At 34.9% G+C, this 137,887-nt stretch overlaps 6 protein-coding genes across 14 annotated transcripts in view; 3 read left to right on the plus strand and 3 right to left on the minus strand.

The window, feature by feature from the left end:
* The window catches only part of LOC132695610 (pro-interleukin-16-like), a 12,312-nt gene extending 11,009 nt beyond the window's left edge, over positions 1–1,303 (minus strand). Inside the window, exon 1 of the mRNA XM_060659964.1 lies at positions 1,101–1,303. The gene's annotated coding sequence lies outside the window, so the exon portion shown is untranslated. The remainder of the gene's footprint in view (positions 1–1,100) is intronic.
* Positions 1,304–3,081: 1,778 nt separating this feature from the next.
* On the plus strand, positions 3,082–8,840 carry LOC132695608 (uncharacterized). Of its 5 annotated transcripts, none has more exons than XM_060659962.1 (17): positions 3,082–3,682; positions 3,738–4,006; positions 4,464–4,579; positions 4,637–4,824; positions 4,879–4,976; positions 5,033–5,146; positions 5,208–5,831; positions 6,147–6,194; positions 6,243–6,320; positions 6,377–6,435; positions 6,497–6,585; positions 6,643–6,777; positions 6,830–7,018; positions 7,078–7,456; positions 7,510–7,716; positions 7,846–8,457; positions 8,541–8,840. In XM_060659962.1, exons 1-17 carry the CDS (start codon positions 3,479–3,481, stop codon positions 8,705–8,707), a joined length of 3,576 nt encoding a protein of 1,191 aa, XP_060515945.1. In that variant the 5' UTR covers positions 3,082–3,478; the 3' UTR covers positions 8,708–8,840. The 5 variants fall into 5 exon arrangements, with proteins under 5 accessions (XP_060515945.1, XP_060515942.1, XP_060515943.1 ...); XM_060659959.1 differs by having other exon boundaries at positions 3,082–3,397; positions 3,457–3,682; positions 7,510–8,457; XM_060659960.1 differs by having other exon boundaries at positions 3,082–3,397; positions 3,460–3,682; positions 7,510–8,457.
* A 2,318-nt stretch (positions 8,841–11,158) lies between these two features.
* On the plus strand, positions 11,159–14,850 carry LOC132708703 (protein lap1-like). 4 transcript variants are annotated; one of them, XM_060681222.1, is made up of 6 exons: positions 11,162–11,496; positions 11,555–11,690; positions 11,750–12,033; positions 12,087–12,507; positions 12,564–13,537; positions 13,627–14,850. In XM_060681222.1, the coding sequence occupies exons 1-6, from the start codon at positions 11,350–11,352 to the stop codon at positions 13,810–13,812; spliced, it is 2,148 nt and encodes a 715-aa protein (XP_060537205.1). In that variant the 5' UTR covers positions 11,162–11,349; the 3' UTR covers positions 13,813–14,850. The 4 variants fall into 4 exon arrangements, with proteins under 4 accessions (XP_060537207.1, XP_060537205.1, XP_060537204.1 ...); XM_060681221.1 differs by having other exon boundaries at positions 11,163–11,496; positions 11,744–12,033; XM_060681224.1 differs by lacking the exons at positions 12,087–12,507; positions 12,564–13,537; positions 13,627–14,850 and having other exon boundaries at positions 11,159–11,496; positions 11,750–11,803; positions 11,860–11,896.
* Positions 14,851–15,287: 437 nt separating this feature from the next.
* On the plus strand, positions 15,288–18,598 carry LOC132695692 (solute carrier family 12 member 8). Of its 2 annotated transcripts, XM_060660109.1 has the most exons (10): positions 15,288–15,745; positions 15,796–15,976; positions 16,034–16,179; positions 16,237–16,471; positions 16,523–16,594; positions 16,649–16,959; positions 17,014–17,307; positions 17,359–17,496; positions 17,550–17,728; positions 17,778–18,598. In XM_060660109.1, the coding sequence occupies exons 1-10, from the start codon at positions 15,557–15,559 to the stop codon at positions 17,938–17,940; spliced, it is 1,908 nt and encodes a 635-aa protein (XP_060516092.1). In that variant the 5' UTR covers positions 15,288–15,556; the 3' UTR covers positions 17,941–18,598. The 2 variants fall into 2 exon arrangements, with proteins under 2 accessions (XP_060516092.1, XP_060516091.1); XM_060660108.1 differs by having other exon boundaries at positions 16,523–16,959.
* A 334-nt stretch (positions 18,599–18,932) lies between these two features.
* Positions 18,933–21,237, minus strand: LOC132708671 (E3 ubiquitin-protein ligase KCMF1-like). The gene is made up of 7 exons (XM_060681150.1): positions 20,950–21,237; positions 20,727–20,894; positions 20,536–20,678; positions 20,246–20,481; positions 19,979–20,058; positions 19,640–19,921; positions 18,933–19,585 (listed from the first exon to the last, which is right to left on the minus strand). The coding sequence occupies exons 1-7, from the start codon at positions 20,963–20,965 to the stop codon at positions 19,263–19,265; spliced, it is 1,248 nt and encodes a 415-aa protein (XP_060537133.1). The 5' UTR covers positions 20,966–21,237; the 3' UTR covers positions 18,933–19,262.
* Positions 21,238–27,873: 6,636 nt separating this feature from the next.
* Positions 27,874–74,061, minus strand: LOC132695736 (steroid receptor seven-up, isoforms B/C). Its single transcript, XM_060660188.1, has 6 exons — positions 73,125–74,061; positions 65,105–65,254; positions 51,147–51,445; positions 50,923–51,087; positions 50,728–50,809; positions 27,874–29,592 (listed from the first exon to the last, which is right to left on the minus strand). Exons 1-6 carry the CDS (start codon positions 73,450–73,452, stop codon positions 29,327–29,329), a joined length of 1,290 nt encoding a protein of 429 aa, XP_060516171.1. The 5' UTR covers positions 73,453–74,061; the 3' UTR covers positions 27,874–29,326.
* Positions 74,062–137,887: the final 63,826 nt, after the last annotated feature.

The following is a 137,887-nucleotide window of genomic DNA, read 5'->3' on the forward strand; positions in this document are numbered from 1 at the left end:
AGTAACCAAGATCTAAAGGCAAGAATGAGCAAATTGAGAAAACTATTTTACACAATTTTCAATGTTTTAATATTCCATTTACCATTATTAAATTTGAAATGTTATGGAATTGGAGTGTCGAAATGGTCATTAGTTCAATTGAATTTTGAGAAGTTATTTTGTTCTTATAGCTCGTTAATTTATATAATTGCCAAGTTGCCATTTTCGTTTGATATTCATGAGTTTAAAATGGTTTTGCGTTTGACCGGTCGTTAAGAAAATGTGCCACAGTAGATTTTGCAATAAAAAGTTTCTATATAGTAAAACAGGCTGTTCCGAATATCGTACAAGTAAGACACGCGTACTTGAAATGCAAAACCTGATTAAGATGCACGTATTATCGCAATTTTTAGAACCGTTTGTGTCCTCGCTGAACTTGTTTCTCTTATTTGTTTCACAAATCTCCAGGGTTGAATTCGAGTGGATTGTCTCGCCGGCCATCAAATTTGTTCATTTAGGGTTCCTAATTATAGTAGTGATTGAGTTAAAAATCTTACGCATTTGAAAACGAAATATCACTTTGCTTAACGCAACCTTGGCTATGGAATTCCGTCAATCCCCTCGAGCAATTCGTATTAATTTCGACGTTTATAATGTTATAGTAAATTTTATTATATTTATTCCGATCCTAATTTCGCGTAGCAGTCAGTGGCGGGACGCCGATTCTCGATTTTTGCCAAATCCAACGGGCCCCGGCGAGTTAAACCAAAAATTTCGCTTTCATGTCTCCGGGCATTTTGTTGCTGGAATGTTGTGTTACTGGAGGTCCTTTGAAATACTCCGGTACGCTGCTTATTATGTAACTTTCGATTACGAACGGTGGACTTTGTTTATAAAAGCTCGTCCTTTTTTTTAACCGTTTTATTGGGGAAAATATTTCCATATATAGCTATGTAAACAATTCGTCAGGTCGTACCTATTTCCTGTTACAAGGTAAATATGATTTATCTCTCGTTTTAAAACCGCTTTACCGCTTTTTAAATGGAAGCATATTTTCTTAAAACAATATACAAAAATCGCGCGATCAGCAATAAGCCGATTAAAAAAACAACAAAACTTACTTCGGTCGAGCATATATAAACAATAGCGCACGGAAAAATATTGTATTAAACGTAAATCCAAATCCGAGTGTGTTTAAGTAACGCACATGGTTGTTCGCGGTCTCCTAGAGACATTTAACTAGCGATGTCACTGCCCTATGCACGTAGCAAGGGATAGTACGAAAGCAGTACCGGCGCACGAACGAACCTATCACCAGCGCACCGCATATAAAACTGTTTACTACCGTTCGCCAACTTGGCTTTTACTCATATCGCAGTTCTAAATACCCTTACCATCACGTTTTTAATCATAATTGTTAACGATTGCTCATGTGGAACTCTTTAGCTATGGTCACCTACGGCAATATGATAACAGGTGCGTGCTTCTCTTAATCGTTGGCTAGATTTATTCTTATTTTCCGTAGTTCCTAGTCCGAGAAATCACCGCAGGAAAACGTCGAGATTAAATTATTTTTGGGGGTGATATGAACTAACTGAAGCTAATTTACTCGTCTTACGTCAAACTTTTTTCTCATATGTCGTTTTTCCACTTGAATTCAATTTTTGACATTAAAATGCGTCTTCGTAATTGGTTAAAATTGACAGGGACGAAACAATCAACTGCATTTGTATAACAAGTTAGAACAAATGCAGAATACAGAATGTAGAAATTTATTTACCTACGCTTTATAAAATAATTTCTTACCATTGTAGCGAGTCGACTAACAAATTCTGTCAAGAAAGGAAATAATAAAAATAATAAACAAAACACATAATAGTTTTTTTTTCAAGTACAAGAAATGACAATCGTAAATGGCACGCTTATGTATGCAAAATGTGCGACTTCCTTCCTTTAATAATAATAATAATTATATTTAATATAATATATAATATAATATAATATAATATAATTATTTTTGTATATTTCCGTTTGCTGTTGTAGACTGTATAAAGATGTGATGGTATTTGTGTTGCATTTCCTTTTCGAAAGATTACCACTACCCTGAAAAAAAAGATCCTCTACCCCAAATAAGTATGAATTTCAAAAAAATGCTTCGCGCTTTTGAATAGGTTCAAATGCGAAAGTTTTTGTAAAAAGAAAAATGCGCCATTCACTCAATGTTTTTCGCTTTTGACTCAAATATGTAGACAATTACGAGATTTAGTTAGCCTTTGGCACAAAAGACAACAGTCTGTAATAATTAATACTCTGAGTCAAAAGCGGAGATAATTGGAGGAAGAGACGACACGCTTTGATACAACAGTACTACCAAAAGCATTTGTTTGAAGTAATAGAAGACTTAACGCAAAAGATTTCTTGGAAGAAGGTAACTAGTTAGATTTATCTTGGTACAAAAGCTTAAATGAATTGATTTAATGCTTTCTTTTTTTAAATCAAAAACTGAAATATCTATTTATTAATTTTTTGATTGCACAAGAAATTAAGGGGTTCTTATGAAGAAAGTAGTTTGTAGCCAGAATTTTATGAATTAAATATGTGCGAAAATTGCTTGTTGTTCACTTCTCATTTTTTATAATACATTGATTTAATTACTTGGTGTTTTATATTTTATATTCATATTGATTCAATTTAAGGAGCAAGTTGGAAAAATAGTCGATTAAGGTCTTCTCAACATATACTTAGAACTTTAAAAATTATAAGAATTTTTTCTACTTTTGCTCAACTCGGTGGAACTTTTTCATTGAGGCTACTAATTTCTTCCTTAATGTTATTCAGACTCGAACTGTTTTGTTTCTACTTAATCTGCGTCCGGTATTTTTGTCTTTTCCATAGTAGGCTGTTTTGGGTGTACCTATCTGAAGGTCTCTTATCAATACCCATCCATTAATAACCCTTTCGTTTTACGATTATTTTTGGTGTCTCTATCTTCTGATGAATTTAAAGTTGCCTAAAATTGAGCCCCTGCTGTTTCTTTTCTCTGAGGACAGAGATAAAGTGACTGGGTAGTCTAAAATCTAGCCGTAATCCCCGGAGCAATCACGATTTTAGCCGATCGAGTTGGGACAATGCTTAAACTAAGCAAAACTAAGAAAAATTAAGCAAAGATAACCAAAACCAGTTAGGAAACAAATTAAACGGGCCAATAAACTCCCAATGTTTAGAATTCGGCTGCCCAGTATCAGTACACTGTAGTTCAGTTCGGACAATATCGTTTGTGCTGCGGGTGTGATGGCTAATTTTCAGTATCAGAGAGAAGGACTCTAATTGTTAACCGTTTTGTAGCTTGACGTTTATAATTATTAGTTATATGTATATATCATAATAAAACTAACAAGTTAAAAAGCGGCACTATTTAGTTCAGTGAATATGGGAACATGGTGTGTGTAAACGCGTTAATTCTGTTATTTTTATTAGTAGGTACCTATAGTTCTCGAAGATGAATAGTGACAAGATTAGTGAAAAAATGAACGATTTGCTCACGTTCGTTGATCTTCTCGTGAAACAAACGTGTCGTAGGGCCGCGTACGATTATCAGATGCGGTCAAAACCGATAAAGGAAGACAAAGCTAGTATCTATTCCCTGGATTATTTGAAGAAAGTACACGATAAACCCCGTGAAAACATCTACAAGTTGGTTAAGGTACCCGCGTCATATGCATGTTGTGAAGTGTAAGCTAAACTGGCACACATTGCAGAACCCTCAAAAAACTCTTAAGGGGTTGAAGGTTGATAATGGTTTCAATGGACAAAAAAAGGACAACAAGTTCACGAAAATTGAACAGCGAATGTTGCTTGATTTCGTCGAGAAAGTTAAAGATCAAGCTCCTCCAAGACAGCTGTTGTGGATTGACCTGCAGCATTACCTCTATTATGTTTATAGGAATTTCGCTTGTCCTAATCCTGATCCTTCAGCCGAAGTCTTGTCTACATTTTTTATTTGTGAAATGAAGGAACTGGTGGATAAGTAAGATTTGCGCTTTACCTATAAGTAAACCTTGTAAAATGTTTCTGCTGCGATGTTTATTATATCCATATCAGCCATAACCCCACTTTCTAGGGCACATCAATAAAGCTGTAAATTTAAATTGAATTACGGAATTAAACCCATTGTTTAAGCAAAATGCTATTTTTGTTGAAAAGTTAGATGGCAATAAAATTTTTGTCTCAATGATTACCTTAACATTTATGCGGACAAGGGGATTCGAAGTTTATTTTTTAGCATATTTTACAGATCAAAAAACTAAACTTAATATTCGAAGAGTCATATTTCTTGTCCGTTTTATTTTTTTTTCGGTCCTCTATCACTTCAGCATTATATTATCTATTTCGCGCGAAATTTCAAGTCTTGCAAATTTGGGTATTTTTGGTAGCTATTTCTAACCTTTAGGGCAGTTATTTCAACAATATTTTAAACATTGTAGTTTAAAAAAGGAAGATGAGAGTCAAGTGTGGTTGAGGGTTTTCACATTGCTGAGAGAATATTGTATCTTTGCTCAGTGGCATTACACCAAAAATTGTGAGGAGCACGCTCTTTTAAGTATGGTGTAATTATTTAGAATGAATTTTTGGGTTTAATTTTTTCGATTTTTTGTAGAATTTTTCTGCTATTACGAAGCAATGTTGACCGCGGCCAAAAATCTGGTGCCAGTATTCTCAGACTTCGAGCGTGATGTCATTTACAAGAGATACAAAGTGTGCTGGGTTGACTTTAACACTTTTATTTTCATCCGATTTTTCTATGAAAGCGGGAGAGTGAAAACGAGACTTGCGGAGTGTGTTAAAGTGAGTACGTCCATGTAAATTGAGTCAGAGGTGTGCATTATATAGTTATTCCAGACAAAAAATGTCGCAGGGGAGGCTCCTCAGATGTTTACTCTGTTTAGTGAATTAAAAAAGTTGTGGACAGAGGAACAAAATCGGATAGGCTTAATTAAGTAGGGTTGAATTATTTTTTTAAAATCGTTTCATTAAAGTGTTTTTACTCTTTTAGTCAAGAGGGCAAATTAGCGGAAAATTCCCCTGAATTTGGTAAAGAAAAAAAAGTAATCGCGGCTCATAAAAAAGTTTTGGCGGGAAATTTTTGGGTGGAACGAACAAAAGAAGAGTGAGATATTCCCTCCTTGTTTTTGAATTTTCAATTAAGCGGTTTGTTTTATTTGTTTAAGGAAAAAGAAAATTGACTTAAGTCGATTGGATCACAATATTTTCGATTTGCTAAGAGATCGGGAGTTCTTTCCTGAGGGACCTGGCCTGAACAAGAACGGCCAGTGCATTTGTGAAGAGTGTTTAATATGTAAATATAAGTTGTTTTTAGACTGCCAGCCCGCGAATGATTTTATCGCTATTAGAAGTTCTGAAAGAACTACGGTTTGTCGTAAATGCAAAACTATGCTTAAATTGGAAGTGTTTCAACGCCATATAAACAGTCACGTAATGGATAGTGAATCACAAAGGCAGCCAATTAATAACAGACCAACAAATTTGACGCGTATAATTGCAGAGAAAATGGATTTTGTCAAAATGGGTGATCGGTCAGTAAGCCTAAGTGAGATGCTTAGCGAAAAATTGCGAATAAGCAAATCTCAGAATACAGAAGAGTGTTCCGATAAAATGGAAATGGACACTACAAAACTAGCTTTTGAAAAATTCCTTAGACAAACCCGAGATAGTCCTACCAATACCGAACATTTATTCAATAAAAATGGCAGGAATGTCATAAAAATTAAAAAGGATCTGTTGAACGGCATTTCTAAGAAGGAACCGGATAGCATGAGAAAGGATAAATCAAAGTGAGTACCAATAATATTATTATTAACATTTTGCAAAAAAACACTATCTGTAGTTTTGTATAAATGTAAGTATACTAATTCAACATTGTATTGGAACTGGCAAGGCAAATATTCTAAAATTCTTATAAAAATTTTATAAATTCTGTACACCAACTGGTTCGTAATATATTTAAAAGGGATATCCTGTTTGCATCCTTTTATTAGTCCTTCCACGTTAAGTCTTGGGATAGAATGAACCTTTTTTGTAACTTTTAGAAGAATTCTTTTTAAAAAATATGTATGTTTGGAGTTACTGAAACCGGTTTTTTTTTTCAGTTCCATAACTTCAAAATTGGAAAAATTAACAGCGAACGGATCCCAAGAGTAAATAAAAACAAAATTTTAAACCATCCTCTAAAAAATTTTTTTTAGAATTCCCGTGTCGATAAATACGGAAAAATTGGGCGAAACTGAACTTAGAATAAGGGATATTCGAAGGAATTGGCATAAGTAAGATTTAATGTAAACAATAAACCTGAAATTTACATGAATCGGTTTTTCATTAGGCCTTATCCAATGAGCAGAATAAGCAAATGTACCGGCACTGACGATGATTCCCCGTCGGGTAAGTTTTATAATTTCCAATGTTTTTATATCTCCAAGTGTTCTCTGTGACGCCATTCCAGGAGTTTGTCCCGGTCACGTGGAACCGGACAATGTGGAACAAAAGAAATGCGATTGTACATATTGCGAGGTATTTGGGGCAGTAAGTTTGGTAGTCAGAACTGAAATTCGTGTTATTTAGATCTGGCGTGTCTTGTTTGTTTTTAAGGTTCACAAATATGCGGAACTCAGAGATAGATTGCGGCTAAGACTGAACCAGAGAAGGGAGAAAAAATCAGTAGAGAGTCAGCAAAATTTGGTCTCGAACGGCGGTAACGCGAAAGTTAATAAAACTGAATCCAGGGTGAGATCAGTTTTTTTTTTTTTTTTAATCTGTCGCAATAATTATTTTAAAGGTTTCAGCAACAGCTTCACCGACGAATATGCCGTCGTCGATTTCGGTTTCGTCAGAACCGTCGGTTGGCGTCAAAGAAATTTCCGATATTCATGGTTTGGTGAATTATATAGAGGGCAATTCCGCTATCAATAAAATCGAACTAGCTAAAAAGAAAGCGGCTAAAAAAGCTCGGCAACGCGAAAGAAGGGTATTTATGTTTTTTTTTTGACTTAGTTAACTTAGTTAATGTTATGTGCAATTGCTTAGGAGCAAGAGAGAATCCAGGCCGAGCTGGACGCGAAAAGAAAAGCAGAAGAGAAAGAACACAGGAAAAAGGAGCAAGAAAGGAAACAAGAAGAATTAAAACTGTTGGAAGCGCAAACCAAAAAGAAACTCAAGAAACAAAGGCAACAGTTGAAGAAGTTGGAAAATGAGAGACTTAAAAATATTGTTGAGGAGACCATACCGGCCATGGTTACAATTAAAAGGGTGTCCAACACGGAAAATGGCACACCTGCAGTTACAATAACGCTGAAAGGGTACACGCCGGATCAAGATAAACTGTTGTATACCCTTGTGGAGGATCCAAAAGATGAGGGAAAGGATACTAAAATTGAACCGGTTGTAAGCAAAGAGTTGAATAAAGGTAAAGTACTGAGTAGGTTTTGTTGGCATTCATGTAGTGGCCATATTTTGCAGCAAAGAAAAAAATTAAAAATAAACCTCTTCAAGTTCAAGAGAAGGAGCCCAAAGTTGTAGCAAAAGAAGTGAAAGTAATGTTGGCTGTGGATAAAAATTCTTCGAAAGCATTTCCAGATACTGCGTCTGATAATACATGCAAAAAACCCATCGCAAAGGTTGTTAATAGAGAAGTGTTGCCGACTGAAGATGAAATGAGAGCGCTAGGTAATCTTAGATTACCTCCTGGAATTACCATAACTAAAGTGGAAGGTCCTTTGTCTAATCGAAATCGTGTTGGATCTGATGCAAGCAAAGCGAGCTCTATTGTAGGTAAATCTGGGGTAATTGTTGTAGATACTGAGAAGCTTATTCATAATAACGACGGTGGAGCTGAGTCCGTTAAAGTCTCCAAATCAAGTAAAAAGAAGAGGAAAAATAAAAAGAATATGGAGATGACTATTATAAACAAACCAATCGCTAACCAACCTAAAATGGTTACTTTGAAGAATCCCCTTTTCCAACAGTATCAAAATGCTAAACCTTTGGATAATATAGACAACTCAGCGCCTGCGTCTATATTTACTAGCGAAAATGGTATGGTCACAATTCGCAGTTCAAGACTACAGCAATCGTTAAATAATGACGCTAAACAGTCGAATGCCATGAAACTCCCTATGCCAATTCTTTCTAATATGATGCCCGAAATTCCAAACTTGATTAATCCTAATAAATTCACTCCAGGTAATTGTATAAACGTAACTGACGACGGCAGGCAAACTCCACTAAATGCTCAAGAAATTCTCTCTGGTTTGCCTGGTATTGAAATAACTAAGGTTGACAAAAAATTAGAACCAGTAGTGTTAGAGGATAAAGGATCTTATCCTGACGCTCAGGTCTCTATCATTCCTTCGCCTGGTAATGGCAAAGATTCAGAATTTGGTAAAGATGATGATGATTGGTTATATGGTAAGTCATCCTTTTTTAATTGTTTTGCTTCTATTCATTGGTTTTCACAATATTAAGTTTTGTTTTTTTTTTAATTATTTTAGATAATGTTTTTAAACCACGGGACGTATTAGAAGACGATATGGACGACGAAGAGTTGGAATTAGAAGCATTCAAACGTTTTTGTCAACAATCTGTCCCCCCGAAATGTAAAGAAAAAGTTGCTCATTTAAATGTTGCTGACATTGTTTTAAAGAAAAAAACTTGTTAATGGTTTACCAAGACCATTATGCCAATTGTTTCACTTAGTGTTATTTAAGATGTGATAATTTATTTTAAAAAATAATAATTTGTAATATGTTTCGTGAAATAGAATTTGCAACATTGGTTGTTAAGTTTTTATGGAACTTCCAAGTTATGAAGAATATACATTATACAGAGTCCTGCATCAGTGCGTCAGCATTCATAGCACCCATATTTATAAAAGTAGAAAAAAAGTTTAATACAAAAGTTGTAGGATGTGGGTTGTTGCATATTTATTTTTATGGTGGTTTTTCTTATTTTATACAGGGAGTTCAATATTTGGTTACAAAATAGCAACTCTCAAATCAGCTTTTCCTATTATTTTAAAATGCCACACTCTGTATTTTATTTTATTATTCAATGCAGAATGTAATTACAAGCATGTCTTGTTATTATGAATGTATTAAAATTCTCGATAGTTGGGTGTTCCTTATAAACTAGAGCTTTTACATACCCCCACACACACAAAAAAAATCTAATTTGGTTAAGTTGGGCGACCTCGAAGGCTATCCTATCCTGATCCTCCTCATTCAATCCAGCGATTTCCGGATTATCTAGCTCTGTTCTGACCTATTGCGCATAATGGGCTGGAGGTTCAACTTGTTGGAGCATAGTTGGTGGTAAATTAGTAAGTAAGGTAAATAGTTTCTCAAGAATTCAAGATAAATTTGACCGGTAAGGTGGTCGAAAAAATGCTAACCGATCATATTACTACCAATCAGTACATCCCCAAAGATTTATGGATTAACGATGTTGATAGTCCATTTCAGTCACGAAAGATGCGTGGGTTATCGGCGGCATAATAATAAAAATTGTTTGTTTACTCATTCGTTGTGAAATGTGGCCTCATCAGTAAATAACACCGACATAAAACGACGTCGATTTTCTTGAAGAGGTACTCTAGCCCACCGACAAAATTGTACCCGGAAAGTAATTTTCACTCATAGCCTGGTGTAGATCAATATGATAAGCATGATAACAATGCATTTTTAAAATTCGCTGAACTGACCTTTCACTAATTTCAGCCTCTTCTCCCACTCATGCCTGACTTATGTTTGAATTTTCAGTAACTGTTAACCAAAGTGCTACTTGATTTTCCTCATTGGTAGCCGATTTCTTAATTTTTACACTCTCTGTCTCGATAAAGCTCTCAAACAATCTAGTAAAGCTCCTTTCCGGAACTGAGTCGCGTTATTTTTGAAAAGTACCAATGCTTTTTTGGAATAATATTTCAATTCTGGGGCATTTATGGCTGGTACACTGCACTAGTTTAATGAGGATATTTATGGTTTTTGGTAAATATTTCTAAAATCATTAATACATTGGTGATAAAAAAATATGCTTCTAATTAAATTGTGCATTTAATAATAAAATAAAATACAGGGTGTACCATTTGAAAATGGTAAGAAGAACTGCTTGAACAGTTGCCATTTTTGTAACCAAATTTTGAGTACACTATATAAAATAAGAAAAACTTGTTTATTATTAGATTTCTAACATTTCTGTTACTATTTATTATTTATTATATTATATATTCTATTTATCTGGAACAAAACATTTTTTTTTCTAATTTTCTCAAGCGTGCAAAACGATCTCTTCATTTTTTTTATTTATTGCTCCTGAAATATCGAAGCAAATAAAAAATATTTTGGCACATAAGAGAACCTAAATGTGCCGAAAAATACAGGGTGTGTCATTAAAAATGATATATTTTATTGCCTTGCCCTTTTTTGGACTGTATATTTAAAAATATGTTTGAAATCCATCAACCTACATCCTACAACTTTTGAATACTTTTTTTCCACTGTTGTAAATAAGGAAGCTATGAATGCCCGACCATGTATATACATATATATTTTTTCCTTCTTTTTATCAGAGGTTTCTTCCTGCAATTTAGCGTAGATACTTTACAAAATGCGTGAAAACTTAATATCGTCTGTTCGAAAATGATTTATTAAACGCTAATGAATTCTAATTGGGAGTTGTGACCGCACATGGCAAATTTTTATTTTACGTCAAATACATCTCGATAGACGTCGCCCTTGTACAACAAAAATAGGCCAAGCGCCAATTACAAAATTTTCCAGGAGAGCAGAAAAACTTTTTTAAGTTATAATTTATTTCCACCTTTTAGTCATTATTCTTTTTTATGATTTTTTTTTTGTTTTCTGTACGGGTGAGATTTTCCGGCACAATGTGTATAAGCAATTCAAATAAGCGTTAAAAATGAGCTAATCTCGGATGCTCTGTAGATGGTACTGTGGATGCAGAATTGAGGTGTTGCCAGGTTGTCATTTTTTCTTGTTATTTGGTTGAAGAGGGGGTTGGGGGGGGGTACAAAGGTTGATCTCATTATGATATAATTTCAGTTAGTAAAGTTATTGATTGGTGGTCTTTCGACGCAACCTGGGTTCTTACTAAATAATAATCAATTATCTAAAAATATTGTTTAAATACTTAGAAGTAACTATATTTTGAAGAATTTTGATTGAGTTGTATCGGCAACGCCGATTCAATTATAAAAATTAATCCTCAATCCCAGAAAGATGCTACTGTTAAAGTTTATTTATGTAAATAAATAGAAAATAGGGAGGATGACCAATCGTTAATATGGGTTGGCTTAGTTGTTGTGAGTGTAAGTCCAAGGAAGAAAAAATAACAGAATTAGATTTCTCTCGCTGTGGAATTTCGGAAGTGCCAAATGATGTTTACACAAATTCGCCCACATTAGAAGTTTTACACTTAGAAGGAAACAAAGTTAGTTGTTTGGAGTCTGTTCGTCTGGATATATTACCTATATTACCATCTGTTTTAGTTGAAAGATCTGCCGCCCCAGTTATTTCAGTGTATAGACCTTAGGTATTTAAATATAAGTGATAACGAAATCCGAGCCATACCTCCACTTATTTCAAAGTTATCGAATTTGCAAGTATTGATATTTAGTAAAAACGGTAAGATCTCGTCCACCTCTTATTAATTTTTATATTACTATAAACTGATTTAGTTTTAGATGGGGTGCATCCAAATCTACACAAACTTAATAAACTGACCATGCTAGATCTCAGTATGAATGACCTAGGTAAAGTCCCAGATGCTGTGATGAGCCTAATAAATTTACAGCAGCTCTGCCTCAATGATACAGGAATTGATTTCGTTCCGGCCAACATTGGTAGACTCTCTAACTTAAAGATATTAGAATTAAGGGATAATAATTTATGTGAATTGCCTAAATCCATAAGACGTTTGACAAATTTACAAAGACTTGATGTGAGCGATAACAATTTATCCAATTTAGTATGTATCTTTTTTACAACTTATTGAAAAAAATCTTATAAATCTTTTTTTAGACAGAAGTCTGTGAATCGCATGGGAATTTGACTGAGCTTTGGATAAATGGCAATAATATATCTGAATTGTCAGTTTCTATAACCTATTTAAAAAAAATTAATGATTTTGATGCATCTTACAACAACTTAGAATCTGTACCAAAGGAGATAGGTCATTGGACCAAAATTACTAATCTGATTTTAAGTTTCAACAACATTTCATATCTACCAAAGGCCATTGGAAATTTGAGAAATCTTCAAGTACTAAAGCTGGAATCAAATTTTTTGAAGGAGTTGCCAAACACCATCTGCAAGTTGATTAACTTGGAGGAACTGAATCTACAGAACAATTGTCTCAACAAGGTACCAAGTGGTATTGGCCACCTTAGAAAACTAGCCACTCTAATATTATCTGACAACAAACTCCACTGCTTACCACCAGGTGTTTAATAATACAAATTAATTTTATTTCAAGCTATATTCGTTTCATTGTTTTAGAAATTGGAAGCTGCAGTGAATTATCAATTCTAAACATACATAACAACTTTCTAGCAAGATTGCCAGACGAAGTAGGCCATTTGCAACACCTAACAACCTTGGGTCTCATTGGAAATAGACTTTCGTTTCTACCAATTACAATCTCAAAGCTAACCAATTTAAAAGCATTATGGCTGACCCCAAATCAAACACAGCCACTTATTCATCTACAAAATGAACAACTTTCTGATGGACAAGTGGTTCTGACATCTGTTGTATTCCCTCAAACACCTCTAAGGGAACGTGCCACACCTCTACCCCCAGTAGGAACTCAGACAAGTCATATTAGTTTTAAGACTGAAAGAACTGAACCTGATGTTGCCACTACAAACTTATCATTAAGTAGAACTCCAACTCCCCATCATAAGGAGTTAAAGCGTCTGAGAGAAATACTTAGAAACAATCATATTTCAGTCAATCAAGTGTTAAATGTATCTGAAATTAAGGAGGCTAAAGTGACTCACATAACTGGTGACATCAGTACTTCCCAGACAAGTTTAAATGGTCATGAAGGAGAATCCTCTGATTTGTTAGATAGTGTTTTGGAACAAAAAGAGGAGAAACTCCAACCTAAACAACCACCACCTTATCATATTGCTGCGGCCTACTCTAAGAATGCTCATTTGTTTGCATATAGCCCTCCTAGTCCACATGACCAGCCAAAACAGTTTAGCCAACAGCAACCTTCCAACATTCATATGCCCACTCCAAAATTGGCTAACCGACATCAGTTAAATGAAAATATTCAACCCCCATTACAGTTATCTGATAAAAAGAATATGAAATCAGTTTCCACTAACACAAAGGAGGATGCAAGTTTCTTGTCTAAAAAAACTAGTTGGCCATTTGGGCCTCAGAGTTTCTGTCAAGTTTTTGAAGTCGAGCTTCCAGACTGCCATGAACCTGGAGATTTTCAAATTGTAGCTAAAAATGACGTAAGTTTTTTTGTTACCATAAGTTATCATAGGTGCTAAGTTCAGTAAAGTTATGAGCATTCTTTGCTAAATAGATTATAAAATTGCAGGGAATTTTCGTTGAAGAAGTTAATACTCAAGGGGTCATATTCCAAAGACTGCATGTTGGTGATAAAATATTGGCCTTTGATGAAACAGATTATACAGCTATAGATTCATTAGCTGCTTATCAAGATGCTACGAGAAGAATCGGTAATGTAAAGATTGTAACAGTTTCTAGAAGACAGGCATCTTGAATGTTATATAAAATTTACAAATATTTTTGTGTGTTCAATTTAACAGTGTATATTTTTTATGACGTTTGGTTATATAAGTTATATATTGTATAACTAAGCAAATTTAAAATGTGTTCTAATACCTCACATAATTCATTGAGTAACAGGCTGTGATTTTTTTGTAATTGTTTTTGTAACCTAGAATATATGTTTATTTATTGAGTATATAGCCCTGCTAGTTTTGTAAACTATTATTTATACATTCTGCCTCTTTTATATGTCTTGGGCTTTCGCCACCATCATTCATTGAAAGAGTGACACAGTGACCTGTGGGAGATTGTGAACGTTATTATGACATGCGGGAATAAGGTAAGGGGTTCTACATGTCGCGAAAAAATCAATGAAATGTTGTTATTTGAATTATATTATTTGGTGTTACTGTTTATCCAGATTTTATAACATGGTGTCCAGTGACTTGCAAAGTTTCAATTTGGTCAGACATCTTGCAAATATCCCAGAATTTTGTGCAATTTTTTTTTCTTTTTAAAGAGGTCAGAAAAATAGGGGATTACATCTGGACACTATATAATATGGTGACTTATCAGAACCAACAAATATTGTGGTGCTAAAAACTTGTTATTTGTTGAGTTTCAATTTAAACTTGAAGGTTTACAAAAAAAAAGAAAACATAGATTTAGGCAGATAATTTTTTCAATTCAAAAAGTAGGTTTGTTTATTAAAATGTTATTATGTAAATATACAGTATTTTGTATATGTATATGCTCTCTCTTGTAGTTCTGAAAAAATTGTATCATTTCTCGCAATATATCCTTCATTATATTTAGATAATTGTAGCTAAATATTTCGTAGGTGTTGTGTGTTACTTGAAATCTTTTATGCAGGGATTACAATAAAATATGCATTGTATAAACTTTTAAGCTTATAGCTCCAGGTATGCATCTATCGGCGTGTTCTTTTTTTTGAAGCTCTTAATATGTATAAATAATTACAAAACTGGTGGTATAATTAATTATAGTTTTTAATTATGTTGAATTTCAATTGACTGACTTCCATATTTATACTTTTTTAATAAAATGTTTCTTATTGGACTTTGTTTTGTATTTTATCTTGTAGTTTCATTTATCTACAGTTCTCACATTATTTTGGCATAATTGGGTGTCTGCGGAACAGTATATTTGTATATGGATGAATGATGTTAAAGTACTGTAGCCTAGCTAAGTTGGGACAGTAGTTATTCTCACCCTGTGTGCCCTATTTGCGGTCAAATGTATGACAGATTTCTTCTTCTTCATTGGCGCCCCCTTTTGTTAGGTTCACAAACCAGTGGATTGTTCTGTCGTATAAGGCTATTCATTCCTTCCACGCGGAATAGTATATATTTGTGAATATATGATGGCAGTAGTGTATCTCTCTCTCTCTCTCTCTCTCTCTCTCTCTCTCTCTCTCTAGTTGCTGTCAAATATCCGGCGATTTTTTAAAGAAATGACGTTGCCTAGGTGACGCATCTGGTGTACCTATCGACTTAAAACAATAACAAATCCCACTGATACATAGTTTCCCTTACATTCGTTACGACGAGATAATGAATTTGAGATAATAATCATTAAAATGGCACAGCTAACATATGTAAACAATTAATTTATTCATTTATTTCTTAAAAATAGGTGTTGTATATTTTAACTCCTCATAATTTAGTTTGAACTAGCCTTATGCTAGCTTTTAGCAATTAGGAAGTAATATAAGCATGGAAGGAAATAGTAGGGAGTCAAACAGAAACAGGGAAATAGATTGGTCGAAATTTGGTCTTGGTTCAGAAGCGGCACAAAGGGTCCGAGCTAATACAAGTGGGTTTGTTGATTTATCCAGTGAGGGGCATTATGCAGCAGGGGGTCACCAAGCATCTGGTGCGAATGAGCTATTCGCCGAGGAACAAGTATTGCCCATTCCTTCCAGCAATAACCAGATTTCAATTGTTTCTTTTAGGGCGATGTTCCTTGGTGGAAATCGAATTTTTTTATATCTCAGCCTGTCTTATTTGGCACATGGGATGGAGTGTTCACTTCTTGTTTAATAAATATTTTCGGAGTTATAGTCTTTTTAAGATCAGGCTGGATTGTTAGCCAAGCTGGGGTCATTAGTGCCGTGTTAATTGTCCTTTCAACAGGTTCTTAGAGCTTTTACAAAAGGCCTAACATCTACTCCTTCACTGAAATTTTTTTAGTGATGACAGCTTTAATATCAGTATTATCAGCAGTAGGAATTTGTGAAAGATGTAGGATTGAGAGCGGAGGAGTCTATTTTGTTCTGGGACATGTACTTGGATCTAGATTTGGGGGCTCTTTGGGATTGTTATATTGTTTTGGTCAGGTAAGCATTTTTCTTAAAGAAAAATTATATTTTCACTCATTTTATTCATTGTTTCAGGCTGTAGGTTGTGCATTAAATGTTTTGGGTTTTGGTGAATCCATGGCTGAGCTCATTGGTTTAGGAGATTCAACATGGGCAGTGAGAATCATTGCAATATTTGCAGTATTACTACTTAGCATCATAAATGTTGCTGGAGTTAAGTGGGTGATTAAATTACAATTTATTTTGTTACTTATATTGTTGTTGGCCGGTCTAGACTTTATGGTAGGTAGCTTTGTTCATACTGATGAGGGTAAGTGGTTATAATTTTATCGTTGAACTATTTATGGGAGATACATTTTAGAACATGGATTTGATGGTTGGATAAGTGACAATATAGAAAAAAATTTATGGTCTGACTACAAAGATAAATACGGTTGGTTTACTGTCTTTGGAGTGTTTTTCCCAACTATAACTGGTATATTATCAGGAATAAACATGAGTGGAGACTTAAAGGCTCCTTCCACAAATATTCCAAATGGAACTTTGTCTGCCATAAGTTTTGCTACATTTCTTTATTTAGTTTTTATTGTATTTTTGGGAGCTACTTGCCAAAGAAAGTTCCTCCAGGAAGATTTTATGATAGCCTCTAAAGTATCTTTCTTTGGTGTCCTATTTTTGGCTGGGCTATATGTTTCTTCCATGTCAAGTTGCCTGGGCGCCATGTATGGAACACCCAGAGTGTTGCAATCTATTGCTTTGGAAAATGTGATTCCCGGCATTGGAATTTTAGGAATGGGAGTAAGCAGTTCAATAACTTAGTGCTTTGGTTTGTAATTTTCATTTCCATTGTAGAGAGGACCAAATAAAGTACCTTTATATTCCATGGCTGTTGTAGCCACTGTGACTTTCGCATTTATTTTAATTGGAGAAATCAACACATTAGCTCCTATAGTAACAATGCCTTATTTATTAACATACGCTTGTATTGATTACTCCTACTTTGCACTTGCACAAACTTTTGATATACAACATCAGAGGGAACAGAGGTTTCATAGGCCAAGAATTCAGACTACTATAAGTGTGGATTCTGATCAAAATGATTTGGATAGACTTTTTCCCGAAAGGACTAGACATAAAATGTTAAGGGTGAATAAAATTTTTTATGTTTGGGATTGGTATAGTAAAATTCATTTTTAGGGCGAATCTAGTTCCAATTCCCCAAGCAGTCCCAGTGATAACACAGAAACTACACCTATAACACCCAGACCCCATATTCACTCAAAACAAAAGAACTGGTATTCGAACTTGTGTAATAGGTGGCTCTCTTTGATAGGGGTGCATTTTCAATGCAGTAATTTTGATTCACTAAATAAATAAATTCGTTTTAGGCGGCAATCAAAATCCTAATTATGTTTTTTGTTAGCTGGGTTTATGCGATCGTGTGTATTAGCGTTGTTTTCTTGGTGTGGTTGTATATTGGTACAGCAAATCCTGCGGTAAAACCCGGATTAGCGTCAGAGTTCCATTTTTTTAGATGGATGAAAAGTGTGATTTTACGTTGCTGCGGGTGAGTGTGTAGTTAGTTATATTTGAATTGCGACTATTTTTTTTTTAAGAAAAAGGGTGACGGACTACGAGCAAATTATCGTAACACCTGTTCATCCAGGCTTAGATGTCGTCTCAGCTCAATTAAACGAGGACAATGAAGACTTTTCTAGTCGAAGGAGGTACCACCAATCGGAAACTGTCACTGGCCATATGGTCGATATCGATGACTAAATATCATTACTATAAATGTTTTGACACCCTATTACTTGTATTTATTTTTGCTTTGTTAATACTCGCAATTGTTGATCAGCTATTAGATTATTTACTAAATTATTTTGAGTATAGGGTGTTATATTACAAAACGCTAACGAATTCTAAATTATTCCGATTAACAAGGACTTCCAACTGCCAAACTGTTTTTACATATAAAGGGCCACTTGATTCCGTTCCTGGGAGACACGCAACGAATTAGCCTCGCTTCGACCCTGCACAAATACAAATATTCGCCGATTTTTTTCATGAAACAGCCTCAGTAATACTTCTAAAATACTTATATCGTTGGATTATTGTGGCGATTTTTTAATATTTATTTTGGTTTGATTAAATTTAGATTGGGCGTCTGAACTTCCCAGGAACGGATCCAGGACCGCTTCTATAAAGGTATTTCGTTAAATTTGGATGTGTTGGTACAATCTTGCAAATCCTCGTCAAGTGTGACGCGATTAATTTACAAGCCTATGTTTACCGGGGCTTTCGTCAATTTTGTACCCATCCATTTAAATCTGGCGAACATTATATGGTGACAGACACTTTGTAGTGTCGACCGATATATGAAGCAATGTATTTTGTGACTACTATTTCTATATTAATAAAGAGTACAAATAATTAATATGCATTTTTCTCACACTGAAGAGTTTATTTTATTACAAAGTGCTTCTTATTCTTAGCAATGCTATTAACTTCACGGGGTGTGAAGTTTGAATCATTGAAACCTCTCTTCGATTTTTTTCTGGGTTTAATTTGAAAATGAATAAAATAAATCCTGAAGGTTTGAGGCTTGTTGGGATATATTAAAGTAATAAAGTATATATTTTACCTGATCTCCTGACACTTAAGGAATAGGTAGGTTGTTGGGATTTTTTTTATTGTCCTCTGAACTTGTCGATAGTTAAGGTATAGCGTCTCTGAAAAATTTATATTAGTGAAAATGAAACAAATCGAGACAACATATTTATTTATAATACTAACAAGTCTTATTTTCCAGATAAATGGTGTTATAAATATACCTACGAATTCAAACTACATCTGAGAGGTAAAAATCATAGGCATATAAACCATACGCGTTTGCAAAATTGCGGCTTCTGGAACGTGGAAGCGTAAAAACTAAAGCCCAACATTTATGAAAACAAATTAAAAAAAAGAAAAACAATTCAAATTTGATGAAAGCTCTGAAAATAATTTATTTGAAACTAAAAACAACAAACCAAACATGAATTTTCTTTGACAAATGGAAAACCAAACAACATCACAATAACTTAGAAATTTCACAAAAGCTATGTGGTATTATTTCCGTCCAAAGAAGTTTTTCCTTCTTCCATACGGTTAGCCTCTGCTCTTCGTCTAGCATTTTGATTATCTGATCGAGCCCTGCCGCGCAACACAGTACCCCCTCGACGGTGGGCGGTTCTACCGGCACCTTCACCACTAGCTGACTCGGATATGCGGCTAGACCGGGTCAGCTGGAGGAAATTGTTATCAGAGCTGCCTTCACCAGATATGGACGACAAGGTTGATAGTACCAACTCCTGGACAAAAGCGCAACGTTCCTGCTTCTCTTCATTAGAACTTGTATTTAAGGATAATTCATCCAGTAAACCTATCAAATTGGAAAGAATAACCCTTTAGAAAGTTATTTAGTATAGCAACTCACCAGATAAAAGAAATTGTGAATTTTGTCCTTGTGATGGTGCTGATGGTGCATTGGCGGATGGTTGAATGAACACAGGTGATGCGTTGAGCAGAATGGTTGATGTACCAAAATTCGAAGTATGAGCTTCTCTTAGTGTCTGACTTTGAGTTTGACGCCGAGGAAAACGTTCTAGTTGTTGTCTTGCAGCATTAACTTGTTGTCGTTCCAGTTGTAGCTGCATCTGGAGTTGCTGCAGCTGCGTTGGTGTACTGCTGCTCGTACTACTAGCAGATCTGCGGACGCCTAAAAATCAATGAGAACTTTATACTAGAACATTACCACACTGAGATACCTTTTTACCAGATAACTGAGACAGCAATTCAGCAATTGGATCTACGGACTCTCGAGAAGACGGTGATAGAGATGATAATCCCCCAGAACTAAAAATATTAAGCCACAATCTTTTCCAGACAGTAAGATGTCCAGTTGCTCCTCATTTGCAGGTCTGCTTTTACGGCAGTTTAGGCGCATGTCCAGCAAATAAAGAACAAATAGCTTTTTTACTACTGAACACCTTGTTCAGTGCTATTCAATAAAAGCGTTAATTTTTTCAACAGATACAAGTACCTAAAATGCATATTAGATCGACGTGGTCTTAAGGACGACGCTCCTCGTCCAGTTCCAGAGTGAGAAGCTGTAGTGTGAGGAATGCGTCTCACATTATGACGAGTCGCTCCTGAGTCGTCAAGAAAAGAGATGAGATCCCGAGGACCTGAACGATGTTCTAGGGTTAGGTGACCAGCAAAATCATCAGTCATTAAATTTGGATCACCCCCGGGCATTGCAGCACATAAAGGACACACCTGTAAGAGAGCTGTTTGTTACCCAAAAATGGAAGGCTACAAAAATCGTCTTACCACTTCAAAAGTAGTTTCTTGGTGATCCGCAGTTACATGCTCTTGCAGAGTTACATCAGTGAAGCCCATTCGTGAACAGTAGGGACAAGTATAGGACTGGGGCATTTCGAGAGTAGTTATGGCTTCTCCTCCATAATAAACGTCTTTAAAAAATTAGTTTAGAACTTTAATGTTTTTACCTACTTTCTTACCAAAGTCTGATCTTGTGAGGATGCATTGCATAGGGTGATCCGTAGTATGCCTTGTGTTGGTAGCCCCAGATTCATAACAAACAGCACACAAATCATAATCATAGCAAACTAAGCATTTGTATCTGCGGCCTCTAAAGTTCCCTTTTAAACAGGAGTCACAACTAACCCCTTAAAATATTTGACATATATTATAAATTATTCTTAAAAAAATCTCATTCCTTACCTTCGTGACGACTCATTGCGGTTATTTTCGTCGATATTTAAAAGATTTAAACTAATATCTTATTAAAGTGCAAATTTTTCTGACAATAAGTTGACTTTGACAATCAACAATGTGGTTGCTAAGTTAACTCACAGTTAAGCTCAGATTGGTAAATGGCACTGCCGTGTTCCTAAATCCTATAATAAACTGTTGTCACCTATGTCATTGAACATAGTCACACAATCTTGCACTTATATCAATTAATTTTTTCGCCGTAATTTTGAATTTTTTAATTTTTAAGAACGGCGCAACTACGTGCTTAGCAATAGTAGGGGAATAGGACAACTTGGGGGCTGTGCTCAGAGTCGCTTGTCTTGTTTATTTTCTGTGGCACAGAAAAATATTTTCACATGTAAATAGATAAAACTTTAACACTTCTGAATATTTTCAAAAATTCACCCAAAACAAAAATTGGGTGTTATCGTCGATGGGGAAATACTGCGGAAGTTGGTGTCAACTCTAATATTAATATATTAATGGAGGGACAAAATGTGGTGTTCTGCGATAATAGAAAGTTAGGGAAAAACAAAAAATAAATAAAATCTATTGTGCAAAAAGGTCTCCAAAGTGGCACAGACCACCGAAATTTATTATTGTCAAGATTTATTATAGTCACTAGGGGGTTCCCGTCTTGTTAACAGACCTCTACTCTACAAAGCTGTCCTGGTTTAACTTCGCCGTCCAATGAATAAGATTCCCTTCGGCAGATGGCGTGCTCGAATTGTAAAGATATATTTTATTTAATTTTATAGGTAAGTACAGAGTGAAATTAAAAAAATATGGACGAATGCAGTACAGGGAGAGGAAGAACTGTTGATTTTAATAAGTACTCTTCGTAGGCAAAGGGAATTGAGTAATGACTTAGGGAATCGATGAGGCGAGAGATGTAATAATCAAATTAGCGGATATGATATGATTTTTCGGTAATTTTCAAATATAATGCAGAAAAACTGTTGAGCTTTCACCGAGACAGCTTTTAAAAAGTATCCATTATTTATTAGGTGGCGAGTGAAGGCTAACGCAATTATTTATTCAGTAGTCATTAAAGACTTTTGTTGTTGGGGCAAACTTGCAACGGAATAACTTAGTAGCTCTATATTTAAGCGCCGTTGAAAATCCGTTTATTGTTAACCCTCCTATTTCTTGATGCGCCACGTTTGGAGCTTTGTAGTTTCTAAAATGATACAGTCGACGGATAACACACCATGAAGCAAAAAAATTAATATGTATAAGTCGGGTTGGTGGCCAAGAACCGGAGAAAAATTCCCCGGGGAGCACTGAAAAAAACACATTTCTTCAATTCGGGTGAATTTGCGGGGAAGTTTATCCGAGAAAAGAATCCCTAACGGTGTGACATGTGACAATTTGTCGCTCTTGGTGCCTTAAGAGCCTGTCACTTTTAATTTAGATTAGTTTCGATAACAGAAAAAAGAAACGTCCTGAACATTGCGGAAGGCGTAAGAAATAATGGGGGTTTTATTTTTGATTTGCGTGCTAAATGCGTAAAGTCCCAAATAAAGGGTATTTACTTCAGAATGGAAGCGTCTTGCCATTTTGCAATTGCAAAAACAAATTTTATATTTTTTGCGCTAATATTAATGGAGTAATGCTGCGATGGAGTGATCGATTTTGAACGATTTCGACTATATATTAGTTGAACCAAAGCCTTCAACTTGAATGCAATTTGGTAACTGTTGTTGTCACGGTTACTCCAGTCTTTGTCGCATCTTTTCCTCTTTCGAGATTCTTGGCGATCTACATCAGTAATCACAGACCTTTGAACCTACACTCGCATAGCATCTACGATTCTCCTCGTTCATGAAGATTGGCTATAACTACAGCAAAATTCTCTTCTGACCAGTGTTTGAAAGTCCATTCCAGTTCATTCGCCGATATTTATCATCAAAGACCTGGATTCCCTTCAATTTGACCTTTGATGATCAATTGTAGTAGGTGATATTTGATATTCCTGAAAACATGTCCAAAGTATGCGGATTTCTTTTCCTTAGTTATGCTTAGTAGCTCTCTTTCTTGGTTCATGCGCCGTAATAAGAATTCATTAGAATCGAAATATCCACATTTCAAACGCTTCAATGTTCCTCATTGTGGTCACTTTCAGCGTCCAGGATTCTATTTTATGTCAGAATTCAGAATGAATGTAGCACTTAATCATACGATATCGGGTATTTACAAATTAATGACTTCATTTTAAGAAAAGCGGAGCCTGTTCGATTCAGGGTTTGATGATTCTAGTTACCTAGTACCAAAATCTATTTATGTGGATTTTCGTTTTATTTCTACCTCATTTAGGCATAGTTATTTGTGACATATAAATAAGGCGCATTTTATTCAAAAAAAACGGTTGGTGCGGATGAGTGACAACCGTTCAGACAGTTACTGCGTTTATTGCAATGGACATTATAACTATAAAACTGTATACTTGCTTCTTATTTGACCAATTTAATTGATGTCAATTAAGGGTCAATTCATCTTATTATAGATTGGGAATACGACAACATGTACCATGTCGATTACGTCAGCGCGTTCCAGATATTTTCAGATTTATTTAATTGGTGGATTGATTAACACAAGATGACAGTCTGAACGGACGATAAATACAATTTCCGATAAACAATTGTTTAGATAAGAACAAATATTAATTCGTCGTTTCTACAGTGATGCCGTGAGAATTTTACGGTTTGCTTTTTGTATTGTGTGAACTTTCGGCACCTTTCGGAAAATTGTTGCTCTCTTTCCAATTACCTGGGAGTTAATGATCATTTCCTTCGACAAATTTGATCTAAAAGCGCGCTAAACTGTTTGCACTGCTTTTGTGAATTTTCTGGTACGTGAACGACTGGATGTCTGGCTAATGGTTTTTCTTTTGTATAGATACCTGGTAAATTTGTCGGTTTAGCCGTTTATGTATGTACGTTGTCAGTAAAGTTATTAATGATATATATCGGAAGGAGAATTTGCTAACGGTCAACTTGCCCGGACTGATAATTTTAATATTACGTCAGTGCAAAAACCATCTCGTTACAATGGAACTGATTACCCTAAAAAAGGTGTCGATTTTAAAGGATATATATTTCTACGGATATACCAGGCAAGATTTACGCCAGATGCCATTCGTCTTCCACATAGGGTTTTTCTTCTAACGAAAAAGACTCCAAACAGAAATTCATCCTTAGATAAAAGATAAAGAAAGGACGCGACAGTAAAAGGAGCTTTATCACAAAGATGGTAACCAAGGTAACGATTGACCTGCCCGGATTGGCTACTAGAAAAGTGTCAATAGATACGCCCACAACTCCGAAGCAGATAGAGATTATACTCGGCAAAAAGGAGTTTCGACTCCTTGCTGCGTACTTCCTTTGAAAAAGGATGATATTACATCGTCTCGTAAAAGATTTCCGACACGGATAAACTTGCTCTCCGTGTCGTTAAAACGCTGTTAATAAGGCACGACGGATTATTTCTAATTTGCTTTGTTCGATAATTGGATACCGAGGCAGATTGAAAAGTATTTGTTGGTATTTAGCATTCTCAGTAATTTAATGCCATTGGAAAAATAAAAAATAAAAAATAAATACTGAAAGCAACAATTTTCAAACTTCCAATCTTTCGTTTTCCATAAGTTAATTTAGAGAAAAAACTGTACTTGGGAAAATGTATTAAACAATAAGCATTTTCTGCTTTGGCTGTTCATATCACCTGTTTGCTTTAAATTTGGTTTCCTACATTGCTTCTTACAATTTTTAAAAATTGAAGGATAATATATCGCAACCTCAGTACAACATAACCATAACTCAAAACATTTCATTAGTTTATTCGACATAATTATCAAATTATAAAAACACAAAAAAATTCGTTATTGCCCTACAAAAGTAGCAACGTATCCAATGTGATGTAATGTAAAATAAATAAAATAATCTTATACTTTTCAAAGTGACATTCAATTGGTCATACTTTGAAAACTCAAACAACTATCAATTGTGAGTTGTGTTTGAAGGTGCAATATTAGTAATTTTTGTACAAACACAAATTAATACATATTACTAGAAAATGCAGCATCAAATTTTTGTTGGGCGACATTTGGTGACCAAATGAGAGGTCAAAGGTGCTGGTGTTATCATGTTACGAATTATTTGCTTATCACTTTTGTATATTTTCAAGTGGAGTGGCGAAAACGACGCTATTAATTTTTTAAGTTGGGATTTTCCAGCTAATTAAAGAACTAACCAAAACACATAAAAAGTTAAACACCTGAAAGTTAAAACTTGGCTGTTTTGCCAATTATTTCTATATAGCTTTTTGTATTTTGTGGTATAGAATTATTGTAGAAAACCAACGAAATAGATAAAATTTAACACCCACCGCGAAAGTTGGGCACTTGGCGAAAACTGGCACTTTTACACCTTGGTCGTTAAGATTCAAGTTTTCTTGTACGTGATAGCCATTATCTTGTAAGATAAAATTCTATACAAGACGGGACGACGCAAAGAAACCACCCCCTCGGTAGATTAAGGACCTTTGCTGTAATTAGCGTGACGGGGTGTTTATTGTTTAGAAACTTCGCACTTTCCAGCAGCCTCGCAGCTGAGACTTCTCGGTTCTTATTTTATCTTCTCTGTCCGTACCCTGTTTTTACACCACGTTTATTACCCCTACCCCTATGGCCGTAGCGAACTCCTGATTTTCATTTTCGGTGTCCTATTCGGGCTTGGCGCTTAAGTGTTTTCATTAATAATAACCCTTAGCGCACCTGAGCATGGCTAAAAGAGATGCTCTGCATTAAGAGCGAATCCCTGAATAACTTATGACTTTTTAGCTGACACCATAGTTAGTTGACGTCACGTTTTAGTCTAAACTAACTTAGCAAATTAAATTAATCATTAATCAAATTGTGCTCTCCACAAATTTGAAAGGTTAAAAAAAAAGATAGCCGTAAATAAAAAAAGTTCTTTAGCAACTTACAGAGATACCCGTAGAATTGACTTTGTCCTTTGCATATACAGAGTGATCAGAAATCATGAGGATTAGACTTGAGAAATATTATTTAATGAAATTTACTCAATAATATTTTTTCTAGGATGCCTTTAAACTTAGCACATATACTCTTTTATGTTTTACCCTTAATGCCAAATGGCCTTAGCTTCTGTTTGAATTTTTTTACAAATTTGAAAAATTTACAATTAAAGATCATTAAAAGCTTTAAGACATATCACAATAAAATAATCCGTTTCCAAGAAAATTTCCCCGCAGTTAATTAGTACCGATGAATATTTAAAATTGAATTGAAAATACAAGAATTTTCTTGAAACAAATTTAACACTAGACTTTGACAACTTGGCTACGAGAAATAGCTTAAAACTATTAAACATTGATGTGATATGTTTGAAAGCTTTTTTAATCGTTTTTAATTTTGAGTATAAGTAAAATTGTCAACAAAAATGTTTGAGGACATTTTCTTAAAGTCGTAAGCAGCTAAGGCGCTTTGGCATTAAGGGTTTTACATTAAATTTGGTCTAAGAATAGAAAAAAATATTAGGAATAAATGAGTTAAATTTGAAGTTAATCGGTAGACTATAAAAAATGTTATTAAGGAAAATGAACTAATATTAATATGTATTTTTTAAAATAACTTTTTTCGAATTATGGTATTGGAATAGCATAAATTATTAGGAATTTTGTGCTCTGTTGTGATTTCTGAAATTGAAATTTTTGTTCTGTTTTTAAAAAATGTTTCATTCTGTTTCATAAGAAAATAATTGAAAGCAAAATATTACAGTGTTAGGATGGGTGATAGGGTGAAATGTTCAGAGCAAAATATTTCCGCCTGTTTTTCAAACATCCTGTATAAATTGTTGGGATCGGGTGCAACGTCGCGATGCACCCGGCGACGCGAACTAGCGAAATATAAAAATCGCCTCGTTGTCGTCGTAAAAGCAGGAAATGAAATTTTTATCTGTTCGAAACCTTTTTGACACGGCATACAAATACTATTGGTTGACTGACACTTTTCGTTGTGTCTTGTTTTCAATTTAAAAACGAATTTCGGGCACGGGAAAAAATCGATGCCTGTCACTTTAAAACGAAAGAGGCTTTGTCAGACGTCGCGGAATCTGATTAAAATCTATTTCTGTTTCGAACTCGTATTGCTCTTTTACAGTGTGACCCATTTCTATCGAAAGTGATCCGCGTAAGGTTATTCGGTTTACCGAAAAAAATAAAAAATAAAAATAAATCGATTGTGACTTTTCTGTCACCAATCAATTAAATGTCAGCGTGGTGATGGTCTCGTTTTGGCGTGCCTTTTCAAAATTAATCATGAAATACAAGCGGAGAAATTATTTAACTAGCAGAGTAGCGGTGGTATATGTGAGGTTAACAATCCTGGATGCATTTAGGTTGTCTGTTAGTTATTTCATTGCATGAGACTTGCAATTTCTTGCAAAGTTTATTAGTGTGTCTCTCGGGCGACACAAGACGGTACATTTGAACTACTCAGTATCCCTGACATACTTAGTAATTTTTAAAAGTAAAAATAAACATTTTAAATGTGTTTCCAATTATATTGTCCTTATTAGAGCTAACGGTGATTTCATATTTTTGATTTTTTGGATTTTTTTTGTGAATGATACATTTTATACAAAACATACAATTTCTATAAAACATCAAGAAGTGTAAATGGCAATCAGTTCTAGTCATTTGGTATAACGGGAGTTATTTTTACCTTGCCTTAACCCTGCTTCAAATTATCTTCAGTTCTTAGCGGTAGAGAAGTGGTTTTTGGTAGGAGTTGTTTCAAAGGAAGAAAACTTCGGATGTATAAATACAATTATTTTTATTTGCTATTTATATTATCATTATGTACAACTCTTTACAAACGTAATATTTAAAGTCCTATTTGGCCAATAGAGAAATTTGTTTGACGTCGGCAGCGGTTTCCAAAACCGTCTGAAAATTCACAGATCGTTTACATATAATGCAAATAAGAGGAAAATAATATAAATCAGATAAATAAGTATTTTCTTGGTTGAGATTGCACTAAGAGCTAAATTAAATACTAGGTTACAAAAATCCTGTAAAAAAATGTGAATAGGTACGGGTGTTTGTGATTAAAAATTGTAAAAACTAACAGAGACAAAAAAAATCAACGTGCTTAAAACTGTGTAAAAAAACGATAAATATACATAAGTACGTATACACATCATAATACCGGATCATTCTTTTCCACCCGGTAAAATGTCTTCGGTAGAATATAAAACTTTAAAAAAAAAAACTGGCCACCTATATAGGGAAAAGTACCTAAAGAAGGGAACAAGAAAATATTTTCAAGAATATAATAACAACGATTCGAGATAACAACAATTAACAAGCTACTTAACTACAAAAAAACAAAGTGTTAAGCATTGACTAAAATGAGAAAAAAAATAAAACAGTAAGGTAACTATATCGTCAAATTTTTGCGAATTATACAACGAAATATAATATACAGCGTGCAAAATTCACTAGAAAGATTGCGCCAAAAAAGTTTTGCGATGAACTTGTCGATAGCTTATGCTGGGAAAATGATCAGCTGGAAAAATTAACTTAAAATCTTTGTAGTGAAATTTGGAACATCCTGCGTCTGCGTCATATAGTATTTTGTTCGTGTTCCACATAATAAGGCGCTCTGGATAATTTTGCAACTATCGGTGTCGATTTTTGAGTGACTCTCATTTATTAATTGGTTGCGTTTTGCTTAGTTGTTAATTTGTTTGTAGGATTCTTACATTAAATTTTTCTTCAAGTTAAGTTCTCGAAAAATTAGGACATATCTTAAAAACCTATGTACCACGAGAAAAACGAAAGCCTTCTCGTTTACAATTTGCTTAGGTTGTCCATTACGAAATGTTAATTAAACGAGCCGTCAATGTGTTGGTGAGAATCCTGTTAGGTACATAATCGTTTATTAAGCTACCAGACTCTACTTTATAATGTAGAACCTAAACACGACCTTTGTAAGTATATGTACATCGAATATCCATTAAAATATGTAACTAATACGCTGATATTATATACAGATAAACCGTAAACATTACGATTTATTTCATTGTGATATAAAAAGGAACATTAAATTTCAATCTGAGTATTCCCCAGTCTAGCTATGTATATTTGGCAATCTGATATAGAAATCTTCTCACACCTGCTTGTGATATGTCAGTCAGAATTCACAGAATCGAGCGTCCAACACACGTCCCCCCACTCCGCCTAGTCTTTGCATCGCAGCAATCAACAAATAACATTAACGATAAATTATTGACTAGTACAACTAGTACAATTTTAAATATCACATGTACGGCCATGAAAATGAGCTGCCCGATAGTAGCATGTCCCTTATCAATGTTTCGATGGGTGTTTTGCCAACTAAACGAACGAAAAACAACTGTTCTATTACCGCCGAACTAACTGTCCTTAGACTAGGCAAGCGTAGTAGCAATTTCCCGAATCTAGTTGGCTGATTCGGATACTGCGACCGGCAGTACTCTTCCAAGGCGCACTGCGATTTCTCTTGTATCGACTCTATATGAGCCACGTCGCTGAGTCCACAAGCATCTGCAATAAAACGATATTAAAAAAAGGTGGTATAGTGCTTTCACAATTAAACGGTTTTGGTTTATTGCCCATTTTTTTAGATAATAGCTTGGCAATAAACTTACTGTCAACGAGCAATGTAAAAAGATGCAATCTAGGATTAGACGGCGGAAAATTAACTTGGTATACATATATACATCTATATATACACTTACATATACAGATTTATAATGTTCTATATGCAGTTCCTTCCAGCAAAATTAATTATAATGGGTTTAACAATATGAGTGAAACTATTATAAGAATCTTCTACAATCCGAATTTTTCTTGCGATGTCAAATTAACACACTTTTTACTAAATCTACAACACTAGTACTTAAGTGGGAGAAGAATTTTGCGACTTTAATTGGTTAGTTTTGGTTAGTCACATGTGCTCTATAGGATTGAAGGGACAAGAATAGTAGTTGTACCACTGTATACCAAGTAGCAGCCTTTTAATTGCAAAATAAAACACAACTATATCAATCAAAATTATGATTTTAGTTTATTTTTTTCTAAATATTACAATGCGTACGGATAGGAGGATTCATAAGATCAGCTAAGCTAAAGCTTTAGACCCATTGTTATATCTGGTGCAAAAAAATTAACATTGACATGATGGGAAATCCTGTAATTTTAAGAAGTACCAAGCAAGCAAGAATTGCTGTTTATACTTTTTTAAAATGGTAAACCTAATGGCAATTAACTTCGCGTCTAAGTTTGCTGGCTAAGTTGGCTAAGTGGTGGTTTTTAAGGCATAACAACAATCATCACCATTTACTGCGATTTTTAAGAGGAAAAAAAGGAATAAATTAAAAACTATATTTGCAATGTTATGAAACGGTACTATTAACTCCGCCAGTGCCGGTCCCAAGCCCGGATCAAAAACGAGGAGGGCGAGGAGTATCAACCTCGTTAAAAAACCAGGGTTCAGCTGGCAACGGCTGATAACACCCTGTGAGGGTCCCTACCTAGGGTTACAGGTGAAGAAAAATATGTATCATCTCAGTTATGATCGTAAAGGAGAAGAATATTGATTGGACAACAAACCACCAACCTTACTGCGCATTAGGAAGCGTTAGGCACACCAGACTAGTCTACGCCGGTTGTACTAGTGGCCTCTTAGAAGTATCCAAGGTAAATGACACCCCTTGTATATCATTAAGATTTTACGTAACAAAAAAAGTTGTTTCTGTTTAAATTTCTAATCTTAGTCTCTTCTCCAATTAAAAAATGCATTTTCAATAAACATCTTGCCATATTTCATTCTTAGCTTGGTTAGTTATTGAGTTTCTTTCCTTTTATATGTTATATGTTTTAAGATCGTCTTCCACCGATTTCTTCATAGTCTGATTTCATTGGTTACATTTTAATATGCTGCGGAAATAGGGAAGGAATTTTGGTTAGTTCAAACACGTTCTGCCTTTCATTAATCGATCAGAATGATTAATGCAGGGCTGGCATCTTTTTTTAGTATTTCCGTCCGCAAAATAAAAAAGATTCCATTAACATAGCGGAGGACATTTTAATTACATTTTGACTCTAAGAATAGATCGAAAAATTCTTGACCCTCGTTTATTCGTTTGACATATCCTCTATAAATATACCCGCGTAAAGTGCAATTGTGCCTCACTTCCATTATATATTTTTTCGCCTTATCTCGTTTTCGTCTCAAACATTCATGACAGCTGCCGTGCAATTGAATTTAATTTACAGCCGGAGCATTATTAAAACATTTGTGTAACCGATGTAATTAATTAAGAAGACAGACTATGCTAATCCGCGTTCATCAATTTTTAATGGCCATCGGAACAATTAAAACTTCCTAATATTAAAACATTTTATGTTCCCAAGACTTTCTTTATGGCCGATGCGGATTGGCCCGGGATATTCTGAAGTTCCTCATTAATCCTTTCAATTGTCCACGTTTCAGAAACTTTCCGACGCTAAAAGATTCTCTTTCTCTTTTGTAACATTCCGTTTTAATGACAAACTTCAAACTTCTCAAATATTCCCTTCAATATTTAATATTCTATTCCCATTATGGGTTTATCTCACTTTGACTCCAAAGTCGTCGATGCCACTTTTTGCTCTACTACAATTAGTTATGTAGATAACTATGCCAATATTGTTTGCGAGAAATCACTTCAAGACACTCCACTATTCTGAATTGTTGTTTTTTTTTTTCTCAAACTCTTTATTTACACGGCCTCGTCAAAATGTTTAGGAGGAAAATAAAAAAGTCTTGTTAAGGTTTTCAAATTTTATTCAAACGTCTTATATCAATGGCCATGTGGTGATCATTGTATGGGTCTCCATTTGGTTGGTTTTTGAAAAAATATATATTGCTAGGTAAATAAAACTGGAAATTACTTTTTTCTTTGGATTTAAAAATGTAAAAATCCATAGAGGATGCATTTTTATTCTGGAGAATAGAGCAATGTATGTATGATTGTTGATTGATCGTTTTGAATGTATAATAAAATACGAAGTATACTAAAAAGAAAACATTTGATAAAGACACGGTGTTGTCGAAACAATTGTCATGTTAAAATATATAATTTCGTGAAAATCTGAACTTTTAGTTGTTATTTATTTTGTTAAATGGATTTTCTTCAAGTAAAAGCCACCTCAGTTCAATTTAAGAAAAGACTCTATTAAAAAAATTCTGAAAAAGTTTACACTTACAGAATTTCTTTTAGCATCTCAGTTGCTATTGCACAATGTTTAACAAATATAAATACGTTAGGGGTTAGAAAGTTTTCTTTTTTAGTTAACTGAAATCAGGCTATATGGTATGCGGTTAAATGTGAAAAATCGTTGGTATTTAGACGCAAATAGGAAAAAAGAGCAGACATTTTTTTTTCCAATAGGCCGCCTAAAATACTTGACCTAATTTTATAAAAATGTAATATGATGATCATTAGTAATAACCCCTTAAATGTATTTAGCTTGTCTAGTTTAATAAGAGTGCATCTAAACACGTAATTCCTTAACACTCTGTGTGATAGACACAAAAAAATTTGGTTAGTATGAGCTTTTAATTACAAAAATGTTTGGTATCGACTAAATAAAATCTTTTTGAAAATAAAAAAAGAACCAGTGTTTCATTTTTAATAAATTGTTGATTAAAAATGAAGAAACTTTTTCGAATTTCCAAGAAAAAAACACTATTTTGTTGCGTGTTTGAGTTTTTATCTTTCAATAAAAAAAATCCAAAGGTCTCCTTTAGAAGAAAAAATTGTGACGTTGTATTTTCGTGTTCTATATAGATTCCAATTACACATTTGCCGGACTCCCGGTATATAGCAATACAATACGTCAATACAATTAAGTTAATCCGGTGCAAGTTAGAAAATTCCGACATATTACGTCATTAGCTCCCTACTGATCCTCGTGATGAGGGAAATTTATCTAAAGCACTTCTAATGAGCTTCGATTTATATCCGGGGCTAAAATGTAGTTAAAGGTTTGTTTCTATTATGGGTCACTGGTGCACCTATGTAAATTTTTTCGAGAGTTCGAACGAACAAGTTCGTGATGATTCAGAATGACGGTACAAATATAAAGGCATTAATTTAGTCTCCGGTTCATTCTTTCATTTTTCTTAATGAACACAAGAGATGCGTTACGCAATTTGTCGGTTATATTTATTACTATTTGTGAGGCAGCTGGTGTTTTTAAACAATTAAAGTTCGCTATATATCTGTAATTACACATAGCGGTGGACCAGTTAGTAACACTTGTCCTTAATTGTTACAAGCACGACTAGCAACGATTACATTTAATTTTTATTTTAACATTTGCGCCTACAAGTAAATGCCAATTAATCATTAAGATTATCGAATTAGTCGCCGAAACGCGTTCGGAAAAAAGAACGAACGTTAAAAATTAATCTATAGGCGGGACCTCGACACAGCTGCGCAATTTATAAGGAATGTAGACATAAATTTCTCGAATTTGTATAAAAATTTCACGCCCGGTATAGGAAATTCGATACGTGCGTCGACACAAAACGCGTCAAATGACTTCTCCGCCTCTCGAGATTTACAGACGTCGCAAAATGGTCAATAATTTGTCGGAAAAGGAATAGGCCAGATGTTCGGGATCAATTTATTAAAAATATACCTTTAAATTTTTAACTAACCTTCCGAAAACGCGAGAAACCACATTTTTACGTAAAATTAATGTCGTCGTGAACTTTATGATAATTTAGAGATTACGAATCGCCGATTGAGGCCATATGTGAAACAATAATTGAGCAGACGATAAAAGCAAAATACATTAAAAAACTAATTAATCTTATTATAATTAAAATCTCAACTTTTTTTTGAATTCCGACGTTAAAAATTAACCAAAGATTCTTGCATTTCTGGGAAAAAAAGTTTGTAGTGTTTTCATTCGAATTGGACATTTTTATGATTAAAAAAGTTGAAGTTGAAGTTGAACACATCATTTACAACCACCCTGTAACGAAGGCGTTGATTCTATGATTTAAAAAATGAACTGCTAAAAACGAGGACCATTTAATGCTGCTATTCGGCCGTCAAATAAGAAAAGTAAAATGGGATATGTAAAAATCTATATAATATAATAAATATAATCAGAGTAAATAATAGAATAATATATTATTACGCAATTAGTTATTATTAAAAATAAAATTAAAATAGTATTTTATTGTAATTAGAATGAAATTGTTTATTTCAGGGATTTAAGTAATTTAGAACAAAACGATTATTCCTAAAAACTTTGAGATCCTCGGAAACAAACAAGTTTGCAGATTTATTTTCTGCTGATAAATACGTCTTTCAGATCTTTGCATTGAAAACATACTGTATAAACGTTGGCTCGAAACGAAACGATAGAACAATGAAATTATTACGATTATAAAAATACACTTTCTGCATTTTATCCAACTTTTTTAGAATGAATTAGACGGGCTTGAAATAAACCACCCCTATTCCTTTTTTGTTACGAATTGAGTTTAATTTATTTTTGTGAGTCTGTAAAATACTAATCAAACATCATTGTTAACAATATTATATTTAAAACAGATGGAAACAACTTGGAATTGCTTGAAACTGGAAATGTAACATTGTGAATTGTTTTTTAATCTAGAGCTATCATTATCATTAATAATTGTGGATTTATGCTCATTTATTGTAATTTTGTAAAGCAATCGATGTTTAATCATCATGACGTTATTATAGATCTGCGTTTACCGAAATCGTACCACCATCGTTCAGTTTGTGGTATAAATAAATTAGGAGAGGTTTTTATTCGAAATTAGCCCTTAGCAGCGATTAAGGGACGTCCCGAAAGGGTTAAAGGCGCAAAACGTAGCCTCAACCCCGCACTCTTTGTCGGGATTTTTTATGCTTGTTTTACAGGCTCTGAAAGTTTTGCCAAATTGCTTTTATTACGATCATCAAAGACCCCGGGAGAGGGTAGGGGGTCGGTTAACGCAAGCGTATATTTTTTAAGCGGGCGCGGGCAAACCCCCAAGTTTTATTTTGGCGCCAAGTAATAGAAAAAAATTAAATTTCGTCGACGTGTGACATTTTTTTTCACCGAATGCGATTACGCATGCTAATGGCGAAAAATAACTCTGGGAGTTTTTTCTTCCCCGTCCCGGTCCCATTGTGTTTTAATTTCGTTTGTTTAATGTAAATTTAAAAGTTTTCCGAAATTATTCCGCGACAATCCGCCGCACTTTCACGGAATTTATTAATACGTAAACAAAGATTTATTTACAATGCAAAATAAGCGTGTTTTGATAGACACGGTCGTGCTTTTTGCAACCACGACGAAATTTTAAAAGATATAGCGCGACAAAAAACTAGGTGTCGGCTAAAAATCAGCATCCACCCCCGCTACCAAGGCAAGACAAAAAAAACGGCGGGGGCTGTTTTGTTATGCACCCCAACCGTAAGGCATTTGGGGGGGCACTATTTCATTCTGATTTATCTGCACTTCGGTAAAAGAATCGAAAAAACTAGTCGAAATCAATCAAGCATTTACTTTAAGATGGAGTCTGCTAAAGATATACTGCCGACAGGTCAACACAGTGGGTCAGTGTCAGCGGCACTATGCTTTACGATGCTTTTTTTATACAGGATAATGGGCATTTTATTATTATTGTTTATTATTTCTTGCCTTTCGTTTCCTCGGTTTTTGAAGAATGAACGTTTCGATAAAAAATGTCTTGCTCTTATCGTCCACCATCCTGTCTATACAGTTCCCACAATTGTTCTGTTAAAACCCCACATAAAAATGTCAATCAATTCCATTAAACATTTAGAAAATTTGACAATTAATGGATAATTACAGCTTTTTTGTAAAAGTCTTCGAAAAGGGTTTATTGTTCAATGACGTTACAATAATTTTTAGTACTAATGATGAATGACATTTTTCTTCTATTATGAGCTTTTTGGATACTTTCGCAATATAAGTAGGTATCGTAATAACCCATTAAATATTAATTGTGTTACTTTTTTTCAGGACAAACATTTAATGATAGTTTCATGGCAAAAACGGGACAAATGAACTAATACCAAATATTTCTTTTAGATTTTAACCACTCTTTCCAGTTCAGCTTAATTTTTGATGGCCAGTACAACCAGATTTCTTGGTTGACTGTTCTCAAGGGTCACACATCAACAACTTGACTTCTAACTGCCCTGCACTGCCCTTACAACGTTACGATATTTCCATTTCAAACCATAAGCATCATTTACAATATTTGTGTGTTTGCGTGAAACCCATAATTAATTAAGGTGTCAAATTATTAAAAATCGAACTGAGAGGTGGCTTTTACTTCATGAAAATCGATTTATCAAAATAAATAAGAACTAAAAGTTCAGATTTTCACGAAATTATATATTTTTACATGACAATTGTTTCGACAACACCGTGTCTTTATCAAATGTGTAAAGACACGGTGCTGTCGAAACAATTTTCATGTAAAAATATATAATTTCGTGAAAATTTGAACTTTTAGTTCTTATTTATTTGGTCAAATTACTAATTTGTAACAATTTAATGTTAATTGAACTTAGAAAATTGAAAAACGTAATTTTCTAATTTTAATTTAAACTAAACAAAAACTATCTGATCAACAATTTTATGGCTGAGGCAGAAATTTGATTTGATCGCCCATTTTGTGAATGACCGAGAGAACTCCATAAACCCTTGAGTATTTTCTTGAATTGATAAACTATGGATCAGTTTTCAATCAAATGTTTTAATCGCCTTCCAATTATGAATAAAATAAGGTTCTGACAGAGAGAAGAGTAAGAGAGAGGGTGAAACTTCTTAATAACGCTAAGGCTATATAAAAATGCAAAATATAACCCTAATTTGGGCGACAATGGGAAAAAAATAATTGACACATTATTTTTAATACGCTCGAAAAGCTGGAGGCAATGGCAATACAAAGCGTTCGTCTCGGTTTCATCTGGTTCACAGCAGCAACCCAGCGTCCCTCCGAGACACATACCAACTGCGGCGCGGGGACCAAACAATTGTAATTTGATGCCCCCGTATATATAGAAAAGAATTACCCCTAGTAAAAAACTTCTTGTTTCCTCGGTTTGCGGTCCTGCGGGTGTAGAGCACGCGACACAAGTAGCCTTCCCACAGGGGCGTATCCCCCGCGTTTCGGTTCATTTTTCCACCTAATCTACCAAATTTTATCATTAATTAACAACTGTCTCCAACTATATAAAAGCTTTTCTTATCTCTCTCTCTCTCTCTCTCTCTCTGCGTTTTTTAATTCTTATTTATTTGTTTATATATTATAAGTATAAATTTAACTTGAACGAGAATATTTTAACTTTATGCATTGCACTTATAAAGCCATTCTTGGGTTTCGCAGTAATCGATAACAAATCAACAGCCAAGCACGTATTATTATTCCATTAATTTTATCAGTGAAAATAGAACAATAATAAGTGTGTATTGTTAGGTTTAATTATACCATAGACTCTTTGTTTTTGCCACTGACTTAACGCTTAAAAGCCAGAATTAGTAAACAACAATGGAAACATTTTTCGAGGTAATTTGAACGGCATGTGATTTCGATGTCAATAATTTTGTGTAGGGTTAAAATTGATTTTTTTTTTTAATTTAAAATAAGATGGCCAAAATAGAAAACCCAGGTAATGTATGTTACTTTGAAATAAATAAGTATTTTTTTAAAGGCTGTTTATTGTTATTATTATAAATCAAGTTTTTAAAAACCAATGTAGTAAAGTTATGGGGGTTTTTGGAGGGTTAATATTACTTGAACTTTTTTTATTTATAATTTAAGATACGTTTGGCAAAATTGTAACCCAGCTAATTTATCATCGTTTGAAATAAAGTATAATAATTTATATAATAATTACATGCTCACAACTGCCTAAGGGCTGTAATTATAAGATCGATCAAAGACAGAAATGAAATCGTCCAGCGTGTCGTTAAAACAGCTGCTTTATTTTTAGTAAACCTTTTTAGAAACTTAGACATTTTTGCGAGGCCCTTTATGCAAAGAATGAAATTGCTAACGGTCCGGCCCTGCGGGTCATGGTGTGGACAGACCCGAGCGTTCTGATAACCAAGTAATCCGACACTCGAAAAAGAGCAACGGATGCATCCTCGAATGCGATATATCGTGCGAAGTATCGGCACTTGATTTGAATTTTGTGTCGGGAACACTCAGTTTGGACGATAACCTCTATCCAGTTCAAGATCAATGGTATCAAGCACTTAAGCACGTTATAAAGCGACCACGACGGTGTATGGGTGCGATTCTTAACGAAAAACTTCTTATCGAATCGATATTAACGGTAAAATTTCGATGTTGGACGCGAAGCCCAGCAGCGCCTTGCTGTGGATATTTGACACCGATTGAATAAATTTATAAGTAACGAAAATAACAACAACTACAAAGCGAAATAAAGTATTACCGTAAAACTTAGTATGATTGAATCGACCAGCACGTAATATCATCGGGCACCATCTGACGGGGTTTGTTTCGGATGAAACGTAATAAATTAGTTTTGACATCGACTGGGACGGATGTAGTTTTTTTTATTTCAGGTGGCAAGCAACTGAACTGTTCTTTGCCTAGTTTTAAGTAAAAAAAGTAAATGCAATTAAATAACACAAGATACGAGAAAAACTTGGCTTCTAGTGACTTGATCATGGAAAGTATTAAAAAAATTAAAAACACCTCAGTGGCTCATTTGGTTATTATTTTGTCCCTTGAAATTTGGCAGTGCATGTGTGATTTTTTAAAAAGTTTCTAACACACAATTGATAAGTTCTCGAAATAAGGGGTCTGCTGTATAAGTCTTTAGTTTTGATACTTACTAACCTCGACGCTTGTAAATTGTAAAGTACGAGAATAGGGTTTTGGGAAGCCATTGGTTGTTTTAGCAAAGAACGCCGCGTAACTTGGCTGTTATCTGATTTAAAAAGGATTTTTTGAGGCCAATCGAGATGCCGGGGATTGGACCTACAGTTACGAAGGGGTAGAGGAAAACGGCCGACAACCGACGACTGTGTTACGATTGCTATAAATCCTTGCTAATAGCTCCACAACAATGGCATTGCTAGTCGTCGAGCGGTTTCGACGGTACGCCTTTTCACTGTAGTCCACCCACATGCTACGTTTACCTAAAACTGTGCCAACTTACATTATTTATTATATCGAAGGACGCTACTTGCTATTCTGTAGCGCTTTTGTTTCTCGCGGAATAATGGGGGTAGATTGGATGGACGCGTTTCTGATCAACCTTACACCTCACGATTTCGTTTCGCCATTTTGAAACAAAAAAAAAACGGTTTGAATATAGTTTATCCCCTTCGTCATTATAACACGAATACATTACATCCGAAGAAGACCCTTAACGTTTAGTTGTCGACGAAAAGCGAAGTGGTGTAGGTCAGTATCGTTGACTTAATTATTCCAAGACGCCGTGCCTTGTTTATAGAAAAATCAATTTAAAATTTACGTTAAATTTTACGTCAGTATTCATTTCACCACTTACTTGCTAATTGTTTTGCAATTTGCGGAATGATTAAATTGTTTAACAGTTATCTAAAATGCAACAATGATTTTGCATCTTTTGGTGCTTTTGACGATGTTCAATTTTTTCTGTATTGTATGTTATAATAATAATAATAGTCTTTATTAAGATATTCTCAATTTTTGCAAAAAATATTTGACAAACTTAATACCAATGCAAACTAATATATTTTTTCGAATATTAGAGTAATAATTAATAACAAGTTATAATAATAAAAGTCTAAATTTCATTATCGGTAGAATAATAATTTATTTAGGAGAGAAACTTTTTTAATTCGTTTCCTAAAAATTAGAACTGAACTGGATTGAAAATATTTATTTGATTTCCTCGAGGTTATCTGCATAACGTGTCAATGAGAATAAATTACGAATTATAAATATAATTCAGTTTTTCATAAAAAATCTAAAAATGCACAAAAAACATGGATACTCTGTAGCAAATCACATGAAGAAACTCTTAACTTAAAGGAATCTATAAATTTACTTGTTTAAAAATAATCAATACAATTATTTTTTTTATTACATTTATTTTATTATTATTATTATTATTATTATTATTATTATTATTTATTACTATTATTATTTTATTATTAATTTAAAGAAGTATTCTTCAACTTAAAATTAGAAAATAAATGTGTGTGCGTATCGATTTTTTAATATCTTTTGCCCTCTGCTCGGGTCCCGGGGTGTACGAGCCTGAGGGTGTGGGTAGTTTTTGTAATAATAACATAGTGCAAATCTGTGGCTTTTAATTCTTGGGTGCGTCACCCTCAAGGCGGAATTGGTACGGAAGGGTGAATAATCTTTCTCTCGTGTCGACTTCTGTCGCTGCTGCAGTTACCCCATATAGGCGAGGGGGCATCTCTCCTCATCTCTGTCTCCTGTGATGTTTAAAATTTCGCGTCAAATTTTAACCCTCTTATGTGAACGGACGACCGCTGCGTAACAAGCATTGATTTGCCGCTTTACACCCCATAAAAAAATGGACCTTTGCCGCCCTTGCTGTGCCGATTGTTTTCTTTAAATTAGTTTTTTCCATTGTTACAGTTACGACGTAAGTGTCGACTTAATGTGGTCAAACGTCACAGCACGACGCTGGTTTTTCGTTAATCATTTTAATTTGTGTCTGGGCAACACGCGTTTTCCTATTATTCGGGGGTTTATAGGAACCCAATATGTCGTCCCGTGACTAATGCCGATATTATATTATGCACTTTTTAGGGAAGTTATTCCCCGCTTCCATTCGCAATAAATCGCATCATCTACCACGATAACTTTTTGGGGGTGTAGCTCATCCACGCAGTGTCGCCGAAACAATACAGGGCATTCCTTGCTGGAGTGTCCATGTTCATTTTACGAAAAAAACTTCATATCCACGTACGTCCCGTTTAATTATATTTGTGAAATTCGGTAAATGCATTCTGTGTATGAAGGAGCATTTCAGATGCACAAATAGCGTATTTTTGAAGAAAAAAGTGGTACACCACTGGAATCTTTTTCAGTGGAGTATTTTATTTCTGTTGTTGTTACAAACTTTAATTGAAGATTATTATTATATTATATATTATTGTTAATATATTGCAAATATCTATGTATTGTTTCTAGACTTCCAATTTGTATATACAGATGACGGTTTGGAAATATTCTGATTTTTTTTTCTCTTTTCGTTTTTAAGAATTATTTTCATTGTTCCATTGGGCTATTTTTGTTGATTATCTAAAAATAGAAGAAGTATTTAAATATTTAGGAACTACAATTTCGAAAGAAAAGACAACAATGAAATACATCTATAATGGAGAGCAGCGAATGAAAACGTACAAACAACAGAAATGACTATGCTTTTGTAGAACCGATTCTGACTTATGAGAAAGAGTGCTGGCAATTCGGGAATGAAAACAAAAAGAAAATAGAAATAGAAATTATCTTTTTTTACGCAGAATAATAAAGAAATAAGATACAGACAAATGTTGTAGAATGGCCACGTATGGAGGATGAACTCTGGAAGGTGGCCACAGATAGGGATGTACTATAAGCCAACAAACAGAAGAAGAAGAGGAGGAAAAGCAAGAAAATAGATAAACGGGATTACAGACGTAGGGCGTGACAGGACTGGAAAAATAGGAAAAACGGAGACATTTAGAACATACGTTCGTGTGAAGTTTATTTTTTTAAAAGACTACCCGTTTCAGGATTGACACACCATTAACGAACACCCTCATATACGACTGTATTAGTTGATATTTTCTACGATTGAACGACATTTAAAAAGACGCTGCATATGACTTTTACCTCTGAGGCTAAACGGGTCGCAAGGGGTTAATTGTTTGGATTTACGACACTGGAGGGATGGCTTATCCCCTAAATCGTAAAATGTAACCTTTATATACGCGGGTCAAGTATATGTGCGAGGGTAAAAAAAATCGTGAATTGTAGCGCATAGTTTTAGGCAGTTATCCGAACGAGCTTTTCTCGTTTAAGCATAATTAATTACAAACAAAACCTCGGCCCGAGATCATGTAAATAGATACCTTATCTAGGTGCTTGAGGCAACCCTTAGGGCGGTTAGTTGGGGTGTCTTTGTGTCGAAGCGATAATTTGATATATAGCGAGACACCGCTGTTTCCTATTACAGTGGGAGCCAGCAAAACGAAAAAAAAAAAGAGCGATCGAAATCGAAAGTTATTGGCAATTACAAAGCAAAAGTACCACAGAATAGCAGAAAGTCGTAAAACTTTTGCGCTAAACCGAAAAGAACTTCTACAGACTGTTTTATTAGCGTGACTAATTTGCCTCTGTTACGCCATTACCGCTTCTTTTGGCCATTTTTTCTGTGTCCGATCGGTTGAAACAATATTATATTGTTTATTTATTGCCGCGAGGATTAGGGCCGTTAAATTATAAACCCGTGACCGTATAAAATAAAGAGGGCTACGCCAATGTAAATTCCTACAATAATTCTTCATCTTTCGCTTTGTTTCCACTCTGCGCCGAGGTGCTTCAACTGTCAGTAATCTACCAACACTTGGGTGTTAAACGCTGTCAGACATTTTGTATGGTTTTACGTTGATGTGCCCAACTGACCGAAAGCTTTTGGCTTTTCACAGGCGAAAGGATTTGCTTTATCATACCTAACGAATGCTTGCGTTTCGAGTAACGTCAACGCGAACGGTCATACACAGCAAACATTATTTGAATATGAAAATCAATTAGACGCGACACTGTTTATATTGTTCGACTGTACACCCCAGGATATTTAGGAGACTGATTTAATTTCCAATCGTTGACATCATCCGTGCGGTTTAATCTTTTCGTTACAATACATTCCGAATATGAAATCATTTCATACTTTTTCCGGTTTTGTTATGCTTGCGGAGGGTTAAAACAATAAGGATTTCATTACGTTCTCGTTGCTTTGGGTGGTTATCATCTGCCTTTTAACTTGTTCATAAACGACGTTCTCATGACGATTGCGATTCTTTCGTGATAGGCTTCAGCCAGCTGGCGCGTTCTCAATGGAATGGAGGTAATAACCTATAGATCTCGAAATCTCTTGAGTTTATAATAAAATTCAGGATACCACTCAAAATTCCTTATACGAGGAACTTGGTATTGAACTGGACATTTCCCTTCATCTTACATTTGGCAAAACAAATCAAAGGTTTTAAGATTTATGCGTTGGGGTTTCCAGCTTAGGGCTTAGGTGTTGTCGTATGCTCTTGTGACAACTGCCAAAATTTATATTCAATTATTCTCTCTGGAATTTTTGAATGATCCTTTACATATGACATGGCTAAACATGGATGAGTCTCTTAAATTGCTAAACAATACCTTTTCCACACACCTGCGTGAAGTATTATTATCATTAAATATTTAAGTAATGTCTACTGTATACTATTTCCAAAGTGTAAGTCCCTCTATTTGCACAGATCGTACTAGGTATTTATTTATTTATTTTTTTATGTGTATTTTTCCTGCCTAGCGCTGCTACTCTCTTCTTAGGATAGGTTTAAAAACGGAGGCACAAAATATCTTATTTTGTTCATCCGAACCGTGTCCTTTTCATTGTATATCAATACGTGAATAAAATTGTTATTATTATTATGATATCTTTTAAATTACGTCACAAAACTGATTTACAACTCCCAGCAAAATTTCATTCCACCTATAGAGCTACACCACAGGATAAATAGCACAGAGAAAATTGTAATCGTACTTCCTTTTAGACGTTTAAATTCTTATCAGAATCTCACGGAATTTCGCTGAAATTCTCCAAAAATTCCTCTGGAATTCTCCATATTGTACACCATAACTCCTGTGGATTTCAACCTCAGGTCACGAGTTCTATCTAATAAAACTTTCAAACAAAATTTCTCCGATTATGGTCATTTCGTTGCAAGAAATGGGTTCCAATAAATAAATACTGGCCAGTTTAAATTTTGATGTATGTTGAAAATGTTTAATAAAATATTGTTATACAATTGAAAAAAGGTAAAAAAGGAAATTAATTAATAAAAACATAAGCAAAAAATAATGCTTTTTTGATAACTAGTGGTTGATTCATCATTACCGACGAAAACCTGTGTGGGTATTTTCATTGAGTCTTAAACTTCAATTTACATGGATAAATCAGAATCTTCCACCTTATGTCCTTTTTGCTCTAATCCCTACTATGACGATGTTCGATTTGTGAGATACAAAAAACTCTTTTGCCATTGCGACCAAAAAAACTATCCCTCTTCCTTTGCTTCGTAATCCATCAAACTATTTAGTTAGAGTTTTTTAAAAACTTTTCGGCATCAATTTTTTTTCTGCATTTCCCTCCAAATATTATTATGTTACTGTGCTAAATTTGTTTTATTTATTATACTATCTGGAAATCTAGCAGAGATAGAGCAAAAAGTTTAATACAAAAGTTCTATAGTTTGTTGTGTTGTTCAAATATTATGTATACAGAGTGTCCCGAATACGCTACAGTGGCATCAACTTTTCATTTTTAAATAAGATAACCCATATTTTTTGTTGTGACAAATCAAGGCATATTTCATTTCATCAATACAAATATATACAGATACAAATACAAAACCTAAACAGAGTGTGGTCATATAACGAAATCAATATGGCAACATTTTAAAAGGCAAAAAGTCAATTTTTTTTCAAAGAAACACCCCGCACGTATTTACTATATGTTAAAAACATATATATGATCAAGATGAAATGAGAAATTAATGGAATTTGGATTAATTCGACAGTTTTGCTATATATTTTATTTAATAGGTTATTATTATTATTATTATTATTATTATTATTATTGTTATGTGTGTGCCATGGCAGGCGAAAAAAATTAGATGTGGATAAGGTTGTGGAATTGACTGGTCAATTTTTTTTGTGTCAATTGACAGAAGTAATTGTTAAAATACCATGAAATTTATATATGTTTATTCATATTTATTTATATTGTGCGTTACGTCACCGTGGCGTCGTTGTGGGATCTAAATGGAGTCGATATTATTATTGGTATTATCGCTAGGTATCGCATTCGGATATTCCTTGAAGAGGATTATAGGTTAAAAGTAAATTGGACATCACAAACCCGTAATAATTTATTGTAAAATACATATTACTATTAAATAATGATAGATAACACTTCACAATTGCAAGATTTAAGATTTAAAACATTTTTTGACTAGTCAATTAAAAAGTGGTCAATTGACCACTTCCAACACTAGATTTGGATATTGCTGTTTTGTAAAACTAACATAATTGTTTTAAATATCAAAAATACTTGTATTAAAATATTTCTAGATGGAATCGAACGATTTTGTTTTGGCAAGTTAGCTAAATTACACCACGCCTACGTCTTGAGAAGGCGATAAAATACCGTTGGAAATTCGCGATTTTTCTTTCGATTGCCGGCATTACCGGGCAGTAAAAGGCCTTTAATCTTTATCTTTATATTATAGAGCATTAGCTCAGCGATCGGTTCTTCACGAACAGAATTCCGCGTGTTTACGTGCGGTACTAATAACGGCTCTAAAACTTTTATAGTTAGCCGCTTTATAGTAAATACCATGCCACGGGTTTATGCTTATTTAATGAAACGGCAATTGTTTTAGGCATTCAATCCGATTAACATATCAAAGAATTAAACTCTCCAGATTAGCAATTACCGAAATTTACCAAATGTGACTTTCAAAAGCGCCTAATTCGATAAAACGTTGAACTTTCTATTAACACTTAATAAATCTCACTCCGTTCGACGTAGCTAACAATATTATATGCATGGATTGCTCCAAATCACGGGTTTCAGCTCCGATATCGGAATTATTTATGTCAGCACTATTGAGAATACGCGCATCGTCGCGTTTTCACGAATGCGGCCATTTTTGCGATATACGGGGGCGATTAAAAATGTTACACGGAAATTTACGAAATCGCGAAAACGAACAAGCGCTTTGGCGCGGTAAAAGTGGAATATTATTTGAAAGAGTTTGTTGTACAATGTGAGCCAGGCTTCGCGTGTGTGAATTTGGTAAGCAAGTTGGGTTACCAAAGGTCGTGACTTCTCGATGGTACCCGGCTTGAGGGCATATCGTCGGCCAGAAGAAGCACTGCTGACCAGTGGCGTAACGGGCTAGTTTTCGCTCGCGTTTTGTTAAACAATAAATGAAAAGAGTTTCTCTCTAATTGGTTCGTCTATAAAGCCATGGATGTTAAAATAAAATAGTTAATACTTTAATAAACGTCATTTTTAGTCACTAGTGATTAACAAGCGAGCGACTGAAGAAATTCATCAACGTGGGAAGTGTTGCCCATTATAGGTCATTTTGAAGTCAATGGGGTAACATCTATATTATAAGACCATAGTACCTACCACTTAATAAGAAAGCCACGAATCAATCAGTTGTCAATTTCAGTTGGTTCTTTATTAAAGCTATTTTGTTTAAATACAATTTGTTATCTACGGGCTAACATTAGGTAGGTTTGTGTTTCGGGTTTCGTTTATATAAGAAAATTTTATTGTTTTACAAAGACACTTTTGCAAAATGGCATCTTCTTTGTGTCAAGAAAATAAAACAAAAAAAATCAGTTTCACACAACATGGGAGTGTGCAGGTTATAAATGGTTTAAAGGTTTACTTTGTCCTCTTCAAGGGCTCTCCCCGAGGTCACCACATGGAGTTTCCTATGCATGAGCTAAAAATTATAATTGTATTGCTTGATTTTTCTTTATTTTTTTCCTAGGTTTTTATAAAAAAAATGTTTTAAATGATTTTCATCTATTATTATTCTCGGCCTTATAATTCAGAAACGTTATTGCTAAAATAAATGAATGAAAGTGAAACACTACGCTATAATTGGTGACTTTTTTCTCTATTTATTTTGTGCAAAATAACATTAGTTCCCTTACTAAGTGGATTGTGACGTGACCGCCAGAATTGAAAAACTGAGGGGCGTGTGAAGTGATCATCAAAATGCCACCAGTGGCTAAAATCAATCGAAAACATCCGATCGCTTCAAAACCAATAACTAAAATATAACTACAAATCATAAAAAAACTTCAACCTATATATTGAAGTTTAATTCAGGGACTGCAGATTCTAAAGTAAATTTTCCTGTTTTGAAATAATTTATGAGTAGTTATAAAAAAATGTTTTTCAAGATTTATTTGTTTTTTGGCAAAGTGGGATAATTAGATAGAATAACCAAATAATACAATTAAATTAGAACAAAAAAATGTTCAAATTTTCACAGTTTTTCATGATTTATGACAGCTGTTTCGGCAACTCCGTGCCATTACATATATAAGCAGGTAGAAATAGAGTTTTGAAAACCTCTTACTACCTGCTTATATATATATATATATATATATATATATATATATATATATATATATATATATATATATATATATATATAGGTGTCGCAATATTGTCATATTTTGTATTTGATAAACGCACGGTGTTTGCCGGAACAGGTGTAAATCATTAAAAACTGAAAATCTGGACATTTTTTGATCTAATTTAATTGTGTTAAGTGGATTTTCATCAAGTAAAAGTCAGTCTAAGCAAATAATAGTTTTAACCAAAGCGCGAGTGTGGCCGCAATTTGATTTAAGGTTTGGTCGCTACACCACTGGAAAGTTGCGAAGTGCGACCCGCGCAGGGAGAGCCGCGGGCTTCTTGCCTCTTCCCTCTTCACCTCGGGGCCCGGTGAAGAGAGTACCTGTAGATAGAAACTGACACGGTGAATACCGGAACTGGCGTGGTACCACTTGAGATCGTGCAGAGAACACTGTTGTTACAAAACACATCTTCGTTGCAAAATTCTCGCCGCGGTGGTACTGTGGCCCACGACCTCACTTCCGAGATTTGATTCGCTATACCTTTTTCGTTTCGATTGATCTCATTTTTACGGGATATCTTCGCTTTCGGGTTCCATGGACTGCTACTCGCAGTTACTCTGGATTTTGAAACTGTCCTCCTTCTAATTTCGTTGGCTGACAGATTTATTTAATGGGCATTTCAATGAAATTTTGAATAATACAGGTTATCAATGTTCAGAAAACAGCTGACCGTTTTTAACTAAAGCTCCATTTAAATTACAATTACAATTACTTTTAAACATTAGCATCTAATATTTCTTAAATTAGGTAGTTAAAAGATTTATTATCTTTTGATTCTAATAAACACAGGTCTACAGTGATTTTGATGTCTGAAAGCTGTTTGCTTATTTGTATATTTTTGGAAGCCCTTTTTCCAAAAGCGCCATATTTTTGCTCTATCACGTCTTTTTTTTATAGCGTTCTATATCTTAAAAATATTAATTTATTAACACACATAACTATGACGTGCATATGTTTGGTCCATTTTAGGCATGATTTTTAAATGAATTGATTTTTATGAAGTTAAATGGGATTTGGCAACATTGGCAACAGAGTTCGCGCAGAAGCGTCAATACAGCATTGTAACCTACTTATGCGCAGTTCGGTTGTATTGGTCGTCGTGCTACTGTGTTCGCGGCTGTTATCTTCGTTGTTGCGTATTTTTAGTGTTCTATAACTATAACTATAACTAATGTTTAATGTTTAAGCATTTTTGTTCTTTTAGTATAATTGTTATTTGTGTTCGTGTAATGTTCAAAGATTCAACAGAAAAATAAGAATCCCAATCTTGACCCTGCTACTCGACCAGTTCCTTATGGACCAGACGTACCGATAGATACCGCCCCAAAACAACTAGAAAGCGCCATAACGCCATATCGTCAGAATCAGAGAAATCTAATTCCAACCCAAATGACTCAGAATTAAATGATTTAATTAGAGATTTGCATTTTCCAAAAGATGCATCCGAATTGTTAGCGTCTATGCTCTTTATTTTACTCAGGAAGGGCCGCGCATGTATTGCAACAATATTCCTGACTTAGTTTCAAAATTAGAAAATTTGCCTAGATTGTAATATGAGTTTGAAGGTGCATTTCCTGTTTCCTCACTTGAACCATTTTTTCGAAAATCTTGGAGCAGTGAAAAACAGGAAGAGAGGTTTCACCAGGACATTAAGGAAATGGACACACACAGCCGGACAACGCAGCTTTCGGGCAAAAAGACGAAGATTTTCCTCAAAAAAGTCTGAGTAAAGTTTTTTTCACTCTTTTTTTTAACTAGGATTCCACTTTTTTTACTGAATAAAAATATAAATTATTTGAGAAATATCTTTTTTTCCCTTTAATATTTGCAAAGAAAAACTTACGCATATATAAAATCGGTTTTCAAAATAAAAATATCTGTCAAAAAGTAATTTTGTAGACCTGAAGGTTTTCTCCTATAGAGAGTTGAACAAAGTACACATTTTTTACGCAAAAAAGATTGGAGAATTGCTTTTTTTTTCTTAATATTCGCATTGATGCACGAAATTGGAAAAAAAATTGTGATACTAAAACTTTGATTTTCTCATCTCCGGGTTGATTTATTGATAATTATTCACAACAATCGAACATTTAAGTATAATTTTGCCAGGCTCATCATAAACACTTTAATTTTAAAAATAACATGTTGATTTTGTTGAAATTTTGTAGTTATTATTAACTCCGAAAAAACGTTAATTTAGAAATAATTATGAATACCAGCGGCGCGCCAGTGCCACTTTAACCACTATTTTTGAAAAAAAAAATTTCCATTCATATAATATATCAAATATATTAGAACGTTTTTTTTTTATTTAATGCAAAACTATCTGCAAGTATAGGACTGATTTATAGATGTGTTCTAATTAATTTTGATTTACGTTTAAGAAATATCTTTCAAATTGCCCGTCATGATGTTTTTTGAGCTAACAATTTATCAGTTTGCAATAAACCCGCTTGATTATCGTAAATGCGGCTAATATTCTGATAAAACCAACATTAAGCTTTACTAATTAAACATTAAATATTATGATAAGACCATAAATTATACCTTACGATAAATAGCAATCATTTTCGACGACTGACGTCCACGTTAATAAGAAATCATAAGAAAAAACAAACTTTCACGGGATAAACTTTTAGCAAAGAGGCGTTTCATTTAGGTTTTTTTTAAAAATGCTAATTTTGCTGTTCATTTTTCTGAACAAATTATTATATGGCATTAATTTGCTTGCCTTTTATAAAAAAAATATTCCCGCTCGCGTAAAGTGAAAATACATAGGTGGCATTATATCAAATCAACATTTAACGAATTTTATTGAGCGTATTAAATGCAGGGGTATACCCATTCACTGGTATTACGTTGAGATAAAACTAAGGCCGTGACATAAAATGTCCGCGTAAAGAGGATAGACCCAAACTAGATAACAGAGGCTGCGGGCACAATGGTCACCACGTCGCATACAATTTTAACAATGCACTTGTTTATCGGACCGTTATCTTGCCAATGAAAGTGCAAGACAATACATTTATTGTGGCAGATGAGAACTTCGCACCTTCGGCTTATTGTTCATAAATTTCATGTATAATTATAAGGCCGGGTTTCGAACGAACATCATGTGGACAAATTACATTTTTTTAACTCACCTGTCGTGAATAGTACGATCGCTTTCAAACACGAATATTCGGCCGAGTCCACGTGTAGAGCTTTCAATTTCTCTACTTGTTCCTGCAACAAAGAGATTCATTGGTCCATCGACAAACTAAGCAAATATTTTCCGTTAATGCACACGTGTCGGAAATATCTACGAATTTATTATTTAATAACAGAGAAATACTTACTTGAAATATCCTGATGTGATCCATGAACTGGACGACTCTGTCTGCGCACATAGGCGACGCGTGGAGGCCAGCAGCGGCGATCAGTGGCGCCACGTGAAGAGGCATGGAACACTGACTCGCGTTTAATACGAACAGTTCCGACCATACTAACCTAAGAAGCGCCACCTATATCAAAAATCGTCAGTTAACATCACGTGGATTTTCAACACGTCTCAACGAATTACCTGGTCCGTAACTTGGAGATCAGGAAAAAACGGTATATTCCTAGCCCATTCAACAGCAGAGAATAGCAACCTAGCCGCTAGTTCACAGATATTTTCGATACCCATAATGTTGTTCGCTTGTATACATTGACCGTAGCGGCTGGTGGGGTACGGTTCCGCCCTTAACAATAGAGATATGTAACTGCTGAGGTACGTGTGGTTGCTAAGGGATGTCGTCACTGAGTCGGTAGAGTTCAGGAACTGATTTGGTAAGCCCGGTAAGGCTGGTTGCGATGGCGGTACTCTACCTCTTTGGACGGCTGGAACAGAATAACATCAAAAAATCCCTGTTCTGCTTTATATTTTATCTCAAGTTTATATACATAACCAACGGAAATTCTGTTTTTTTTTTCTTTTCAAAATCCACATCTCTTGAAAGGTCACTGTGTAACTGTGGATGTATGTAGACGTATTCTACCAAAATGTTTTGTATTTAATACCTTGAGAACATTGCAACTGGTGAAAGAGATAATACCCTTAAATAACGGCATTCAAATGGTAAATTAGACTGAACCAGTATTTCTTCAAAATATTTTTAAAATATGTGGTCTGTTAATGCCAAGTTCACTTTTCGCTTTTGGAAATGTTTGTTGCGAGTGTTTCAGATTTTACCGGGATAGTTGGTATTCGGTGTTGGGTAGTATTGGAAGGACCCTTAAATAACGGCATTAAAATGTTTAATTAGACTGGAAAGGTATTCTTTCAAAATATTTTGTATTTAATGCATTGTCCACAGCATTATTGACTCACTTTCTGCCTATGGAAATGTTTCTGTCTGGTGCGAATGTTTGAAGATTTTCGAAGACAGTTGGGTCGCTGTATTTTATGTTTGAGGATATTGGAACTAGTGAAAGAGATAATACCCCTAATAACAGCATTAAAATGCCAAACTAGACTAAAAAACTATTCCTTTAAGATATTTTTCAAATATGTGTCCACAGCTTTATTTATTTACTTTCCGCTTTTGGAAATGTGCCTGCCCGGTGCGAGTGTTTCAGATTTTACCGGGAGAGTTGGTATTCGGTGTTTGGGAGTATTGAAAAGGCTGAAAGAGATAAAACCCTTAAATAACGGCATTAAAATGTCAAATTATACTGGAAAAATATTCCTTCAAAATATTTTAAAAATAGGTGGTATTTTAATGCTTTGTCCACTTTCTTTGAAAATTTTTCTGACTGAAAAAATATTCCTTCAAAATATTTTTAAAATATGTGGTATTTTAATGTCACAGCTTTATTTATTTACTTAATGCGTCTATAAGTGTTTGGGGGTACTATTATCAAATATTTTTTACGCTAATCTAGTACTTCAAGATATGAACTAAAATTTGAATTTGAACAGTTTCGATATTACATCTATAAGGAGTTATGGTTTTGTTTTTATTTAGTCTATCGATAAGCGCGGGCATATTTTTGTCGTGTTTTCAGATCTAAAATGTTTCAAATCTCATTCAAGGCTAGCGGCAGTTTTGACATACGAACACCTTCAAAGCCGAGCGCGTCTTACCAGTACGTAACAAGAAAAATTACAGCAATTTTTTTACATAAAAACCGTCCAAGTTGCATACTAAACGAGACCAACTCCAACGTGGGCTATATCTGGCGGCGATCTCGGAAATTTATGTGGGTACTCGAAAATTTTAACGAGTGCCCATTTCTCGTACAATATTGGACATTAAAATGACAATACAATAAATGTACGTATGTTAAAAAAAAATTAAAAACTTGAACAGCAATCAATGTTAATTCAAACGTCACTAGTTATATAAATGATCTTAGACAAGCGCGGTGGAGTTGGTGATTGATGGTGTGCGTTATTCGTTACAGGTCTTCAACTTAAACGGCGATGAACTTGAAATATTTTATAGGCCGGGTGTTCGATTATCACATTCAGTTCTGTATCGACGACAATAACTTTTTAAAAAATTGCCGCGAACGCGTTTGGACGAAAGCCTTTTTAGAAAATCGGAATCGAACAAGTTCGTTGGTAAAAAAACGATCCGAACTGGCTACAAAATGCGTAACATAATGATGTGTGTATATTCGCGTGTTATAGTTACACTGTGCGGAACTTGTAAGCATGTAGGTATTATAATTCTGAAGACTTAGGTTGCTATGCCGTGCGGTTATCGTGGGAAATGACCTTACCTGACCCTGACCCTTATAGCCTTCCACCGAGACCCAGCGAGTATCGTCCAAGAAGAGAGAAATGAGCAACCAGCCAGCGAGTTTCGGTCTTCTTTTACAGCAATAACATTTAGATAAATTTTAATTCTGCGCCAAATATCGTCCAGCCAAACTGATTGCAATGATGTTTGTGATATCGAAAGTTTTACTTTTTTTATTTTGCGTTGCCTCGAAGACATTTAAAATAAGTAAGTTTCCACGAAACTCAAATAAATATTAGCGGCATCAGATTACAAAACTAAATTATATTGTTTTAATTATGGATTATTAATGTAAATAATTTTCAAAATGAAATTATGTGGGAGACCATGTGTTAGTGTTGAATCTCTAAGAAACATAACAGTGATCTAGCTGTCTAAAACATTGTGTAAAATTAAAAAAGTTTTTTAGTATCAGCTAACACTTATTCCATTAATACCCACCGCATTTTAATATACATCTATTTTTTACTGAAATAAAAATACAAAACTAGGAATTATGATTTGTAATTTCGCATTTTTATTACACAGTTGCTAACAAGTTTCCGAGTGAGCAATATGTTTATTTATAAAACAGAGTATTCATTATCGTTTCTAAAAGTTGGTAACGTGGTAACTGGTCGAAATGGCATTTGTGAGGCAAATTTTAATTCGATTGAGAAGAGAGAGAGAGATTGTTAACGGACAACTCTGTGAAGTCATTTTATTGATTTATTGTTCTTTGAACTAAGTGGTTCGATATATTTGGACTACTGTCGACTGTGACAATCTTGTGAATGTGGAATACTCACTGATATTTCAAGCTGGTAATAAACATTTTTAAAGATGGTGAACCTTTATTTATTGGTTATATAAATATGATAATAAAAATAATACATAACATTAATTTTATTTTATTGTTAGCATATAGTTAAATATTATTTTGAAATAAAAAAATATTGGTTGAATGTTAGTATAGCAGTTCAAAATACGAACATCCTGTAGACAAAATAAATGAATTCCGAGAAACCCTATTTCGAACACTAAATCTTTTGTATAACTTTTTTGTTTGTATTATTTTAAATAAATGTGTTCGGAAGGAAATACTAAAATCCAAAAATTTTGTTTTCGTAAAATATTACTTAGTCCACCTCTCCTAACTTCATTTTGGTAGCTGCTTCATTGAACGAACCTGTATCTTTAATGGTTTAAAAATTACAGACGCATCCCATACAATTGAATTTTGAGACCTTTATAAAGTAATATTTGGGAAAATATACTGAAAATATATACTGCTACGTTCTGACCAATATAATTCTTTTTTAAAGTTTTAGAAAAGAAGAAAAGAATTTTTGAGTATAACAATTTGCATGCGCTTTTCCAAGAAGTTAGATCATTATAAATTTTATTTAATAGAAATATTTCAAGCCAATTTTAACGAATAAAATGTATTTAAATTTACGCAAAATAAAGTCAATTTACTTATATGTTCCCAGTTTTTACGACGATGTTTATACGTATTTGTTTTTCTTTCTGTGTTACACTATAGATATAGACCACGGTCATTGTGCACATTCAACCACAGACACGCGCAACAAAGAGCTTATCAGATGGATCTCAGGTCAAGATACATCTCGGGATCTTTTTTGTAGACGGAAGATATCCCAGGTAAGCACCCTTTCGGTTTGAAACGTCTAAATCAAAACAAAACCATCACAATGAGTTTTGTTTGGTACAAATTTAAATAATGGTGCACACGCCGCATGGTACAATACGAAAATACGTGGCATACCCTCATCTCGGTCCAGATAAAACTATTAAAAAAGATCTATATTTAAATTGATGTATATGGGATACATAAGGGCTTCGAACTGTCAAAGACCTTTAATTGTTATTAATGCGTTTATTTTGGTTGGCGTTTATGTTAATTTTTTTGGTTTGGGTAGGGGTCACGTATTAAGATGCGTCTACGGTTATTAAACAATTTAACCCATTACCTCCAGTTGTACTCATTTTGGCGCATTCCTTCTATTTAATATAGAATTAAAATCCCATTTCCTTGCTCTTCACAGAGCTACATTATAAAAACATTATGTTTTTCTCAATTTATATTTGCTATTTTGTTTGTTTTTTAGGATTAAAGATGCGGAAGAACACTTGGCTTGAATTTGAAATATGTTTGGTGATCAACCCCCAGGTTCCAGGCAGACTTCATCTTAATTTAGAACTGATGTTAGGGTCCTATTATGTTCCTGAATTATATCCGACATATTGGGATTTAAAAAAACCTTCCCCAGCAACACTAGGTTGGCACTATCACCAAACTGCATTCGCTTTCCAATCGAAAAGGAAACCATTAATGTTTCTGTTACAAAAATTTACCTTCAAACCACTGACTTCATTGGTATGACAACATGAGATGTTTTTTTTTGTAATAATATTTACATGTGGCTTTTGAATTTTTTGCAAATCTCTTCCAAACATTTCCACTCGTAATCGTTACAAATTAGGTAGCTTGGGACAAGTCATAGATAGACAAACAGATGAAGAAGATTTCATACATATAGACAGGATGAAAATTTCGAAATTGTTTTGAATCATTTCAAATCTGTGAGTACGAATGATGTTTTTGTTAACATTAAAAAATCAAAAACTGAAGTAATCAGAACGAAGACGAAAATGTCGTGGGAAGGAAAGGAGGAGGGGCAATGGGTAATTGCGGCAACATGGTCGATAGATTTCTTTTTTGTCCACAAAAATAGGGTTTTAAACGTTTCATTCGAACGTTAATATCCGCGGTATTGTGCGGTCCTCTCGCAATTAGTAAATACACCGGGTTTAAAAAGGGGGGTAAATTACTTACTTAGGATCTGATATTCCGAGACAAAAGTGCACGAATACAACAAAAGCCAGAAAACGAATGCAGACAAAAAACAACTAGGGTTATAATAAAAGATTTTCCAAGTAAGAGGACATAAAAAGATGATGTCGAAAACATTTTTCGTCGTCCTCGGTTTAAACAATGCCCACTGCGCACCCAGCGGCGTCGTAGATCTGTTTGTATTTTTTTTGTTCCGCGAATTTTCGTATCGGTCACGGGTGGGGAGATGAATATATTTTTCAAAATTCCGTATTAAGTTAATATCTTACGATTATATGGGGCGGATTCGTTTTTTAGTCGAATAGTTAAGTACGAGTCTCGCGCGTGTGTGTATGTGTATGGGTAGAAGCGGCGAAAAAAATTCGCGCGCCACTGCCGGTTAAAAGATGAAACAATGACGATACAGTCACGCTACGAAGAAATTCGAAGAAAAATGGGAATTGTAATAGAAGTGTAGCCCGGACTATGGTCAAACCGTTGTGTATGTGCCACACTCATTTAATTATGTTTAGTTATCATTCTCGGAATGTGGCGCAGGTTTGGTCAGTCCCAAAACGTCTCCTTGGACCTAATGTACACTAAACAGGGCATCATCCTTGGTTTTAAGAAAAAAATGGATATCAATATAGGTCGTAACCCTTTTCTTTAGGGTGAAAAAAATGACATAAAACCGATTTTTCCAAAAATAAATTCATTTCTTAATAAAAACGATCTCTTGATTTTTGGTCGCCGGACAAAGTGTTACCAGAGAAAAAATTCAAAAGCAATACAAATCCTGTTTAATTACTAGAAATAAAATTAAAAGTGAAATAATCGTAATTAAATAATAAAAATATATCATGAAAAAGCGTGAATGTTGTTTCTATGAATTGCGAACCATCAACAAAATATCTAAAGCATGTTCAATGCAAATTCGATTGATTGATATAACCTTCTAAACTTTTTCCTAAAATCATCACCCCCTTAAAAAATAAGCATCTTTAAAAATGTTTGGTTTTGTGGTAAGGCTTCTGGAAATTTTATATAATATATATAAATAATCCAAATTATAACGCTTTTTCATAAATAAGATACTAAGATCCGACGATCCACAACATGTTAGAGAAAACAGCATTTTAAAATTTAAACACGAATTATATTTTATTTCATTTTTTTTAATGATGACACTAAATCATTTAGGCTATTTTTTAATTGATTTTTTTCTCCACGGCATAGCTATGTTAATATTTGAACTGATTCCCAAATCAAATCGAAATTGCCAAATTTATGCTGGTACTCTAATTAATTTAACATAATAATTCATGATAATTAAAGGTCCATATGATTTATATGATTAGGTTAAGAGAAATCATTTTGCAGAAACCCTGCATTTAAACACTTAAAATACAAATGTTTTTTTTTATTTCAGTGTGCAAATCTAGGTGCCAATAATAATAATAATAATAATATATAAACAAAAATAATGAAACTGGGGAAGAAATGAGCCGATTTTGAATAAAAAATCTTCTCCACGTCACACTTTTCTTTAAAAAAACGTCAGTTAAAATTTTATATATATATATATATATATATATATATATATATATATATATATATATATATATATATATATAGATATATCATAAAATTTTTAATCATTAGCGTATTGCTAATGACGCGTTATTATCTTCAATGAATGTTTAGCAATAATAAGATTGTTAAAGGCAGATAAAATATCAAAACCGTTCCAACACGAAGAGCCGGGGAATTTTCGATTGACACGAATATATTAGCATAGCAAGAAGAAAGTGAAGATAAATGTCTGTCCTGGTTGTAACCTCCGCATTGCACGCTAATGTGGCTATTGTGTCAAAACCTACCGGGGGAAATTTGATCATCCACCGTTAGTTTTTATTAGTAAATACGTGAAATTTACATTTTATATTATTAATAACCGTATGTATTCCGTTTTGCCTCGAATTTGGGTTGTTTAACTAACGCGAGTTAAGAAATGATTTATCGCTGACTTGTTTATTGCTTCTCGAAGGTGGGCTTTACAGAGTGTTTCGATTAAACACCCTACAGACTCCCACTAAAACGCAGATACTAAGCATCAAATAGTTGGCATTAAATTTCTTCTTTTTGCAACTATTATTATGGCAATCACTTGTTGTATCAGAATTTATTATAATAAAACTCCGTTAATTGTTTTTGAACTTTCAATTTTCATATCTGCTTCCTAAGAATCGTCATCAACATTCATTCAGTGATCATAACTTAATTCATAGTACCATCGGTTAACGTTTGTCCCAAGGTTGTCCTATACACCCTGTATATAGGTGATTAATTGATTTATAAAATATTAGGTTTACGTTTATAACCTATACCGCAACCGGTTTTAGATCTTTAAAATATTGTGGATTCGCGTATATATGTATAGAGGGTTTATCGCGGATACGTGTATTGTATAAATAAGATATTCAAATCGAGCGAGTGGCCACTTAAAATTTGAATAGGGTACGATCATCGTTCTACCTTTCGGTGCCATAACCGCCGGTTTTAACTGAATTAACCTCAAAATGGCAAAACAACCTCGAGGGTGAATATACTTAATAAATTTAAAAGGACCGGAACTTTCCTTTTACCTTAAAATCTGTCAATTTTCGTGCACGTTTTATGTGGCGATATATGTATATAGGGAAGAATACAATTCCCGATGCAAATTTTGTTTATGTCATCATAAATCGGTGTTCCCGACCATCGCATATACGGTCCCAAAGACCGGCTAATCCCAGTCCGGTTCCCACGAAAAAAGGAACTAGATTTGAATAAGAACCCCTTAAACTTAACTCCCCTGAACACTGATTTACATATATTTTTCTGGACACTGGTCATCCGAATCGTCGGACCCCTATACCGGGCGAAACGTATCGCTATTTCGGTCATGGTCAGGTGTCTCACCCTGAGCGTACGTGAAACCCAGGTAGAACAACGGATTAAAGCGGACTTGCCCACCGATAGACAAATCGTCTTTTATTATTGTAAGCCAGATTTTTTTTTAAATAAATCTTTGACTTATAAACCTGCAAAATATTTACTAAACATGGGACAACCCTAAAGGTTATTTATTACTGATAAAATTTTTGAAATTCGGGTGATATGTGAAAAAACTATATTTCCATTGAAAATGTTAAATGAGAATAGTGATGTAAAATAATTTGTCACGCTTGGTTTTGATCTTTTTTCATTAATGAAAACGTATTATATATTGCAGGATTCTTGTATATCTTCGTATTAGTTGATGCGTGCGATGGAAATTGCACAGCACCTAGCTTCCCGGCATAGTCTTTCATTTTTGAATTTCTGAGGTAAACTGTGTTCATAGGTATAAGAAAGTGACTAACTGATACGAATTAAGGAAAGACCCGGGCAAGCTGTAAGAATGAAATATGGCCGAACAGGTCCGTACTTTGCTTAGAATTTCATTATTTGGGATTTTGTTAGGAGAGGTACTAAACAATATTTATTTATTTATGTATGTATTTATGTTTAAATCTAAAATAAAATTACAAATTATTTTTATTATCTACTTAAATTACTTAAAATTATTCACATAATATATCAGTGTCACTATCGCTATCATCGCCTGTTCTAATTATTATTTGTTCTATATTATTTGCAATATGGATAAACGATTGTTCTGCTTTTTCTATATGTTTAACAGAATTTGCCCAACTTTGTGGAAGGATGTTAAAAACTTCGGTTTCTATAAGTGTGAGGACTATGGAGTTAACACGGGGAAAAACAATGGCAGATTTCAGTGGGTGCCAAACATGTTGAATGGTATTAAATATACAGTAAAACTGTATGCCCTATATTTTTTGCATAATTATCACAGACATATTTCTTTTGTAGGTCTAAGCTTTGTAGAACATCAATTAATTGCTATTTGGTATAATCTTCGTGAAAATAAATGTCGTTATTATTACATGTAGGTTTGGATTGTTGCTTTTGTGTCACATGAGGAAGAGGTTTTAGTCAACTGTCTACTGTGACAACTTGCATTGTCCATTACAATTACGCTAATAGGAGGAATGTTTGGAATTAGTTTGTTGTTAAACCAACTTTCAAATAAATCAGCGGTGGTGTCTTCGTGGTAATCCAGAGAAGAATCTTTAATATTTTGCGCAGACTGAGAAAGTCCATTTGGAATCCAACCATCTTTAGAGAAAGCATGCAAAATAGTTATTCTTTTACCTCTTTTTGATGGCGCCTTTGTTTTACACTTTTCAGTTGAGTTAACCCAACCCTTTTCCGGGGTATCATAAGTGTCGAACCAGGTTTCATCCAAGTAGATAATTGGCCTTTGTTGTTCTCTGTAAATCCTATTTTTTTCTATGTATTCCAGTCACGATTTCCGAATTCTAAAAGACTCCATTAAAACTTGCCTTTTGCCAATTTTTTAAAATCTAAAACCCATATGTTGTATACACTTCCATAAGGTACCTAGTTCTGCCACATTTAACACCGGTTTCATCTTTTTCAAGCATTCTAATTAAGATATCTAATGTATGCAAGCTTTGTTCCTCGAATAACTGGTAAATTTTACGCCGTATTATATCTTGATCACTTTCATCTACACTCGAGAAAATGTCAGCATTGCTTCTTTTTTTCCTCGCTGAAATGGGATTATTCACAATTTTCCATACAGTTGATTTTGGAATTTTCGTCGATATGGCCGTTTCTTCTAAAGGTGCTTGCTTGCTGGCACCACGTTCAATGAGAGTCAAATAAACATTGTTTATAACTCCCTTAGTCTCAATAGAATAGTGTTTTCTACATTTGGGCGGGAGCATGTCCTGAAATACACTAGACTCGCACATATTTTGCATAATTCGCACACGATTCAACACACGAAATAAGAATGATTACTAATAAACTCAAACTAAGTAGTATACTAAACCAAAGAGTATTAAGCACAGATAGGTATAAAATTATTTTCTATTACGGACCACAATTTTACCTGAATTTAAATTCCGAAACTTTAGGTAATAATCTTGTTGCATTGTATGTTAATGACCACCCTTGGATAATCCCAATCAAAGCAATTGGTCACTTTCTTATATCAATAGTTTGTTAGACATCCTGGTAAATATAAAAATTTTGAGAGACCTAACATCATTTTGAACAATGCACGTTTTAACTATTTTTGACTCGTGTATAGTAAACGTAAACCAAAAATCGGTCTTTTGAAACTGAATTGAGAATTGATTTTTCGCTTATAGTGTGTCCAAAATACATTATTTTGGCAGAGCAAAACATAACTGTCTCAAATACGACACTCTATTATTGCATGGTAACAATTAATTTTACATCCATTCCCTTACCCTATACGTATTTTCAAGGATTATCTTGTTATTTCGTATTTACTATGAGAAGTCAAGCAAAATCAAAGGTTTTGACATATTTTTTTAGGCCACATGAGTCAGGATGGTTTAGAACTAACCATTTAGATCAACTGATTTTTGGTCTCTGGACATTCACCACTATTCTGAATGACGTAACGTTATTTCCCACACAGCATTTTTAACTACTAAGAAACGCTTATGTCATAAGAATTTGGCAATTGATCAATCCCAAACAAAATGTCCAAAATTTGATGAAGAAGTTACGTTAATTTTGAAAGTTATATTTTTTTCCTTTTTTAAATAAAATAACCTGTATATTATTTGAACATAATGCAGAATAATACTGCGTTCTTCATGTATGTTCAACGGTTTTCTTTTTATTCTATATTTTCAATTTTAAATAACAATAAGAAAAATAACAAAATTAAAGAAAAATTATACGACTAAATAATTATCAAAATTCACGACGACCTAAAAAAATTGATACCTCCTCCTCTGTGTACCAAGTGTACTCAATAGGGAAAGTGAGAATTTTTAAGCGAGTAAAAATTCGTCTACGTCTTGAAGAAACGGAAATTTCCAAAGATAATCGAAATTGTATTTTGTCTAACGTCGCTTAAAATTTCCGTGGATAAAATAAATAAATACAGCGGCGGGTGCGGGTACTCACGGCCAATAAAAACAATAACACATTTTTGGGATAATTTTACGAGGAACGCTTGTTTGTTAAAAAATTTGCTAATTTGCTAATAGAATTCCCCCACCCCCCTCTAAAAACGTTTTTATCAATAAATTAACAATGGACGGTCGAAAATCAGGTTTGAAGTTTTCTTTATGGTAACGGGGTATTAATCTTCAAATTGCAGCTACAGTACAACTCTTATCAGTAATTCAAATAATATTGTATTATTCGAATTCATATTTTTGAACGTTGCCTATTTTATAACTACGCCGTCTTGTGCAATTGCAATATGATTTTGTTGTTAGTGTTAGGATAAAAGAGATAATAATTTTGTCGTCACATTTCTATGGTGATAAAAAGGGCGGGTTTATACAATATTTTAACGGGTCCCGAATAACGAGGTAATCGCATTAAATCACTTTTGTAACCAAATTTTCCGAAAGAGATATCAGTTAAACCCTCGGAAAACCCCCCGGATCACATTTAAGTAAAAAAGGAATTTATTACTGTTTACATAAGGAAAGGGACAGTGGATTGGGGCCATCATTTTTTATTATACCACGGCGTTCGGTTAGAAAAATATATATATGCGTATATGTTAAAAGACGGAACGGGTAAAGGAGGGGGGCGGAAGGGGGGACTGGGGGGGAGAGTGTTATCCTTGATGTGTATAGTATACGAAAATATTCGGGGTTTATGTATGTATAAGCGATGGTAGAATACCAAAGCAGTCCAAGGCAAGGCCAGCAAAGGGCCCTATTCTCTTGCTTATGATTGATCGGTCTAATATACAAATAGTTGACCGTAAGGTCCAACAAAAGGGGCCCTCAGTTCTCCGGGCTAGCGGCAGCAAACGGCCCTGTCGTATACCTAAAAGATCGTTTACCACTTGCATATATTAACGAGTCCGCCAAAGATTAATGGTTATGTACCACGTATATCCCCAGATTTTGCGTATACGTCTACCGTTTGTTTTTTTTATATCATATTTTTAAAAAATTAATCGCGATTATCAATATTCGCGATAATTGTTGTATTTCAACAATCATTTTCGACATGGCGGCAGTAACGTTTCACACACAGTTGAAAGATTTAACTCCGTAAACAGTTAAAATATTCAACCGTCAATTCGAAATAAACGGGATAACCTTTTAACCTTTTTTCCGTTCTATCGACGGTCGTAATATGCATACGTTATAAAATCGCCGTTTATCGTCAATAGAGACATAAATCTTTCGCTTATTATTGTGAAAGTGAACAATCTCGGGCGATTTGTTGTGTGTTTAACTTTAAACGTCGAAGGGTATACCTATGGGCCATTTTAAGTTTCCAAAGGTATATCCGCCGTCTAAAATCACTCAGGGTATTCTAGCAACGAAAATTTTTCAATTAACTGATAGGAAAATTGACTCGGTAATAATTTTATTTCTACATATTTTCAACGAGCATAAATAGAAACAGAGGCCGAGAAGGTCCATTGAAATTTTCAAATATATGCAAAAGTTGTAAGTAAAAAATTAACATTGTGTACCACTGAATACATTTTTTATTTAATCATTTTACGATAAAAAAGATATACATGAATTTAAAATTGTTCATATAAACGCAGGTTAGGTTCTGGTCAATTAAAATCAGTATTAGAAACAGACAGCCAACTACGACTTAAGATCTGTTGCTGAAAAAACTCTTAAAATGTTTGTTTTTAATAACAAAAAAGTCATATACATGGTTTAAATACTAGAAGTAGTAACCTATATACAAATATTTGCAAATCTAAATTGGCTTTTCGTTCTTCTCGAAATATCCTTAGTTTTTAATAGCTTGCCAACAACAAAAAGACGTTGTATGTATTGTAGCGGAAATGCTTAGTTCCAGTCAAAAAGATGTACGTCACTGCATTTTTTTCAATTTTTATTACTAATTTTCAATAAGCTAATAAAAGAACAATTTTTTGAAATAATAAATATTGACGATAGGAACATTTTTATTTTGGACCCTTTGATAGACAATAAACTTAATTATGAAACATTAACGCTTAAGAAATGATCAAAGTGACCGTTCTAAAAAATATATTTAACATTCCTTATATTGGAACCTAAGCATTCCCATACTTTTATATGAACTTTTTTATTTTCTGGGATGACGAATTTACAGCAAAGCGCATGTTTTTTGAATCCCCCTTTATGACAGTGTTATACAATCTGGACAAAATAAGCTTTGAATCATCACAGGAGGAAGGTTTAAATTTGTCAAGGAACGGGACTTACAGAATCCTCAAAATTTGCAGTATTTTAATATTTTTGGCATTTAACACCGTGCCATCCACACATAAATATTAAAAATTATTCGAAAAAAGACAAAAAGTAAAATCGATCGGATCTGTACGCCGAGGTAAAGATATATGCAAATTTAACACACGAAACATCTAAATGTTTACTTGGTCCAAACCATATAAAATGTGCAAGGTGATCATATACTAGAAGAGCATGAAAATAATTCACTATTTAACACTTTACAAAAAGGATATATGTATAAAACAAGTGAATTTACAAAGGAGCAGAACTTTGGTCTTCAAATAATCACCAAGCACGTACTTCTTTTTTTTTCATTTTTGAACATTGGCGTCATAATGGTTACGATAAATTTTTGGTAAAGTTAGAGGATTTTGAAAACGGCTTGCAGAAAGTTTACCACCTTTTTCTAAATATGAAGTAATCATTAATAGCGAATTTTATGAAAAATTTTCGTTTCATTATCGTTAAAAGGGGGGTTTGGAAGTGGTTAGGTTAAATATTAGGACTCCCTCTGCCGTTTCATGATAATTACCTTCTCTCCTCATTCCCATCTTAATACATTTCCTTAATCGACAATATTGGCACTGATTCCTATGGTGTTGATCAATCGGGCAATTCCGACTACCACGGCACGAATACGTTAAGTTCCTGCGCACGCTACGTTTGAAAAACGATTTGCAACCTGAAACAGAAAGAAAAAAATGACAAATATCACCACCGTTCGATGTTCGTAAGACGGAACGTAGTTGCTACCCAACCTTGACTAATTCACGTAGCCCTTAGGAAATTGAAAATACTCAACGCTATCGCTGCTTACCCCCGCGGAACGATTTAATAATAATAATAATAAAAGCACCCCGTTTTATTAAAAAAAATCGTTACCCGCGTCACACTTATCTGTCAATGGGCGGTGATTTATTTGATTGCTCTCGCGGTGGCATAGTTTTATAATTTGAGAAGGAAAAAAAATCCCTCCATATAAGGCAAGATAACGGTCGCCGGGGCAAACGCGCGCGCGGGTCCCGCCCCCCATCGGAGATGAGCGTTTGACAACACCCTTGGGCATATAAAAGAAAAATGAACCTTTATAAAAACATTTTGGCAATAAAACTATAAAAATGAGACACGTATGATGGGCGGGAAGATTAATATTGCCCGAGTCGCGTATTTCTCGCCAAATCTTTTTACGACCCGGTTTTCGCGCGGGTCGCGTTTTTTTATATATACGAAAGTGCGTAAAAACGAACCAAATTGCGCGTATACGCGTCAATTAGCTAGATCAGCGCGTGTCAGTACGTCCATTTTATTATTTTTTAATCACCGCAGACGAACAGTAAATATTTTTGTTATTGGTTAATCCTCGATTGACGTACCCACTGAGTAAATAGTTGGAAATTTTCATTTTAAACTTATCTATCTATTAGAAAGTGTGCTTCAAGTGAAATTTTGCGAATTTGTTCCTTTAATTCAATTACTCGGGGTGTTTCAAAAACCAATTATTTTTAATTTTGTTGAAAATACATAAATAAATAATTATTTTTTCAAAATTTTACTTATATGACATTAAAATGGCTCATAAGAAAACCATAAAATTTTTCATTTCTTAACAAGTTTGACGCTACATAAAGATTGTTGCATTCTTTTTATTTTATTTAATCGTATGATGAGAGCCATAGTGCGTCACCTAGCCTTTCTGACAAAAGGAGGGAGTTTTGCAAATACTGGGTGTTGAAAAAGTAAAATTTGATGCGTTTTTTTATTATTAATTAATAGCAAACGATATTCCAGTGATTTTTGGTACACATAATAAGGGGTTTTTGGTACTTTATTTTATTTACTTAATTACTTAAATAATTACTTAAATAAACAATATTAAATAAACTTGAGCCTGTTCAGCAGTGAATATTTTCATGTACATGTTCTGTTGGCAATGGCTCCAAACGATAGGTGCACAATACGTTAACTCTTAGACAAAAATGTGGAATATTAAAGTCTAGATAAATCCGAAGGTCAAACGACAGCAAATTTTGCTAAACAAAAATAAGAACGGAATAGAAAACTTTGTGTCAAAAATTATATTGAGGGTATTTGCTCATTGTCATAAACATGCATAGTTGATCTACATTTTAAGGCAAAAGGCAAACGATCAGAACGGCCTATACTAATAAGCAATTTCACCATTTTTTAATCAAGAAATTAATGGTTCCAATCATACTGACACCTTGATAATTAGACACTTTCCGGGTTACCGAGGTTATACTGTATTCAGAATTTTAATTTGTCAGCAGAAACTTTTGTGACCTAACCAGTTGCAATGTTAATTGTGAAGGGATTTTATTAGAATTCTGGACAACAGAAAAATAAATTTTTTGTTTATTATTTATTTATATTGTAAAATAGGCCCCCAACCCACGTTTTCCGTGATAGAAGCCGCACCAGCATCACATTTACATTTGACTTAAATTTTTTCTATACAGCTGTCACTGTCTTCTAATCCCGAAGGAAAGGTTTCTTACTATTGTACGATTTCTTCGGGTATAATATTACTCTTGTTACTTTGCCATATCAAAAATGGAGGGCGAGTATATAGAAGCGAAATTTCGTCTTGTGAAAGTTGCGCTCGCTTAGTTTTAAATTCGTAATCGAACGTTCGTTTGCATTCGGCCCATTCACATGGTCGGGACGACATAACCTGGAAAAATAGAATTATGCAAATTTAATCCGCTCATTGGAAACTTTTTTTCCCGCTTGGTGTCAGCGGAATGTAAATAATATCCGAACCACGGGCGCGCTCATTCGTATAAATTCTAATATTTAAGATATACAGGGTTGTTCATAATTTACTTGTGTATTTTGAGAGTCGAGGGCCATCTTTAATGAATCACTCTGTACACACACCGATACGTGCCACGTTGAAACTCCAATTTTAAGGTCATCTAAGGTTCAGTCGTTTTACAGTAATTTGTTATCGCCCGGAGCGTTTTTTTACGGTGAAATGTCGCCTAAATGATGACTTTCCCGTTTTATTGCTATAATTAAGAAATATCGACACGTGGATTAACAAAGAAGGCACACGTGAAACATTTAAGGTAAATTATTATTATTAAAATATATCATTTATATACTTAACAATGTTTTGTTTATTGTCTATTAAATTAAGACACTGTGACATGTAGTAATGGTCTTTTTTAACTTTTAATTAATGTACAATATCTGAAAAACTACAATTGTCATAAAAATTACAGAGATAAAAAATTATGCAAAAAACGAGACCACGTGCGTACATCGAGAAAATACTACACCCATTTTTTCTGCTAGTATGGGGTTTTTATTGCCAAAATTTACATTACAGCATGCTATTTATAAATAAAAAGGTCATTTAATAAATGAAGTTTAACGGTCGTATTTAGAAACCAGGAAAGAGCATAATGAACCTCCCAATATGTTTGCACAAAGAATCTGCCGATTGACCCTTCTTTTCGACTCACTCTGTATAGTCTGTATATACTACGTAATAGTATCTCGCCTTGATTGGTAAAAGTGTAGGCTCGGATCGCACTTAGTAGTACTTATATGAGTAAACGCGTGCTTAAAATAAGCGGCGAAAGTGAAGGTCGTATTTACGTGCTTCAAAAAAAGATTCTCTGCTTGTCGTGTTTTTTCTTTTAAATTTTCAAAATGAATAAGGATGAGAGTTACCTTCTAAATTAGCTCAAAATTTGTTTTTTTCGTCATATTTGTGCAGTATAGAGAAGAAAAAAAATTTTTGACATAATTTAATTTTGATTTTTAAGTTATTTTTTCCCGTCCATTAAAGCAAAAATGTGTTGTGCAATCCTCCTCCAAATTTGACCAGGCCACGCAGCTATATTGAATATAAATTTGGAAAAAAAAATTGAAAAATATCTAAAATACCAACTTAGTACAGTAAAAAATATAATTACAGTGAATGAGATGTCAGTAAGATATTTTTGCGAGAATATTTTTAAAAAACTTTTTTTAAAATACTAAAATAAAATGCGTTTTGGGTTGTTAATTTATAAGCTTGATTTTAATTAAACAAAAAACTTTTGCGTGAGTTTGTTGTGTGTGTGTTGGCGATCATAAAAATTCCTCAAGCGCGATATGCGCCTCCCGAAGAATATAGAGGTCAGCTGCATAAAGTGCATGTGCAGATAGCAAAAAGAGACCGCAACTGCATGCTAAGGTGCATTGCTTATATACCGTGACATCACCCGATCGTTATCCCCCCGCGATATATATTTTTTGACTTTACGGTCGGACAATTCCCAGACAATTATATAAATCTGAAAACAATTCATATATTGTCAATACGTCCGGTGTTATTGTTTAGTTTAATTCTTTTTTTCGGTCAAAACTAAAATGTGACATTTAAGGCCCGGACAGCCGCGTTCGGATTTATTGTTCAATATTAACGGAAAGAAAATGAAGGCAGGTGTTCCGCCGTGAATTATTAAACGAAGCGAGAGCCCCAACGCCCAATCATACATCGACATGCTATATCTACCATAATAACCCCGTAATCACACATACCCCGTTAGTTTTCGACGTGATTTTTTTTCCCAAAAATGAATTTCGTACACCGCTACAGTACGATCCCGAATAATGACACTAACGCGTTCAAAGTCCACTATTTTAGAAGAACAGCTCCAGAAACATGTTTTTAATTTTTTAATTAACATAATTTTAACCAACTCTTTCATTTTATCACATCACATTATTGACACAGAAATATTCTTTCTTCTCTTATTTTTATAGTTTTGAAACAATTAAAATATAAAAAGGTATCCTGGAAAATGAGGAAAATCTTCAAATATAAAGAAAAAAACATTGCAGTTGCAAGAGAGGCCTACCCCTAAGGCACGCCGCTGGACACTAGGTTTTTCTTCACGAAGAAATAAAGTGTTTAAAGAATAATGTAATTGTAAGTAACCCTTAAAATAGTAGCCTCGAAACATTTTTAGTGTTTTTAGGTAACCAGGGGTGGACTAAGTTTTACACCTGAACTGATAATTTTCCACATCCCGTATAAAGAAGACAACAAAAATTTGGATTGCTTGAGCACATAATTGAAAAACGTATGCTTGTTTAATATCGACAAAATCATAAAATTTTTGAGAAAAAAATAATACACGAATTAATGTATCATTTTTAATAAATTATTTGAAAGGAAATAAAGCATTTTTTGGAATTTGTATAAAAAAATTACTGTTTTAATAACACATAAACTATTTAATTCTTGCGAGATTAAGTATGCAGGTAGATAAGTATACAAATATACTAACCAAAACCATGTTGTTTTTTCGTGTTCTGTATAGATCCCAGAGACCCCCCACATTTTTCCGGATTTTTATCTGTTTTGGTTGCAATGAATGCCAATCAAGGGCCCTTCTAGGACTTCATTTACGTGTTTTAATTAAAATTAAAACCACGTTGTCAAATGAACAACTATATAAGTAATGTCTGCACAGAAAAACAAGGTTATAGCAAATTACAAGTTTGATTTTCAAATCGCAGATGTCGCAGGAAGGCGAAACAGTAAATTCTTCTCTCAGCAGTATTAGTTAGGAGCCTAATTTTCGTGTTTTTTAAAGTACAATTAAATTAACGCACCCGCAGCTATAAACAAGAATTACTATTTACCGGAACAGTTAACCACGCTTTTGAAATACCAAGAGTACGATACATTTTTATATGCACTACAGCGCAAATATTTTTGGGTTTTGTTGAGAATTTGTTGCTTAAATGAAAAAAAAAATTGATAGAGCGACACAAACAAAACGTTCCGTGTTTGGTTCTTGCGGGATCGTTATTGTTATCTCTTTAACACGTATAGCTTACGATGCTGCAAAAGGTCATTGTGTAAAGGAAGTGTGCCATTGGGAAATAGATAAATCGCGCCAAACCACATGGCGGAAAAGGTTAAAACGGTTCAATATATAACAGCGTTTAAATTAATAAAAGGGTCAAGAAGTCCCCGGGGGTCAAAAAGATGTGTGTGTGTACTTTATATATACATGAAACGGCAGCAGTCGTGCTGATGACTTTTCGTTATCTTCTGAATGAAAGCGTTATAGTCGCGAAATAAGAATCGCGGATTCGGCAGTGCGAACTGCGACAAAGCCCATCCCCCGCATGCCCCGTTGAACCAATATTTATAGGTGGTTCTATGCTCGTGGTGGATGAATTTTTTACGACATGGGTCGTTGTTTATCGCACCCTGATAGGTTAAAACCTCAAGTGTGATCAAGTTGTTTGGAGATTTCAAAGGGAGAAATCCGTAATTATTACATCGCCAGGACGATAGTGTATCACTTCACGTCTTTCTTTTTGGTTAATTTGCATGAGACCGGAAAACGTCAGACACTATATCTAAAAATATGTTTATTTAATATTGTACTACAAAGACTTGTAGGACATCTTTTAATAATAGATACGGCCGAACCACCCCATAGTAGAACTAGTCTGCAGTTTAAATTTGAAAACTTTTTTTTTATTTCTACTAAGATATACGTTCTACATAGTGCATAAAATGCAACACTTTTTTATAATATGTATGTCTAAGTTAGTTTTTCCCAGCCCCGAAAAATTGCTATTAGATCCGGGCCTCCTAATAAAGAATAATAATGATTTAACAGACTCTGTTTAGTTAATTTAATAAGGAAAGTTATAAGGTTGAAGTCATCAATTTCTCCGTCTGCTAATATAACGTATAATTATAGTTATCTGGATTTTTAGCTTTTGCCGATCTCTTTTAAATCCTTTAGTTAATCATTTTACTATTATTAATACATAGTTACTGACTACGATATTTACAACAAAAATACTTTTTTCTCATTTATTTTTTTATTATTTCCACATTTGCTTTTTAATTAATTCTTGTAAAAAAATCTTGGTTATTTATAAGAAGTATTACGCTAATAATAATAATAATATTTATGTTTTTGACGTTTACTTTTTCATAATCTTTCAGTTAGCTTGGATGTAAAATTCTAATATCTATTGGTTAGATTCAGTTTTTTTAATAAGTAAAAATGAGATGGAAAATAATTGGATATAAATATTAATAAAAAATATTTCATTAATAAAATTTCGGGAAAAAATGTTTCGCCATCGAAACGAAAACTGAATGAAAAAGAGAAGGATCAGTTTTTTGATATATTACTTTTCTGGTTTTAATCAGTTTTTAATATTTTTGAACAATTTTGTTGCAGATATGATTAGTTTTCGTATGAAAAAAATGTTTAGGGAAGTTTTGCGATATTAAATTTAGGGTAGAGACCTAAAAACAGACTGGTCCGTTTTTATTTTTTTTGTTTCAATTGGTGAATATTCTCGACTCTTCTTAAAGTTTTGGTTAGTTTCAATTTTACATATAATAATTACATATCAACGATATTAATAAAATTTCGGAAAAATCCATAATTCGCTATCGAAAATTAAATGACATCCATATATTTTTTCTTTTATATTTCTATTTTCTGATTTTCGTTTAATGAATGTTCTTGCAAGCTTTGAAAAATTTTGTGACGTCGTTGAAATTTTTTTGTTATCAGGCGATTTTGTAAAAAAACGCATTTTTAGGTAAGTAAAAATGTAGTTTCTTATTGGAAATATAATTAGACATAAATATTAGTAAATAATATTTCATTAATAAAATTTCGGAAAAAAAAATGTTTCGTCATCGAAACAAAAAGTGAATGAAAAAGAGAAGGATCAGTTTGATTTTTTTTATATATGTTTATTTTCTGGTTTTTAATCAGTGAATGTTCTTGAACAATTTTAATACAGTTAGGTTCGTTTTTTTTTGTTTTATATGTCCATTGGCTAATTTTCAATTGGTAAACATTCTCGACTGTTCTCGCGGTTTTGGTTAGTTTCAATATTACATATAATAATTACACATAAACGATATTAATAAAATTTCGGAAAAATCCAGAAATCGCTGTCGAAAATTAAATGACATCTATATATATTTTTTCTCTTGTATTTCATTTTTCTGATTTTCGTTTAATGAACGTTCTTGCGAGCTTTGAAACTTTTATTTATTTTTTAAATATCAAAATACAAACTTAATTGTAAAAAAGTAAAAATTTAGTTTCTTATTGTAAAAATTATCGGATATAAATAATAATAAATAATATTTCATTGGTAAAATTTCTGAAAAAAAAAGTTTCTCCATCAAAACGAAAACTGAATGAAAAAGAGACGGATTAGTTTTAATTTTTTTTTATGTTCACTTTTTGGTTTTTAGTCAGTGATCAGCTTTGATGCGGATATGGCAAGTTTTACTATATAATCATTTATTAGCAATACTCATAAATTTTCGCTTAATGAACGTTCTTGGGAGCTTTGAAAAAAATTTTTTGACTTGAACTTCGAAATGTTATTATTTTTTTATTTTAAATATCAAAATGCAATTAGCTAATAGGATAATAAAAGGATAATTTTAGCAAGTTCGGGTGGAAAGTGATTCGCGAAACAATTATTATCAGGCGATATTTGAAAAAATACGTTATGTTTGTACGTACCTTCGCAAGTGAATTGACCGTAGTGTTTTCCCGAGCTCTTATCTCCGCACACCACGCACTCAATGTTCTGGTTCTTGTCGGCACTATTAGCACTATTCTGCGAATTCTGCGAGGGCGTCTGACGATTGATGAGCGCCAAATCGCCCCCGGACGCCTCTTGCAGCGTAGTAATGGGGTTGATGCTGCCCGGTAACGGGTTCAGGTTCGTCGAGGCCGTAGGTGGTACGGGCGGTAGGGGGTTAAGTCCACCGTTGGCCAGCGAATTAAGACTAGTCGGTATGGGGTTGACCAGAGTGGTCTCGCGCCACGAACTGGCCACCAAAGCCATAATACCCGCGACGATGATGACGATGACACCCGGGGCACTAGATCATATCACCGTGACCGTCAGATGCCTGCACCACCCGTTAAAAACGTCACGAAGACGGATCCGACATCAGTCCGTATATGCACTATGAACCTGTTCACTTGTTCTTGGCGAATTCGGTCGGATCTTCTGCGTCGGAGGTGATAGGTCGACCCCGCGACACTCTCTAGCCTCTACTAGTGACCTTTCGGCTCGGGCCCGACACCGACTTGGCCTGGGCGGTTCGGGGAGGTCCTTAGTTCGCAGCCGGGTCACGATAGGCCACGGGGCGTTCCCGGGGTCCGGGTGGTGGGGGAGGGGGGCGCTCTTTCGAACGCGTCCGACTTGAAAACTTGGCGACGAGCAACCGGCAGCACCGTATCAGGCCGTGCGTCCGTCGCACGTTGAAATCGTTTTGACGTTTGCCTCGCGTTCGTTTCCATACCCACACAGACACATACACAAAAGCACTCTTATCTGCCCCGCAACCTTATCATCAAACGACGCGACCAGATAAAAACCGAAAAACTTATCGTCGTGCGAGTTATTGACGACGTGGTGGATGCGCGGACGATAGCAACATTTCGTCTGGTTTTCTTTTTCTCTGTATCGACACCAAGTGCCGCGGAATCGGAGGGAAGAAAACAAAAATTAGTCCCCCCTCCCCTTGCTGAGCGTTCCGGTCCTGTTTGTCGGCCGGACGGACTCCCCCCACCACCCTATGGAACGGACAAATTGAGTGTGAAGAAATTGTAACCGGGGCCCGTTGTACGGCGCACGTGGCTTGGACCGCGTTTCCGCGAATACGTCGTAACGTCACGTTCAGTAGTCGCCTTTTTTCGATTGAACGTCGAAAGTTGACGGTGCGTTTTTTAACCCGTAGCCGCCGAGGTGGCGAATTATTTGCCCCCTCGACCGCGGCGCCCCAGTCAAGGCAAAACATTTTGGGGAAGTAAATTTTGTCGAAAATAAAGATTCCGTCATTTAATGACGAAAATGAAACGATAATTGATAAAAACTATGCAAAATTAGGGAACAATTACAAAAACTTGTGGCCCGTACACATTAAAAGATCCAGTTTACCATATCAATTATTCATAATAGTGAAATTAAATTATTTAGGGGACGTTTAGATAGTACAACAAGATTTCCCCCGAAACTAATAAAACTAAATACATATTTTCCTCTACGACGTACTTTCTGTCATTTTAAACTTTGCGGTGTAAATATAAAATACCAGACCTGCGCAATAGAGTCTCTAGACTTTTTTGTCGTTACCCGGAAGTTGGAGAAGCCTTTTTACAAGTTACTAACGATGCTTTTGTTATTCTTAAAAATACTAACATGAAAAGTGGACAGTTAATTTACAATGCGGATTCATTACAAGCAGGTAAGTTAATACAATTGTCATTTTCTAAAAGAAATATAGTTTTTATAGGAATTTAATATTTAACGCCGAGACCAAATAAATATTGCCTTTAAGTGACGTCGTGTTTTACTATTTCAGGTGTAGAAATTTATTTTAAAAATCATTTTTTTTTATCTTCTTCAGCTCCTCCTTCGATGCCGTCTTTATCTGGGCAAGAGAAGCGTAACGTCGTCCTTTCATGGGCCTCTTCAGTTTAGGGAACAAGAAAAAGTCACAGAGGGCCAGATCTGGGGAATACGGTGGCTGCGGCATCATTAGTGTGTTGTTTTTGGCCAAAAAGTCGCGCACAAGCAACGATGTGTGAGCAGGGGCGTTATCGTGGTGCAAAAGCCAATTTTTGTTCTTCCACAATTCCGGGCGTTTCTGGCGGATTGCTTCGCGCAAATTGCGCATAACTTGCAGGTAATATTCCTTATTGACCGTTCTTCCCTGTGGCAAGAACTCATGATGCACCACGCCCCTGTAATCGAAGAAAACTGTCAGCAAAACTTTCACATTCGACCGAACTTGACGCGCTTTTTTCGGTCTTGGTTCGTGCGGCAGCTTCCATTGAGATGATTGAGCTTTGGTTTCCACGTCATAACCATAAACCCACGATTCGTCACCAGTTATGACCCTCTGGAGCAAATTTGGGTCGTCGCGTTCATGCGATGTTGTTTTTGGTCACAATTGAGCAATTTTGGTACGAATTTCGCGGCGATCCGTCTCATGCCCAAATCATTGATAAAAATCGAATGGCACGAGCCAATCGATATGTTTAGGTCCTCAGCAACTTCTCTAACGGTGATTCGACGATTGGCCAATACCATTTTCTCCACTTCATTAATTTTTTCGTCTGTTGTTGAAGTGCTCGGGCGTCCGGCACGCTCTTTGTCGTTCACATCTTCTCGGCCTTCTGAGAACATTTTGTACCACCGATAAACGTTGCTTCGGTCCAAGGTAGCTTCTCCGTATGCCACAGTCAACATTCGGAATGCATCCGCGCACTTAATTTCGTTTTTCACACAAAATTTGATACAGGTTCTTTGATCCATTTTTTTGAATAGGTAAAAATCGAAGACGATCCAAAACACGTGCAAGCAAAGCAGCTGTCAACAATTAAATGAACATTCAAAATGGCCGAGCTTGTCGGCATAAATGAGAGACATGAGTACCAACATAACGCCACAAAAAATTCGAAATTCGAATATACGTAACCCGCGAAAATTCAAAATTCTCGATACTTTTTGAACAGACCTCGTACATCACCCAAGGGCATAGAAGAGGAATTCAATAATTACTTTAGTAGTGTGGGGGAAACACTTGCGGGGAAGATCAAAAGGCCAAAAAATGTAAGTTCTAAACAGGAAAAAAGTAATTTGAGTATATTTTTGTCGCCAATACTAGAAAAAGAATTAATACAAATAAAATGTTGGGGATGATATAGCTAACGTCCTTATTAGAAAAACATTGGTATTCTCCAAGGGAGTCTTCCCGTACATTTTTAAGGAATCCGTTATTATTGCAATTGCACTAGTGCATAGTGTGGGTAAAGTCCTTGAAAAGTGTATGGAAATTAGATTAAAACATATTTTAGAAAAAAAATGCCTTATTCAACACTAATCAATTTCCTCTTCCGGTAGGGTATAGTGTGCCGCAGGGCACGGTTCTGGGGCCAATCGTATTTACAGTATATATGAATGGAATATTTTCTATTTTATCGAAAGAAGGTATTGTCTGCTATACGGATGACATTGATTATTGTGGAAAATACTTGGAAAGAAACTGTCACAAAGACTGAAAAATTAATAACTCTGGTAAAAAAGTGGATAGATTGCCTGCTGTCACTTAATTTAGAGAAAACCCAATTAATTAGTTATTCCATGACGAAAGCTGGTGTTCCAGACTTGCAAAAGATAAACATTCTTGAAAAAGTTCAAATATTTAGGGGTAGCTTTTGATCAGAACCTTAAATGGGTCGACCACGTCAATTAATCCCTGTGAAAATTCGAAAGTTATTCTATTTTTTATATTACGTCAATGTTTGTCGTAGAGTTCCCTTATTAGGATATATAAATCTTTAGTAGAATCAATTTTATCGTATGATATCGGTGCTGTGGTGCTCTAGCGGATAAGGCTCTTCAACCGCTAGCCAGAGGCGTGTTTTGAAAATAGTATTATTCAAAAACAAGAAAGTACTAAGTATCAACAAAATCGACATTAAAACACTCATCATACTATTAAATCTTAACAAAATTCGCAAAAAAAACAATCAGCCATTCAGTAAAAACCAGATTTGTATTAAATCAGGGCATGTCATGCCGATTTACTTCAGTGCCTTCAGAGCCTTCTATTTGCAGCCCCTAAAATGTATAACGCCAATGTATTTGCAAAATAGGGAATACACAAAAATTAAGAGGCCTGTTGACTACTGGTTGTTTAGTGTTGACTATGACATTCTGGAATTGATAAATTAAGTGTGAATACAATTAAGAGGGTGATAAATTTAATAACAATGTGATTTCATTTAATTTAAGTATTCAATTCAAATATTAATATAAACTTACAGTAAGGTAAATTGCTTTAGACTGAACAAATTCACGCACAATTTTCTCAAATTCATTGCACATTTGATATATTGTTGTGAATGTATTATCTAATTGCTGAAATAAATGTTATTATTATTATTATGTTATTTTTATTATATGCATTAAATATCAAAATTTGGAAAACACTGATCTGCACCATAAAGACGATACTTCTTTTCAATTTTATCTTTCTAGGACTGAGCGAAAAGTGCGTTTGTGCTTTTCCACAAACAACGCTCCTTTTTTCAATATTTGTCTAATTTACAAATCATGGTCAATTAATGAATAAGTGAAAACAAAAAAGTATCCAAAATTTAAAAACTCGATAGAAAAAAGGTTAGATTGAACGGATTGAACAGATTTCAATAGTTCACAAAGATGGAAGTGAAATAGAAGATAAAATTTCTAGTTCCATTTGCGATTTAATTGAAATTAATCACAATTGTAATATTGTACATTGTGAAAACAATAGAGCTCCGGTTTCTTGCAACAAATTGAGTTTATGTGAGTTATGAAAAATTAGTTCCAAATTTAAAAATTATCTGCATAGAAGATTTAGGAACAAGTACGACTTCAATAATATCCAGCATTGATCATTTAGAAGAATACGATTTGACCGAAGATAAACGAAGAATCCAAACAAGAAAATTTAAACAATATTCTGTTAACAATTGACGTTGAGGAATTCGCTGCTGCACATCGATACTTTTTACCTTTTTCATTAGGGTATTATAATGTTATATATCTTAAAATAAATATTTGATTTTGCACGTAATATTTGTTTTTATGAAATGGAAGCTGTTCTTTAAAATTCCTAAAACCAAAATTTTACGTCAACATGAAATTTTTTTTTTTAAATAAATAAAAACGGTCATGGAAAACATCAAAAAATATATGTACTTCTAAACTTATAGGGTTCAATGCATTTTTTTAATCACTTTGCAAAACGTTTTGAACGACGAATACCTAACTAATTCTAGATTTTGTTGAATGATAGTGGTATTAAGAATATTTTAACCCTTGAATACTGCGTTTCTTTTAAGTCGTTGAAAAAAAAGTCAATTGAATAGTAAAATTTTCGGAAATGCTCGAAAATGGTTTTCGATTATCGTATATAACCGACACCCTCTTGTACGTAATAATAAGTAGGTAGCTTACCTATCCCAAAAGCGGCGTCGGACCATAACTTTATTCCCTGCGATACCATCCGTGGTCTTTTTGTTAGTATGCATTTCGGAATACAAATTACTATGGGGTCAGATTATCCCGCTTAATGTGGGGATAAAACGGGTGTTGCTGTCTTCGATCGCTATCGCCCACATGATCCTTGATCTCCTTTTTTTTAGCAAGTGACGTCACAGAGTTAATTTTTTTTACGATAGATCAGGTGTTCCTATTCGTTGTCAGCACTTTACGGATTATATTTTTCCTATAAAAGCGGTAATTAGCAACTCCTACCTAGTTTAAATCGACTGATCTTACTCCGAAACAATAAAAAAAAAATGAAAATTTTATGTACATTTTTCAACTAATTTTGATAGCCGGTTTTTTTTTGATAAGACACGCGTATATATACTGTGGTCGTTAGAGGGCGCTCAACTTTGTTCTCGTAATTTTCTTATTTTTTGTTAAATAAATGGAATACAAGGCAAAAAATGTTCATCCGTTTAAATTCTTTTTTATTGCTCAATACCGCAGCGAAATTTGATTATGTTTTGAATAAGCATATTTGGCCTTGCTTATAACAGTAAGTGCTGTAGCAAAAATGGATTTAATTTATTTCTTCAAAATCTAAAGCTGTTTACCACATAAGAAAAAAATTCGAACCTACCCCAGAAAAGTATCTAAATTGAAAGTATTTAAATTGAGTTGAATGAACAACAAAATAAAAAACGAAATATCTCGAGGACGGATTAATTCGGGCTTCCCATGCCAAAATCCGGAAATCAGGAATTTTTTTTTTGAGCAACGAAGTAAAAATTTAAAAATAAAATTAATTTTACCACCTCAGCAACGAAGCAATTTCGGACTAAGCTGTTTTTTTGCATAGGCTTATTTTGACGTCAAAAATATATCACAGCCTTTTAGAGACAACCTATATAAAGGGCGATTCACGATGAACGCAGGTTAGAATTAGAATTAGAATTAGAATCACTCTATATGCACCATATATAGTTTCAGTGGCCACAAATTAAGAAATTCATTCCTAAACAATACAGGAAAATGAATATCGAGCTGTTAGGCGTGAGGAAGTTATTTAACGTTCAATAAAATCGGTATTTTGGTACGGCTTGCAAATAAACCACGCCCATATCAAAAAAAGAGTGTTGTTACCTAGATACCCTCGCATTTTCGCCGGCGCGGGTGCACGTTTGAGTGTGAAAATTCATTTACATCGTATTAATATACACATGAAAAAATATTGAAAGCTCACAATGCAAATGTAGCCAATAAAAGCAGATTTTGAGTGGCTCGAACGCGTTCGCCCCCATTGTTCGGTCGATTCCTGTTGTTTGCGGTTCATGTAGTGGATAAAATCACGCCTTCATAAAGGCCCGTCTAATGCGATATTAGGAATTACATTTTATTATGTTGCGAAACTGCCGGGAGGAACAAATTACTTAACCAAAATATACCGAGATCGATGGGGAAACACCGTCATATTAAAATATATGGGACGTTTCTAGCAGTTGCAGATTTATTATTAATTTGTTTATATGCTTTCTTTTTTATTTTTCGTATATTTTACACAACCGTTAGTTTTTACGTTATTTGCCATAGATAAATAGAGAAGCAAAAAAAACTTTTTTTTTGTATAAAGGCTGTTCTTTAAGAACGGAACGTGTTAACCACAAAAAACTCACAAACGCAACGAAGAGTGATTTGACGATGACGTTTACAAACTATAATTAATTCCAGGCTAACTAGATGTGTATCTTCAGAAATTATTGGTTAGTGTAGCTTTTAATTTCATTATTTCAATTTATAACAGTACATCTGACAAGCAAAACGCTTGAGGTGACTTTTATTCAGAAATAAATAACAGTGGCGTGCTATATCTTCTTTAAAAATAAAATTAATAAAAAAAATACTTGGCAAGTTTTATTTAGTAAGGAAGGCGGAAAATTACTTCTCATCTTTTACGCAGTATCGAGACAAGATGCATATATGGGGAGAAAAATTAATGATTCCAGTAAAATTTTGTTTTTCTTATGTGACTAATATACAAAATGTGTTTTAAATATACTTTTTTGGATAATAATGTATTAATTTATTTAAATTTAAATTTAAATATTCTTAATTATTGAGAACACCGTGAAAACCGAAAATATGAATTTAAAAAATGGAATTTACGTTTTTTTGAGAATTAAACGCAACCGCGTGTTTAGTAAATCACAGAATATTCGGGCACGGTGTCCAATATAATGTATTTGAGTGTCATTAATGGGGACGGTATGGTCATAACCGGTGCACTATACATTAGGCAAAATCCCTTTCCCACGGTTGTTCACCGGCCCAACAGTCGAATGTATCATGTGTCCGTCCAGTGTGTGTCCTGCCAAATTTCTCAATACACCGTTTAGATTTATATACGGCGAATATGCATACGGATATGCAAAGCCGGAATGTTACGGATTACAACGCAGCACTGACCTCTCATCTTCTATTTAGGCGCATCAAATTCGATAACCCCTCGAAATAATATCGGTTTCTTTCGATGGCCCCCCTTTGCGCGATGCAAATTCACGCTTATAATTGAATTAAACCGAATAACGGTCGCATTTTTTTCCATTATACGTATAATTAGTTATATCAATAATTACTAATAAACTATACTAACAAAACTAATAAATGTAAATATCTTCCTTTATTTTGATTTTAAACATTAAAACATTCTTGCATTAAACTTATATTAAAGTAAATTAAAAAAAAAATAAAAGTTAAAAATTAAGGATAATTAAAATTATTCAGTAAAACATACAGTGTGGTACTTATACAAGAATGGGACTGAAAGTTTGCAGAGAATTATTTTTGCTCTGTCTCACGGAGAAAATCTCAAATTAATAACTCATACAGTGTGTCTCACTTAAGAACTGTACACCCTTGCAAAATATTGGCTTATGGTTCGATTTTGATGATTTTTTATTATTGTATAGGTCTCTGAAAAATGCACTAAAACTTTGTTTTGCTTATTGCTTCACCTTAAAGTCATAGCCAACTGAGACTATTTAACAAAAGAGAGAAAAGGGAGAAGTACTATTATGGATTTTTATAAAAAATAAATTGGCAACGAATTCTTATTCGCGAGTACTTAGAACCCAACTATACCAGCTTTTATAGTGTTTCAATACAGGGTGTGATTTTGATATATTTTTTTGTTGGATGGATCTCTCAAAAGGACACTTATTACATCAACCTGAAGTCAAATTCTTATTCAGAACTACATAAAAACTAACTATACTAATTTCCGTTGAAGTTCGAATATAGGGTGCTCCAAATATCGCAGGCGCCTCCCTTAAGCATTGCTCCTGGCTCAATTTTGATAATTGTTTTTAGTTGGATAGATTTCAATGAAAGACACTAGCGATTTTCTTAGAATTAAATATGATTATAGAGGATTAGATATGAACTAAACAGAGTTTACAACGCTATATTTTTATAATTAAGAAGTTTGCCATGGAGAAGCGAATATCATTATTTTTGATATTTGTATAATTAAAATTTTTAAGATCTTAAAATCACATACAAATTAATCGTTATCTCAAAGGATATTTCAAACACCCTGTATTGAAACATAAAAATTGGTATTGGTATAGGCCTGAATAAGAATTTGTTTCCAATTTATTTATTTTTTAATCCCTAATAGTACTTGTCTCTTCTTCCCTTTTTGTTAAATGATCCCAGTTGGCCATGACTTTAAGTTGAAGCAATAAGCAAAACAAGGTTTTAGTGCATTTTTCAGAAAAAAAAAACAAATATTTAACAAGGGTGTACAATTCTTAAGTGGGATAAACTGTAGATATAAAAATGAATTATACCACAAAAGAAAGGTCCGAAAATAATTTTCGATTTTTTGAAATCTTTAATTTTAAAAGTCGGTTCCTACAAAAAGTTCTATGGTTAACCACTGTTAATGTGAGTACTATTTTAAAGCTGATACAAAATCAAATAATTCAATGATGTTTGTTCCATCTCTGCAAAACCAGTGTTATTTTTCTTTACTTAATCACTAACTCGATCACTAATCAGTTGTTGAAGGCGAACTAATTTTATTAACTATCTGCGTATTTAAACAGTAAAATATGGCGAAACGTTTAAAAAATGAACAGAAAAAATGTATTTCTAATTATAAAGATTGCCATGGAAATAAATTTTCTATTGACATGATTTTACGTGATGCTTGTCAATGCCTTTACCGTTTCAACTAGTTTAAATTTGCTCCTTATTTAGTTCAAAAAGTATTTAAATAATAGAAAATAAAGAAATACCGATTATTACAGTAATTTTACAATTAATTAGTTTTGATTAGTTGAATAAACCTAATTATTAATGGAAAAATAAATAATAATATTAAATATTTGAAAACCGCTAAGCATGTCAAAACGTAGCTCCGGGCAATTTGGTGTCCTTCGAAGGTATTGTATGTAAAAAATCTAATAAACAGAAATAATAACATTTTATTTTAATTTCAAATATCATTTGGTATCCTAAATAGTAAATTAGCGTTTAATTTGGTAAATTCGAGATAATTAAGCATTAATAACAACCTGTGGAGTTTTCCAACCATCCAAATTTTTATTAAACATTGAAATGCGGTTTTCACTGAATTGTCGTGCGCTTATTCGACTATGCAATGCCCAAAGTCCTATGATTTACAATTTTTTCAAATATTTTTACTTATATAATAAAAAAGTGACCTCCCTCCCCCAATTATCCAATATTAAAAAATAGCTTTTTTAAACGGTCATGTAATGTGGTGGTAGGATAATTCAGACCTGATTAGATCCAAATTATTAATTCCAGAGGTTATTCTAATTTGTGTAGTCACAAAATATAGTATTCATAAGATAGCAGACTATCTAAAATATACAAAAAATGTCGTACGATTCAAAGCTTGTGAAATTTGAATATTAATATAATGATGGTTAAAGTATTTTATTTCTATTTTAAGTACAGCCCGGTGGAATGGGTACGATTAAATTTAAACAAAGAAATAAGCCGAACATTTGTAAAAAATGTTTGAGCCATTCAATTCGCGTGACATAATTATATTGCGGGGGGACGGTGTGGCGTCTCTTCACTGCGCGTTAAACTGCTTTTTAAGAGACTTAACGGCGCGACTGTGTACAAATGACGGATTAGCGCGTTAACATTTATGCAAGACGTGTTCTTTTGAATAGGCATGCGTGTAGCGAATTCATATATTAACCACTCTTCAGCGTTTGCGTCTGCGGGAGAGATTATTCGTAGTTTCCTCGTCGCAGAAGCGTTATTCCGTAACAATTATTCTGCCTGTACGCTCCGGTTAGTAATATTCACGCTCGAAGTCCCCGGAAAGGACGTTTCACGAAAAAAAAAAGAAAACGCAAATTATATTTTGCAAAAATGATTCTCACGGCACCAGATAAGACGCCGCGACCCAAACGTACACCAACATTTTATTTATTTATTTACACTTAGGGCAGAATAGATTAAAATCGGTCGATTTAAAATACGATTTAATGATTTTATGATCAATTTTAGTTATGTTTGACTGGAAATAAAAAAACTGCCATTACAATTTATCGTTTATTATTTTTATTTATTAATTTAAACAATTGTGCCGCAAAAAGGTTCATTGTTGTCAAGTATCGTATTAGTATAATTATGTTAGAAGGTATGGTCTGTTCATAGATATAAGAAAGTGACCAATTGATTATCCAAGGGTGGTCATTAACATACAATGCAACAAGATTATTACCTAAAGTTTCGGAATTTAAATTCAGGTAAAATTGTGGTCCGTAATAGAAAAATAATTTTATACCTACCTGTGTTTAATATTCTTTGGTTTGCTATACTACTTAGTTTAAGTTTATTAGTAATCATTCTTATTTCGTGTGTAATACAGCGTGTGTTGAATCGTGTGCGAATTATGCAAAATATGTGTGAGTCTAGTGCATCTCAGGAGATGCACCCGCCCAAATGTAGAAAACACTATTCTATTGACACTAAGGAAGTTATAAACAATGTTTATTTGACTCTCATTGAACGTGGTGCCAGCAGCAATCTTTAGAAGAAACGGCCACATTGACGAAAATTCCAACATCAACTGTATAGAAAATTGTGAATAATCCCATATCAGCGAGGAAAAAAAGAAGCGATGCTGACATTTTCTCGAGTGTAGATGAAAGTGATGAAGATATAATACGGCGTAAAATTTACCAGTTATACGCGGAACAAAGCGTACCTACAATAGATATCTTAATTAGGAGGCCTGAAAAAGATGAAAGCGGTGTTAAATGCGGTAGAACTACCTTATGGAAATGTATTCAACACATGGGTTTAACTCCAATGTCCTCAAACTTATAGAAACCGAAGTTCTTAACATCCCTCCACAAAGTGGAGCAAATTCTATTAAACATATAGAAAAAGCAGAACAATCATATATCCATATTGCAAGATATAGGCAACGTATTTTATTAATTTTAAACCCGGTGCTTTTTGAAGACAACATGTAAATGTTCTTGTGCAATTTTTTTTCTCACCAAGAAGATTTTTTTAGGAAAAGATGCTTTTTTTTTTCGCAAAGTTAATAATTTGATAAGAACTGCCAAAGACACGCTGTATAAAGTTCAGTGACATGCATTAGGGAAAGCAGTCACGACTCACCTTCTATAAAACATAACCAAAACATCGGGAGAGCCTTTTTTCTGCTTCCATTTTATTTCACAAGTGCGCGATTTTTGAATTTATAGAAATTTCATTAACCCATTTTGTCCCAGTGGTGCGTTAGTGCACCTATTTTTTTGTTACATCCAGGAAATATTTTTGCACATCCATTTAGAAATTTTATTATTATCACTACTAAAGAACAATAAAACCTAAGAAAACGCTAATTTATGTGTAAAGGAAAGTTCTTATATATGACTTCAAAAGTTAACAAAAGCGGTACATAAATTGGTATCCCATTTTTAAGAAAATTCAAAATAGTAAAAAAAAATTTTTGGATATTTTGGATCGCAGAGAACATACATTGGAAATACTATATTGATTATGCTTCTTTTTTTGAAAATATTTACTGGTTTTATCTGTGAAACAAAACTTTGTTATTGCAAGTCTAGACAAGTCAGCGCATGTAGAATAAACATCCAACAATTTGCGTGTTCCTTAGTTTTAGTTTGTGCCTTGTGCAGTGAACGTTACAGTTCATAAAATATGGCATTTCTGAGGTATTGAAAGGAATTAGAGGCGGCTATGGAGGAGGTCGTAATGGATGAAGACAATAATAATGAAAGTCGTAAGTACGACGTGGATACCTTGACTGACGAAGAAGATATGAACGATAACATAAATCTACAAGAGTATGGGAACCAAGTGATATAGTTGGAACTTTCGAGTTACATACACGGAATGATACAGCTGTGCTTCAACAGTCCTGTAATTCATCGACTACTGAAGCTAAATGGGACTCATCATGATGAAACTCTGGAATTCAAAAGAAGACGTACGGTTTTAGCAAACGACAGGCTTGCTTCTACTGTCAAATGGAAGAAAAGTCAAATTGAGTACACTCACACACTTCTATCCGATGAATTTAGATCATGTGAGGAACTAAAAAATAGGCTTTCCGAAAAAACTCCGCTTGAAATATTTTTTATTTGATTTCAAATCTTACATTGCTTTGCGACTTTTAAAAATTGATAAAACAATTACTAATCGAAATCTTGCACCTGCCATAGATGAAGTGTGTTATGATAATCAAGGTCACCTCTTGATTGTTCATGCTAATAAAGCCCGAAGGAGATGTAGAATCCATCATAGCCACACAATTTACGTTTGTAATAAATGTAATGTGCATTTACATACTTCTTGCTTTGTAAAATATCACCAAAAATGAAACCGGATGTTATCATAAAATATTATGCGTTTTTTGTATCAAATCAGGTTCTATTTGGAAAACAATCTACTTTTAGTTGTTTTCTGTCGAATTTGAACTTTCTTTTGTATATTTTTGTGTAAATTATATGTTACATCTTCTATAATCTAGTATGTTTATATTTTTAAATGCAACAAAATAAATAAATTCAGAGCAAAAGATTTTTTTTATTTTTTTTTATGTTTGGGATAATATGGGTTAAAATGACAGTTAAAATTATATTTTTAGACATTGTTTAAATTATTTTTTACTTTAGCACATTTCACCCTCAGAGCTATCACAAATTAAATTGTGCTGAAGGGGATGAAGCAGACATCAAAAATTTCAAACATCGTATCCAATGCTTTACAATTCTAGATTCAATGTATCACATTATGTTTGTTTTTACAATATTCAATTTGATATCCATGGGAAAAATGCCCTTTCTTCGAAACTGTCCTTGAGGACCATCGAATATACATACGGTTTATTCCTAAAATGGATTCAGAAATATCGTTTAAGATTTTTCTTAAATTTGCAAGTTCTAACTCGGTAGGAAAGCAAAAAGGTAAAATTAATTTTGAAAGTTGAGTTAGATAAATAGGGTTTGAATTCTAGTCCTGTTTTAATTTCCTTCAAAAATATTCGATTTGTGTAAGAGGTGTCGCCTTTGTAGTTGTTAGCAGTAGCTTGTGCTGTGATGGGGGTTCGTTCGAAGTCGATAAAATTGAGTGTTTTGCGTTGATCGAGAATTAAACGCAGATAATTTTCGTCCGACAGGAATGTTGGGTATCACTCAACGTTGAAAGACGTGGTCGTAATTTAAATGGCCGTTATCCGTTATCTACACTGGTAGAACGTGGTCCCATATCAAACTCGTATAACCGAAACATCCAACCCGGCCGCATGTGGGGTGATTCTTGACGTACCTACTAAAAAAAAGTAGTTCTCGATACGGGAACCAAAGAGCGCTTATAGCGTCAGGTTGAAAGAAACCGCTAAACGCAAACACCCGAGGGTCTGGTTTCAAATTTACTTCGACCCTTCACACACGTCAAGGGCCAAATTTCGAATATCGCGCCCATGGTGCTATATAAGTTTTGCGTTATCAAATGTCACCGAGCCGATGGTTATTTTTCTTATATACCTGCTTAATTTCGTCAGGTTTAAAATTAATTAAGGACTTGTTTTACTTAACTAACGAACACGGCTCGTTACGCTCGGCGGTAAGCGTAACAAAACGTGTCGCCTTGGCTCCTTAGCCGCGGTATCACGTGACTCATTAATTAACTTCTTAATCAGTGTCCTAACTCCTAATTTGTAGCGCCGCACCCTACCCACCTCACCCTCGCCGCCCTCTTATTCGATCGTTCTCCGATCTGAACGCTGCCATTTAAAAAAAATTAGAATAAAGCCTCAGTCTAATACAAGAAGTTTTACTTCAGGGGAATTTAACACAAATTTATTTGTTCTTCTGCTAACATTTACTTTTCAAAATTGGTATTATGTTAAGGTTGAATTTAATCACATCCACAAACACTATAGACTTAAAAGTACATAATTTGTGTAACATAATACAATTATACAGAAATGTTTATGTTACTTACCTGCACTACTCGTTCAAGAAAATTCAGCACCTAGACTAAATATATTTAATTTTAGTGTAAACTGAAATAGACGTGGAGTGTGTTTTACATTAAATTAATTAAAAATACATTTTAAAAATATATTTATGTTACACATTTTGTAAATATTTACTTAAGTCTTACCTTAAAATACTTTTTCAACATTTTTTTGTTGTGCCTACAAAAAATAGTGTAACTACCAAAATTATTATCGGGGTTATTGTTTATGGAACCATTTTTTTGGGTCGGTGTTGAAACTTAAATATAAGAAAAATTGCTCGTTGGTCGTCGAAATTTTGCCGTGCGCTGTGGCGAAATAAACCTAGCGGGCAAAATGCAGAATCTTTCGATTTTTATCGGACGTATATTTTGCCGTTTGCGACCGTGCACGCTGAATACTTTGCATTTGAACAATACGTTTAAATGTTTTACGATCTCCTCATCAAGACTACTCCTATATAGGCGCGCAGTCGTGATGTTATTACGATTCCTATTTCTCGGGCGATATATAATTATTTATTCTCGAAAGATATTAATCGGAATTTTCCACATTTTTTTGTTTCTAAATTTATATATTTATAATATGTTTAAAATAATTTCTGGGTCATTATTTGCAAATAGTATCAAAATAAATGAATTAATTTGAACAAATCCTGATGGGAAGGGTTTTCTTTAAATTACAAAACATACAAAAACGCCTTCCTCTTTGGTATGAATTTATCTTCTATAAAATAAATGACAAATCGAAAAATAGATAGTAGCAGCTTGTCAAAAGAAAAACGATTTGGAAGAGGTCGAGATATAGAGGGCACATCAAGGAACATGGAACGTGGAACATCTATTGTCGTTACATAATATGTTCAGTTTTTATGTACTTGGAATGTGTTAGAGAATTAGGTCGCACAACGGGGGGATTGACCACATGTAATTTTTATTTAAATTGGTAGTGTAGAAGTCTATCTGTGTTCCTTTTGAAGCACGAGAAGTTCGCGTGGGTGTTATTTCAACAACCAAGCAAGTGAGAAAACCCCAACATAATATTTAACGGTTTTGGAACAAACTATAGTATGGACTTTTTACAAAACTTCTGGATTCCTCCTGCGTTGGTTTTTGCTGAGTCGAACTTGCTGACGTTTCGCCAATCATCCTGTTGGCTTCTTCAGAGCTTGACTGAAACTGGCTCGCATTTTACTCTGTACTTTGTTGTTTGAGGAGGGCGGAGCTAAATGAGGGGCATAAGCGCCGTCTCGGATTACGACTGATTACCATATTGGTGACAGGTAAAGGGCTGAGTCCGGTTAAGATTGTTAGGTTTATAGGTTTTTATAGACTCTCGGATTTTTCGTTAATTTTATAGAATAAAATTTTTCTGGAACAGCTGTGGGTTCTCCACTATCACCAGTCATCGCTGATATATTTATGGAAGCCTTTGAGAAGGAAGCTCTCGACACCTTCCATCATAAACCAAAATTATGGAAACGCTACGTCGATTATACTTTTCTTATTTGGCCTCATGGTCAAGAATCCCTAGTAGATTTTCTTAGACATTTAAAGTCTGTACATCCTAACATACGTTTTACCAGAATTAAAACACCAGATACTAGGCGTTCACAAAATATACTTCACCACATCTTTCCAATAGCAATGAGGCCGAAAGCAATTCTTCACTTGCCACTGTTGTCCTTCCTTACATTCAAAACATCAGATATCAAAAGTTTTAAAAAAATATAACGTCCAAAAATATCTCAATATCTTCGGTCCGTCAAAGATAAAATTCCGTTTGAGATGCCAGGAGTTTACAGCATTCCATGCATATGCGGCAAAGAATACATTGGAAAGATCCGAAGAAAAATGTCAATTAGGCTCAAAGAACACGAAAGAGCCTTACGACTCATCAGCTTTTGCAGAACACACTCATGAAACCGGACATAACATTTTATTCGATAAAACTGAAATTCTTCCATGTAATCAATTCTTCTACCAACGAAAAATAAGAGAGTCTATAGAAATCTATAAACAACCAATATGTCACCAATATGGGAATCGGTCATCCGAGACGGTGTTCATGCGCCTCATTTAGCTCCGCCTCGTTCAAACAATATATAAGCAGGTACAGAGTAAAATGCGAGCTAGTTCGACTCAACGAAAACCGAAGAAATAGGAATCCAGAAGTTTTGTAAAATGTATTACAGTAACCTGTAGTATGAACATCATTTTAAAAAGTAACCACCACGGACTCCCATTGTTGCCAAATTATTTTTTCGGTGTTTTTCACATTCAACATATATTTTCGCCAATTTTTTGTTAGATGCTAAAATCTCCAAAGAAAACATAAAATTGCTGCATTAATAATTAAAATTAGGATTTGTTCCCGCCGAAAAAAAAGGAAATTCACGAATAATATTAAGTTTGCTCAATAACCTTTCGTTGCATAAGGTATATTGGTTTTTCGTGTCGTGGTAGCCCCCAATCCTCAAAAGGGTAAACCGGTCATCAATGACGACCCTGCCTTCTAAATCTGAAAAACTTAGAGAAAATAGGCAACGTAACAGATTGGAAAAAAATATATTTATTAATATACGAGTGAGGGTCCTAAGGTCATCCAACCCTAGCTGTTCCGTCTATGGTTGTTAACTTGGAACGCCAGCCGACGTAAATTGTGTCGAGGACATTATAATTTTCGAGACAAAAGCGTTTTACAATAAGGTACGAAATTATCAAGAGCGCCCCCTCCACCCCTTCCTCGTGTCTCAGAGAAATAAAACCCTAGTAGTGGAATTGCGGGGCCAAAAGGTCGTAAAGCGCGTAAAACTCGCGACCGCAATAGGCGAGGCGACCGAAAGAGGTAGGAACTTGAACGGTTTTAGGTTATGTTTAAGTTCTCGAGATAACATCTTTACCGTAAGACATATTGCCGGCAGATAGGAGCACAATGGCGTGTTATCTGTCGCATGTATATGTAGGTATATAAGTTTATATACTCGTTCGAATAATTTCGCCTCGGGCATGTCGTCATTCCGCTAGTCCGCTAAATTCTGCCGCCGTTTTTGCCCCACTTGCAGTAACATTAACATAATTACAACAAAAATTATCAAAGCGGAGCTTGATCTTACTGTAGTTTCTAATAACTTTGCCTAAAATTACAGCCCAGTTAACGAGTAACAATTTAGCTAAATTTAAGTAATGTTAAAGCAATTTCCTCGGTGACATAAGAACGTGACCAACATTATCTAGATACTAATAACTCTAACAAAGAAACTTTGTGAAAGTGTGTAAATATTACCGAAATTTCATTGGAAAATCTGTAGAATGTATTAGAAAACTGCATTAATATCGGGAAAACTTACTATAAATAAATATACGTGCAGATAACGAAAGATTTAATCACACTCTAGGTTAAACCTAAGTTTATTTATTGGATGATTATGGTAAAAACCTGAAATGTAAGCCAATATGAGCTACCTATGTAAAATATTTTTGACTATGCGGTGTTGCCAGATATACTCGTGACGTATATACACTCTGTATGTTATTACATTTTTAGATCCTGCTAAATATTCTGGAACATTTTTATGTAACATGTACCATACCGATCTTGATCATTCTCGGAGATAAAAAGTATTTTTAAGGAAATTTTGCAAAAAACAACCCGATATATAATAATACATTTTTTCGCAACCTAGACAGGTAAACACCTGAATTTTTGGTTGCTTACCACGTACAGGGCGTTCATAAGATTTGGACCAATAGGCAAGATATAAAAATCCATGTTACTTGGTAATTTTAAATGGAATACCCCATATTTTACATTGTCACGTAAATGAGCAATTAATTTGCCATCTAAAAGTGTTAAACTATGGTATATCTTTTTTCACAGACTTTCGAGTTATAAGCAAAAAACCAAAATCACATTTCATTTGGGTAGCGGGCTCTGGCCGGCCATGGTGACGTTTTTTGTTGATGGGACGTTAAACCTGAACGTTCTTAAAATTTATGTTTTATATTATATAATTACATAATAAAAATTTGTTGTCCTTTTATTTTGCCATATGTTGTTAACTTTTGCATTAAAAAATCAGTATACTCGGAGACTTGGAAGAAAGCCCTTGTGACCCCACTGCCAAAGGTTAAAAACCCGCTAGAGTTAAAAGATTTGAGGTCAATTAGTGTACTACCATGTATGTCAAAAATTGATGAAAAAATAATTAATCAACAGCTTTCTGGTTATGCGGAACAATGTAAAATCTTGCACGAAACCCAGTCGGGTTTTAGGAAAAACCATGGCCGCAGATGACGGAAAAATTACCCTTCTGGCACTCCTAGACTATATCAAAGCATTCGATACATTAAACCACCAAATTCTGCTTGCAATTCTTCATTATGTTGGTCTTAGCGAGCAAGCAGTATTACTTTTGAAATCCTTCTTGGCTAATCGTACGCAGAGAGTCTGCATTGAAAATGAAATTTCCACGGACGTGACTGTTGTCAGTGGCGTTCCGCAGGGATCAATACTGAGCCCGTTGTTATACGCAATATATGCGTCAAATCTGGCTACGGTCGAGATTTAAATAAATTACAATATTTTTCACTGAAACACTCACTATTCTTAAATCCTAAGAAATGTTATATTATGCTTTTTGGTAGAAAAAATGATCTGGATGATTTGAGGGTTCGAGTTACAATCAACATTGGGGACACTACTCTACCTATAAGAAATAACGTAAAATACCTCGGAGCTGAATTGTATAATAGTCTTCCTAATAACTTCAAAGCCCTGACTCCAAGTAGATTTAAATTTTATTCTTCCGGATATTTTTTCGAAAAGTAAAGTTAAAAAATAAGCACAGTCTATCTTTAACAAACGTGTAATTTTTTTTCCTGTTATTGTACTATCGCTGTCGCCGTAAAAAAAAAGAGTTGTTGTTTCTCATTCCGTTGGGTTAAATAGGTCAGGGTGGCTAACATACTGATGTTATCCATATCTGGATTTCACCCATTTCTGTGTAGTAGAAAGTATGGATATACAGAAATAAAGACATATTATTATTATTATTATTATTATTATTATTATTATTATTATTATTATTATTATTATTATTATAATATAGACAAGTTCACTCTGTATTACCCAGAAGTGTTCAGAAGGTGCGTTTATAGCTTCGCAAACAAAAATCACCATTTTTTGAAATGGAACATCCTATATTTTGTAAACCATTCTGGAGGACAATTAAGTGATATATCACATCATCAGGTTCTTATACCTAAATATTAAGGGCTCCCATTAAATGCATATCGGCCACCATAAACTTGTATCCTGCCTTCCAACATATTCGAGATTACTCTCGCAGGGATGATTAGGTAAAACGAATCGTTTTGAAATAGTATTTTAGCATTTTGGCCAGACACTAACTCGTTAAATATAAAATATAAACATAATTTTTTTTCCACTGAACAGTAAATTTGCAGAAATTTTAATTTACCCTTACAGAAAAGTGTACTAACAACGGCGATTAAACACAACTAAGCGACTTGTGTGGTCTATTGGATGGGGGGGGGGGGATCAAAACTCGACTAACGATCGATGAAATCAATCGGCGTATCACAATCAAACGTATATGCGTCGTCCCCATTATGTTTCGTCCCTTTTCAAAGCCGAAAGCAAATCCTGCGAAGGCGTTTCAAAAAGGGCTGTATGTGGGAGTAAACTTAATCAAATTTCAAGCTCTATTGACGTATTAGTAGAGATTTTCAGATAATCCATCTGCGGTACATAAAGAGCGTTCTCTCTTTTACAAATCGCTTCGGACGTTTCGTACTTAATGCCTGGCCGGGCATCCCCGCACTTCCGCCGCCCCCATAGTTATGTTGATTTTTATTACCACTTTGTTGACTCGAGTTTGGGCTTTTGTTTTCGCAACCGCAAACGATTGCGGATTTTGTTTCCGTCTGCTCAACCTGATGTGGAGCTAACCGACGTCTTTTATCGTAGTATCCTAGTTTCGATGTCGCAAATTTTGTGTGCGTGTGTGTGTGTGTGTATCAGGCAAAGGAAACTTAATTTTTTTGTTTAAGTAAGGCGTTTACGCACACTGCATTTTGTTTTATTAACAAATAATAACTCATCGAGTTACTATATAAATCGGATTATATTAATAAAGTATTTCCTTGTAAGTATTATTTAGAAATAAAAAAAAAATCAATATTTTGGTATACTTTTCTTATTCATTTAGTTGTGAAAAAAATACTATTTTTCTTGTTCTCTTCTCGAATAAAATAAATGAAATCTATTTAAGCTGATCTGCTTGTTACTAATCATGATTTCCATTGTATTTTGTTAATTGTCGTGAACTTAAGTGATTATTTTTTAATAATTCTCTTTCGATTTTATTCTGAATCGAAACCACAAGACAAGTCACGGTTATTAGCCGTCTTTTTCTATTTTATAATTTGCCTCACTTTTTTTATCACCCGTATGCTATTCCAGTTTAATAGAGAGCACGTGTCCTTGTAAATTTCTCTCACACGACGATACGACACGATAGTGACATTTTTTTTACCGACAAATGCCTGGATGAGATAATGCGATTCCCTCGAATCGTGTGCCCCGTCGCATTTTAATCCAATAAGAAATTCTCGGTTTTAAAAAAGTCTCTCTCGGTCCGATCTTTGTCTCGAACCCGTCAGCCTGGCAAGGTCTTTTCCAAACACCAGTCTCCGGTTCCCAATTAGGAGCATCCATTTTCAGTATCCCGATGAAGTATTGTTTCCTCCTTGCCGAGATCCTGATGGAACTTTTCAACACAAAAGGCTCAGAGATAAGCCGGGAACGGAGACTTTTTCTTCCTTATATTCGGCGTTACGTTAGGAAGAAAGACCGGCAGATCATATTCTCCTTGAATGCAAAATTAACTGTGCCGTTGTTGCCTTTACCGGCTGCACGCAGTGGCTTATCCCGGGGGAATAATCCTGAATAATGCGTCACTCAAAATTATTTAAATAACGAAAATCATCTGTTTAATTAACCAAAACTAAAGATTATAGATTTAAAATTACTTTGCCCAAAACAGGATAATTTTTACTTTTCTTAAGTTTAATTCAATTTTTGAATTTTGTAGTTATTTGTTGAATTAATTTTTATAGTTTTTATATTTATATTCAGACGCTGATATACCCAGTACAATTTTTGGACAGTTTGAACAGAATCGAAATTTTAATTGTAAACGTTCTCTGTTATTTTTGTATTTTTGCCCTTTTTGCCAAATTTTGTGGACTTATAGATAGACCCATTTCGATGTTATTTTCTTAATTTATTTGTGTTTTGTCTTTATATTATTATCAATGTCAGCTCGCAACTTATTAATTATCGAGTATTTGTGGGCAATTACGGATGTACGAGAGCCATAATACGCCCACCGCCAAAATTATGGCATATAAAATGCGCAATTTGGAAAAATATTGTTCGAATAAAATGCGAGCTATTCGATTTTTTTATTTTTGTTTTTCACTGATAATCATATTACCACCGATCTATATAACTCATTAACTCTGGTTCACCGGTGCTCTCAAAATAGTTCATGTCAAAAATAAATGTGTAAATACAGCCGCGCAAGATTTCATTTCATCTATCAGCAATGAATAATAATTAGTTAGCTAGCTGGTCCTACTCTACTAGTCACATAACACTATTCACTTAATCACACACAAACCTGCACTTATTACTATTCAAAGTTCGCAGTGCCACTCTTTTTTTTTTCATTTTTTTAATACATTTGTTTATGTATAGAAATAAAGCATACCAAATATCAAAACTCAAAACCCAATATTTAAATTGCAATAAATAATTCAAGTTGTTAGACCTGGCTATTCCTTTTAACGACACTAAACGCTCGGAAATGATCGTGACGTCATACCGCTGCTTTTCGATCGATATGGCGACATGTTATAGTGTTATTCTCAGCTAATAGGCCAAGAATTATATTATTTACGTTTATTTTTGGCTCGTGTTTGTATTTAATCTACGCCAGTTTGTATTTGTGGTTAGTGTACTTTGCATGATAATAATGGAATCAACATAAAAATAATATTACAAGTCGTACCATCGTGTACAACCCATAAAACGCCAAATAAACTTTTTATTCGTCTACCAGAAAATAAAAGCCGTGTTAACCGTGCAAACATGTTTAACTCTTCGAACTTGCACCCATTCCATTGCAGTCTCTATAGGAATGGCTTCCTGATCTTTATAAAACACTTTAAGTCATCAATGCCGATATACTTTAAAATGAGTATTTAGGTTCCCACTAGTTTAAAGAGATGACCTGTTTGTTTTTTTTAATAATTTACGTTTTATTTGATATACCATTTAAATTTTAAATACTAGAAAATATTTTATTGGTCTAAAATTGGTGCCTAAATTTTCTATGAACAGACCTTTTAACTTAACGACCGCGAACCTCAGCAAAAAAAAAACTTTCGGTGTTTTGTATATTAATGTCACCAAAACTATATCCACTAAAGGCAAATTATCAGACCTTTTAAAAAATCGGCTTCGGTCATTTCAAAACTTTCTTTTTGATACTAAAGACAAGATAACAAAAGCAAGCCACAGGATCAAGACTAAAATTAAACTTAAAATCACCAATACGAATGCATTGTCGTTCTCCAATGGCTTGTCTGTGCTACCGTCTAACTAGCGAATAGACGTCACCACCGATCACAGCCAATGACAGTGCGTTTCAAAGAGAATTTAAATTTTACAATTGTTAAGTGCCTATATTTGTTACATAGAACTACGAAATTAATTTTTTTGTGAACTGTGGTTCTTTTAATAGTATAAACTTACTTTCATAAGCAATATGTTCCAAATTAAAATTTTGTTCCTTGTCAGATTTTTTTTCAATTTGTCTGTGAGGTTTATACGATTCTGCGTAACGCCACTGAGTTAGGCTAAGCTCTCGTAGCCCCGTTGAGGCATCATTTTAATTCATTTTGTCTCCTTTGCAGATTTAATGCTCGGTTTAGTTTCATTCAAAACGATAAGATTACCCAAAAGCATAAATAACTCGCGTAAATCTGTTTCTCAATTTTACTGGCGTCACGCGTGCACAATTATTATTTCCATAGGCTTGTTTACGTTTTTAGACGTCGTCGTTGCGAAACCGGGATAACGATGCTTTTAAAAAAAAATTGATCGCCCGAAAACCTCCGCCAGTTCGGGGTTGATAACTGAGGCGTTTAGTAAATTGATATCCTCATTTGTCGTTATGACCAATGAGACACTTTTAGCAGCGACAGAAGCGCATCTGCGCCCATCGGACATACTGGAAATTAGGCCCAAAACGGTAACCATTTGTCTTACGTAACGGGCGCTTTCGATCGTCGACGTCCCAACAACGCGTATGGCCGTCCTTTATTATATCGTCTCTTATACAAATTAGATTAAAATTAGGATGCTTGCATTAACTTATATAGAGCTCGTTATAACAAACCACCGCATTTTTTTCTGTATAACTTAAATATATTTCTTTAAATATTGCCATTAAAAAAATGTCCAATTGATAAAGTGTAGCGAACCGAATTTTCATTTGCTTAAAATAGTTTACTTACATTTGCAAAATGATTCCGTTGCTTTGTCCTTGTAATATTATAATATAATATTTTTGATATGATAATTATTATTGAATATTAATTTATTTTATTGTATCATTGTATTTATTGACTCGCCACATTTAAAGTAGTCGACAATCACTGTAAACTTTTCATTTTGTATGTAATGTAACTGATATTTAGATCCAGGTGGCTAGAGTGTTTCAAAAAATACGCGCTAACACTCTGCCGAAGATTTGTCATTAAAAAAAGAAAACAGTTCATATGGACGTAGGTTAGGAAAATGCTTAGTTTCTAATATACGGGGCGTCCAAAATTTGAAAAGAAACCATCTCTTCACAATTTTTTCAATATTTTTGGCCAGATTTTGTTGAAACATAATTTATAATGATTTTGAGTGAATAATTGCAAAATGCGCGCAGATAAATTTGAAAGTCTGCTATTCCGAGTGGGTTTGTCGGTGAGGGAAATTTCGTAAGCGATTTTGACTTATGAACTAGACTTTGTGAATGCTTCAACAGCTTAAGTTATTCCCAATTCTTGCAAAACGGCGAGATTTTTGTGTTGTATCTTCTTTTAGTCTCTTTTTTTAGTATATAGAGAATTTCAGATGAATTCAAATGAACAAATAATATAAAAGAAATTATACCTACACTCTTCGCTCTGCGGTCTACCCTTCCAACGTTGAAGTTGTAACCACGGAATTGTCAAGAAGAAGTGATACTTTAGAAAATCGAAGAATCTTCGACGGAAGTCGGCAATGGGCGAGGACTCAACGTGTGCATTCGGTAAATATAGCAAACGAATAGAATCGAATAGGGCGATCGAAAGAGAAAACAAAATCCTCCAACCAGCCTCCCCTTGTCCACCATAGATCACAGATATCAATTTCCCGAAATCAATTCGCTAATGCCCCCCGTGCCCCTCGCTCCAACGGGCCCCACCGACAGAACGCAACAAGGTAACAATGCGTGCAACGGGCGCGGGGGAGGGGGGTTGGGCGACAGTAGCAGCAGGTGTTCTCGTGTAATAATTAAACAGTGACGTCAGTCAGATTTTAATAATCATAGAATGCTCTTTGTGAAAGTACAATGGTCATTGAGCGGGAACCGCCACTAAACGAGGGGGAAAACCGACCGATTCGAATATCAAAAAAAAAGTGCGTGAATATGCGGCGGCGGAATCGGCCAGACTTCCATCTACTCTGGAGAACCGCAACAAAACCGAAGAGGGTGTGTATGTGTGTGCGTGTGTGTGTGAGTGCGCGCCCGCCCGTCCTGCTCTATCATAGGCGTAGGTGCCCGTAACCCGGTTTCAAATTATTTAATTTTATTTTGTCGTTGGGTGTTTTCAAAAAAAGTGCAATTATTGCATACCTGCACCTTCATTATAGTAGTATATTAACCACCACGTTTTTATAAACGCCAGTCAATTTAATTTCTTAACGACTTTTACTTTTAATTCGTGTTTGGATATAATCTGCAGACAGCTTCTTCCAAACGCGTGACTAAAGCATCGGAAATGTCCGAAGTGGCTCGCGACATGGGTTAACAGCCGTTTAGGGGAGTGTGGGGATCTGGGGAGTGTAGGGGGTAGAAAAACGAAACTAACGTTGTATTATCACCATTTAAAACAAAACACAAATGGGAAAACTATTTTATCGCCAAACTAAAGAAAATAGTAAGCTTAGTGGTGAACATTATTTCCCACTATTAAAGTAACAATTAATCCGGAAAGCTTGCCCGTGATCATGGACGCATTTGGCACTCATTGGTCTCATAACCAATTCTTTGACAACCTTGGAGTTAAATCGGTCTAGTTAACGCAAAAATTTCTTTGCTTCTCGCTGTAGGTGCTCGAGTTTGATGAACAAATATGACTAGATTTTTTTTTGCACGGTTTCACTAATTTATTATCCAACAAACATAGTTTTGAGCCATAAATCAGAAGAAGGATTGGGATCGGAAAGGAAGGTTTGAGCAAATTGTATGTAAAATCATAATATCCGAAAGATAACGTATACGAGACTTCTTAAGGCGCTAATATTCTTCATCGCAACGTATGTAACGGTGTCTTGGGCGCTTACGGGCTTACGGGCGATTACGACAAACTGCTCGCGATTATCCAGAAACGCATGAATATGGGGATGGAGAAAATTACGATCATAGAAAAAGTAGAACGTGAGATAGATCTGTTAGATTTATAGATTAAATCAAGGAAGTTACAAATATGTAAGTGGCAGAAGTCATGCTAACAGTATAAGGTAGAGAAGCATGTAGAAGGCTTGTCCTTAACCATTAAAATTTGAATGTAGGAAGTCGTGTAATTTCGACAACTGACAAAGTAGGCAACATTTGCTTCCCCAATATTAAGAAGATTTCACGAAATACATTCGGTAACGCTACATTTTTGTCGACGCCACTGTGACGCTCATCGAGTGTACGGAGTTTAATAGAGATTTACCATTAGATATTTCATATGGTGTTCATTGTTATAGATGATATCGAGTCCCTTTTTCGTGATCCCCTCCTCGCGCTCTCGTATACTTTTGCAACAGGCCGTCCGCGTTCGTCCCCTTTCGGTTTTTCTCTTTTATCTTATTCATAAAGTCAAGGCGAGGAGAGTTCGCCGCCGCGTAGACCTATTGGGTTTCGCCAAATTAGCCTCTAAACAACTGTCAACGTAGCCCACATCAATGGTCTTAAATTTTTTCGTTTTATCCGGCGCGGTTATCCAGGCGATCTACGCATGTGCGATAACGATCTCTTAATTAACGATGTCGCCGGTTATAAGAGCTTCACAAAACCACCACGTGTTTCGCATCGAAGGTAATGAGCTGACTCGTACGTTTCGCTTCTTGTCGTTCGAACCATCGCATCGATAGAAACACGTGTTTAGCATTTATCAGCGGTGGGAAATTGAGCGTTTCTTTTCTTTTCTTTTATAATTACAATTTCGAAACCGAATATAATCGAAACAAAACGATCGCGAACGGTAAAAATGAATTGTTGAGATGGCAAAAATCTGGTATAAAGAAACAAGCGAGAGCGCACGCCCTCCTATGCGACAGGGATCCAGACGAATCCCGTAAGGACCGAATGGAGGTGGCATTTGAACCGGGAGAAGTAGTAATTCTAATTACGTGTGGGCGAACCGGGAGAGTCAAGCCCAAGGTTACTTAATTTCTCCGTTCCTCGGGGGACGTCAGGGTTGATTGAATGGTGGAGGGGAGGGTGGTTGTGGTAAGATTCCCGTTAACGAGTGGGTATCGCGTGCTTCTTCAATCGCGTAGCTCGCGATTCCGATGCGGGTTTTAGTTCCACTTTCCTCCAATTATTGGGGAATATTTGACAAAATTTGAAAATATCACTTTTGACACCCTGTATCATGAAAATTAAGTTTTAAAATATGCTTGTTCCTATACCTATGTACATATATATAGTGAACTGTACACCGTTGTAAAATCTTTGTTTATGGTTCGATTTTGATAATTTTTTTGTTGGATAGATCTCTGAAAAATGCACTAAACACTTGTTGTTTCAACTTAAAGTGATGGCTAACTGAGACTATTTATCAAAAGAGAGAGAAGAGAGAAGTACTATTATTCCCAACTAATTTTTATTCAGGACTACATAAAACCGGAACATCGAGGAGTAGTTTTAGAGATTTTTTAAAATTGAAAATGACAACAGATTTGTGTTCAGGACTACCTAAAAGTAACTATACTAATGACCAAAGTTTTTAATGTTTTTAAAAAATAAATATTGTAAATAACGATTATTTTCTATGATCTTACAAATAATTATATAAAAAAAATTAAGGGACATTTATTTTTTCGTATCATTTTAAAACAGCAATCATAAATTTTAATATTCAAAAGATGTGAACAAAATTAAAATATAAATTAGAGAGTAAGTTTGACTGTGGAATATTTACTTCTCCATGGCAAACTTGGTTTTACAAAAGAAACAGTATGCCGACGTCAATCAATTTTGATATTTCTGTTATTTTCATTATTATATTAATTAAAAAAATACAACGTTGTAAAGCCTGTCTAGCTCATATATTATCCTCTCTAATCATATTTAATTTTAAGAAAATCGTTAGTGAAATCTATCCAACGGAAAAGAATTTTCAAATTTTTAAATTAAATTTTAATTTAAATTTTAATTAAAGGCCCTTTTCTATATTTGACATCAAAAATTAGTCCCAGTTAGCCATGACTTGATGTAATAAGAAACATAAGGTTTTAGTGCATTTTTGAGAGATCTATCCAACACAAAAAAAAATTATCAAAATCAAACCGTAATCACATATTTTACAACGATGTATAGCCTTAAGCGCGGCGCAAACGATATTTTAAACACGCTGTATTGAAACATTATAAAAATTGGTTTGGGTTCTAAGTACTCCTGAATAGGAATTCGTTGCCAATTTATTTTTTTTTAAATCCCTAATAGTACTTCTCCCTTCTCTCTCCTTTGTTAAACAAAAAAAAAATTATCAAAATCCAATCATAAACAAAGATTTTACAAGGTTGTACAGTTCCTAAGTGGGACACACTGTAGATAGTTATAGTGATAATTTTGCATACAATATAAAGATGAGTTTATTGAGTGGAAGTAATATGACAGCGGCGTTCTCACAGGTAGTTTATTAGAATAATAAATATAATAGCTGAGATATTAATTATTCTAGGGTCAAGCAAATAAATACTTACACGGGAGTAAGAATAATATGAGAATAGAATTGCAATAAATAATATTATTTACAAAAAATCTATTTACAATGCAACTTTATTTGTTAATTTTAGTCATCATGTCAGATGAACTTAGTCAGTCGTTGGAGTCCCGAGAAATAATCAGGGACTCTACAGTGAATGTTACCAGCTTTCCACATTCTTTCTTCAATTTCAGTCATATGTTCGACCCACTTAATTCACTGTCTTTATTCCCTTTTGCAAGAGGGTTTTAACGCCCCGTTTCTAAGCGTTGAATACATTGAGAATATTAATTTACTCATTTTTTGAAAGCGTAATTTTACTAACCCGAAACACTAGGCGCTCGGATTAAGAGAAGAGCATAGTTTACTAGTCCTTTTGGCGTTTTGTATTTTTAAATATATGTTAGGAGCTTTTTATTTTTGATATGCAGTGAACTCCGGTTATAAAGTATTCTCTGGGGACCAGAAAATCAGTACTGTATAAACGGAAGTACGGTATAAAAAAACACAAAAAAATGAGGTAGGTAAGTACATATTTTTATTTTATATAAAAATAGAAAACTACTAAACACTAATATAGGTGCTAAAAAACGAAAGAAACTAAACTACTTAAAATTATCTGTCTATATAAACTTTACAACATACTAGTAAAAAAATTCGTTATTTTTGTTTATTTTTTCTCAATATAAATGTCATATTCTCGATGTGCTTTTTAACCTTCCAGGACGCTTGCATAATATCATCCGTTACATTATCAGTAGATTGCGCTTCAGAATAACTTAGTACTTCGTCCTGTTGAACATCATCGTCCCCTTCGTTACGAAATCTTTAAGGATCATTTGGCTGTAAAACTTCAGTAATAATATCATTATCCGTTAGTAACTCCGTTGTTATTGAATTATCATCAACAGTTGGGAAGCTATCCAGCTCAGGAAGATACATTTCAATGTTAGTTAGATCTTGGCCGCTATAGCGCAACCAACTACTTAGGGGAACCTCTCAGTCATTATTTTTGTACTTCTCGAACAACTGAACCAGAGGTGTCATCGCCTGAATCAAACTCATCTTCCGATTTTATCAGACCTGCATGTCAAAAGCAGTTTGAAATAGGGGTTGAAGAAACATAACTCCGACATTGTGCAAGTAATTTTATGGAGTCTAGGATAGTGATATTGAAAGGACTGGATCAAACGATACAAAAAATATCTGCGGTAATATGTCTTAAGGCATTATGCCCAGATCCATTGGTTGGACGACTGAGGTGCTATTGATTTGATTAGATTTTTTTGATGAGCTGCACAATTGTCAACTAGAAAAATTACTTTTCTATTCTAGTTTGTCAGCCCAATCCTTTAAATGATTATACAAAATTGCTGAAGTCATCCACGCTGGCTAGTTTGACTTATAAATGACAGGTAGATTTTTCACATTTTTCATGCATGTCGGTCGTTCATATTTATCAATGACAATTAATTTGCATTTTTCGATTCTTGTCATATTTGCACAAATCCGAATTGTGTACCTCAACTTTGACTGCTTCCCACCCAATCAATTTTCTCCTCCAAATTAAAGGGTACGACGATCTGGAGTCATCTTGTAAAATAGCGTCAGAGCTGTAATTTGGTGCAATATTGGACCACTTATCGTCTAACCAGTTCAGCACAGCTTGTTTGTTAACATCTCCTGTTTCACCAGAAATTTTTCCGACGCCTCTCAATACTTCTGATAATCTCTATGTTTTCTTTTACAGTTAAAGACTTGCGCCGATCCGACATTTTAACCATAAACTCAAAAAATCTTGCTAACGCACCTTTCCATAAAAAAATTAGGTGGAAACTGTCCGCCGGACACGCACGCTTCAGAGAAAACCTTGCAAATGGTTAATGAAAAATCTCCGATTTTTTCGGGGAAACACCGCTCGATAATCCGGTTTTAGCGTACACCCGTACTTTATAACCAGAACGATAGTGAAAATATTGTACTTTACAATTTTATATTTATATATATATATATATATATATATATATATATATATATATATATATATATATATATATATACCTATATATCCTCTGTGGTTGAGCAATCCATGAGGCGCGTCCCCCGGGTGGCGGATGGGGGAGCCCAGGCCCTCACGGGCCTGGGTGGCTGGGAATAAGGAGGCTTGAGGAGGTAAAACTCCAATAGGGCTGACAAATAACCAGTCGTGGACCAGCTCACCCTGCCCAGCTGTCGTGTCGTGGCTAAGGGCCTGCACAGGGTATAACGGTGCCAACTGGCTTGTAGTCGGTTGATAAACCAGGCGTCGGGGCCGGCTCGACGAGTGGGCACGCGACGCGGGGGGTCTGAGCCTTCACCACTTGGACCAAGAGGAGTAAACCTCAATAAAAATCCTAAATCCTACGGTGGGCGGTCGGGCCTAGGGGATGCATGGCTGAATAGAAGATCAGTCTCTACCGATCCCAACCCCGAGGCACCGGGCGCACCTCGGGGAAGGAAGCCTTACCTCTGCAGAGGTGGACCGTTATGTTTCCCTAGCTACTCGTGGGACCTTTATGGAACCAAAAATGAAATGCGAAGTAATGAAGAAAGAGGAGGGGACCCAGGGGGGCTCCAGCAAGCAGGGGCGTCCTCAGGAAGGCCCCCTCCAAGGGCGATTCGAACAGGATCCCCAGGTCGCCAGCGGGGTGGAGGGCTCGGTACAAACCGGGAACACCACCTCGATGACACACCGCCCCAGACATAGGAGTGGGGCGGAAAAAAGGAGGGCGAAGAAGAAGAGACTCGCGGTGACGGTTTCGGAACCGCAGACGGGCTCTCTTCCGGCGCCCAGGAATCCTGCCACGCCGTCAACGGAGGGCTCCATAGGGGGCACACCGGAAACGGCAGGCGGGAAGCGGAAAAGAAAAATGGGAGAGACCACCCAGGTTGGGGCACCTGCCGGGGGTCGGCGGCCGACACGTGGCCCGGCGAAAGCTAGGCCCGGGAAAGGCGGGCCGTCCCGGGGGGGCTCTGAGAGGGGGGCTCGGTCCTATGCACAAGCTTCGGCGGGGGGGCCTGAACTGGTGGTGGGCCTCAGAGGACAGGAAACTGACCTGTCTTCCGAGGACCTGCTGCGGTTCATAGGGTCTCTTAACCTCCGCATAAGCATGTATATCATGCAGGGGGGGCAATACACCCCTCCCCGGATACGCTCGGTTAGGCTGTGGAGGAGCCACATCCTGATCGAGATGATGGATGAAGAAACCAGGGAGTGGGTTCGCAGGGAGCTGATTAACGTCAGGCCCTGGGGGCTCGCAAACCTGGTGGAGGTCGATCCGGAAGGATTGAGACTGAGAAGGGCGGCGATATGGATTCGGGGCCTGGGGGCGGGTGTCTCGAATGAGGCACTAGTCCGCTGCCTGGCAGCTCAGAATGGCCTAGATTGTCGTGCCTGGAGGGTCTGGGAGAGGACGGAGGATGTAAGGGGCACAAGGTTGGTGGTGGGCGTGGACGAGAAATCGGCAAGCGCCATCACGGCTAAGGGCTCACTTCTGCCTGGCGACACAGGTAAAAGTGAACCTGGCGGCGCCGAGGCCGCAGGGTGATGAGGTGGCCGCGGGGGGCTCACACGAGGAGGGCTCGTCCATGGAGGTTGGCGGGCCTGTCGGAGAGGCGGCGCCCACGGCTTCTGTGGAGGAGACCTCCGGAAGGCCCTCCGGAAGCGGAGGGAGGTGCTACCTCGGGCTCGCATTCGGGCTGAGGCTAGCATCGTGACCCGCAGGTGGTATTCCCGCAATAACATCTTCACGGGGATATTACAGATTAACCTGCAACACAGCAGGGCTGCAACGGCCCACTTATGCAGGAAAATTTCGGAGGGCGGTACATCTATTGTACTAATCCAAGAGCCCTGGATTGTAAAATCAAGGGTTAGGGCTTATCTCTGGGAGGATCGATGCTGCATAGTGTCGACTCCTTAGAGGGCGGTCCCAGGGCCTGTATTCTAACCATGGGGCTGGAGGCCTTTTTCCTAAGGGACAAGGCGTCCAGGGACCTGGTTCCAATTCTGGTCAGATCCCCCACTCGGGACGGCGTGAGGGAGGTAGTGGTCGCCTCTGCGTACTTTCCAGGCGACCGCAGCTGTCCTCCGCAGGAGATCATTGACTTGGTCTCCTACTGCGAGGAGGCGAATCTTCCTCTTTTGATTTTCTGTGACAGCAATGCTCACCACGTTTTGTGGGGCAGCGCGGCAACGAATAGAAGGGGGGGAGACCTCGTGGAGTTCATGGCCTCTGCAGGGCTGCAGGTGGCCAACAGAGGGGTAGAACCCACGTTTTTCACGACGGGTCGGAGCTCGGTCATAGATTTAACACTTTGTACCAGTGCTCTGCTCCCGGAAATAACTGGGTGGTGTGTCTGTGGGGAAGACTCTATGTCGGACCATAGATACATCACCTTTGGGTTGGAGATGGGTGTTCGGGAACCCGTTAGATTTAGGAACCCCCGGGCAACAAACTGAGAACTCTATAGAGAGGAACTCGCTTGGCGCCTAGGGGGCTTACCAAGGAAACACCGCACAATGGAGGAGATTGACGAGGCCGCCGACCGAGTCAACTCCGCTATGATGCGGGCGTTCGAGAATAGTTGCCCTGAGACAGAGGAGCGTAGGGCGGGAAGGACTCCTTGGTGGAGCTCTTCCCTGGAGCGTCTCAGGAAGAAAGTGCGGAGGCTGTTCAATACAGCGAGGAGCAGCAGCCAAGGTGCGGACTGGGATCTCTATAGGGAGGTCCGCAGACAGTACAAAAAAGAACTACGGGCATCACAGAGGAGGGCCTGGAGGGGCTACTGCGACGGAGTAATGAATACCCCGGATGCGGCTAGGCTCCTTAGGGTACTCAGAAGTGACCCTGCGGGAAGACTGGGGGTGGCTACACAGCGGGACCAGCGGACACACTACAACAGTTGCTGAACACGCACTTCCCAGGGTCCGCCAAACGTCTGCAGGATTCCAGTCGGATGCAGGATTTGCAGGATTCCAGTCGGATGCAGGATTCCAGTCGGCGTTCAACGAGCGAACGGATGATATCCCGGAATATAGTGTCATCATATATATATATATATATATATATATATATATATATATATATATATATATATATATATATATATATATATATATATATATATATATATATATATATATATATATCTTTCGGATACAGAAGTCAGCGTACTGAATAAAGGATTTAACTATGCAATAGCTCCAAAAAGAGTACCCGTCGAAGAGATCGTTTCCAACGTCGAAGCAAGTCTTTCCACCATAGACGAACAAGATGGGAGTTAATTAGGTAAGATGTCGCCAGAGTCTTAAGACAGTCAAAACCACCGCAACCAAACTTAAGCAGAGAAGAAATGCAAGCCTTAAGGAACCTAAACAAAAACGAAAACATTCTAATAATGCCAGCAGACAAAGGAAATGCCACTGTCGTCATGAATACGTCGGATTATAATGCAAAATTGAAGGATATTTTAAACGACCCAATATACAAACTAGTCACCAGAGATCCCACGACATATTTGGAAAAAACAACTAAGTCCAAAATTCTCGATTCATCAATAAACGAGGATACAAAGAAGAAACTTATTCCGAGGGAAAAATCGAGTCGTTGCCCAAAATTCTACGGGCTCCCAAAGATCCATAAGGACGGGGTTCCCCTGCGTCCAATCGTAAGCGCCTTTAACTCACCATTATGCAAGCTGGAAAAACATCTGGCCAGTGCACTTCAGCCTATAGTGGAAAAGGCAGATTCCTATGTTAAAAACTCAGAATATTTCACTCAGATTTTAGGTTCTCTCGGGATGGAGAAAGGCCGACATTATGGCAAGTTTCGATGTCAAATCCCTCTACCCGAGTATTCCAGTAGAAGAGGCACTCTTGCTTATAGAAGAAAACGAAGATCTTGCCTGAAAAACGCTTACTTTATGTACAACGGGAAAATTTACCGACAAATAGATGGAGCAGCAATGGGATCATCTCTCTCACCTGTGATTGCCAACCTCTTCATGATTTATTTCGAAAAGAAAGCAATTGAGAAGGCAAATCTGAAGCCAAAACTATGGACAAGATACGTTGATGACGTATTTGTTGTATGGCCTTTTGGCAAGGAGGAGCTTTTGAAATTCCTAGATCATCTGAACTCCATTCACCCAAGGATTCAATTTACAATAAAACTTGAAGAGGATAACAGTCTGCCCTTTTTAGATGTGCACATCACAAGGGCCAAAGATGGACACTTGGAACACACTGTCTATAGAAAACCAACACACACTAATAGATATCTGAACGCTAAATCTCATCACCACCCATCACAGATACAGGCAGTGGCAAATACATTAATTGCTCGGTCCTTCAGGCTCACAAACAAGAGGAACAGAGATAAAGAACTGAAGAAAATTAGTACCTGTTTTCGACAAAACGGATACCAAAGGCGCACCATCAGCAAGGCAATCAGTAAACAACAACAGCCGCAGCAGAGAGTGCAGGACGAGACCCAACGAAGATCGATCGCTGTCCTGCCATACATCAAGGGGGTTACTGACAAAATCGGCCGAGTATTACGGAAACACGACATATCAACGGCATACAAACCTGACCATACCATCGGAGCAATACTAAGAAACCCAAAACAAAAAATTACTCTGGAAAACCAAGGAGTATACAGTGCAGCATGCGGATCGTGCAGCCTGACGTATGTGGGACAGACCAACAGAAGGATTTCAGCCAGGCTCGAGGAACATCGTTTAGCCATAAGAAACAAACAAACAACATCTGCTTTGTTTCAGCACCAACATCAGACAGGCCATAAAATTGATTTCGGCACTTGCAAACAAATAGCTAATATTCCTGATTTTAGGACTAGGATTATACGAGAGGCCATCGAAATAGAAAAGTCCGGACACCTCAATACGAGAGACGACGCTCGGCATTTATCCAACACGTGGAGAACGATAATCAAACAGCAGAGCGATGCGCAGCAGCCAACGCGGACATCGCAACTACGATCGGGCGAAATTAACAACGCGACAATTCGGGGGGCGGAGCATAAATATAAATATAAGTATAAATACCGCACGCACCGCCGATAACCTCCCAGTGTTCGAAGTGTTTTCGGAGCGCGAGCATTGAAGATGCCAAGTGAGATTTTGGCGAAACGTCTGCAGGATTCCAGTCGGAGTTCAACGAGCGAACGGATGATATCCCGGAATATAGTGTCATCACATTTTTCCATCCGTGAATCAATACGTAAGTGTATATATATATATATATATATATATATATATATATATATATATATATATATATATATATATATATATATATATATATATATATATATATATATATATATATATATATATATATATATATATATAGCCAAAAAAATGTAAATCTGTATTGGCGACGACAAGGCAGTTTAAATATTTATTAATGCACCGATTAAATGCTTATACATTTTCCACCCTTTTTATGAAGGAAAATCGAATCGAGAGGCAGAAACGCACTGTGAAAAATATCACCCGCAAAACTGCGTTACTTACTTTTCGGTTCATTGAATAGAGTGGTTTAAGTTTTCGGGGGCTTTATAGAATATTCACGGCACGAAGTCTGCTCGCGAAAATTTTTGAATGCAATTTCGTACCCGGTGACGAATCGGTTTTCTCGAACTTGTCAACCACCCCTGCGCCACCCCCACCCCCTCCGCCCTAGCCGTTCGTCTAGCTGAACAAAGTAGCATAATATATAGTGTGATTTGCTTTGAGTGTCGTATTAGCATTGCCGGAGAACCATACTAGCGGCTTCTTCCAGTTTGGTTTAATCGACGAAGAATTTTGACAAATCGAGTGTTGCCAAGATATATTTTATTACTTATTCTCGTTCAACACAAAATTCTAACCTATTTTACCATTTACCCATACCTATCTACTATCCGGTTTTTAGATTTAATAGAGCGAACAGAAGCCCTTAGTTTATAAGCATGTTAACTAAATTTAAAGAAAATAAATTATCATAACCAGGTTTATTTAGAAAATATTTGGCCTCAAGTATTGCTTTCTTAGAACTCACGGTTTCTGAATAAAAAAAAAAAAAACATGTGGAAAAACAAAATTTTATTTTTTCTTTATTTAATTAAAAAGGGTGAAAGGCTAGTCTAATTAATATTTATTGTATTTATCTTATTAATTTTTTTTTAATGGTATATATGCATTGCCTTACAGAAAAAGAAAATCGTGTTTCTGGCTCACCTACGTATATTAAATAAAAATGTCATTTTTTTCAATTAGGATTTTGTAGAGAATCCCAAATTACCTTTGTATGAAATTTTTAAAGCTTCTTTTTGTTAATTCTACGGAATATTTCATAAGAAACTGAACATGAATCAGTCTATATACAGGGTATCCCACCAGGAACTTCGGGGGGTCTGTTATATAATTATAAGCAAAAAACAAAATTGGGATTATATTATATTCTCAAGATTTCAGCACTTTCTTTCGGTTAGTGCTTGCTAACTTTAAATAGAACACCACATATATTATTAAATTTTTCATTTCATTTCAGGAAATTGGAGACACATTTCTTGTATAATGGCTGTACAGCTAAAGCTTTTGAAATATTGAATTAAGCGTGTTTTAACGTCGATTAGGTGTTAATTTGATTAAGCGGCAAAATGTCGGTCGGCGCTTCGACTAGTTTGCAGCCTGGAACAAACAGAAACGTTACATTCATTCATGATTAAATCGAAATTAATTACCACCAGAGGGCTTTTGTTTCCTCCGTCCCTATTATTAAACGAATGATTAGTTAATCAATTTCATCCGATTGGTGGTTTTTTTTCTCTCTAGGAAAGATTTATTCGCCAAATTTGGAACACAATGCAACGCGATTTAAGTGACCTTTTATATCAGGCGGGGGATATCTATAGGTGAAGATAGCAAAGCCCCGGACCATTTGGTTAATTTTGGTTTGATATATGACCCTCCTGATATAATATAATTAGGAGAAGCTTTGCATCCACCCTTATCTATTTGAATAGTGGCGTAGGGGCGGCAAAAACCTTATTAGTTACCCTTTACCGCGGCGTCTCATATTACGACCGCAGATTTGGCGATCACCCCCCGAATGTCGGTCATGGTATATACCGGGTTGATCGACGAACAAGGTCGGGGCGGTATTTAATGAATTGTGATTATCGCTTTCGTCGGTGCTTAAAGAAAAAATAAAAACCTATGAAGGGAAACTACACAGCGGTTCCCATTTTACCTAAAAGATGTTTAGCCGGCCGCCCCTCAAGTGTCGCGTATTCTCGAATCTCCCGTAAACGTTATCTGCGTCGTGTGAAATTTATTCAGCCCGATCGGGGGTGGAAAAATCTAAGACAAAAAAGGCCCAAAGATTACATATGTAAATTAACCGTAGGGAACGGGTTTCGGATTTACAATTCGGGAATGTAATACTGGATTTCTGTTATCAGCGGTAGACCACCCCAAATTCAAAAGTGAGAACAAAGCAATAAGGGTCTCCACCCTAGCAAATCACTAAGTTCGATAACATCGTTATACATATCCTCTCGTGATCGGTTCGCTTTCAGCGTGTAACTTGAATCGCTGCCGTTCGGTTTATATTTTAATTTGAACCAGCGCCATCTACAGGACCTTCCAATCATATATGACTATTATTATTATTATTATTATTATTATCAATCGACTTTATTAATTGTGAGATATTACAACTTAGGGCTAAAATAATATTAGAAAATATTGTAAAACTAAAATTACTAAATAATTAAACAACTAATTACACTTTACATAAAATCTACTAGCACGTCCCCGCTGTCGGTACCCGTTTGTAAAAGAGAAGGCACAGTAACTAGAAAATATTTGGAGGTTATAACTTTTTTTTCGGTTTACGCGTTGTCAATTTTCGGCAGTTACTTTCGCTTGGACTTTTTTGTGTTTTGTTGTTAGTTTTATTTTTTCGTTGGGGTTCGAGTTAACAAAAACCGACGAAGGAGGAATCCAGAAGTTTTATAAAAAGGACTATAAAATAAAAACATAATTTTCTTCGTTATCGTTTTAAATATAGCCATAGTTGCAAAGGTCATCGACAAGGAAATTTGTACCTTACCAATTGTTGGCAATATAAATGAAGACCCTGGAAGCGGAAGTAAATTAATCTGGTTTAGATTAAACCAGTTAATATTAATATACCGTGACGGCATTTTGTTTCATGTTGTTAATGGAATACTTTGAATCTGAAGCTTTTTGTGTACGTAGACAAAGCGTAGGCAATATTGACGAATTTAATTAATAAGATTATCTTCTTTCGTGTAGGTGGGCGCAATATTGTACAACAGAACAGAAAAGCAATAGAATTGGGGGAGAAGGGCACACACACAAAATTTGCCGAGAATTAAACCGTATAAGAGAAGTCGGGATGAACGAGCGATATCTTATGTAATTAATCACCAAAACTCGGTCGGTATTTGCCATACTAAGCGAGCCGTCTTAATTTGTAAGATAAATACGTATATTAATTAGATTGCGTCAACAGGAGGAATCGTATAATTACTTAGTCGCGAGACACTCTTCGTTCTAATACTTTATCGGTGTGTAGCAGTTGAAAATTTGCATAAATAAGTCATAAAAGCGGTGAGACCGGCATCAGCCGATCTGGTGCCGCCACAGTTCTCTATTCTTCGGCGTACGGGAAATTTCGTAACCACCTTGCATAAAAATTACCCCCCCTCCCTATGCCCTCACCCGGCAAAAAAAAAGTTTAAAGCGATATAATTCCCGCTCGCTCAGTCGGAAACTTCCATTAACGTCCCGCTTAGTTTTCGTAATCGATTCTGCCGAAATTATACGAAAATATTTGAAGATAATTATTAAATTTAAATTAATAATTTAAAAAATCTGGAACCTACAATATTTTTACACATTAAAATGAAATAAAACCCGTCATATATATTTATATTTAGTATGTACTTAATATTTGTTCTTTTTTATGTGCTACGATTATTTATTTTTTTATTTTTCATAGTTTTTTTTCGTTTTTTTCGGGTATAAACCGGGTGTTCCAAAATTGATCGATGATCGTTAAATAGATAGATTTATAAGTTATAATAATAAAGCTAAATAAAGTGAAATTTAAACAAATTTCTTCGGGTTTTTTACAAAGAGTAAAATATTAATTGAAATTGAGAAAATATACAACATTTTTTTGGAAACTATTTTTAACTATTATAATTAAATTATTTTTTTAGTATTGAAGGAAATACAGTTCCAAACACTACAAAAAAAGGTTGAAAGGATCAAGTCACAAAAAAGATATAATTTTCACAAATTCATTGAAGCAATCAAGAAAATAACAGCGTATATGATTTTTATTTAACGGCATCCAGAAATTTTGATTCAGCAAATTATTTTAAGGTATTTTTTAAAAATTTTAACATGCAATTCCTTTTACTCCTCTGCAAGAGAATTGTAGAGACGTAAACGAGCAAAAATTGGTGATTGTTTAAAATATTCGTGATAAAACATATAATAAAATTGGTGTATCATATCTGCCATATATATTTCGTTCCTGGAATTTGATCTATCGATCATTGGTAGAGAAACATATTTTCAAATTGGGTTAGTTCGCCAATTTAAAAAAAAATTAAATTCTTAATTAAAATTCAAATAGAATTTAAAGTAAAAGTAAAGATTTGAGCGCGACGAATTCTTTGCAAGTATAAAGTGCGGGATTGTTTCTTCTTTACCTGTACTATGAAACTCGAATATTAAATTATAAAATCCGGCATAAAAATTCGTTAAATATGTAAATAAGCAGATAACGTCTGCGGAGGGAACGAAAAGCTTCATGAATAAAAAGAACCGATCGACCATAAAGTTTGTTTTATTGAAATAAAAATGCCGCGATAATATCATTTGGGCTATATGTTTTGTAAATGAAACATTTTCGTGGTATTTTGGATATAAAGGGACGATTTGCATAATTTTATTGTCAACGGAAATCACTCCACGACAAAAACGGGTCCCTCCTTAAAATATTCCTTTATTTTTTGGGAAATCTTTTAAGGCCGGCATACGGTTACACGACTAAGTGCAACAATTTTAAAGCCACTACCGGCGGACGTGTATTAATATTCGAGCGCCAATAAAATTGTCTTCGTAAAATTTAACAAAAATTCGCCGCACCATTCTCGTTACTTCGTTACTTACCCTTATGTTCGTTGGCTGGTGAATATAAATATATATGGAATTATTCTTTAGTCTTGAAATTGAATTGAATTAACTCTCTTCAATAGTTCTTGACGAGAGGTTTCCATTCTATACCTAATAAGATATAGAACAGAATTAATTATAATTATATTATCTAAATATCCATTAAGAAGGCAATTCAAATTTGGGACTAAAATGTTATATATAAATAAATATAAATACTATTCCCATTCAATTTTAATTTAAATTATGATTTTTCATAGTAAATAATATTGTTTTTGTAAATTTAATTTAGATTAATTAACCTAAATTAAATGTCATTTAAGGTAGCACTTCAATTTTGGGACGAAGTGGGATGAAAGGTTCAAAACATAAAAAGTAAAATCAACCAGACAAATTTTTGTAAAAAAAAAGTTTGAATGAGTGAGTGACGCTTTCTAGTATATTTGAGTAAATTTAAATGTACTTGATTAGACTATATTTCATTAGGGAATGCAATAGATTTTAGCACTTTCTCTTCGTGTATGTCGATTTTTTGGTACTTACATTTATATTACATGTACTTACCTGGTTGTAGATGGTAATAAACGTCGTTTGCAAGTAAACCATACGTGTTTGGGCATAATTAGTTCGCTAAGAGAAATAAAATCGGTTTAAAGGGTATAACCGTGCAATAATAATTATTTGTAATGTTTATTGAGTTTCTCGGTATCGTGCTAGTAGAAAAGGCTTGGCGAGTATTGTTGTATAGGTGCCTACGCATTCTGGTGTTTCGTTTTGTTTGGAGGTTATTTTACGGCAGTTTGGGTTTAGGTTAATATTTCTGGTCTCATTGCCGCGTGCATCATACAATATACTGTAAGTTGCTCAGTTTATTTAATTTTATTAAAGCTTTATATATATATATATATATATATATATATATATATATATATATATATATATATATATATATATATATATATATATATATTCACGTATTGATTCACGGATGGAAAAATGTGATGACACTATATTCCGGCATATCATGCGTTCGCTTGTTGAACTCCGACTGGAATCCTGCAGACGTTTCGCCAAAATCTCACTTGGCATCTTCAATGCTCGCGTCCATGTCACTCGTACGTGTCCGCACTTAAACTGCAGTGGCCTCTGAAGATGCCAAGTGATATTTTGGCGAAACGTCAGGCGAATGATCCTACTCCAGGGTCAAACAACGAACGGATGAACACCCGGATTTATTATGCTTTATTATCGGTTATATCAAGAAATGATAAATACAGAAATTTATTAGGATTTACTCTGAATCGCCTGGAACATTTTCTGTTTAATTATATAAGTGAAATAAATTTTGCATTTGTAATTTCTTATATGAATCATAAAATGCTTATAAAATGCTTAAGTGCTGTTACAATATGACCGGACAACATACGATTAATTACAAATGAAAAGAGGTTCTTTCTCGTCCGTTTTCCCTTGATGCTAATACATTTTTGTTTGTAGACATTCGTCAGCAACAAGTCGCCACAAAAAATATTTTCGTACAAAATGCACAACTAGGAATAAAAAAAAATTAGACGGCGCTTTGATTAACACAAAACCTAGTAGTTTAGTTCCATCCACTTCTAAATAATCTTCCACCAAAAAATTAACGGTACCATGAGAAATGCTAATATTTATTTTAGAGACTTTGTGTTTAAAAATGATCTCTATCCTCTCTGTGCGTTTGTTTTTTTTCTTTCTTGTCGTTACAAATCCTTTTCGCCTTTGAATAATCGGATCTATCATCTAATATTCCGAATGAGTGTCCTAAAATATGGACGGTTAATATCCTCTAAATTGACGAGAGCGTGGACCGTTCTAATGATGGTTACATGGTAATTGAGGTGAATTGTAACGGAGAAAGGAAAGTGGCAACTTTGACTGATGATGATGTCGAATTGCGGGGCTAATGTAATTGCTGATGTCGGAGTGTGTTGGGCTAACAACCCCCGTTAGGGCGACGACAAACTGCACGTTCGCCTAGCGCCTTAAATTAATAAACTCCTAGAAAACTTTCTGCAATTTTTCGCATCGAACGCGATAATTCCGTATGGACGCTTTAATCTCAAGTTCAATTTTTTTCGCTTTCACGTCGAAACCGCGCCAAGAATTTGAACGTTCCCGTTTCGATCCGTGCGGTTTGTGCGATTCGCACCCCATTTCTAAACCGTGACAACCGCAAAACTACCCTCCCGCACTCTCGTCTCTGTCTTTCGTTTGACGGTCAACAATTGCTCGGGTTATCATCGCCCGGCGTCCCAGATGGGTTCGCCTTATTTTATTAGCGAACCGAATTGTGTCCCGTGCCCGCTCCCCCGCCGCCCCTTCTTAATAATAGTAGTCACGCCGCTCCTCGGCTTGTACATTTTACTTTCCCGATTCGCCATTTCGAGGATGATTCATTTTTTTTGCAAGGTATTGGTGTCGAATCGAACCATGGAATCGAAAAACGTCAGCTCCAGATATACTATAAATACATACACATATATTTAACGTTAGATTTTTCAGTAATCATTTGCGAGGTTTTCTCTGAAACGTGCGTGTCCGGCCGACAGTTTCCACTTAATTTTTTTATGGAAAGGCGCGCTAGTTTATGGTTTATGTGTCCTAGTCCAAACTGAAATGCCTAAAATCTTATTTAACATACGTATATAACAAATATCGATTTAATCGAGCTTAAACATTATTTTAAAATATCCGTAAAATATTTTCCGTCAATAATGGAGGCAATATCGTCGACAATTGAAAACGAACGCAACCGAAAATTCGAATTCAAATCAAAGCTACAGTATCCCTGCCACTCGATCCACCCGCCCCGCAGCCAGATTCATCCCGCAGTGACCGGCGGGCTTTAGCTCTCCAAAATATGTTAATGTATTCTAGGTAATGCGGAAAATATTTCCAACAGTATATGGGGGCGAAGAGAACTTACAAGGGATGACATTTTCAGCAGAACCTAAAAATCGTATTAAAAAATGTGTCGAATAATTCGATTTTGTCGTCGAACTTTCTATGTCGATTAAAATGTCGAAAGTTAAACATTCATAAATGAAAGTAAGGTCTAATCATTTTCCTACTCATCTATTATATTCAATCATAGGTTTCGAGCTTGACAGCAAATTTTTCAAGTTTCTCATTAGAAAAAAACTAAAAACCTTCTGCCATATTTTTTTGTTCGCTTCTTTCTTTGCTTTTAATGGATATTTTTTACATCAACTATCTTTTAATTTGCTCTACTATACATTTTTTGTGTTTATTATAATTTCATCATTTTTCCAGAAATTAATGTGTTACGTGATTTTTTACACCAACAGTTATTTAAGACTTCACTCCTTTCATTTTTAGTTTTAATTTTTATTCTATTCCATAACCTGTTTCGTTAACATTGTATTTGTATTTTTGCAAAACGTTGCGTCATTAGAAATACACGAGGTTGCCTTGTTAACTGTCAAAACCATAGATTGAAAAACATTCAAATATTTCTGATGAAATTACTGATTTCAATTAAAATGGTAAAAAAAAATGGAAATTTAAATACTTTGTCCTCCTCTTTCATCAAGTTAAATAGAACAAGATACTTAACACCTGAGTAGTACTATTTACTCATATAGTAACCCTGTTTATAATTTAAATAAAGACCTGTATTATTATTATTTTAGGATTTTGGGCATTCTAAATTCAGGAATAGATGTTAGTTAAAAAAATAAGTTGTTTTCTAATTACGGACATAATTGAGCAAGTCCATCTGAAACGCCATCGTTTTGATCTACCTGTCACCGGTTCAAATGACATTTATGACTAATCACTTTTCTGTACTTTTCGCTAAAGGGGATAATGACGTTGGGTATACCTAAAGCAATAATTCTAACTTATCAAAGATAGTTTGGGAAGAAGTTGAGCGTGAAATCGACCCAATCGTGTGAAATTAAGAGAGAACAAAACGGTTCGGATATAGGCACGCGTTTGCGGCGGTGTCGCTGATTACTAATTGCCACTAATAGCGGCAACATGTGCGTGTTATTAGAGTTTACAACTCTCGATTTGGGCTCGACGACGCGTCGCCCGATGTTGCTTACAAACTCTCCTTTACGTCATAACAAGGGTAATGTTTGTTTATCTCCTGATTAATTTGTTTCGCCACTGCGTGACAGGAAGAAGACGTTCCTAGACGTTACATTGTCATTTTGATTATTGTCGGGTTGATAAACCGTCCAATTAACGCGACGACTTGCGGGATAACGTTAGATGTGTTTGCGAGACTCTCCAGACCGAAATCGTATTCAATTGATTATTTTTCATTGTATCGATATTTTGCTCACTATAGTTTTCCGTTTTTATAGGCTATTTTTACAGTACAGTACAGTTCCGCTCATATCCACCATATGTGTAGGATGACCCTATTGTCGGTGTCCACCATATGTGTAGGTTGAACCTTACTGTAAATTCTATCCTATGCTATGTTTCTTAATGCGTTATCCAAACGTAAAACTTGGTCATACACCTATTTCTTAGGTAGTTCACCTATATGTGACTTAATTTTAAAAATTATAATTAATTAATAAGTTACTTTCTGGCAGTGCTTGGCGAAGCCCCTTATTATTTCTATTAAGCTGTTAGGTGTTCACAGTTGCCTATTGGTAATAATAATCAGAGTGATCTTGGACATTGGAGGTGGAGAAACCATATAACACTGAAAAGTCTTTAAATATATAGAGACTGATGCCCTCGAAAAACCGGCAAAGCAGTGAAGATATAAGGCAAGGCAAGGAAAAATAGTTATAAGGTTGCTTTGGAGTGACAGATTTACGAAAATTACCAAACAAATAATCTACAAATCATTTTTTCAAAAAACTACTTGTTTTCTGAAACCATGCAATACGTGGTAATATTAAATGACGTCATCGCATCTAGATTGCATTTTTTCAAATATCTCGAACAGCGTATGTGATAGACCAAAAACTGTAAATACAAAAATTGTAGCCATTGCTATGGCCTATAACACTGTTTGAACGGATTAGCTATTGTTGGTACCAATTTTTATTTACGGTTAATTTACTCCCTAAAAGAACAATTTTTAGGGTTTTTTTAGATTTTTGTCCATAACTAAAACACCTTGTATATAATCGAAAAATGCGTGAAACAAAAATTATAGCGCCGGGTCTCCCACGTATTACGGATGTAAAATTTTTCCGATCGGATGAATGGCTTTGGAGGAAAATATGTTTTTCTGGATGCCAAAATAGCTAAAAAAAAAAAATCAAAAAAAAAATACTTCGCTTTATTTTGCTGCTCCCAATTTAAAGAGTCTAAATGCGGATTCAGACTTCTACTTCTCTCCCAAGTCTGAAGTCGGTAGCTGCAAATTTGGAGTACTTATTATGTTTTTTAATATTGCACGGAATATCGCGAAAAGTTTGAGCTGTCGATATGGGCTATATAGTCAGGTAAAAGAAACTGGCATCTAAAACACAGATTTGAAATTATTGCAAATTTTCAATAATAGATGGACCCATTTTTCAGTTTTTTTGAATTTGCGGCGCTCCCTATATATTTTTGAAAAATTGTCAAGAATAAAAGTTTATGGGGTCGTTTCCTCTGCGTTTTCTGGTTCCAGAATTTTTTCGGTTTTGTAAACGGTTTCTGAGAAATGGTCTTTTTTGTAGACTCTTGCACACGCGATTTCTAATTTTTTCAAATATCTCGAACAGTGTGTTTGATAGACGAAAACCGCAAATACAAAAATTGTGGCTCTTGATGCGGCCTATGACACTGTTTGAACCGGTTAATAATTTACTCTGGAAAAGAACAATTTTCTGGGTTTTTTTAGATTTTTGTCTATAATTTGAAAACCCTGTATATAATCGAAAAAATGTCTACAATAAATGTTATTCCGATCAAGTGAATGGTTATGGAAAAAAAACATGTTTTTTGTGGAAGCCCAAATAGCCAAAAAAAAATCAAAAATTAAAAAAAATATGATTGCACCCAATTTATACTGTTCAAATGTGGGTACGGACTTTTACTTCTCTGCTGAATTTGAAGTCGATATCTGCAAATTTAGGACAAGGTGACAACCTTAAATACAAAAGTTTTACAGATACAGCCTTTTAGTTATATCCAATTTTCAATATTAAGGGGACCCATTTTTTAGTTTTCTTGAAAAATTATCGAGAATAAAAGTTTATGGAGCCAAATCTCGTGGGTCTTCTCGTTCAAGATTTTTTTTGGTTGCATTAACGGTTTTGCGGTGGTTTTTGATTTTTTTTTTAGACCCTTGCAAACGCGATTTTTTATTTTTTTTTAAATACTCCCCAACCTCCCCAATTTCAATAAATTCCGTTAGGGAATCAAACGCTATTTGCCTGCCAAATTTGAAGTCGATAGCTTCAAATTTCGGACACTTATTGTGTTTCATAGCAACGTCCAAAAAACACTCGAAAATTGAAAAAAAAAAAAAAAAAAGATGGACGCCGAAGCTTGAACTCAGTAATTTTTACATATCTTATGCACCCCGTGGACGTGAAGCTTCTAGCTCAAACCTTTCGGAAGTTATCGTCGAAAAAAAAATGGAGAACCGAGAGACAAAAAAAATTTTTTTTTTCGACTCTGATTATTTCTCGAGTTTAGTGAGGAGCGCGCATACTTTCGAAAAGAATCGATTTCATTGATTTTTCGAACGTAGCAATAAAATAAAATTCCAAATGGGTATAACTGGCTCCATTATGAATAGCATCGAAAGTAAAATGTTCACGTGGCATGGATATCTCCACAGAATGGTTTTTGGCGGGTAAATTATTTGAAGGTGAAACAATGTTGTAAGGAAAGGAAGGCTTGAAAAATCTTTGCTTGCATGCATTTTTGAAGTAATCGTTCCCTCAAATTGTATGTTAAGATTATGTACATCACAACGGAAGGCTATTTTATTAAAAAGGTATAGAGGAGATTTTTTACTTACTATTTTTGAATAATGAATTCCAGAGTGAAGAAATATTCTATTTTTCATATTTAGCCAGAAATTGGATGTTTCAGGCGTATTAAAAAAATGTTGCTGTTAGCCTTATAGTGTCGATATTAGTAACATGCTATTAGCCATCGACATCGACAAAGCACCTGTAATAATTCTCAATTCAATCAGTGAACGGAAAGGTAAATACGTGATTGGCTTAGAAATGATAATGTCGGTTTTACGAAATAAGAAAATTTTGGATGATGTTGCCGCGTCACCGAATTTGAATAAATCACTACATTAAATTATGGCAGTGAGGCTAATTTAACCTGCCAAAAAAAAGTCAATGAAGACCAGCAAGAATCGTTGATGAAGAAAAGCTGATTACTTCTAGAAAGAATTTTGATTGAGCTTGGACAAATACACCTTAAACAAATAAAAAACTGATATGAAAACCACTAAACGATATGAATGTGCCTGGAAAAAAAATCCTTTTAGTCATAAACGAGGAAATTATTTATTTATGAAGAAACATGATGAAAAAATTGTGGTAACTTTTAATATATTGACAAGAGATGGCGAACCATTAATTGTATGGCACTTCAATTTAAAGTTTCCGTCGTGCGAGGGTGGGGTTTTACTTTTTCGGATTCCCACGGTAGATTTCCGATTCAAACACCACACGGAACGTCTTCTCCGTCAAAACATTAACATGTGGCACCGCATTTATGATGTACGACTGAAAAATACGGAAGGTGAAAGGTGCAACCAGACGCGAGAGCTGTTTCGGAATAATTAGTAGACCTGAGTTTATTTTCGTATCCCGTAGCGGCCTGTATAGGGGAATGGCGAAAGCCATCCCGGAAAAATCAGTAAATATAAAAATCGATCTACACAACCTCAATTTTTTATTACTCTGCATTTAAGAAAAGTATGATAACTGCTAACCAGCAGCTTTAAAATATAATAATAATTAATAAAAAAGGATGTATTAAAAATTCGTTGTAGAATGATCAAATTCAAAAAAAATTTTTTATTAAATTAAATCGCAACATTTTCTTTCTAAACTAAACTGAACGTCAGATGAAACGCCAAAGAAATTACTTAATTTTTTCGGGGATATTGGTTTTTCTGCCAAGAGTATAAAATGCATCAGTGTTGGATTATATTAAACCCCCTTCTTGTTGAAATATCTACGCTTGTATTGGTATAGAAATGATCAGCGTCGAAAAAAAAAATTTTTTGTCTGTCCGTTTTCCGTTCTCTGTTTTCGTCTTTTGGTTTTTCCTGAGTAACTTTCGAACCGTTGCAACTACAAAATTGAAATCTTCCTCCTTTTTAACCCTCAATGAGACACATAAGCTTATAAGAAATGACTTCCATCGGACGCCGGCATCCGTCATTTTTATGAAACACGATAAGCGTCCGAAATTTGAAGCAATAGACTTCATAATTTAGACATATTTTGACTTGTAACGAAACCTATTGAAAATGGGGGAGCTGGGGGGTCAGGAAGTACTTAACAAGCAATAAAAATCGCTTGTGCAAGGGTCTACAAAAAAGACCATTTTTATGAGGCCGAAAAAATTCTTAAACCAGAAGACGCAGAAGATACAGCTCCATAAACTTTTATTCTTGACAATTTTTCGAAATATACAAATTCAAAAAAACTGAGAAATGGGTGCAATCAGATTTCACCCATTATTTTTTTAAAATTTTAGAATTTTTTTTTTGGTTGTTTTGAAGTCCAGAAAAAAAAATTCCTAAAAAACTATTAACTCGATAGCCAAATTCTTGAACCAAAAGACGCGGAATACCCGGTACTGTAACTTTAATTTTAAGAATTTTTTCGATTATTTACGGGGTTTTTCAATTATAGATAAAAATATAAAAGATCCTGAAAATTGTTTTTTTCTATAGTAAATTATTTGCCGTAAATCAAAATTTGTAGAATATATGGCAAATTGGTTTATAGGCCGCCTACAATTTTTGTATTTACGGTTTTCGTCTATCACACACGCTGTTCGAGATATTTGAAAAAGTCAAAATGAAAATCACCATTTGTCGCCCTCAATCTAGACGCGATGACGTCATTTACTATTACCTCGTACTGCATGATTTCAAAAAACAAATATTTTCTTGAAAACCACTTACTATCTTACAAAAAATCGTATAACAGGAAACGTGGGAGAATCTACACATCTACTTCGAACATTGTTTGAATTATATACAGGGTGTGTCGTTTATGGCCAAAAAATCTAAAATATCCTAAAAAAATCCGTTTTTGTGGGTAAATTATTGGGGATAAATGAAAAACTATTAAAGATGATTATTGATGAATTTGATTTGAACAGTATCGTAAACCGTGTCGAGAGAGATTTGCAGCTTTCGTCTATCATGGGTGCGCGAGATATTTGAAAAAATATCACTGGAAATTGCCATTATTGGTAATAAAATTGTATATTTAAGTTCAGCAATCTTACTATACAGGATGTGGACGTCAGGCAAAAAAAATGTTCTATTTTGAAGCACTCAGCACTTTGTCGCACCCAGTCTTTGTTATTTTTTGATACATCGCGTTGCTATAGAAATATGGTCATTTCATTATTTTAATTCAAAAAATGGAACTAAACAATAACAGATGCCGCTTTGGTTGACTTGTAAAGAAAATGGTCAAAACCCGGGGCATTATTCAGTAATTCAGGCTAAAAGATAAAAAACCCTTACTAATAAAACAAAATTATCCAACCTTTTGCATTCACCTACTGTTTTCATTGTTATTGAATGTCAAAAAGAGAATAAACGCATTAGATGCTCCATTATCTTCTAAACAGGTAATTTTTACCACCTTACCTGTTTCTGTCATTATTGCGTATTGTTTTTGAAAATTGGCCCACATCCCAAAATTAAGTTTTATACAGCACCTCGCGGATTTTGATCCAAAGCTGCAGTCTTACGAAAATCAGCTGCAAGTTGACGGAAATGCGTCGAAGATGTTGATACTCTTCGCGAACAACTTACGAGTCGCAGTCTTCCGCCCCACGCGTGAAACAACCCTCGCGTGGGAACCAAAACCCAATAAGGAAACGGGCCAGACGCGTCTGGCACGAAAAACAGTTTCCGGGATTCCCTCAGTCAGGAACGGGGAAGAATCACAAGTGGTGGGCCACAATGCGGTTATGGGATTTCAGGCATCCCCCAAATTACCGACACGCTTGGAAACACCGTCATGGCCTATATTATGGTATATTATGCAACAAGTTTTATAAGCGACATTTTATTCACGAGTTTTCCATAACCGTTACGAAAATAATTACTGTAAATAAAATTAAAAAAGGATTTTTGTTTCACTGTTTTATGGGATCGTTCAGAACTGACAAACGTCAAAATATTAGTGATTTAAATATCTAGCGAAAACACCCGATCGCTCCCAACCCGTGACTAAAGTACCGGGAACGCTTGAAATTTCTTGAAGCAGTGTTCAAAGATTTAAAATACGCGGTTAGCGCCAAAATTTCACCGCCTGACATAGATGCAGCTCCAGTATCACGATAAAACTTTGTCTTCTGTTAAATATATATCTTAGTAGGCTGCGAAAAAAAAATTGAAGCCTTGCGTCAAATGGTTTTTTATTGACAGCATTTTAAACAAGACGTGTCCGAAAAAATGTCGCACATAATGCAAATTGGGTATAGAGCAGTCATAAAGTTTTTGACAAAAGAAGGGTTAGCACCTAAAATTACCAAAGAGCTGGATGGTGTGTACGGCCAAAGTTCTCCTTCGTATTCTGTAGTGAAAGAATGGGCAAAGCGTTTTCGAATGGGGCAGGAGTCCCTTGAAGATGATTCAAGAACTGGTCGACCAGTGGAGGCCATAACGGAAGATATCGTTGCGATTGTGGAAGAGGTGGTATTGAGTGATCGACGTTTAAAGGTCAAGGAAATCTCAGAAATTACAAGTGTTCGTTGAAAGGTTAGTGGAAGATGGGTTCCAAAAACCTTTCGGCTATTCAAAAACAACGCCGTGTCGAGTATGCGCGGTCTTTTTTGGAACTCTGTGGGTCGGAACCGAAGCCTGTGATAGAAACTATTGTGACGGGAGATGAAACTATGGTTCTCTATTATGACTCTCTATCGAATAAAGAATCAATGGACTAACGTCGTAAGAGTGAAGTCCCTCCAGAAAAATTCAGAGTCTGCCAGTCAACAAAAAAGGTGATGGCCACGATCTTTTGGGATTGTGAAGGAATTCTTTTGATAGATTTTAAAGAAACTAATACCACTGTCAATGGTAAATATTACGCAACATTATTACATAAGTTTCGAGACTGCATAGGTGTAAAACATCGAGGAAAACTGACCAGAGGCATGCGTCTTTTGCACGATAATGCACCTGTCCATACTGCTGGTGTTGCACAAGCTGCCATTTTAGAGTGTGGGTTCCAACAGGTAGATTATCCTCCCTATAGTCCAGATATAGTCCCAGCGACCAACGGTTTTATTATTTATTAAACACTCGCTCCGCTCGTGTCAAATAAACTCTTGAGTCAAAAATTTTATTTCGGGTTGAATTTCTAAGTAATATGGTATGTTTTGAAGTAATACCAATTGAAATGTATCTAACATTTGAGAAGATGGAGTTTTTTTAAATGAGAGGAACGAAGCACTCCTCTTTTCTAGCTTTTATTTTGCACTTGAGTTCTCTATCAATTTTTAGACATTCTACTGCTGATATTTCTTTGTATGAGTGAAAAAGTGCACAAATAAAAGGCAGAATTCTTTTTCCGGATTGTTGAAAAAGTTTTCAACTATTATAGGGCATTTTGGTATTGACAAAAAGTACGACTTGAGAGAGGGAAACAGTTTGAAGATAAAATATATTGAAAAATCCGGGACAATCCAAAACCTGTAGATATTGCAAGACATTGTCGGAAAAACCTGAACCTGTACCGGTCTACCGTTGGTCAGCCTGCTAAAGTGGCGGTTCTGTCAACTGGTTATCTCGTACTCAGCAATGGTTTCGACGAAAAGGCGCGAACAAAAAAATAAAAGCCGACGCCGCAAGGGAGAAATGTTAAAACGTGTCCGATTTGTATTCGTCGCAGATTCTAAAAATCAGTCCCCGGGAAAGTTTCACTTTGCGTGATTTAAAATCGAGTTTGGAAGCGGGACGACGCGATAGGAGACCAAAGTACAGACAAAACATCGGGGCCCGTTCTATATAGCGAAGGCGTATCGAGATGTTTCCCAAAGTTCCGGTAACATTTATACCCCCCCGAAATTTAATTAAGCAAATAGCTGAAATTCCTCGGGCAACGGTCATTTATATTCTCAACTGAATACATAACACTCCCAGCAAGTCGAATTGTATATTTATTGTCGACACAATTGAAAATTACATGTCATCGCACCAACTAAAACTCGTGTATAATTTATTCTAAGTTTAATCATTTCATTAATGGACGGCGCGCGATAACATACAATGGATGTTATGGTGTTACGAAACGTGTTCGTGTATTAATGGATTTTCGGTCTGTGTGGCGAAATCTCGTTTTCTGATTTCAATTTTCGCCGAACCGTTCGTCTACCTGTAATTTGGGTAACCCAAATAGAAAAGTTTTACAAAAAGCGAAGGATTTGTTTATTAGAATAAAATATTTTTTTGCTTTCAATTATCCAGCTGAAACTAAAATAATAAAAACACCGACAAGCTTATTTTTAGTTGTTGGTCTCTTACTCTTACTTTTTATTAAATATTACACAAACAATACTTTATACAGAAATTAAATTATAAAAATTCGTAATATTGTTGGACATCTAAAGAATCTTTTGACATTATAATTAACTGCTCGACAATCTTCTTTAATGACTTGCTGAGTTGTTTTTCGCCAGTTCTCTGGAGTCAAATCCCTTCCCTTGTTCAAATTATATTATCTTCAAAATCTTCCTTCTGAATCCGCCGGAAGATATTTTATATATTCCCTTTTCTTGAAGGTAATTCCATACCCCTTGACAGGCCTTGCATGAAACCTTGAGGAGCAGTGGTTATATTTTTTTATATTTTATATTTTTGGCTTGCCCTCTGTCAAACACTGTATATTATTTTATTATATATAATAGTAGGTAAACTCCAGTCAGAGCAGTTGTGCAGTTACGTTACGTATAGAGACGTAATCAAAAATGATTCGCATGTCTTAGCTATATTGGTACCATTTTTAGAAAACTGACAAACAAAATTCCTGTGTCAATTTACGACATCCAGTAATGAACTAGACAAAGATATCATGCTATGACGTAACTGCAGAATAGCTCCGACTAGACTGTACATGGTTTTGGTACGTTTCTTTTTTCTTATAGATTGCACTGCTTTATATACAGGGTGTCCCACGAAATGACTGCCATAATTTTCGAGTGTGTTTCTGGGATGATTTCGAGTTAAAAATGTCTTTAACAATGGCCATCGATGTTTGAGCGAAACAGGCAGGTTTCCTACAGCTACTTCTAAACAGGAACTTACTTAAGAAGAAGCAATACTTAACTTAATAGACTTAACATAAGCCACATGAGAGTATGTAGAACTTTACACAATATTCAGAAATTAAAGGATTTGTCGGATACTATTATTTAATGGTGAAGCCTCATTCACAACGGTATCAATAAAACCAAGAATTCACATTGTTGAGCACTTGAAAATCGACAAGGAACTCGGGAATCCCATTTTCAAGGTAAATTTTCGTTTCATTGGTTCGTTTAAAATTGAAGAACATCTCACAGCCATTCGTTGTTTACGTTTCATTGAACAATTATGTTCCAATATTACAACGAATGTGGATTCGGCAGGATTGCGCACCTCCTCACTTTGGACGGGAAGAGGTTCAGCAGTTCCTTGGCCAGCAAGATTAGATACCTGTCCTTAATCCCTTAGATTACTTTTTATGAGGAAAACTGAAATCTTTAGTTTATGCAGAAATTATTGAAAACTGATCCTGAGATACCACTTCAGTTCTAAGAAGACCTCGACTATGTATACAGCAATTGGGTGGAAATTTTGAACAACTAATTCAATAAAATAAAATATATATATAAATAAAAAAATGCAGCGGTTTCTTTTAAATGGTCTTTAAAATTTCAATGCTTGTAGCTCCTAAGCTATGGCATTCATTTCGTGGGACACTCTGTATGTATAATCCCTTATACTGTTAAGTGTTCTAGGTAAATTCTTTCTTATTTCATGAATAAATAATATACAGTAATTAGCCATTGTTGATATGTAACGGCGTGTCTCAAAAATTTACAATAATGGGTTAGATGCGCTAGTAAACAAATTGCAATGTAAACTGTGAAAAAAATGGTACCTTATATAATAGTATATTATGCAACAATACTTTTTCTAAGACCGTCACGGTGAACGGTATGTAAAATTTCCGTTGTAAACTAAAATTATAAATGTCACTTTACTTACCGGCAAGTCCACTAAATTTTAATTGTAGCTTATAGCACGTAGTATTTAAAATGTCTGATATATGGCATAACATTTTTCTGCGTATTACTTTTTGGGTACATTTTTGCAAAACAACACGAATACATTCACTGACATGACCGTCAGAATTAACAACTTCAAAATTTAAACCGTGCGGTGAAATCTCCGAAAACATCCGATTGCTCCCAAACCCGTGCGATAAATTCCCGGAAATGTCCGAAGTGACTCGAATCCGTGGGAAACGAAACTGATGTGGTAAAGTGACGCCTCCCGCACTCTAGATCGGTGTGTAATTAGGCACTTAACAGACGGGAGTAGAAAATAGTATATTATGCAACAAGTACGGTAAACGGCCTTTGACTCACGTGTTTAATAAACGAGTGACTTAAAATTTTACCTGTAGTTATTGGGTACATTTTCGCAAAAGAACACGAATACATTCACTGACATCACCGGCAGAATTGACTAACGTCAAAATTAAAGGCGTGGAAAATATCTCCGAAACCCGTGCGATAAAATCCCGGAAATGTCCGAAGTGACTCGAATCCGTGGGAAACGAAACTGACGTGGTAAAGTGACGCTTCCCGCACGCTAGATCCGTGTGTAATTAGGTATTTAACAGACGGGAGTAGAAAAAATAGTCGTTAGTGTTTTGTAGACTTTCTTATTAATAAATTACCTAAAGTTTTAAAAAGCGAGATAATCCATAATTGAATTTATGGATTTTCAACGACGAATTGTTGCTCGACTAAGAAAGTATTAACTTCGACTTCACCCTATATACAGCGTTCATTAAAAAATATATAGCTTCTACGTACCGGTTTTGGGACTCACGGTTGTTTTATCGAACACACATAAGACGTGACACGTGATGTGGGGTGTCGACGTTGCTTTTGACGTATTGGCGGTTAACGGCGGGCTGGGGGCGGGTGCGGAGCGGAGGGGGGCATAGCAGCGGACTCGGGCTATCGCGAAAACCGCCACCGTCGGTCCGCACGGGGGCGTAATATACAATCCATCCCATCTATATCGTTTCGTTTCGAACCCACTAAAGCTCTCTAGAGGAAACTACTCCACTTTATCTTCCAGTGTTTTATGTTGCGTCCTGACAGCAGATAAAAAATATTCCGATGACGGATAGCCGGGAATTGCCTGCGAGAGCGGTTTTTTATTTCTCTACTATCTTTTTAATAAACAGCTATTAGTTAGGTTTTCAGATTTACGCAGATATAACGTAAGGGCCGGCCCCCCTTCCCTCCATGGTTGAAATATTGCCCTGTTTACATTTTACGACGATATACGATACTCCGGGCGGAGATATCGTTGTATACATATATTTTTTCGAGGAATGGTTTTAAGAGTGGGTGATACCGATGCAAAATAAAACTAAAAGGCTATTCTGTTACCATTGTTTTAATTTCCACCATAGCCGCACATTTTAAGTAAACGATTGCCAATATTTCAGCTCTTTACGAATTCAAATATGGCAGTAATAAAGATTTAATATAATTTTTCATTCCAAAAGGTAAATTTACGTTATAAAATTTCCTATGAAAAATGTGTAAATATATGCTAAATATAATATTCCAGACAAGATATAATTTTACACATACTTGTGTGGCCAGTGACGTAATTTCGGAAAGCTGTATGATGTATATGCAGGGTGTCAAAATAATAAAAGCTATATCTCAATTAAGGACATTTAATTAGTTCAAACCGACTTGTCAAAAGAGATTTCATATTCTTCGGATTTTTTCTCTTCACCTATCGATTTAGTTGTCACAAAAATTTAAAAAGAAGACTAAATTTTTACGATTTTCGACAAATAATTTTTATTTTCAAAAAAAACTCCATAGGCTACTATAATACTTTTTACACAAGTTCTGGATTTCTCCTACGTCGGTGTTTGCTGAGTTGAACTTGCTGACGTTTCGCCAATCATCCTGTTGTTTTCTTCATAGCTTTTTTTACTCTGTACCTGCTTATATATTGTTTGAGGGAGGCGGAGCTAAATGAGGGACCTAAACACGGTCTCGGATAACTGATTCCCATATTGGTGACAGGTATAGATCTGAGTCGCGGTTAAAATTGGTAGGTTGTTTATAGGTCTCTATAGACTCTCGGATTTAGTTTTATCGAATAAAATTTAATGTCCAGTCTCGTGATTGTGTTCGGCAACTGCCGATGAGTTTATTTGTCTTAGTCTCACGGCTCTTTCTTGTTCTTAGAGCCTAGTTGACATTTTTCGTCCGCTGCTGTAAACTCCTGGCACCTCAAATAAAATTTTGTCTTTGACGGATCGAAGGTGTTGAGAGAGTTTTGGTAAATCTGGAAAAAATCTGTCACCCCTCATGACTCCAAAATTCCTCGTCTATACGGACTCCCAAAGATTCACAAACCAGGGTTACCCCTTCGACCTATTGTCAGCACCATTGGTTCTTCAACATATTCTCTAGTAAAATATCAAGCTTCCCTATTAAAATCCCTATCAGGGAAAACTTTCATTGATCAATTGAAAAGCTTTATAATTATATTAGATACACAAGATATTCTAGTTAGTTTCGATGTAGAATCCCTCTTTACCAAAGTTCCGATTCCTGAAACTCAACATCATTTCAGATATATTAAAGTCCCAGAATCTGGAACCAAACCCTCACTTTAATTGAAAAGTGCTTGTCTGGGACATATTTTTCTTATAACGGTCAAATATTTGAACAAACGTCGCGAACAGCTATGCGTTTTCCACTATCACCAGTCATCGTGAATATATTTATGGAAACCTTTGAGAAAAAAGCTCTCGACACCTTTAATCTAAAACCAAAATTTTGGAACAACTACTTCGATGACACTTTTGTTATTTGGCCTCATGGTCAAGAATCCCTAGTAGATTTTCTTAGACATTTAAACTCTATACACTCTAACATACGTTTTACCATTGAGTTGGAAACTAATAATAACCTCCCTTTCTTAGGTATTCGTATCAATAGAAAATTAGACCTAACCTTGGGTCATTGTGTTTATAGAAAACCTACGCACACAGATCGATACCTTAATTCATGGTCACATCACCATCCGGCCCAAAAATCATCGGTTATCAACTCTCTTGGTTACAGAGCCGTAAAATTATCTCAGCCCGAGTCACTGATCCCAGAATTAAAACACCTTACCTCTGCTCCTCTCTAATAATTTCCACACTAAAGATATTAAGCGTTCCATCACAAAATACACTTCGCCACAACCTTGCAATAGTGAGACCGAAAGCAATCCTTCACTTGCCACTGCTGTCCTTCCTTTCATTCAAAACATCACTGACCACATATCGAAAGTTCTAAAGAGATATAACGTCAAACACTTGCCCAAAACTTTCTCATCATCTTTCCCTTCCTGCATATGCGGTAAAGAAAACATTGGAGGGACCTTACAAAAAATATCAATTAGCCTGAAAGAACATGAAAATTTTATTGAATAAAACTAAAATTCTTGCATTTAATCAATTCTTCTACCAACAAAAAATCCGAGAGTCTATAGAAATCTATAAACAACCTAACAATCTTAACCTCGACTCAGATCTTACCTATCACCAATATGGGAATCAGTCATCTGAGACGGTGTTTATATCCGTCATTTAGCTCCGCCCCCCTCAAACAATATATAAGCAGGTACAGAGTAAAATTCAAGCCAGTTTCAGTCAAACTCTGAAGCGGACCCATGTATGTTATATACATTGTGAATATTAATTGTAGTATCGTTGTTGTCTTGTTTTTATTATGTAAAATGTTTTTTACGGGTGGTTGATGCTTACATTTTATTGATTTTTTTTTCTTTGAAAGTTAAAAGTATGATATACATGTATCTAGACAAAAATATTGCTGCACGTTCATTCAAACCGATTTTCCTTTTATAAATTATTATAAATGATTATGATTATGATGATGGTTAGTTTCTCTGTTCATGTACAGCCCTACACAGACACTTCCCTTTAAACTATTTAAAAATTAAACGAAAACAACTCAAGGTGGTAAGGTTAAGTAAGAAAATCGAAACTTTCTAGAATTACCTCGAGACTAGGTTTAATTATCGAATAAAATGCGCAGCTAATTCTCACAAACCAAGTATCGTAGACAAACTAGATAGATACATAGTTGTCCTCGCATTTTATTCAGTTGTCGCTGTGTAGGGAGAAACGTATACGAGATTTTCACAGCAGGACGTATTTATTTATATGCGTTTCCTTTCCCCGGGACAACGGGCCGTATACATATACGCGATTTTAAAGAACTTATGCCGGGGAGCGCATAAAACATCATAAAATCTCCGAAATCTCATTTTTTTAGGACGATTTCGTCAAGTAAATGACACGAGACGAAAACAGTTTCCCCGCAAATGTATCCGTGCGATTTTGGAAAATGTCACTAAACCACCCCCGTTATTTTATACTTTTCCGTCGTAAACTGCGGGGGCAAGGCGGTCGGTTTACGCGCGAAGGGCTGACCGACCCTTAAGCACTTTACTTTTCCCCTAGTTTCCGAATGTTATTATTAAATACCGAAACGCGGACGTTTCCAGTCTCTCCAATATATAAATTATTCGTATAATCCGTATTCGGCGTAAACAACGCCGTTTTATAAAGCAAAAAAATGCAGTCCCGCGAATTCCTACGGACTATTGGGAGGGTGGTGTATCGGAAAAAGATCGCTAGCTGCAAGAATGCGTTGTCACCCTTCGCTATTAACTTCTCCGGAAAATAAGGTAGCCGCGCAGAAATCATAAATCTCTGCGAGTTGCGCCGAACTTTCTGTCAAGCGCAATTTACCGCCGCGGCCGTAATTTGAAAAATCTATCGCTCTGCTCGATTTCGCAGTTTACTTCTTCCGCACTTTTTTTTTATATAGAGCACTGAACGGGCACTTATTTATTGACCAAAGAATTTTGCACTTTTTTCTTTCTGTATATCTATGGCAGTAGACTAGATTCGTACCATCCTTTAATTTCATATTTTCTTTGAGCACATCATTGTGTTATCAAAAAGTATCGGAACGCCTCAATATCGTCAAAACTGCCCAAGCTGGAACGACAAAATTTAAGGGGTTAGTCCTTTTTTCAACATATAATATTAAAAAATGCAACGTTGCAACAGCAACGTTGTCAGATTGACCACTTTTACGTCACAATCCATAATTTTGTTATTTTAAATGGAATGCCCTATTTGTGTTTGTTGCAATCAATTGCCATTGTCGAATTTAGTAAGGTCTCATAATTTTAAAATTTTCTTTCTATTAATTACGGAAATAATTTTATTTAATTAAATTATTAACTCCTAAATATCTCCAAAACTGCTCAAGTTGTAACGATAAAATTCAATACCTGACGGTTTTTGAACACGAAGAATTAAAAAATTGTGCGATTATATTTATTTTAAATTTTTAATTAATTTATTTATTTCAATTTTAATTTAATTTAAATTTTTAATTTATTAAAATTGAAAGGCTTCGTATCAAATATGTCAAATAGTCATAAATCAATATTTATAAAAGTATTTACGTTAGAGCTAAATTTATTTTATAATTGTTTTAAAAGGATTTTATGAAGGATACCATAATATAAATAAAATTTTAATTTTTGTAAGAACTTTACAACAAGGTTTTATAGTTGTTCAGCAATTGTGCGATTATATTTATTTTAAATTTTTAATTAATTTATTTATTTCAATTTTAATTTAATTTAAATTTTTAATTTATTAAAATTGAAAGGCTTCGTACCAAATATGTCAAATGGTCATAAATCAATATTTATAAAACTATTTACGTTAGAGATAAATTTATTTTATGATTGTTTTAAAAGGATTTTATACAGGATATCATAATACAAATAAAATTTTATTATATTATATTATATTATATTATATTATTAAAAACTGCTGGAGAAATGACACTAATTAAAATGACTAATGGAAACTACTAGCACTTTGGGTTGGAAATTAATTAACTATGATTACTAGAAAACATCTACCACTTAACATAAGTATGAATGACCTCTCTATTTTTAAAAGTTCCAAAAACGAATTTTGGCCGATCCTATGCATTGTTCATTAAATCAGGCAAATAAAACCCATTATTGTAGCAATGGTTTTGGAAAACCCACCAATCTTGCATTAAAGAGAAAAAGAAAAGAACTGCTAGAAAATTTTGTTTGTTTTCGCAAGTACTGTTATATAGGTAAATTATATATCAGAATTGTGTTATAAAACTAATTTCAAACAAAGTTTAATTTTATAAGTATGTCGTAAGGGATAAAAATGATTTAATTGAAATCGCCATGTTTTCCATTGTTCAAAAGGAAATGAACTTCATATTTGAGGCAACCATCTTGTCATAAATAAGAAAAATCACATTAATATTAACGAAGTCTATTAAAAGTTTCGATTGTAACATTGGATTTGGCATTCAGAGTGTAACAGAACGCCACGCAATGTTTTTTGTTTCAATTTTATTAGAAACGAAATATTTTTAATAATTTTCATTTCTTTTTCAAATTTTGTAAATATGTATTGTAAAAAAATATTTTTTTTCGTAATTTATACAATATGAAAATGTCGTTACTAAGTTGTTAAAGCCCCAAACAACACAGATTGTATTTAACTGAAACGTTTTCAATGTTGCTATAAAATTAGCTATAGCTGTAATGCTGTTTTATCGCTGATAACCTTTTGAAACGATTTTTTGCAGTTTGATTTTCAAGAACCCAATTTTAAAGAAAGTAGAAACGAACGCCTCAATATCGTCAAAACTGCCCAAGCTGGAACGATAAAATTGGAGGGTGTGAGGGTTTTTCAACATATAGAATTAAAACATGCAACGTTGTTAGATTGACCACTTTTACGTCACACGTCATAATTTTGTTATTTTAAATGGAATGCAATATTTATTTTAGGTCTAATAAATTTTTAAAAAATCGATTAATGACCAAAAAACAGCCCAAGCTGGAACGATAAAATTCAATACCTGAGGGTTTTTCAAAATGCAAAATTCAAAAATCCTTACAGCAGTGTTATTGATTTGCTACTGTTATTAACACCTCAGAATTTTTGAGGTTTTTGAACATAGGAAACTTTAGTACAAAACATTAGTAAAAATCATGTGCTATATTTACAGGATACATAGAAAATTATATTAAATCTACCAATTTTATAACTAAAAAAAAAAGAAAAGGATAAGGCTAAGGAATGGTACTAAATTTAATTAATTAATTATCTTTAATATGTTAAATTGTGATTTTTTCGAGACGGTCGTAGAAAAAGCATAGTATACAACTCTTTATCTCATACAAATGCCGTTTCTTCTGTAAAATACCTAATTATACATCAATCTAGCTAGTGTCATTTTACGACGCCGAGCCACTTCGGACATTTCCGGAATGTTTGAAAGCAATCGGATGTTTTCGGAGATATTACCGCACGGCTTGTCAGTAAATGTATTCGTGTTGTTTGCAAAATGTTCCCAAAAACTAATGATCGTAGAAAAAGTATAATATAAACATTTTAAGTCACTCGTTGATTAAACACTCGCTCCGCTTGTGGCAATTAAACTCGTGACTCAAATGCCTCACCAACACCACCACACTTGTTGCATAATATACTATTTAATAGTAGCTGCCCAAATATGGCTCTTATAATTTACAAGGCCCAAGTTAATAAAACAATTTATAACATTTTAAAAAAATGTTTTTTAATAGATCTGTAAGTAAGGTCCTGGATGATCCTAAATAATATTTCTGTGTCCTCTGATAATACTATAAAATTATCTTATCAGTATCGCTTCGATAGGTCATTAGCGATAAAACAGCATTACCGAATACTCATAAAATAATTTTATAGCAACATTGAAAAAAATATTTATTTTTATTTTTATACGGTAATAATGCCGATAAAAATTATTTGGTTGATGGCGGTTTGATGAAGTTCACACACTTTGGCTTTAAATTGGAGCGAGTGTTTAATAAACGAGTTCATATGTATTCCATTTTCTAGCAGTTCTTTCATTTCATCTACAAAGAGTCGAAGTTTTAATGCAAGGTCGGTGGGTATTCCTACTATAATTGGTTGTATTTGCCTGATTTAATGAACATTGCCAACATTTGTTTTTGGAAATTTTATTTATATTCCCATATTTTTTTCCTTGCGATTACATTTCATTTTGATGTGCTTGCTAAAGGTAAATGTCAATGATTACTGATTAACGATTTTAGCTCGGGAGTCAAGTTCACCGGCTGATTAGACGTTAGTGAGTATTAAATTCAATTTTATTGAAGAAATTAAGAAGCTATTGATGAGAAGAAATTCGCGACTAAATGTTTTATTCCAAGAAGAATATTTCTTCAGAAGGCAGCGGCAATTGCTTGTGGAACCTATGCAAAGTTACGAAAGATGGAAACAGTGTCATTGAAAAAAGAATAACAGAATAAAATAATAAAAGTTCTTCTTGTTTAAATAAATAAATAGTTTTGCTATATGTAGTAGTAGTTAAGTGTCATAAAAACTGTTCTCGTTTAAATGAATTGCAGAATAAGTAAAGTCTGTTCATAGATATAAGAAAGTGACCAATTGCTTTTGATTGGGATTATCCAAGG

Source organism: Cylas formicarius, unplaced genomic scaffold (genome assembly GCF_029955315.1).
Source record: "Cylas formicarius isolate icCylForm1 unplaced genomic scaffold, icCylForm1.1 PGA_scaffold_12__32_contigs__length_19106922, whole genome shotgun sequence".
NCBI classification, from domain to species: domain Eukaryota; kingdom Metazoa; phylum Arthropoda; class Insecta; order Coleoptera; family Brentidae; genus Cylas; species Cylas formicarius.

Coding starts and splice junctions, on each gene's coding strand:
- LOC132695608 (XM_060659958.1), top strand. CDS start 3,479: ATGAATAGTGACAAGATTAGTGAAAAAATGAACGATTTGCTCACGTTC. Junction 4,007..4,463: donor ATGAAGGAACTGGTGGATAA/GTAAGATTTGCG, acceptor TAAACATTGTAG/TTTAAAAAAGGAAGATGAGA. Junction 7,019..7,077: donor CTCGGCAACGCGAAAGAAGG/GTATTTATGTTT, acceptor GCAATTGCTTAG/GAGCAAGAGAGAATCCAGGC.
- LOC132708703 (XM_060681221.1), top strand. CDS start 11,350: ATGGGTTGGCTTAGTTGTTGTGAGTGTAAGTCCAAGGAAGAAAAAATA. Junction 11,497..11,554: donor TACACTTAGAAGGAAACAAA/GTTAGTTGTTTG, acceptor CATCTGTTTTAG/TTGAAAGATCTGCCGCCCCA. Junction 13,538..13,626: donor AAATTGTAGCTAAAAATGAC/GTAAGTTTTTTT, acceptor ATAAAATTGCAG/GGAATTTTCGTTGAAGAAGT.
- LOC132695692 (XM_060660108.1), top strand. CDS start 15,557: ATGGAAGGAAATAGTAGGGAGTCAAACAGAAACAGGGAAATAGATTGG. Junction 17,308..17,358: donor CTAGACATAAAATGTTAAGG/GTGAATAAAATT, acceptor ATTCATTTTTAG/GGCGAATCTAGTTCCAATTC. Junction 17,497..17,549: donor GGTGGCTCTCTTTGATAGGG/GTGCATTTTCAA, acceptor AATTCGTTTTAG/GCGGCAATCAAAATCCTAAT.
- LOC132708671 (XM_060681150.1), bottom strand. Junction 20,679..20,726: donor CCTCACAAGATCAGACTTTG/GTAAGAAAGTAG, acceptor AATTTTTTAAAG/ACGTTTATTATGGAGGAGAA. Junction 20,059..20,245: donor CGATCTAATATGCATTTTAG/GTACTTGTATCT, acceptor TAATATTTTTAG/TTCTGGGGGATTATCATCTC.
- LOC132695736 (XM_060660188.1), bottom strand. CDS start 73,452: ATGGCTTTGGTGGCCAGTTCGTGGCGCGAGACCACTCTGGTCAACCCC. Junction 65,255..73,124: donor CGGTCAATTCACTTGCGAAG/GTACGTACAAAC, acceptor TTTCTGTTTCAG/GTTGCAAATCGTTTTTCAAA. Junction 50,810..50,922: donor ATCACATCAGGATATTTCAA/GTAAGTATTTCT, acceptor TCTTTGTTGCAG/GAACAAGTAGAGAAATTGAA.